The 121,896-nt window shown below is 47.8% G+C and overlaps 2 protein-coding genes, 3 long non-coding RNA genes and 2 pseudogenes across 5 annotated transcripts in view; 2 read left to right on the forward strand and 5 right to left on the reverse strand.

The window, feature by feature from the left end:
- The window catches only part of LOC118497618, a 10,862-nt gene extending 8,117 nt beyond the window's left edge, over nt 1–2,745 (forward strand). The window contains exons 2-3 of the long non-coding RNA XR_004900158.1: nt 1,401–1,406; nt 2,554–2,745. This is a non-coding gene — a long non-coding RNA (uncharacterized LOC118497618). The remainder of the gene's footprint in view (nt 1–1,400; nt 1,407–2,553) is intronic.
- A 13,485-nt stretch (nt 2,746–16,230) lies between these two features.
- On the reverse strand, nt 16,231–79,613 carry LOC114510670 (annotated as a pseudogene).
- LOC114510668 lies at nt 16,741–31,245 on the reverse strand (annotated as a pseudogene).
- On the forward strand, nt 18,066–24,230 carry LOC118497619. Its single transcript, XR_004900159.1, has 3 exons — nt 18,066–18,146; nt 20,441–20,444; nt 24,219–24,230. It is a non-coding gene; the product is annotated as an uncharacterized LOC118497619 (long non-coding RNA).
- LOC118497608 (leukocyte immunoglobulin-like receptor subfamily A member 6) lies at nt 41,318–45,930 on the reverse strand. The gene is made up of 7 exons (XM_036012668.1): nt 45,815–45,930; nt 45,564–45,599; nt 45,107–45,391; nt 44,647–44,952; nt 44,136–44,420; nt 43,527–43,826; nt 41,318–41,642 (listed from the first exon to the last, which is right to left on the reverse strand). Exons 1-7 carry the CDS (start codon nt 45,861–45,863, stop codon nt 41,521–41,523), a joined length of 1,383 nt encoding a protein of 460 aa, XP_035868561.1. The 5' UTR covers nt 45,864–45,930; the 3' UTR covers nt 41,318–41,520.
- Nucleotides 79,614–84,220: 4,607 nt separating the features above from the next.
- Nucleotides 84,221–121,623, reverse strand: LOC114510671 (leukocyte immunoglobulin-like receptor subfamily A member 6). Its single transcript, XM_036012898.1, has 4 exons — nt 121,407–121,623; nt 90,613–90,897; nt 86,255–86,550; nt 84,221–84,343 (listed from the first exon to the last, which is right to left on the reverse strand). Exons 1-4 carry the CDS (start codon nt 121,621–121,623, stop codon nt 84,221–84,223), a joined length of 921 nt encoding a protein of 306 aa, XP_035868791.1.
- Nucleotides 109,667–120,440, reverse strand: LOC114510674. Its single transcript, XR_004900148.1, has 3 exons — nt 120,317–120,440; nt 119,870–119,875; nt 109,667–109,677 (listed from the first exon to the last, which is right to left on the reverse strand). It is a non-coding gene; the product is annotated as an uncharacterized LOC114510674 (long non-coding RNA).
- Nucleotides 121,624–121,896: the final 273 nt, after the last annotated feature.

The raw sequence follows: 121,896 nt of genomic DNA on the forward strand, positions 1-121,896 counted from the left end.
ATATTTTGCATATAGAAATGCCACTGATTCCTGAATGGTCATTTTGTATGCTGTCACTTTCCTGAGTTTGTTTTTAAGTTTTTACCATTTTTGTGGAGTTTTTAGTGTTTTTTTATATAAAATATCATATCACCTGCACACAGTTTTATTTCTTCCTTTCCAGTTCGGATCCCATTGTTTGTTTTCCTTGTCTGAGAAGTTTGCCTAGGATGGTTAGTGTGAGTTGCACAGGACTAAGGAGGGTGGGCTTTCTTGTCCTGTCGCTGATCTCATAGACTCTTAGCTTTTCAGTGTGGTGTCTGATGTTCACTGTGGGCTTCCTCACATGACCTTTATTTGCTGAGGTGTGTTCATTTCACCCCCAATTTTTTGACAGTATTTATGATGAAACGTTTGTTTTGGATGAGTGGTATATTTTGTCCAATGCCTTCTCTGCATCTATTGAAACGAGCATACGTTATATATCATTTACTTTATTGTTGTGGTAACAACTCTTATTTTCACATGTTAAGAGATTTTTCATAATTATCAGGACCCTGTGTTAAACCCCATTTGACCACAGTGTACAAAAGTTCTAATGTGCTCTTGAATTTCTCATGATAAAATTCATTGAGATATTTGCATCTATGTTTGACAAGAATATTGGCCTCTTGTATTTTTCTTGTTGTATTCTTTGGTTGATGCCCTCTGTACCTTTGTGCATTTCATTCACGTAATTTTCCACCGCTAAATTTATGAGTTTTATATGACGATTTCTGTCTTTTTGTTGAAAATGCTGTTTGGTCCATGTAATGTTTTCCTGACTTTATTGAATTGTCTATCTGTTTTTGTCTTGTAGTTATGGAGTGTCTGTTGAATTACCTGCTGGGTAAACTGCTGTTCTCCATGACTTTGAGTTCAGTACTGGGATGTTATCATGATCTTTGGTGATGGTAGACTTCGATTCTTCCTGATCTTTGGAGTGCTGTGTTCTCTTTTTGTATCTAACATTGCAGTCACCTCCTGCAAGCTTGACCAGCTGCCCTCAGGGGAGAGATGATTTCTGTTTGTCCTGCTTGTGTTCTGGGGCTTCTGGGACCTTGTGTGGATGGAGCAGCTTCATGCTTCTGGCTCTCTCTGGTGGCAGGATCTTAGGTTGTAGGTCTGGTCCTCACCACTTAGTGTATCTGGCCAGTTGGAAAAAACTCTTTTCCTTTAATGTTATTTTTTAAAAATAGGCCACGACTTTTACAGACAGGGGCACCTACCCTCCATGCCATCTCCAAGGTCCAGCTGACCCTCGTGCAGTCTCAGGCCTCCTCCTTGTGCTCTTGAGGGGATCAGAGGAATGTTAGTGTCCGCAGGGGTCACGGGAAGGGAGGTTTGATAACCAAGGGTGTTGCTGCTCTGGGCGGGGTGAGGACTGGGTGGACTGCACCTACCCCAGCAAGCCGGCATGTGCTGGGTTGAGGGCTGGCCAGTGTGTGGCTCTCTGGCCAGGCTTCCAGGCATTGTGTTGCGTGTTTCAGGCTCCTGAGCAGTTAAGGCCGAACCAGGGTGGAGGTGTGTGAGCTTGGACAGGTGCTCGCTGCTGGTGAAGCTCTTGGAGCAGAGAGTGCAGGGGAAGGACTTCTGTTCCGTGTGCATCCTGTGGTGACCAGCTCCTGCTGCACGCGAACTTCTTGTGGCACCCAGGCTTGTCGCAAACACCCTTGATGTGAAGTGCGCGGACCTGAAGGAGCTGTCGTGCAGCCTGGGAAAGCAGTGCAGTGGCTCTTGGCGGGGGTGGTGCAGGCCTAGGACCCAGTCCAGGATTGGGAGGACAGGGACCTGAGGGATGGGGTTGGGAAGGGTGGCGAAGTGCCTCCGTGGGACTTCGGGGTCTGCCATCTAGGTCAGTCAGGATGCTGGGGGCCAGAAGGGGCTGCGCAGCACCCTGCATGGCACACTGTGCACACCCAGGCCCGCAGTGGGACCTGCGCTCTGGACCCGGCAGGCCCCAGGGAACTGTACGCCCAGGGGTCCGTCCTTGAGCACCTGGGGGCGGGTAATCCACACAGGTCCTCAAGCATGTCTTCCCGAAAATGTGTGCGGGTAGGACTCAGTGAGGTGATGAATCCAGAGAAAGACGAGGGGATGAGGGACATGGTGGTGGGCGGCTCTCCTGCCCTCAAGAAGAAAGAGGGGGAAGGCACTAGAAAAGAAAGTGTAGGAATGACCCACGGACACTGACAACAGCGGGGGAATTGACTGTTGGAGCGGAGGCGAGGCGGGTGAAATGGGCTGAGGAGGGCAATGGGAAGAAGTTGGGAGAACTGTAATGCAATAATAATTTTAAAACATTTTAAAAATAAAAATTGAATAACTGTAAAAAATAAAAAGGAAAAAAGAAAGGAGCATTTACACCCAGGAATTAGAGAAATGCCACAAATCAGGGCTCATGAAGAAAATGGTGTTTTCTGGGAGCTGGTTTACAAACACAGCCTGAGTCTCACTTCACATAATTGTGGAGTTTCTGGAGGGAACACACCAGGTCCATCATCTGACACACAGAGCAGTCCTTGGTGGGACCAGGAAGTGTTTTTTCATGATGGTTTTTTGTTTACTTCTCCCAAACTAGTCTTTTACAATGAAATTTATTGCAGTGATATGAGTTCATACAGTTACATAGGTGTCAGCCTTGGCTGGTGTGGCTCAGTGGGTTAAGCACCAGCCAACGAACCAAAGGGTCACCTGCTCCATTCTTGGTCAGAGCACGCGACTGGGTCTCAGGCCAGGTCTCCAGGCAGGGGGTGTACCAGGTGTAAAAAATCTGTGTTTCTGTTGCACATCAGTGTTTCCACCCCTCTCTCCCTCCCTTCCCCTCTCTAAGAAATATTAAATAAAATGTTAAAAATATTGCAGCGGTTTCAAGTACACAATTCTGTTTCATCACCTGTATATGGCATTGAATTTAGCTTCCCAAGTCAAATATCTCCTCACTATAGATTTCACTGTCCTTACCCTCTTCTGTCTCACTCTGACCCCTTCCCTCTAGTCACAGAGGGACACAGTCTGTGACCACACCATTGTCTGTGTCCATCGGTTCAAACAATTCCTGGTATATCCATTGAACCAGCTGTTTAAAACATTTGTTGTCTGATCCAAACACATATACAGTTAGCAAATGCAAAAAATGAAAGTGAGAAAAAAGTCCTACATGAAAGTGGACCAGAGATGGAGGGTGAACCCAGGTATGGGTCTGAACCTGTGATGTGGGCTGAGCCCCAGGTCACGGGGTTGAGAACAGCCGGACCAATCAAGGAAGGTCAGCAGTGCAGTCAGGTGAGACGCCCACTGTCTATCTGGAAAAGCCTCTGCAGCACCAGCGCCGCCTCTCCCTTCTCAGGAACCATGCCCTCCACATTCTCAGCAGACTCTTTCCCACAGGTGCCCACAGTTTTCTCCAGAGCTTCTTGGGATCATCAGACTCTTCTCCAGGCTCGACCTCACTGACTGGTGGGTTTGCTGTCCCCTGTGTTCAGCTGCTGACTGCATTGTGGGGTCTCTCCAACTGTGCCAAGCTTCCCACAGCAGCACTCCAAGGACCACAAGGATCAAGCCAGACACACCCAAGTGGATGAGGTTCCCCACTGTGTAGTCCTGGGGTTGGGGTTGGTAACCTAGGAACTGTGGGTAAAGAGGGCACAGAAGTCAGGACAGCTCAGATCACCCCAGTCCTCCTGCATGTCCACCAGGGCACCTGCAATTCATTTACTGGTTTTGATGCTCTGAGCACAGCCCCATAATTGAGACTTTCTCCTACTCTCTACCTTTGGAATCTAAATTGTTTTCCCATCATCCCAGAGGATTAGCTGCTCCAGAGGCAAAGTAATTCAATAGGATATGAGAGAAGAGGCCTATGATGTCTTAGACCATCTCTTTGTAATCTTTAACAGGTCTCTCAAACTAAGAGTACCCAACTCAAATCCCCAAGATGAGCATCTCTGGGGTCTGGTCTTGCATTGCTTTGGAAAGTCCAGATGCACATGGGGGACTTCAATTTGTTCTCAGTGTCAGGCCATGAAGGAGTGAGTGCTGGATCTACCTTTTCATTGTTCCACTTCAGCCAGCTTTTTCAGTATCTGACTCTAGAACATAATTTTCATCTGTCATTCCTTCTTTCTATTAGTCTTTTTTTTTAAAAAAAAAAATAGATAGCTGACTGTGTACAACACAGGAGTTTTTACTATTCTGAATTATGAAAATTAACATAGTTTCTAAGTGTTCATTCAGTTTGTAATGTAATTGGAAGATTGGTAAGAAGTTAGCAAAAAAAGATAAATGAAAAAATAAAACCTTTACATGCACACATGCATGAAAATACTGATCTCTATAGATGACAGACAGGCTCCATTGATGTAAATCACAGGCAGCACAGGGAACTCTGGGAGGGGGAAGGGGGCACTGCCAGGAGTTCTGATGGGAGGTGTTTTGGAAGATGACCTGGCCCAGCTGACCATATGGTGTCATGGAAACAGACCAGAAATCCTCCCATCCTCCCACACCCACGTAATGACAGTGGTCCCCCATGGAGACAGGACAAGCTGAGACTGGTCTCATGTTCTTTCTCCCACAGGAATTCACTGGAATCAAAGTTCTAAAATAACTGAGCTTTTCAGATCCTGGATTGGATTCTGCTCTGGTAGATGGGAGAAGTCAGACCCAGATACAGGTAGGAGTTTGTCACTGGGACTCACCTCAAGGGGGCTGAGCCAACTTCACTTTGGTTTAGACTGTCAGCAGATCCCCACTCACCCTGACCCATAAACGAGAGGCCCCCTTCATTCTATCTCCCATGTGGGCCTGATTCCACAGGTACCAGAAAATCAGGGGCCTATAACCAGCATCAAGACAGAGGCAGGTGAGGGTCCTTCTTTTTTCTCTCCATCTGAGCTAAGCATGATCCCCTTCATGTATTTCCTCTCTGAAGACCACATGGGGCCCAGAGACCACCCTGTTACTTGAGATGTGAGGCCCCTTTTTTAAATCTCCACCTTTATCCCCAGGACTTTAGAAAATGAGGACTTCTGGTACTATTTGATTGAAGTGTTGAAGTATAAAGTGAGAAACTAGCAGAAACCTTGTAAAGCCTGTGTCTCCTCGAGTCTAAAGGGACTCTGCTACCCAGCAGACATTAAGTTTGTCCATGTGGAGGAGGGTCTGCAGACCTCAGCTGCTGCATGACACAGGAACTAGGGGAGGCTGTGGGTGTCCCTGCCTTCTTGTGTTTCCTGCAGTACAATAGATGTCACCCAAATGTCGTCCCTTCACACACTTTAGTCTCCTCCCTGCACACACCAGCACTGGATGGAGCGTCAGGTGGGGTGAGGCATGGAGAGGGTGGGGGACTCCCCATTTTCTCCATGTCTTTATGGGGTGGGATTCCCCCTATTGATGACCTCTCTATTTCACCCTCATTCCCATCCCAGCCCAGAGATGTCCTAGGACAGAGTCTGCTCCCTCAATGGACATGGGATGGGAGTCCCACACCTGAGATCAGGAGCTCCAGGGAGTCGCTGGGCTGTGACAGTTGGAAAGAGGAGGAGCTGTGTGAGCTGTAGCACCTGTAGGTCCCATTGTGGTGCGAGGTCACAGGGCTGATGGTGAAATTGGCCTGAGAGGGGACAGCTGTGTCCTTCAGATGAAGCTGCTGGGGAGAATCCAGGGACCCCACCCTGTGCAGGTGGAAGGTGTCAGCCCTGACCTCAGATCCACACTGCAGGGTCACGTTGGCTCCCCAGTGCACTGAGGGCCCTGGCTGGGCTGAGAGGGAGGGTTTGCTGTACATTCATGGGGAGAGGAGGGCTGTAATGTGCACAGGGACACCGCTCCCCGCATAACCTTGGCCCTGAGCTGAGGGAGGGTGTCCTTCCCCTTCCCCAGGGACTCTGACCCCTCTCAGCTCCTCTCAGTCCCTCTGAGTAGGCATTTTTTTTCTCCACACCCCTCTCTCCCCTTTCAAGACTCCCTCCGTTAAAACTCAGTCCTCTCTTCCTCTGCTCCAGGACCTTCTTTGGACCTCATCACCACCAAGGTGACCCCGGGTCAGAGCCTTGAGCAGGGAGTCAGGACAGGGGACAGGGCAGTGCTGCTAACCTGCAATCAGGATGTCCAGGGGGGTGCTGGGTGCCGACCACACATAGGAGAGGTTGTGTCCAGTGTAGCACCTGTACTGACCCCCATGGGTGAGTTTCGACGGGGCCCAGGGAGAAGTTGGGGCTGTGCTGTCCATGGAGACTCTTGGGGGATATGGGCCCCTCATCTTTGGTCAGAGCGAATCTGTCAAAGCCAGGCTCCGAGTGACACTGGAGGATCAGGTTGTCTCCAGGCAACAACAAGGGCCCTGGCTGGGCTGAGAGGGAGGGTTCCCTGTACACACCTGGGGAGAAGGGTCCTTGTCACCCAGGGGACAGACACAACCACTGCCTACCGGGGCTGCAGTGAGAGCTTTTACTTGTCCCTCCTTAAGTCTTCTGACTGTGGTTCTGTCCCCAGGTAACCCGAGTCACCCACTCTTGCCTTGCCCAGGGCTTTCCTAGGCACAAGGTTAGATCAAATATTTGGGAAGAATTGAAGCTAAGTGTGGGTCACCTCACCTATGACTTGGAGGTGCAGAGGGACACTGGGCTGTGACCACACATTGGGGTTAGAGCTGGCGGAACCATAGCATCTGGTCCCCCCATGGGAGGAGCTCATGGGATCCACAGGGAAGACAGCCCGCCACCTTCCAATGTGGTATTTCATTTCCAATGCCCTACATTGGATCGAATCAGCCCCTCCCTCCTTCAGCAGGTAGAAAGGGCCTGATGTGGATTGTGAGGTGCAGAGGAGAGACACGTTCTCTCCTGAGGCCACCACCGGGCCTGGCTGGGCTGAGAGGGAGGGTGTGCCTTGCACTCCTGAGGGAGAAAAAGGATCTGAGTTGAAGAGGACCATCACCCCACCTTCCTCAGGTGTGTGTTGTGAGTGGTGAGGCTCCCATAAAGCCACACTGTGTCCCCTTCATGCTCTGAGGAGGGGCCCACAGTGGGGAGGAGACCCAGGTTCTCCCTTACCTGTCACCACCAGGAGCAGAGACTCACTCCTCTCAGACAGTGTATGCCCAGTGTTGTATGCACACTGGTACAGCCCTGCATGCTGTGAGTTTATGGACTGAATGAGGAACCTGGTCTTGTTGCTGGAGGCCTCTGGGATGCTCGTATCCAAGAGCTGAGAGCCCCTCTTTTTATACAGAAGGTAGACATTTGCCTGCAGAGACCCTTGACACCAGATGGTCACAGGACTCCCCTTGCTGACCCTGGGGCCTGGGTCAGCCCAGATGGAGGGTTTGGGGGGAACTCCTGGAAAGGGATTTGACCTCCAGTGTTACGGGGTGTCATTGTCCACTCGGTTTCCCCAGCAATCACTCCAAGTCCCTCCCACACTGGTCACCACCAGCCCAGGCCCACTGTGTGTCCCCCCAGCTCCCCAGGGGCATCATGATGCTGAACCAGGAGCTCTGGGGGAGGACTCACCTGCCTGGGCCTGGTTCCATGGGCCCAGACACAGCCCTGGAAGAGAATCCCTGTGAGATTCTCCTTCAACCCACTCACAGAAGCTCCTGGCCTGTTCTGGACCCCTGAGTCCTGAGGTCAGAGTTGGGGCTGAGCCATTTCTTCTTCCAAAGATGTTGTGTCCTCCCTGAGACTCCTAATTCCTGGGGTCTCTTGGAATCAGCACCTAGCAGATGATGGGATCCCATCCCTCATCTTTCCCCCAAGCTCACCGAGACCCAGAAAGATGGCGAATTTCCAGGTTGTGGCGCTTCTTGCCATGGTCACCAGTGTGCAGACCATGTATAAATTCGCTGCAACACAGAGTAACAAGTGGGGTGTTACACTGTCTCAGCTCTGTGTGGCAGGTCATGGGTTCCTCATCAGTGGCCTGGCAGGAAGGGAAGTAGCTCCTCCCTGAAAGATGGGGCAGAGGAGATAGCAAGCTCTGGAGATTTCAGCCTGATCTTAGTCTCAGCAGACCCCACAGGCTCTGTACCCACCTCATGTGAAACCCAGATCCAGAGGGTGACACCTGTCCTGGAACATGAGGACACCAGGCAGGACACAGGAGAAGCCCAATTTCTGCTCCAGTTCTGACTCTGCCTTTTCTTGAACTTTGTGTCCTTGGGTAAGTCACTTCCCTCTCCTGAGTTTCTGTAAATATTGTTTTTCTTCCTCTTTCACATGGGCCAGACCATCAGGCAGCATGTACTGAGCAGTCACCCTGTGCAGTCACAGTGCCAGGCCCTGGAGAGTCACTGCTGAAGCTGATGGACTCTGTCCCTGGACTCACAGGGCTCAGAGGAATCAGGACAGACAGGCTGACATGTAGACAGCAGACAGATCAGTTACAGTCTGGTGAGACTGTCCATGTTGGGAGAAAGAACAAGGCAGTGAGGGTCAATAACAGGGGGACATCATGCACCCTGGGTCCTGGCTGTGAGGGGGTCCTTCTTGGGGCTGAGCTGACTGAAGTCATGAGCAGGGATCAGTCCAGAGGTTTGTGCTGAGGGGTTTCCTTGACCAGAAAGAGCTTGGGCTGTTCTGAGAAGTGGCCACAGTCAGGTGAAGGCTGTGTCCTGGGCACACAGGTTCAGGAGCACTATGTAGATAGTTTAGATTGTATCTTGGAGTCAGTGGGAAAAATGTTAAGGAACAGTGGGTGTGAACAGATTTATTTTAAAAAGGCTACACATATATGAAAATATCCTGTCAGCAGGCTCTGTTGATCATGAACTCCATCAGTGATAAAACTCCAACAGTCACCTGGACCATGGATGGCGTGTACATCAGTATGTGAAGTCATTCACAGAAACCTGTAATGCAAACAGCACTTACAGTTGACTGGGATGAGACAGGATGGCTCTCTGTCCTGTCTTGATGTTGGTAAGCAGGTGGCTCAGTTGAGAGTGGCTGAGGGAACAGCAGAGGAAAACACAGGATTTTGAAATAGTTCAGTTTCTGAGTGTGGTTTGGGGTGGAGGGGAGTGTGGTTAACAGGGTTGATTTGTTTGTGGAGGATGAATCATATTTGCTGGGGCTGGTGAGTTTAACTCCAGCCTGATCATTCACAGTCTTGAATGTCAAATGGTGCAAGGTGAATCTGTTCTGAGGCTGGGAACTGGTGGAGGAGGGGAACAGGCAAGCTTAGACCAGGTCTTTATAGGAAGAGTCCTCAGGAGGTGGAGAGAGGAGCAAACTTGAACAAGGCGTGGGGCCTGGATTGGAGGTGCAGGAAGGAGGCTGATGTGATGACAAGACAGTTGAGTCTAGTGATGGATTGGGGACATTGCTGAGAGGGGCTAAGTGGGACATCATGGGGTAGAGTGGATGACAGGCAGGGAACTGGGAGAGTGGGAAAGGAGGGCTGTTCCATGCTCTTCTTGGTGCCTGGAGGGGCCACTGGGACTCTCACCAGTAGGATGACCCCAGAGGAGAGGGTAGCATGGGGAGGTTCTGAGGAGACTGGTCACTGTTTCTCAGAAGAAAGTCTGGCCCTGCTGGGACCCTGGATTTTCTTTCCCCAAACAGTTCCCTTCACTGACTTCCTGTTTGGATCAGTCAGCACCAGCCTCACCCTCATGGCCCCCCTTCAAACCTCTGGATCAGTTCTGCCTCCTCAGGGCCCCTCCTCCCTTGAGCAGAGCTCTTCCTCTCACACTGGGAACTCCCTCTCCAGCATCAGGTAAGAGCCCCTGTGGAGGGCAGCCAGGCTTCTAAATGAAAAGAGACAGACTCAGGGTTCTGTGAGGCTGTTTATGTTCCTGAACTAGGAGCAAAATGACAATGATAACAGTGAAAAAACACCATATTGACAGAAATAGATAGCTGATCATGTCATAAATATCTTGAAAATCTTAAGTTTACCTGCCCAAGGAACTCAGCTATGAATCTTTGAAAACAAAGCTCACACACATCATGAGCCTCATCAAACTAGTCAAGGAAAATCGAATCCACCCAGACAGAAATGGCACATCACACATGGAGGAACCAGGATGGAGTGACTGCAGATTTCCCATCAGAAACCATCACGGTCAGAAGAGTTTAAAGTCCTGAGAGGTGAGAAAAGTTCATCTTAATTTCTTCTAGAAATATTCTTCAGGAAAGGAAGTGAAATAAAGGAAACATGAGCACCTGACCTGCTTAAAACAGACAAGTTCTTCAGGAAGACGGGATAATTCAAAAAGGACACTTGGAAATTCAAGACTTAAAGAACAGTCATATCTAAGTAAATATCTAAGTGAACGTAATAGCCTATTTTTCTCCTCTGAACTTTAAAAAAAAACCAGGCATGGCTGTGGAAAGAAATGGGCACATCATCTGGTGAGTTGTGTTATGTGTGTGGATGGACTATAGATTCCAATGGCAGCGCAAGGCAGTGAGTGTAAAGGGAACTGCACAGTTGTTTGGCTTCTGCATTGCCCTCGCAGAGGTTAAATATTTCCTCCTCTATGTGGAATCAGGACATTGTATATTATAATGCATACAACGGTCATGAAAAAGCAATGTAGAAAGATTCATAGTTAGAATTCCCATAGATAAAATTGAATGGATGCTAAAAACTATCCCAGAACACAGAGAGGGCAGTAATAGGAAACCTGAAGAGCAAGTAGCAGATGTGATATACAGGAGTAAACAATGAAATGGGAAACCTAAAATCACCTGGTTTACAATTATATTAAATGTAAGTGGTGAAACAACAAGAAAATGGCAGATTTTAGGACTGGATTAAAATACTGGATTCCTTTACTCTAGCATGTATTAGTTAATGCATGGGTTCATTTTTAAAAATATATTTTATTGATTATGCTACTACTGTTGTCCCATTTCCCCCCCTTTATTCCCCTCTGCCCAGCATACCCCCTTCACCTGTATTCTCCACTTTAGTTAATGTTCATGGTTTGTACATGTAAGTTCTTTGGCTTCTACATTTCCCATACTATTCTTAACCTCCTCTGTCTGTTTTCAACCTACCACTTATGCTACTTATACTCTGTACTTTTTTCCCCCTCTCTCCCCCTCCCATTTCCCTGCTGATAACCCTCCATTTGATATCCATTTCTGTCATTCTGTCCTTTTCTTGGGTAAGTCCCTTTAACATTTCATAGAGTAAGGGCTGGGTGATGAGGAACTCCTTTAACTTGACCTTATCTGGGAAGCACTTTATCTGTCCTTCCATTCTAAATGATAGCTTTGCTGGATAGAGTCATCTTGCATGTGCTTCCTTGCCTTGCATGACTTTGGATACTTCTTTCCACTCCTTCTTGCCTGCAGGGTCTCTTTTGAGAAATCAGCTGATAGTGTAATGGCAACTCCTTTGTAGGTAACTGTCCCCTTTTCTCTTGCTGCTTTGAAGATTGTGTCCTTGTCTTTAACCCTGGCTAAGGTAATTATGATGTGCCTTGGTGTTTCCTCCTTGGGTCCAACTTCTTTGGGACTCCCGGAGCTTCCTGGACTTCCTAGAGGTCTATTTCCTTTGCCAGACTGGGGAAGCTCTCCTTCATTATTTGTTCAAATAAAGTTTTAATTTCTTGCACTTCCTCTTCTCCTTCTGGCATCCATATGATTCAGATGTTGGAACACTTAAAGATGTCTTGGAGGTTCCTAAGCTCCTGCTCATTTTCTAAATTCTTGTTTCTTAATTATGTTCTGGCTGAATGTTCCTTTCTTCCGTCTGCTCCAAATCATTGAATTGAGTTCTAGTTTCCTTCCATCACTGTTGGTTCCCTGTAAATTTTCCTTTATTTCACTTTTTATAGCCTTCATTTATTTCTCTAATTTGCCACCATATTCAACCAATTCTGTGAGCATCCTCATGACCAATGTTTTGAACTGTGCATCTGATGGGTTGCCTATCTCTTCATCACTTAGTTGTATGTTTTCTGGAGCTTTTATGTGTTCTTTCATTTGGGCCATTTTTTTTTGTCTTGTAGTGCCTGTTGTGTAGTAATGGGTTAGAGTGTTAGGTGTTCACCAGGGCAGGGCCACCCATGTGTTTGCATTGTGATGTTGTATGTGGAGAAGAGGTCTGAGAGGAAACAGTGCCACTTGCTCCGCTCTCTGCTAGTTTTCAGTCACTTCCCCTTCTATCCACCATCAGATTGGGCCCTTCTGTTGCTGATTCTTGGGTGGGTGGGTTTTTGTACATTCTAGGACCCTGTGGGTCTGTCCAATCACCTCTCCTGTGAGGCTGGCAGTTTCTCCTACTGCTCCCTCACCCTCCCACAGGTGTTTTCAGTCTGAGGCTTTGAAGCTTTATTTTCTCATACTAGAACCCTGGGTTGCATGGTCTATCTCAATACCCACGTGTCCTCCCCATTTATCTGCATGCGAACATGGGACTGCCCAGCCACAAGCCTCTGTTTCGTGGGGTCCTCCAGCCACTGCCTTGTCGTGAGTCCTTTCTGCCTGGCTGCTCATCTTCTACCAGTCTGGATGAGTGTTTGTCTTTAATTCCTTGGCTGTTGGACTTCCATACAGTTTGATTTTCTGTGAGTTCTGGTTGTTTTTTTTTTTGTTTTTAAATGTGTTGTTGTCCTTCTTTTGGTTGTGTGAGGAGGCACAGTGTATCTGCACCTATGCCTCCAATTTGGCTGGAAGTCTCGGATTTATTTTGGGAGTTTTGATTGTGTTCCATTGGTCTGCATGTCTTTTTTTTCTTTTGTTTTGTTTTGCAATTGCCATGCTGTTTTATTTATTATAGCTGTGTAGCATAATTTGATATCAGGCAGTATGATGCCTTTAGCTCTCTCTCCTTTTTCAATATTGCTTTGGCTATTGGGGGTCTCTAGTGGTTTTGTATGAATTTTATTATTGCCTTTTCTATTTCTGTGAAAAGTGCATTTGAAATTTTGATAGGGCTTGCATTGAATTTGTAGATTGGGCAGTATACACATTTTAATGAATTCTTCCTAACTGTAAATGCAGATATATTTCCACTTATTTTTGCCTTTTCAATTTTTTTTAGCAAAATTCTAGAATCTTCAACATCCAGACCTTTCATCTCCTTGGTCATCGACTCTTTTGTTTGATGTTATTGTAAATGGAATTAAATCTTTATTTTCTTTCCTGAATTTTTAAATTTTGCATATAGAAATGCCACTGATTCCTGAATGGTCATGTTGTATGCTGCCACTTTCTGAGTTTGTTTCTAAGTTTGTACCATTTTTTGTGGAGTTTTTAGGTGTTTTTATATAACAAATTGTATCACCCACACACAGTTTTATTTCTGTCTTTACAGTTTGGATCCCTTTGTTTGTTTTCCTTGTCTGATGGCTATGCCTAGGACGGTTAGTGTGTGTTGCACAGGAGTGAGGAGAGTGGGCTTCCTTGTCCCATCTCTGATCTCAGAGACAAACTCTCAGCTTTTCAGTGTTGAGTCTGATGTTCACTGTGGGCTTCTTCACGTGACCTTTATTGTGCTGAGGTGTGGTCATTCCATCCCCAATTTGTTGACAGTGTTTATTATGAAATGTTTGTTTTGAATGAATAGTGTACTTTGTCTAATGTTTTCTCTGCATCAGTTCAAACAAGCATATGTTATATATCATTTACTTTATTATTGTGATGAAAAATTTTATTGATTTTCACATTTGGAAGTATTTTTGATAATTTTCAGGGCTCTCTGTTAAATCATATTTGATCATGGTGTACAAAAGTTTTAATGTACTCTTGAATTCCTCATGATAATATTCATTGAGATATTTTGCATCTACATTGAGCAAGAATATTGGCCTCTTGCTTTATTTCTTGATCTATACATTGGTTGATGCCCTCTGTACCAATGTTCATTTCATTCATGTAATTTTTTCACTGTAGAAATTGCAGGATTTGTTTTATGATTTCTCTTTTTGTTGTATTTGCTGTTTGGTCCATGCAATGTTTTCTGACTTTATTGAATTGTCTTTCTGTTTTTGTCTTGTAGTCATGGAGTGTGTTTTGAGTTACCTGTTGAGTAAACTACCATTCTCTATGACTATGGGTTCAGTATTGGGATGTTTTTATGATCTTTGGTGATGGCATAGTTTTTGATTCTTCCTGATCTTTGGAGTTTTGCATCCTGTCTTTGTATTTAATGTCGCAGTCACCTCCTGCAAGCTTGACCAGCTGCCCTCAGGGGAGAGATGGTTTCTGTTGGTCCTGCTCGTGTTGTGGGGATTCTGGGACCTTGTGTGGATGCACCAGCTTCTGCTTGTGGCTCCCTCTTGTGGCAGGATTCTCAGGTTGTAGGTCTGGTCCTCACTTTTCATTGTATCTGGCCAGTTGGTAAACTCTGTCTTTTTTTTTTTCTTCAATATTATTATTATTTAAATAGGCTGTGACTTTTACAGACAGGGGCACCTGTCCCCCATGCCATCTCCAAGGCCCAGCTGACTTCAGTCCAGTGTCAGGCCTCCTCCTTTCACTGTTGAGAGGATCAGAGGCATCTCAGCGTCCTCAGGGGTCTCCGTAATGGAGTTTTGATAGCAAGCGGGTTGCTGCTACTCTTGGCTTGACAAGGACTGGGTGGGCTGCTCAGGGACGGCAGGGCTGCAGGGGCTGGGCTGAGGGCTTTGCTGTGCGCGGGGCTCTCGCTAAGCTGCTGGGTAACGTGTTGCGTGCCCTTGGATCCTGGGAAGTTAAGCTGGAAGGAGGGTGGAGGTGCGCGAGGGACAGGTGGTTGCTGCTGGTGAAGTGCTTGGAGCAGAGAGGGCAGGGGGAGCGCTTCTGTTCTGTGTGCATCCGGTGGCGACCAGCTCTTGGCCTCAGCGAACTTCTTGTCCACAACCAGGCCCATCCTAGGCAGGCGTGGGTGATGTGAGGTGCACAGACTTGAAGGGACTTTGGTGCGGCCCGGGAGGGGAGTGCGGTGGTTCTTGGTGGTCGGGCACAGATTCCGGCCCAGGTGCGGGCGGACAGGGACCAGAGGGATGGGGACGGAAAGGGTGGCGCAGACCTTCCCCGGGACTGCGGAACCCACAATGCAGGTCCGACAGGACAGGATCCTGGCGCCCAGAAGGGGTGGCGCGGCAGTGGCTTCGGGTCCGAGGGAGACACCCTGCGCACACCCAGCCTGCAGCCGTGCCCCCGCGCTGGACCTGGGTAGCAGCAGTGGGCAGTGCAAGGTACCACAGGGGGCCGGCTCTGAGCGCGTGGGGGCAAAGTAATCCCTACAGGTCACCAAGCCCATTGGCTCCAAATGGTGGGCGGCTGGGACTCGGTGAGGGTGGTGGACCCGGAGAAAGACCAGGGGTGCAGGAGACGGTGATGGGCGGCTCTCCCGCCATCAAGAAGAAAGAAGGGGAAGGGATTAGGAAAGAAAGTGTGTGAATGACCCAGGGACACGGACAACAGGGTGGGAATGGACTGTGGAAACCGGATGTGGGTAAAATGCGCTGAGGAGGGCAAAGGGTGGAAATTGGAAGAACTGTAATACAATAATAATTTTAAGAGATTTTAAAAATAAAAAATGAATAACTGCAAAAAATAAAAAGGAGGAAGAAAGGAGAATTTACACACAGGAATTAGGCAAATGCCACAATAGGGGTTTATTGAAAAACAAAAACAAAAACAAAAATGGTGTTTTCTGGGAGCTGGTTTACAAACACACCACCTGACAGTCATTTCAAACACCAGTGGAGTTTCTGGAGCAACCACACCAGGTCCATCATCTCATGCACAGAGAAGTTCTTGACGGGACCAGGCAGCATTTTTCATGATGGTTTTGGATTTATTTGTTACAAAATAATCTTTTACAATTAACATTATTGCAGTGATATGTGTTCATACAATTACACAGGTGTTAGCCCTGGCTGGTGTGGCTCAGTGGAGTGAGCACCAGCCTGTGAACCAAAGGGTCCCCTGCTCCATTCTTGGTCAGGGCACACGGCTGGGTCTCAGGCCAGGTCTGCAGCTGAGGCTGTGTTAGCCGCAACAAATCTGTTTCTTTGGCAGATGAATGTTTCTCCCCTTCCCTGCCTCCCTTCCTATCTCTAAGAAATAATAAATGAAATCTTAAAAATATTACAGAGGTTTCAAGCACACAGTTCTGTGTTTCATCATCTGTATATGGCATTGTGTTCACCTTCTGAAACCAAGTCTCTCTTCACCCAATATTTCAATGTCTCCACCTTCCTCTGTCTCATTCTGACCCCTTCCCCCTGGTGACCACCACTCCGTTGTCTGTGTCCATCCCTCCAAACAAATCCTGGTGTTTATCCTTTTAATGAGTCATTTAACACAGATTTGTTGTCTGACCCAAAGACATGCACAATCAGTGAATGTGGAAAATAAAAGTCAGAAAAATGTCCTACATGAAAGTGGACCAGAGATGGAGGGTGAGCTTGGGTGTGGATCCGAACCTGTAATGTGGGCTGAGTCCCAGGTCACAGGGTTGAGAACAGAGGGGCCAATCAGGGAAGGTCAGCAGTGCAGTGAAGTGAGATGCCCACAGTCTAACTGTGGAGAAGCCTCTGCAGCACCAGCCCTGTGTCTCCCTGCACGGGAACCATGCCCACACCCTCCACATTCTCAGCAGACTCTTTCCCAGGGGTGCCCACAGATTCCTTTAGAGCTTCTTGGGGTCATCAGACTCTTCTCCAGGCTCCACCTTGCTGACTGGTGGCTTTGCTGTCCCCTGTGTTCAGCTGCTGTCTGCACTGTGGGGTCTTCTCCGACTGTGCCAAGCTTCCCACAGCAGCACCCTGAGGACCACCAGGATCAAGCCAGACACACCCAAGCAGATGAGGTTCCCCACTGTGTAGTCTTGGGGTTGATCAGTTAGGAATTGTGGGTAAAGAGGTTACAGAAGTCAGGACAGACTCAGATCAACCCAGTCCTCCTGCATGGCAACCAGGGCACCTGCATCTCATGGACCTGTTTTGATGCTCTGAGCATAGCCCCATAACTGAGAATTTCCCCTACTCTCTACTCTTGTAATCTAATTTATTTTCCAATCATCCCAGAGGATCAGCGGCTCCAGAGGAAAAGAACACTGACAGGATATGAGAGAAAAGATATAGGATTGTTTAGCCATCTCTTTTCTCATCTTTAATGTGTCTCTGAAACTAATGGTACCCAACTCAATTCCCTGAGGTGAGCATCTCTGGGGTCTGGACTTGCATTGCTTTGGAAAGCCAAGATGCAGAAAGAAGACTTCAATTTTTTTCTGAATGTCGGGACGTGAAGGAGTGACGACTGGATCTACCTTCTCATTGTTCCACCCCAACTACCTCTTTGTGTCTCTGACTCGGGAACATAATTTCCACATCACCTTCCTTTCTTCTTTCTATCAATCTTTGTTTTTTAAGAAACAAATGATAGAATGTGTACAATATAGATATTTTTGCTATTGAGATTTACCAAAGTTAACATAACCTCTAAGTGTTTATTAAGCTTGTAATCTAATTGGAAGATTGGTAAGAAAGCAGCAAAAAGATAAATGAAAAAATAAATTTCTAGATGCACAGCTGCATTAAAATACAGATCTCTGTACATCACAGAGTCCGTTGATATGACAAATGAAATCACAGGCAATACAGGGAACTCTGGGAGGGGGAATGGGGCACTGACAAGAGTTCTGATGGGAGGCGTTTTGGAGGCTGACCTGACTCAGCTCACCATTGGTGCTCAAGGAAATGAAGCAGAAATCCTGCTGTTCTCCCACATCCATGTAATGACAGTGGTCCCCCGTGGAGACAGGACAAGCTCAGAGTGGGCTCATGTTCTTTTTCCCACAGGAATTCACTGGCATCAAAGTTCTAAACTGATTAAACTTCTTCATATCCTGGATTGGATTCTGCTCTGATAAATGGGAGAAGGGAGTCCCAGATACAGGTGGGATTTTGTCACTGGAACTCACTTCAAGGGAGCTGAGCCAACTCCAATTGGGTTTAGACTGTCAGTGGATCCCCTCTCACCCTGACCCATAATGAGAAGCCCCTTTGACTGTGTCTCACCTGTGGGTGTGATTCCACAGGGACCAGGACAACTCAGGGGCCTAGAATCAGCATGAAGAAAGAGGCAGGAGTGGCTCCTGGTCTTTTCTCCCCACCTGAGCTGGGCATGTTCCCCTTCATGTATTTCCTCCCCACTGATCAATGGAACCCAGTGGTCACCATGCTACTTGAGACAAGAGGCCCCTTCCTTGTGTCTCCACCTTTATCCCCAGGACTTTAGGAAACAAGGCCTTCTGGAACTATTTGATATGTTGAACTATTGAAGTAAGAAAGTAGGAGAAGCCTGGTGGAGTGTGTCTCCTCTAGGCTAAAAGGGCTCTGCTACCCAGCAGATGTCCCTGTGGAGGAAGGTCTGCAGACCCAGCTGCTGCATGACACAGGAACCAGGTGAGTCTGTGGGTGTGCCTGCGCCTTCATGCCTCCTGTAGTTGAATACATGTCCCCCGGATGTTGGCCCTTCACACACTTCAGTCTCCTCCCTGCACCCACCAGCACTGGATAGACTCTCAGGTGTGGTGAGGCTTGGAGAGGTTGCGACACTCCCCATCTTCACTTTCTTATGGAGTGGGATTCTCCCTTTGATGACCTCAGTGTTTCACCCTCCTTCCCATCCCAGCCCAGAGCTGTCCTGGAACAAAGTCTGCTCCCTCAATGGATATGGAGTGGGAGTCCCTCACATGAAACCATGAGCTCCAGGGGTTCACTGGGCTGTGACAGCTGGAAGGTGGAGGAGCTGTCTGAGCTGTAGCACCTGTAGGTCCCATAGTGGCCCGAGGTCACAGGGCTGATGGTGAAATTGGCATGAGAGGGGGTGGCCATGTCCTGCACACACAGCTTCTGGGAAGGATCCAGGGACTCTTCTCTGTGCAGGTGGAAGGTGTCAGCCCTGACCTCAGATCCAACCTGCAAGGTCACATTCCCACCCTAGTGCACTGAGGACTCTAGCTGGGTTGAGAGGGAAGGCTTCGTGTACATTCCTGGGGAGAGGAGGGCTGTGATGTGCAAAGGGTCACTTCTCTCTCCATACCCTTGACCCTTAGCTGAGGGACCCTGTCCTTCCCTAGGGACACTGTCAGTGAGCCCTCTCAGCTCCTCTCTGTCCCTCTGAGTGGGAATCTTTTTTCTCCATGCCCCTCACCCTGCTTCCTCACTCCCTTCCCTAAACCTCTGTTGTCTCTGACTCTGGTCTAGGACCCTCACCTGGACCACACAACCGCCATGGTGATCCCAGGCCAGAACCTTGAGCAGGCAGTCAGGACAGGGAACAGGGCTCCTCACCTGTGATCAGGATATCCAGGGGGGGTCCTGGGGGTGGACCACACATAGGAGAGGTTGTGTCCACTGTAGAACCTGTACTGGCCCCCATGGGTGACGTTCATAGGGCCCAAAGGGAAGTCGGGGTGGTGCTGCCCATGGAGATGCTGGAGGATTGTGGGCCTCTTGTCCTTGGTCAGAGCAAAGCTGTCAAAGCCAGATTCCGAGTGACACTGGAGGGTCAGGCTGCCTCCAGGCAGCACCAGAGGGCCTGGCTGGGACAAGGGGGAGGGGTCCCTGTACACACCTGGGGAGAAGTGTGATTGTCACCTAGGGGATAGACACACCTACCACCCACTGGGGCTGCAGTGAGAGCTTTCACTTGTCCCTCGTTAAGTCTTCTGCCTGTGGTTCTGACCCCAGTGAACTGCTGTCAGTTATCCCCCAAACCTCCAGGGCTTAAAGACAGAAAGTTTAGGTCAGTTATTTGGGGCACAGGTAAGAATTGAGGCCAAGTGTGTGCCACCTCACCTGTGACCTCAAGGTGCAGAGGGCCACTGGGCTGTGACCACACATTGGGGTTGGAGCTGGAGGAAACATAACATCTGTAGGTCCCCCCATGGGAAGAGCTCACGGGGCCCACAGGGAAGACAGCCTGCCAGCTCCCATCATAGGATCTCTGCTCCGATTTCCTTTGTTGGGGCGGCTCAGCCCCTCCCTCCTTCAGCAGGTGGAAAGTGTCCCGTGTGGACTGTGAGCTGCACAAGAGGGACACATTCCCTCCTGAAGCCACTGCCAAGCCTGGGTGGGCTGAGAGGGAGGGTGTGCTGTCCACTCCTGAGGAAGAAGGAGGATCTGAGTTAAAGGGGACCATCACCCCACCTTCCACTGGAGTGGGCTGTGAGGTCTGAGGTCCTCCTAAGCCAAGCTCTGTCCCCTTCATCCCCTGAGGAGGAGCCCGAAGTGGGGAGGAGACCCGGGTTCCCCCTTGCCTGTCACCAGCAGGAGCAGGGGCTCACTCCTTTCAGACAGCATGTCCCCAGTGCTGTATGCACACTGGTACAGCCCTGTGTGCTGTGAGTTCATGGAGTGAATGAGGAACCCGGTCTTGTTGCTAGAGGTCTGTGGGGTCCTCGTATCCAAAGGCTGAGAGACCCCTCTCTTTATACAGGGTATAGTAATCCCCCTGCAGAGACCTGTGACACCAGATGGTCACAGGGCTCCCTTTGCTGACCATGGGTCCTGGGTCAGCACAGATGGAGGGATTGGGGAGAACTCCTGGAAAGGAATCATACCTGCAGGTACAAGGGGTGTCCTTATCCCCTCAGTTTCTTCAACCCTCATTGCAAGGCCCCTCTCATATGTTCACCATCAGCCCAGACCCACCACATGTCTCCCAGCTGCCCAGAGGCATCATTGTGCTGAAGCAGGAGTTGTCGGGGAGGACTCACCTGCCTGGGCCTGGTCCCATGGGCCCTGGCACAGCCCTGGAAGAGAGTCCCTGTGAGATTATCTTTCACTCCACCCACAGAAGCTCCAGGCCTGGTCTGGGCCCCTGAGCCACTTTTCTTTCCCCTTGGAGTCCTGTCCCCATTGAGCCTCCTGGGTCCTAGACCTGGGAGGGGAGGGGACCCTTTCCTCTCTTTCCCCCAAAACTCACCAAAACAGAGAAAAGCAATGAAGGTCAGGGTCATGACATGTCTCCCAGGGTCCCCCGTGGGACAGATGAGGTAAGAAGTCCACAGGGCCCAGGTGGATAGAGAGACATGGCATGTGACATTATCCCAGCTCTGTGAGAAAACTCAGTTTCCTCTGCAGCCACAATCTGTGTTGCCTGAAGGGTGGTCGAGGAGACAGCAGGATCTGGGACCTTTCAGACCAGATCTGAGTCTCAGCAGACTCCACACACACTGCCTCCACCTCATGTGACACATAGATCCAGAGGGTGACACCTCTGGATCATGAGGTTAGGGGGCGCCAGGCAACTCTCAGGAGCAGCCCAGTTTCTGTTCCAGTTCTGCCTCTGCCTCTTCTGAAGCCAGTGTGACCTTGGGCAATTCACTTCCTTTATTTAGAGACAATGTAAATGCGAATTTTACTCCATCCTTTGTCAGTCCCAGTATCTGGCCCATGTTTACTGAGTAGGTAGCCAGTCCAGGATGAGGTTCATTAGGGAAGGTGTCCAATTTCCCATGGGCACACCTGTGTTGTTTAGCCACATCAGACAGTGCCATTATTTAGGCAATGGATGATGTGGGTGTTGTTTTGGTAAGTTTCAGAGAAGGAGAAGAATGGAGCACAGAGACTGCATACAGGTGGATGCCATGGAGTGTGGGGACCTGCAGGTGAGGGAGGGACCAGGACACATTAGGGGTCAGCACAGCGGGGATCAGAAGACCCTCGACCAGGAAGAGGGTGATTATTCTGAGAGCTGTGAGTCACCAGGCTGTGCTGGGCCCTGGTCCCATGGGGTCTCTGCTCCCTGCAGGGACTCCTGGGTGTGATTTTTCAGATAATGGAACACTTTTCAGTAAAGAAATGTGTGAGCAGTTTGCTGCTTTGAGAAGATGGTGTTCTGTGGGAATGGACTGTAGGAGTGAGGAATGGATGATAAACTGTGATAAAACTCCAAAAATGTAACACCGAGGTAATGAGTTGCTCAGTACTCTCTGTGGTTTATTAGAATTTCTCATGAAACCCAACACAAATCCCATAGCACAAGTATGATTGAAGCTGAGTGAGAAGAGGTGGGAACATTTCTACATTATTATCTCAGTCTAGGAGGTGTGCAAAGTGTGCTCTCTTCCGATGGACTGAGGGGACACCCAAGACAAGCCCAGCGTGGCCATGACCCAGATGTGTGAGTCTGGGAAGGGAAGATGGGCACTGGGAAGGGCTTGCTGTGTAGGGACCAGTTGGCTCTGCATGGGATGGAGAGTTTAGCTCAGCCTCATATGCAACAACATGGACCATTAGGTGGAGCTGCTTGGATGTGTTGGAGTGAGGTGGAGATCTGTGGAAAGACTTTGTGCAGGGAGGGTCCATGACAGGTAAGTTCAGGTCCATGGGAGTAAAACTCTCAGCTGGGAGAGAGGGTCCACAGTGAGGCCAGAGAGGAGGCTGATGGGGTCACACCCCCATGATGTCCTGGGTCTTCATGTGAGTGTGACTGTGGAGGGGAACTGTGTTGCAGAAACAGGGACTTGGGGTCAGAGCTCTGAGTGTGTTCATTGTTTCAGGGGAAGAGAAGGAAGAGCTGAGCGTTCACCAACTTCCTGCTTGTGTGCCTGGGGAGCACATGGAGCTATCCCAGGACTGTTCACCCCAGTGAGGGGCAGGATGCATGGGGAGTGGTTTACAAAACAATCTTCTGACTCACAGAGGGATCCACCTGCCCTCCTGGTCCAGTTGTGTGGTTTGGTCTCTCCCTCCCAATTCCTCTCTCTGACTTCCTCATTTCTGTGAGCAGGAGACCTTCTCTCCATCCCTCCCATCCAGGCCCCTGAGCATGTCTGCCTCCTCACTGTCCTGCTCTGTGAGGGGTGACCCTTCACCTGACATTGGTCACTCTGTCTCTATGTGCTGGGCAGAAGCACCAGTTGCAGACAATTCACAGGTTTTAATCTAAGACAAGGGGAAACATTATTGACAGTCTGTTCTGACCCAGTCCCTTCCCCTCTCCCTTTTCCCACATTGCAGACAAGGGTGGAAGCTCAGCTCTCATGGGTGTTGTGAGGATCAGCAAAGCCTGAGACAAGGAGAGGCTCCATCTGTGTCATTTCTGGGTCTGATTAAGACATGGGCTTGAGAGACTTGAGGGAACAAGGGCTACTTGGCAGCCACATATATATCCCCCAAGCCACTCAGGGGGGATCAGAAGCTACAAGGCATCCTGGGCTGAATGGCAGGTGAACCCAGACTGAGAGGAGACAGGAAGGGCACTGGTCATCCTGGATCCTGGACTCACCACACTCAGGAGGGAGGGTGGGACTCCCACCAGGGGCTGAGCCTGAGCCTTGGGAGCCTCTGACCTGGTGGGAGTCCCATCTCTCTTGAAACTGCCTGGGGATGTGGGGACACTTTAAGGCAAAAAGTATCCACAGTGAAACATGGTAATTGACTTGCATTTCTTTTTAATAAGATATGTTCCTGTAACATAGAATGGAGCCTTTTCAAATATGGAGTTCACTAGAATCCAATATACACGGAGTCTGAACCACAGTTTTATCTGGTTTTAATAAGAAGTATGTCTAACAGCGCACCCACATATCACATAGCTGTCAGTCTCCCATCTCTCCTCCTCGTCAGCCCCTGACAAGCCCACCTGACTCCCGTCTCTGTGGGTTTCTTCCTCCTGGATGCTTCATACAAACGCAGTCACAGAAAACATGATCTTTTCTCTCTGGCTTCTGACACTTAGCTGCAGAATGTTGACATTCACCCAGCAGGTGGCAGGGATGAAAATGGTCTCCACCCAGAAATAAGTAAGAGCTGTGTGTTCTGCTTTCAGTGGGAAGTGCAGAACTCATGAACTTGTTCTTTTACAGCTGAGAGACCCCAGGAACTCAACAGCTGGGGACCCAGGGTGCATGGGGGAGGGGCTGGTGTCAGGGGCTCCTGAGTGTCCTGTCCATGGAAACCCCCTGGTCCCCTCATGTATTACTCTCTCAGACTCTGCAGGGACAGGGCCCTGAGCTGAGGAGCCCCAGAACTAGCTGCTGGAGGGGGAGCAAGCACACCCTGACTTTCCCTGTCTCTGGGGTTCTCTTTAAAGATATAGTGTGGCTGTCTGGGGCATTTACCCTGGATAACCAGGCTGCCGTCACTTACCCTGGTTCATAGCCCATTGACACAATCTCAGTGACCATATTCTCAGAGGACTGACGTGTCACAAGCATACTTGTTGTGTCTTCAAAGAGTTTGATGGGGAAGAGTTCTGGAAGTCCTGTCTGTTGATGGGAGTTTCCACTAGTTCTCCTGCTTGGTTGCATCAGCAGGTGCAGGATCAGAAGATGCTGTGGTGGACGCTGGAGGGACAGGTGCAGGGCACGTGTGGGAGTGGGATCCGAAGTAAGGGGGGTTGGGACCTGCCCCACAGGTGGGGCCATGCAGGAGCTGGCTGCTCTGGGTGATGGCTGCTGGGTGGGGCCTGTGGTTGGGCTGGGCCCTGGGATGAGTGGGCTTCTCTGACCCACAGAGGAAGGCGGTGGGGGTGTCACTTCTCCCTAGCAGAGTGGCCCCTCCTCTACCCTCAAAACCTGGGCAAAGGGCTGGGCTGGCAAACCGTGGAGACGAAGCTCGTGGCGAGGCTATGGGCAGGCTCAGCTCCACGATGACAGTGTTTGTCCCAGGCTCAATTACAGGCAAAACGTTTTCAAGTTACTGTCTTTAAGCATTATTTCCTTTATAAAGCTTTTGAATGGTGCTTTGATAAACGATACAAAATATCTTTTAGTTCCAAAGAGTATTTCATTATAAATTGGTGCTGTATTTCAACAGAAGTTTTGCATCTATTGATATTTCTTTTTTTTTTTTTTTTGCTATTACTTTTAATGTTTGAATTCCACAGATTGATTTTTTTTTTAAATATGAAACTAACCCACCTTGTCGGGATGGATGAAATCATATACCTGCCTGGTCGGGATGGATGACACAGTTTGTACTTTGATGCGTCTTGGTGATACTTTGTTTAGGACTCTGCACCTGAGTTCACCTGAGAGAGCTTCCCGTGAGGTCCGCTCTTGGTAGCTCCCTCGTTTGGTTTCATCATCAATTTATTTCTGGCCTGATAAATTGTGTTGGAGTGTGTGCCTTCCTCCTTTACTCTTAGGAGGGGCTTGTGTAAGGCTCTTGTGTGTATGATCCTGTGTGTGTGTGTATTCCTCTGTGTGTGTGTGGTTCATACATGTATATGTGCTCAGAAGCATTTACCAGTGAGCTATTCAGACTCCAAGTTCACTCTGCAGGAAAATTTTTTAGTGCAAGTTCCATATAGTTAATACATATGACAGTGCAGAGTTTCACATGTCACCCACATACGAGTGAAGTCATATGGTCCTTGTGCTGTGGGGTCTGACTTACCCCACGTAGCATGACACACTCTCGATGCCTCTGTGTTGCTGCACTGACAGGATTTCATCTCTCTGTGGCCGAGTGACTCCATCACACAGATTGCCACACCTTCATCTCAGCACGTGTGGGAGGACACTTAGGTGGTTTCTATGTCTTCACCTTTTTCTTCTCTAAGATGTTCATTCATGGTTGTTAATGTTCCATTTTGTAGGGTTAATATATATTATTTACACTATCATTCATTGAAAGCATTCTTTCACTTCTGTTTTGGTTCTAAATTCACACATTGATTCTTAAGAAGTTTGTTTCTTTGATTCCAAAGTGTAGGGATAGTAGTTATCTGTGATTGCAGAATCAGGAGACACCTGGAGGGTCCCAGAAGCTGCTGGGGTCCATTGTCAGGTCCCCAGGCTGGCTAGGGCCACTAGAGAGTGTCCTTTCAGGCATCTCCTGTGCCTTCTGGGGTCCCTGCACACCCCTTCCCTGGAGTGTGAGATCAGGTTCCTTCCTGGGCTAGAGGAAGGACAGAGCAGCGTACACACTGGGCTCATCTGGGGGCTCCTCTGATGAGGAGGATAGGGGTGCAGTTGTTTCCTGTCTGAGGGTCAAGATGTTCAGCTGGGCGTAGGTTAAGTCCTGGGAGTCTTCAGATGCAGCAGCCTGGAGCAGGGGACAGAGAGGGATGAAAGGTGGTTGGGGTTGGGGAAGCCTGGGGTCTGGGGAAGACAGGACCCACCTGACTGTCCATCTGTGTACCCTCTTCTGCTTGTCTCCCCTTCCTGTCCAGCAATTTCTCTGACAGGGGGGAAGGAGAAGGGGTCATTCCCTGCATCTGTCTTGATGTTGAGAGGGTCACCAGGATGTAGGTCTCTCTCTGGGAGTCGTCATGCGTCTCTGCAATCATCTGCTGCAGAGAGACAGTGAGACAGAACTAGCGTGTCCTTGTCCCCACAGTTGAAACCTTGCAGTCATGTGTTCACATGGTGTCAGAGTGACGACTTAAACTTCAGATCAGATGAGGTCACCCTCCTGATGGAGTCTTCAGGGACTCCCTCAGCTTTGGGAATCCTGGTGCTCCTATGGATCTGACTCTTAACCTAACACCCTGTCTGTTGTTCATTCAGCTCCAGCCACAGGGCCCATCTGGCTGAAGCAGCAGGCCCTACCTCAGGACCTTTGCACCTGCTGTTTTCTCTGTTCTCTCCCTTCATCACACACTCTGTCCCCTTGTTTTGGTTCACTCTCCTTCATAGCACTTGGCTCTCCAGGATGCCATCTGCCTGTTTGCAGGTGTCTCCCTCACCCACAGGGGAGCTGGAGGATGGTGGAGACGGGCTGCTCAGGGCTGCACTGGGGCACTAACATGGAGCTGGTAACCAGTGAGCTCCTGTCACAGCTGCTGCATGAATGAGTGATGGGACCCTGGGACCTGCAGATGGTTCACTCATTCATGCCTCCTCCTGAGACCTGGGGCTATATAGGGGACAGAGGATGAGGAGCCAGCACAGGGGACCACCCAAGAGGGAGGGGACATGAGGTCACAGGAAAGTGGGAGGAGTGAGTCACAGCAGAATGACCTGGTGCCCTTAAAGGGAGGTTGGTGTGGGCACTGCTGATATACAGGTGAGATGGACAGGGAAGTGACCACTGGAGTAAACTGAGCAAAATGAAGGTCCTTGGTGTCCTGGACAGGAGCAGGGGTCTCACCTGAGGGTTCAGCTCCACACTCTCCCTGGGCTGTGGATCTTTCACAGCAGCATCTGCTGGGGCAGAACAGGGAGTGTCTCCTGTCATGGTCCCTGAGATCACAGGGCTGCAGACCCGCCAACAACCACATGGGTCACTAACGCAGGGGTGAGGTGAGGGGCCAGGTCACCCAGTGTGGTTTTCAGTCTCTCTCACCCCTGACCCCCACAACCTCCTAGGCTGTCCTCTCCCCCATTGCTTCCTGAAATCCTTGTGTCCCCTCCCCAGACAGCTGTCCCTTCCTCTTATAGAGGGGCTCTTCCTGGGCGTCCACAGCTGGGTTGGATCTGGGGGACAAGACAGGGAGTTAGGGGCAGAGCAGGTCCTGTGGGGGTGGGGGTCTGGGGTCTTTGGGGCAGGAATTACCTGGTGAGCAGGCCTCTATCCTTGGTCTCCAGGTATGTGGCTCCTGCAGGAGGTCAGATATCAGCCTTTCTCTGGGCTGGTCAGGAGGGAGAGTCACAGCCCAAGGAGTGTAGGGACCCCTCCCCAAGTGATTGTAGGGGAAAGAAGGAAACTTTAACACACTTGTGCATACATTTCATATTTCAGGAGATTGAAAACTTTGAAAATTTACATTATTTTATATACATGTACTGATATTAAGTGCAATCTTTCCAGAATTTCTGATGTGAGATTCTGGAGAAATCTGTGTCTCAGATAACCTTCCCCATCTATTTGTTTTTCCTGCAGCAGGTGCTTTGAGCCCTTCTCTCCTGTGGCCCAGGTCACCCCATTCCCTACTCACCCAATGTCCTGTCTTTGCTCTGATGCTGGTGTCGGAGGATGAAGAAGAGGAAGAGGGAGAGGAGGAGGAGGAGGGTCACTGAGAACCCAATCAGCATGTTCAAGGTCCATTGGAGACCTTGGGCTGGAGTGACATCATGAATGAGCCAATGGTGCCATCTAATGAGCACCTACAGTGTGCAAGGCACGTGTTAGGGTCTGTCATTTATCTGCTCTAACTTCACAGCCCTTGTGCACCCGGGATGGCTGACCCACCACCCAGTTCACTGTGGCTCAGAGGTGTTAGCCACATTCCCCAGGAACCCAGCCTAGCCAGGGCAGGGTTGGGACTAGACCCCAGGATGTGGGTTACCATTGCTGTCCTCATGCTGCCCCCAGGCGGACACCAGTACCAAGCTCTGGGCTCTTCATCTGCAGGGGTCTGTCCTGTTTCACCTGGAGCTGAGGGTCCTTCTTATTACCTGCCTCACAGCACAGCAGGGATACAGGTGGGCAGGGATTGGGTGAACCCTGATGTGTACTTGGGATGGTGGGGCTGGGCTGGGACTCTGCCTTCCTGAGCTCTGTGAGGCCCCCTATGTCACCTAATGTCATTGCAGCCCTGTGAGCAGGAGGGGAGCAGGGATGGACAGATAGGAACCTGACACTCAGAGAAGAGAAGGGAACACCTGGCCCCACAGCAGAAGCAACAGAGCCGGGGCCTGAATCAGGTCTGACTCCAGTCCTTGTTCCCTGCTCTGAGGAGAGTCTGGGAACTGAGGGAAAGGACCTGGATGTCTCAGCCCTTGTCCTGAGTGTCCCTCCCTGTACCATGTCACCATCACTGCTACAGAGGGGATAGTCTCCATAACATCATGTCCTCGGGTGCTTCCGGGTCAGACCCCCCTCCCTGGAGTTTAGAGCCAGAACTAAAGAAAAAAAAAAGCTCTGAGTCACAGGAGTCACAGTTCTCTCTTTTTACACTTGGAGACACTGAAGCACAGAGAGGGAAAAGGCCTCTTCAAGTCAGAGCCTCCAGAGGAGCCTGAGCTTTCTCAGGACTCAGCTCCTGTCCCCCTGGACACACCCACCACATCCCCACAGAGACCCTCACTTATCTCTCTGTGGTCCTGACTCCATGGTAGGGAGGGGTAGACCCTTGGAGCCTTCTAGAAATTCAGGTTGGGGGTGAGGGGTGGGGACTGCATTCTCCCCACTTGAGCCTGGCTGCCCCTACTCTTGTGGGATCCTAGCATCTCCCTCTGCCATGAACCTCCACCCATCATCTGCCTGCCACACAGCCCTGGAGGGGCCATAATCCCCTATGCATCACTGCCTGGCCCGCAGACCACCATGGAGACAAGGTTCCAGAACAGGTCATCTTGTTCTTTCTGGGAGCAAGGCCTTTGCTAGTCCCCACACTCATCCTGGTCTCTCTAGGTGAGGCCATGGGTGCTGCAGAGGGAGGGGGTTGGGATGGGTGCTCTTGGGCTTTCCTCCCTTTGCTCAGCCCAAGGCCTCTGCAGCTCCCTTGTCCCCAGAACCTGTCTGGGCCCCAGGGATGCAGAGGATGATGAGGCAGGGGTGGGGTGGTGCTGGCTTTTCCATCCCCCTGGCAGGTAAGAGTCTCCTAATCCTGGCACTCCTTCAGTCATTCCCTCACTGTGTATCTGACCTAAGAGTCCTGTGGGGACCGGGTCTGACCTGACCATGAGGATGCAGTGGAGGAGCTGGGGATCCTCACCTGAGACCAGGAGCTCCAGGGGGTCACTGCGCTGTGACAGCTGGAAGAGGGAGGAGCTGTGTGAGTTGTAGCACCTGTAGGTCCTGTTGTGGCCCCAGGTCACAGGGTTGATGGTGAAGTTGGCCTGAGAGGGAGCAGCTGTGTCCTTCAGATGAAGCTGCTGGGGAGGATCCAGGGACCCCTCCCTGTGCAGGTGGAAGGTGTCATCCCTGACCTCAGATCCACACTGCAGGGTCATGTTCACTCCTCAGGGGACTGAGGGCCCTGGCTGTGCCAAGAGGGAGGGTTTCTCATATATTCCTGGGGAGAGGAGGACTGTGATGTGCAGTCACTGCTACCCCCACTCGCTTGACTATGAGCTGATGGGCTGTGTCCTTCTGCAGGGCTGCTCACTCCCTCTGTCAGTTCCTCTCAGTCCCTCCAAGTTGGTACCTTTTATCTTTATGCCCCTTAGTCCCTTCCCCTAGACCTTAGCCCCTCTCAGCCTCTGCTTTGGACCCTCACCTGGACCCCATCACCACAGCAGTGACCCCAGGCTGAGTCCTTAGCAGGCAGTCAGGACAGGGGTCAGGGCAGGGCTCCTCACCTGCAATCAGGATGTCTGGGGGGGCGCTGGGGGCTGACCATGCATAGGAGAGGTTGTGCCCACTGTAGCACCTGTACTGGCCTCCATGGGTGAGGTTCACAGCGCCCAGGGGGAAGTCAGGGCTGTGCTGCCCATGGAGGTGCTGGGGGGCTGTGGGTCCCTCATCCTTGGTCAGAGCAAATCTGTCAAAGCATGACTCCGAGTGACACTGGAGGGTCAGGCTGTCTCCAGTCAGCAGCAGGGGGCCTGGCTGAGCTGAGAGGGAGGGCTCCCTGTACACACCTGGGGAGAATGGTCATTGGCACTCAGGGGATATACCTACCCACCACCCACTGTGGCTGCAGGGAGAGTTCTCATATGTCGCATCCTTTGCCTCCTGCCTGTGGTTCTGTCCCCAGAAATTCCGAGTCACTGACCCACACAACCCCCAGGGCTTTACTGGGTACAAGGTTTAGATCAGTTCTTTGTGCACAGGAAAGAATTAAAGCAAGGGTGGGCCACCTCACCTGTGACCTCGAGGTGCAGAGGGGCACTGGGCTGTGACCACACATTGGGGTAGGAGCTGAAGGAACCATAGCATCTGTAGGTCCCCGCATGGAAGGAGCTCACGACACCCACAGGGAAGACAGCCTGCCACCTCCTAGCATAGTAATTCCATTCTGATTTCCTGTGTTGGGGTGTCTCAGCCACTCCCTCCTTCAGCAGGTGGAAAGGGCCCCATGGGACTCTGAGCTGCACAAGAGGGACACGTTCCCTCCTGAGTTCACCACCGGGCCTGGGTGGGCTGAGAGGGAGCGTTCAGTGTACACTCCTGAGGGAGAAGGAGGATCTGAGTTGTAGGGGACCATCACTCCAACTTCCCCAGATGTGGGCTGTAAGGGGTGTGGCCCCCCCCTAAAGCCACACTCTGTCCCCTTTAGCCTCTGAGGAGGAGCCCACAGTGAGGAGGAGACCCGGGTTCCCCCTTACCTGTCACCACCAGGAGCAGGGGCTCACTTCTCTCAGACAGTGTGCTGCCAGTGCTGTATGCACACTGGTACAGCCCTGTGTGCTGTGAGCTCATGGAGTGAATGAGGAACCCAGTCTTGTTGCTGGAGGTCTGTGAGATCCTTTTGTCCAAGGTCCAATAGCCCTTCTCTTTATAGAGAATGTAGGCATTCCCCTGCAAAACCCCTGACACCAGATGGTCACAGGGCTTCCCTTGCTGACCATGGGGCCTAGGTCTGCCCAGATGGAGGGTTTTGGGGAAACTCCTGGGAAGGAATCAGATCTGCAGGTTTAGGGGGTGTCCTTGTGTCGTCAGGTTCCCCAGCTGTCACTCCAAGGCCCTTGCCAGATCGGCCACCTTTTGCAATAGTAGTGTTCCCCAACTACCCGGGCATGGGTTGGGGGGAGGACGTGGTTCCCGTAGCACTGAAATCGAATCTCAGGAGTAGGAATCACCGGTCTCTTCTTGGTCCCACCAGCCTGAAACAGCCCTGGAAGAGAGTCCCTGTGAGAACCGTCCTCCATCCACACACAGAAGCTCTAGGCCCAGTCTGGGCCCTCAGCACTTGGTCAGACCTGGGGCTGAGCCACCTCTTAGCCACAGGCATTCTGTCACCACTGAGACTCCTCATTCCTGGTGTCTCTTGAGGCTAGGACCTGGGAGATCATGGGATCCCATCCCTCATCTTTCACCCAAAACTCACCGCCCGAGACAGAGAAGGACAGTGAGGGTTGGGGTCATGGTGCTTCCTGTCATGGTCACCAGTGTGCAGACAACAAATAAAATCAGTGGTAACACAGAGTAACAAGTGGGGTGTTACACGGTCTCAGCTCTGTGTGACAGGTCATGGGTTCCTCATCGGTGGCCTGGGAGGAAGGGAAGTAGCCCCTTCCTGAAAGATGAGCCCAAGGAGACAGCAAGCTCTGGAGTTTCAGCCTGATCTGAGTCTCACCAGAACCCACAGGCTGAGCACCCACCTCATGTGACTCCCAGATGCAGAGGGTGACACCTGTCCCAGAACATGAGGGTAGAGGACACCAGGCAGGACTCAAGAGCAGCCCAATTTCTGTTCCAGTTCTGACTCTGCCTTTTCTTGAACTTTTGTGTCTTTGGGTAAGTCACTTCCCTCTCCTGGACCCTATAAATGCTGTTTTATTTCCTCTTTCCCACTGGCCAAACCATCAGGCAGCATGTGGTGAGCAGTCACCTCATGTAGTCATGGTCCCAGGCCCTGAAGAGTCACTGCTGAAGCTGCTGGACTCCGTCCTTGGACTCACAGGGCTCAGAGGAATGAAGACAGACAGGCAGATATGTAGACAGCAGACAGATCAGTTACAGTCTGGTAAGACTGTCCATGTTGGGAGAAAGAACAAGGCAGTGAGGTTAAATAACAGGGGGACATCATACAATCTGTTTCCTGTCTGTGAGGGCATCCTTCCCAGGGTTGAGCTGCCTGAAGGCATTAGCAAGGATCAGTCCAGAGGCCATGGGCAGGGGGATGCCCTTGACCAGAAAGATCTGGGCTGTTCTCAGAAGGGGCCTCAGTCAGGTGAATGCTGTGTCCTGGTCACACAGGATCTGGAGCACCGTGCAGATACTTTGGATTTTATCTTGGAGTCAGTGGGAAAAATTTTAAGCAACAGTGGGTGTGAACAGATTTATTTTAAAAAGGCTACACATATATGAAAATGCCATGGCAGCAGGCTCTGTTGATGATGAACTCCATCAGTCATAAAACTCCAACATTCACCTGGCCCATGGATGGCATGTTGATAAGTAATATTAAGTCATTCACACAAACCTACAAGCCAACTGCACTTATAGTTGACTGGGATGAGACAGGATAGCTCTCTGTCCTGTCTTGATCTTGGTAAGCAGGTGGCTCAGTTGAGAGTGGCTGAGGGAACAGCAGAGGAAAACACAGGATTTTGAAATAGTTCAGTTTCTGTGTGTGGTTTGGGGTGGAAGGGAATGTGGTTAACTGGTAGTTTTGGTTTTGGAGGGTGAGTTGTGTTTCCTGGGACTGCTGAGTTTAGCTTCAGCCAGACAACTGACAGCCTTGAATGTCAGATGGTGGGAGGTGGATCTGTTCTGAGGAGGGGGACTGCTGGAGGAGGGGAGCAGGCAGGCTCAGACCAGGTCTTTACAGGAAGAGTGCTCAGGAGGTGGAGAGAAGAGCAAACTTGAGCAAGGTGTGGGGCCTGAATTGGAGGTGCAGGAAGGAGGCTGATGTGACACAAGACAATTGAGTCCTGTGATGGATTGGGGACATTGTTCAGAGGGGCTCTGTGGGGCATAATGGAGTGGAGTGGATGACCAACTGGGAAGTGTGAGAGTGGGAAAGGAAGGCTGTTCCACCCTGTTCTTGGTGCCTGGAGGGTCCAGTGGGGCTGTCAACATTAGGGCAACCCCAGAGGAGAGGGCAGCATGAGGAGGTTCTGAGGACACTGGTCACCGTTTCTCAGAAGAAAGTCTGGCCCTGCTGGGACCCTGGATTTTCTTTCCCCAAGCAGTTCCCTTCACTGACTTCCTGTTTGGATCAGTGAGCACCAGCCTCACACTCAGGGCCCCCCTTCAAACCTCTGGGTCAGTTCTGCCTCCCCAGGGCCCCTCTTCCCCTGACCAGAGCTCTTCCCCTCACACTGGGAACTCCCTCTCCAGCATCAGGTAAGAGCCCCTGTGGAGGGCAGCCAGGCTTCTAAATGAAAAGAGACAGACTCAGGGTTCTGTGAGGCTGTTTATGTTCCTGAACTAGGAGCAAAATGAGAACGATATCAATGCAGAAACACCATACTGAGAGAAAGAGATAGCGGATCATGTCATGAATTTCATGAAAGCCATAACTTTACCTGCCAAAGAAACTCAGCTGTGAATCATTGAAAAGCAAGCCCACACACATCATGAACCTTATCAAACTAGTCAAGGAAAATCGAATCTACCCAGACAGAAATGGCATATCACACATGGAGGAAACATGATGGATTGACTACAGATTTCCCATCAGAAACCATCACTGTTAGAAGAGTTTAAAGTCCTGAGAGGTGAGAGAAGTTCAGCTGGAATTCTTCTGGAAATATTCTGCAGGAAAGGAAGTGAAATAAAGGAACAGTGACCATAAGACCTGATTAGAAGAGATAAGTTCTTGAGGCAGACAGGAGGTAATTCTAAAGGGATCCTTGGAAATTCAAGAGTTAAAGAAGAACAAACATGTCTAAGAAAATATTTATGTAAATGTAATAGCATGTTTTTTCCTTTTAATTTAAAAGAAATATATGGCTGTTGAAAGCAGAAATGGGCACATAATCTGGTGGGGTGTGTAATGTGTGGATGGACTATAGATTCTAAGGGCAGCACAAGGCAGTGGGTGTAAAGGGAACCACACAGTTGTGAGGCTTCTGCATTGACCTTGCAGAGGTTAAGTATTACCTCCTCTGTGTAGAATCTGTACAATTAGGTTGTATATTACAATGCTTACAACAGTCATGAAAAAGCAATGTAGAAAGACTCATAGTTAGAGTTCCCAGAGATAAAATAGAATGGGTGCTAAAAAACCACCCAAAACACAGAGAGCAGTAATAGGAAACCTGAAGAGAAAACATGTGATATACAGGAATAAACAATGAAATGGGAAACCTAAAACGACCTTGTTTACAATTGTATTAAATGTAAATGGTGAAAGCACAAGGAAATGGCAGATCTTAGGACTGGATTAAAATACTGGGTTCCTTTACTCTAGCATGTATTAGTTAATGCATGGGTTTATTTCTTTTTGGTTAAATATATTTTATTGACTATGCTATTACAGTTGTCCCATTTTCCCCTGTTTATTCCCTTCTGCCCTGCACACCCCTTCACCCACATTCTCCCCCTTCAGTTCATGTCCATGGTTTGTACATGTAAGTTCTTTGGCTTCTACATTTCCCACACTATTCTTAACCTCCCCCTGTTTTCTACCTACCATCTATGCTACTTATTCTCTGTAACTTTTTTCCCTCTTTCCCCCTCCCAGTCCCCTGCTGATAACCCTCCATGTAATCTCCATTTCTGTCATTCTGTCATTTTCTTGGATAAGTCCCTTTAACATTTCATATAGTAAGGTCTGGGTGATGAGGAACTCCTTTAACTTGACCTTATCTGGGAAGCACTTTATCTGTCCTTCCATTCTAAATGATAGCTTTGCTGGATAGAGTCATCTTGCACGTGCTTCCTTGCCTTTCATGACTTGGGATACTTCTTTCCAGCCCCTTCTTAGCTGCAAGGCCTCTTTTGAGAAATCAGCTGATAGTCTAATGGAAACTCCTTTGTAGGTAACAGTCTCGCTTTCTCTTGCTGCTTTGAAGATTGTGTCCTTATCTTTAATCTTGGCTAAGGTAATTATGATGTGCCTTGGTATTTCCTCCTTGGGTCCAACTTCTTTGGGACTCTCTGGGCTTCCTGGACTTCCTGGAAGTCTATTTCCTTTGCCAGACTGGGGAAGCTCTCCTTCATTATTTGTTCAAAGAAGTTTTCAATTTCTTGCACTTCCTCTTTTCCTTCTGGCACTCCTATGGTTTGGATGTTGGAATGTTTAAAGAAGTCCTGGAGGTACCTAAGGCTCTCCTCATTTTTTTTTTTGAATTCTTGTTTCTTTATTCTGTTGTGGTTGAATGTTTCTTTTTTCCTTCTGCTCCAAATCATTGAATTGAGTTCTAGTTTCCTTGTTGTCACTCTTGGTTCCCTATAAATTTTCCTTTATTTCACTTTTTATAGCCCTCATTTATTCCTTTAATTTATGACCACATTCAACCAGTTCTGAGTGTCCTGATGACCAGTGTTTTGAGCTGTGCATCTGATGGGTTTGTTATCTATTCATCACTTAGTTGTATTTCTTCTGGAGCTTTGATGTTTTCTTTCATTTGGGCTTTTTTTTTTTGTCTTGTAGTGCCTGTTCTGTAGTAAGAGGCAGAGCCTTAGGTGTTCAGCAAGGCAGGGCCACCCATGTGTTTGCATTGTGATGTTGTATGTGGGGAAGAGGTCTGAGAGGGAACAGTGCCACTTGTTCTGCTCTCTGCCGGTTTTCAGTCACCTTCCCTGCTTCCCACAATCAAATTGGGCCCTTCTGTTGCTGAATCCTGGGTGGGTGGGTTTGTGTATGTTCTAGGACCTTGTGGGTCTCTCCTATCAAATCTCCTGTGAGGCTGGCAGTTTCTCCTGCTGCTCTCTCGCCCCCCACAGATGTTTTCAGTCTGAAGCTTTGAGACTTTATTTCCTCATACTGGAGCCCTGGGTTGTGTGGCCTGTCTCAATGCCCAGGTGAGCCTCCCCATTTATCTGCATACAAATATGGGACTGCCCAGCCAGAAGCCCCTGCTTCAGGGGTCCACCAGCTACCGCCTTGTGGTGAGTCCTCTCCCCGTGACTGCTCATCTTCTATTGGTCTGGATGAATGTTTGTTCTTAACTCCTTTGTTTTTGGACTTCCATACAGTTTGATTTTCTGTCAGTTCTGGTCGATTTTTTTTTGTTTTCTTTTTAAATTTGTTGTCCTTCTTTTGGTTGTGTAAAGAGGCACATTGTGTCTACCTATGCCTCCAATTTGGCTGGAAGTCTCAGGTTTATTTCAGGAATTTTGATTCTTTTGCATTGGTCTGTATGTCTTTGGTTTATTTTTTTGTTTGCAATTATTATGCTCTTTTAATTATTGCAGCTGTGTAGCACAGTATGGTATCATGCTGTGTGACCCCTTCAGCTCTTCTTTTTCAAGATTGCTTTGGCTATTGGGGGTCTCTAGTGCTTTTGTATGAATTTTATTATTGTCTTTTCTATTTCTGTGAAAAATGCATTTGAAATTTCAAAAAGGCTTGCATTGAATTTGTAGATTGGGCATTATACTCATTTTAGTGAATTGTCCCTAATTGTAAATGTGGATATATTTCCACTTATTTGTGTCTTTTCAATTTCTTTTACCAAAGTTCTAGAGGCTCCAATGTCCAGATCTTTCACCTCCTTACTGATCATCTGTTGTGTTTGATGTTATTGTAAATGGGATTAAATCTTTATTTCCTTTCCTGATTTTTTATATTTTGCATATAAAAATACCACTGATTCCTGAATGGTCATTTTGAATGCTGCCACTTTTCTGAGTTTGTTTTTAAGTTTTTACCATTTTTTTGTGGAGTTTTTAGGGATTTTTATATAAAAGATTGTATTGCCCACACACAGTTTTATTTCTTTCTCTCCAATTTGGATCCCTTTGTTTGTTTTTCTTGTCTGAGGGCTCTGCCTAGGATGGTTAGTGTGAGTTGCGCAGGAGTGGGGAGAGTGGGCTTCCTTGTCCTGTCACTGATCTCAGGGACAAACTCTCAGCTTTTCACTGTTGAGTCTGATGTTAACTGTGGGCTTTCACACATGACCTTTGTTTTGCTGAGCTGTGTTCATTCCATCCCCAATTTGTTTACAGTGTTTATTATGAAATGTTTGTTTTGGATGAGTGGTATACTTTGTCTAATGTCTTCTCTGCATCTATTGAAATGAGCATACGTTATATGTCATTTACTTTATTGTTGTGGTGACAACTCATTGATTTTTCACATGTTAAGGGATTTTTCACAATTATTAGGACCCTGTGTTAAATCCCATTTGATCACAGTGTACAAAAGTTTTAATGTGCTCTTGAATTCCTCATGATAATATTCATTGAAATATTTGCATCTATTTTCAACAAGAATATTGGCCTCTTGTATTTTTCTTGCTCTGTTCTTTGGTTGATGCTCTCTGTACCATTGTGCATTTCATTCATGTAATTTTCCACCGTGAAATTTATGAGTTTTATTTGATGATTTCTGTCTTTTTGTTGAAAATGATGTTTGGTCCATATAATGTTTTCCTGACTTTATTGAATTGTCTATCTGTTTTTGTCTTGTAGTCATGGAGTGTCTGTTGAATTACGTGTTGGGTAAACTGCTGTTCTCCATGACTTTGAGTTCAGTACTGGGATGTTATGATCATTGGTGGTGGTAGAGATTTTGATTCTTCCTGATCTTTGGAGTGTTATGTTCTCTTTTTGCATCTCACATCACAGTCACCTCCTTCAACTTGACCAGCTGCCCTCAGATGAGGGATCTTTTCTGTTGGTCATGCCTGTGTGTTCTGGGGCTTCTGGGACCTTGTGTGGATGGAGCAGCTTCGTGCTTCTGGCTCCCTCTTGTGGCAGGATTCTCAGGTTGTAGGTCTGGTCCTCACCTTTCAGTGTATCTGGCCAGTTGGAAAAAAACTTTTTTTCTTAATGTTATTTTTTTTAAAATAGGCCACGACTTTTACAGACAGGGGCACCTACCCTCCATGCCAACTCCAAGGTCCAGCAGCCCCCTGTGCAGGCTCAGGCCTTCTCCTTGTGCTCTTGAGGGGATCAGAGGAATGTTAGGGTCCTCAGGGGTCACTAGAATGGAGCCTTGATAAACAAGGGTGTTGTTGCTCTGGGCGGGGTGAGGACTGGGTGGACTGCACCTGCCCCAGCAAGCCAGCACATGCTGGGTTGAGGGCTGGCCTTTGCGTGGCTCTCTGGCCAGGCTTCCAGGCAATAAATTGCATGTCCCAGGCTCCTGAGCAGTTAAGGTGGAAGCAGGGTGGAGGCATACGAGCTTGGACAGGTAGTTGCTGCTGGTGAAGCCCTTGGAGCAGAGAGTGCAGGGAAAGGACTTCTGTCCCGTGTGCATCCAGTGGCAACCAGCTCCTCCCGCACGCGAACTTCAAGAGGCTTGTCGCAAGCACAGGTGATTTGAGGTGCCCGGACCTGAAGGAGCTGTGGTGCAGCCCTGGAAAGCAGTGCAGTGGCTCTTGGCGGGGGTGGTGCAGGCTTAGGACCCAGCCCAGGATTGGGAGGACAGGGACCAGAGGGATGGGTTTGGGAAGGGTGGCGAAGCGCCTCTGTAGGACTTCGGGGTCCACCATCCAGGTCAGTCAGGATCCTGGGGGCCAGACAGGGCTGCGCGGCGCCCTGCGCACACCCAAGCCTGCAGTGGGACCTGCGCTTTGGACCTGGCTGGCCCCAGGGAACTGTACGTCCAGGCGGCCGTCCCTGCACAACTGGGGGTGAAATAATCCACACAGGTCCTCAAGCATGTGGTCCTGAAAATGTGCGGGCTTAGGACTCAGTGGGGTGATGAATCTGGAGAAAGACAAGGGGATGAGGGAGACAGTGGTGGGCGACTCTCCCGCCCTCAAGAAGAAAGAGGAGGAAGGCACTAGAAAAGAAAGTGTAGGAATGACCCACGGACACTGACAACAGGGGGGGAATTGACTGTTGGAGTGGAGGCGAGGCGGGTGAAATGGGCTGAAGAGAGCAATGGGAGGAAGTTGGGAGAACTGTAATGCAATCATAATTTTAAAATATTTTAAAAATAAAAATTGAATAACTGCAAAAAAAAAAAAGAAAGGAAAAAAGAAAGGAGCATTTACACCCAGGAATTAGACAAATGCCACAAATCAGGGCTCATGAAAAAAACGGTGTTTTCTGGGAGCTGGTTTACAAACACAGCCTGAGTCTCACTTCACATAATTGTGGAGTTTCTGGATGGACACACCAGGTCCATCATCTGACACACAGAGCAGTCCTTGGTGGGACCAGGAAGTGTTTTTCATGATGGTTTTGGATTTATTTCTTCCAAACTAGTCTTTTACAATGAAATTTATTGCAGTGATATGAGTTCATACAGTTACATAGGTGTCAGCCCTGGCTGGTGTGGCTCAGTGAGGTGAGCACCAGCCTGTGAACCAAAGGGTCCCCTGCTCCATTCTTGGTCAGGGCACACAGCTGGGTCTCAGGCCAGGGCCCAGGCAGATGGCAACAAATCTGTGTTTGTCTGGCACATGGATGCTTCCATCCCTCTCTCCATCCCTTCCCCTCTCTAAGAAATAATAAATAAAACTTCTATAGATTTGCACAAGTTGAAACCTTCTTGACAATTTTCTGGACTCTGTGTTAAATCCTATTTGATCATGGGGAACAGAACTTTTGATGTGCTCCTGAATTAGTCATGCTAACATTCGTTGAGAAATGTTGTCCCTATATTCAACAAGAACATGGGCCTGTGGTTTTTTCTTGATCTGTTGGAGGTGCTGTGGATCCCAGGCTCTGATCAATTAAGGTGGAAGCTGGGGAGGCAGAGAGGGAGCCTGGACCAGGGTGTGGATGCTGGTGAAGCACTTGGAGCACCCAGGGCAGGGGTGGGGGACTGGGGGGGGGGTTCTGCCCCCTGTGCATCTGCTGGTGGCCCACACCTCCTGGCAGCGCTCTAACTTGTAGTCTGAGTCAGAGATAAGGCAGGCAAGGGGCGCTCACCTGTGTGCCTTTGCATGGGGAGGGAGGTAGGGATGTTTGCAGGGTGAGTCATCCTGGGAAGGGACAGCAGTGGCTCTTGGTGGTGGTGGCTTTGGCAATGCAGGCATAGGACTGGGACCAGGTTCAAGAAGACTGGGTCTAGGGGGATGGGGACCAGGAGTACAGCACAGCGCAGCACATCCGAGACTTCAAGGCCACCTAGGCAGGTCGGCCAGGTAGTTGAGGCCAGGAGTGGTGGCGCAGCCCTGGCTTCGGGCCCTGGACAGGCAGCCTGGGCACAAGCAGACCCTTGGCAGGCGCTTGCTCTGGGCCCGGGTAGCCGCAGTGAACCCTGTGACTGCTGAGACAGCCCTGAGCACCTCTGGGGGATGTAATTGAAGCAGGTAACCACTGTGGACCATCCAAAAAGGTGCACAGTTGGGACTCAGGGAGGCTGATTGGGAATGAGGAAGATGGGGACACCAGAGAGAGAGTGGTGGGACGCTCTCACAACTTTCAAGGAGTATTTACACCTGGGAATTAGGCAAAAGTGATAAATCAGGTCTTTGGGGGGAAAAACTGTTTTCTTGCTGCTGCCTTACAAACACACCATCTGAGCATGATTTCAAACACCAGTTGCTCTTTCAGACTCATGGCATTTCTGGAGGAACCAGCACCAAGTACATTCGCTGATACATAGAGGAGTGGTTGAAGGGATCTTTTCTGAGGATCAAAGACAAGCACAGTCAGTGAATGTGGAGAATGAAAGTGAGAAAAATGTTTCACATAAAAGTGGACCAGAGATGGAGGGTGAGCCCAGGTGTGGATCTGAACTTGTGATGTGGGCTGAGCCCCAGGTCACAGGGTTGACAACAGAGGGGCCAGTCAAGTAAGGTAAGCAGTGCAGTGAGGTGAGACACCCACAGCCTAACTGTGGAGAAGCCTCTGCAGCAGCAGCCCCACCTCTCCCTGCACAGGAACCACGCCCACAACCTCCACATTCTCAGCAGACTCTTTCCCAGGGGCGCCCACAGTTTCCTCCAGAGCTTCTTTGGGTCATCCGACTCTTCTCCAGTCTCCACCTTGCTGACTGGTGGGTTTGTTGTCCCCTGTGTTCAGCTGCTGGCTGCATTGTGGAGTCTTCTCCAACTGTGCCAAGCTTCAAACAGCAGCACCCCGAGGACCACAAGGATCAAGCCAGATACACCCAATCGGATGAGGTTCACCACTGTGTAGTCCTGGGGTTGATCAGCTAGGAATTGTGGGTAAAGAGGTCACAGAAATCAGGACAGACTCAGATCACCTCACTCCCCATGCGTGTCCACCAGGACACCTGTATCTCATGGACCTGTTTTGATGTTCTGAGCAAAGCCCCATAATAGAGAATTTCACCTACTCTCTGCTCTTGGAATCTGAATTGTTTTCCCATCATCCCAGAGGATCAGCTGCTCCAGAGGAAAAGAAAACCAATAGGATACGAGAGAACATGCCTAGGATGGCTTAGATTATCTCTTTGAAATGTTTAATGGGTCTCTCACACTAGTAGTACCCAACTGAATTCCCAAGATAAGGATCTTTGGTGTCTAGTCTTGCATTGCTTTGGAAAGCCAAGATGACCACAGGGGACTTCAATTTCTTCTGAATGTCAGGACGTGAAGGAGTGACAGCTGGGTCTACCTTTTCATTGCTCCACCTCAGCCAGCTCTTTCGGTCTCTGACTCGGGAACATAATTTCCATGTCTCATTCCTTCCTTCTATTAGGTTTTCTTTTTTAAACAATAGAATATTGACTATGTACAACACAGGCATTTTTAGTATTGAGAATTATCAAAATTAACATATCTTCTAAGTATTTGTTCACTTTGTAACCTAATTAGAAGATTGGTAAGAAAGTAGTAAAAAGATAAAGGAAAAAATAACCTTTACATGAACACATGCATGAAAATACAGATTTGTATAGAGATGACAGACAGGCTCTGTTGATGTGACAAATGAAATCACAGGCAGTACAGGGAACTCTGGGAGGGGGAAGGGGCACTTCTAGGAGTTCTGATGAGAGGTGTTTTGGAGGATAACTTGACCCAGCTGACCACCTGGTATCATGGAACCAGCAGAAATCCTGCCTTCCTCCCACACCCATGTAATGACAGTGGTCCCCCATGGAGACAGGACAAGCTCAGAGAGGACTCATGTTCTTTTTCCCACAGGGATTCACTGGCATCAAAGTTCTAAACTGACAGCTTTTTCAAATTTTGGATTGGATTCTGCTTTGATAGATGGGTGATCCAAATCCCAGGAACAGGTGGGAGTTTGTTACTGGGACTCACTTCACAGTGGAGTGAACCATCTCCACTTCAGTTTAGAAAGTCAGTGGATCCCCACTCCACCTGACCCATAAATGAGAGTCCCCCTTCATTATATCCCCATGGGGGCCTGATTCCACAGATACCAGAAAATCAGGGTCCTGCAATCAGCATCAAGACAGAGGCAGGCGTGGCTCCTGCTCTTTTCTCCCCATCTGAGCTGGGCATCTTCCCCTTCATGTATTTCCTCCCTGATTACCACATGGGACCCAGTGACTGCCTTGTTACATGAGAGATGAAGCCCCTTCCTTATGTCTCCAACTTTATCCCCAGGACTTTAGGAAACAAAGCCTTCTGGACGTATTTGATGTGTTGAAGTATAAAGTGAGAAATGGCAGAAGCCTGGTGGAGTCTGCCTGTGTGTCTCCTCTAGGCTAAGGGGACTCTGCTACCCAAAAGACATAAAGTTTGTCCATGTGGACGAAGGTCTGCAGACCCCAGCTGTTGCATGACACAGGAACCAGGGAAGGCTGTGGGTGTGCCTGTCTCTTCATGTCTCCTACAGTCCAACAGATGTCCCCCAAATGTTGTCCCTTCACACACTTCAGTCTCCTCCCTGCACACACCATAACTGGATTGACCCTCAGGTGGGAAGAATCATGGAAAGGGTAGGGGACTCCCCATCTTCTCCATCTCTTTATGGGGTGGGATTCCCCTTATTGATGACCTCACTGTTTCACCCTCCTTCCCATCCCAGCCCTGAGTGGTCCTGAAACAGAGTCTGCTCCCTCAATGGACATGCGGTAGGAGTCCCTCACCTGAGACCAGGAGCTCCAGGGGGTCACTGGGCTGTGACAACTGGAAGGGGGAGGAGCTGTGTGAGGTGTAGCACCTGTAGGTCCTGTTGTGGCCCCAGGTCACAGGGTTGATGGTGAAGTTGGCCTGAGAGGGAGCAGCTGTGTCCTTCAGATGAAGCTGCTGGGGAGGATCCAGGGACCCCTCCCTGTGCAGGTGGAAGGTGTCAGCCCTTTCCTCAGATCGGCACTGCAGGGTCATGTTCACTCCCCATGGCCCTGAGGGCCCAGGCTGGGCTGATAGAGAGGGTTTCCTGTACATTCCTGGGGAGAGGGGAAGTGTAATGTGCACAGGGTCACTTCTCCCCCCATAACCTTGGTCATGAGCTTAGGGAGAGTGTTCATCCACTTCCAAAGGGATTCTGTGACCCCTCTCAGCTCCCCTCAGTGCCTCCGAGTGGGCATCTTTCTTCTCCATGCCCCTCACTCCCCTTTTGTCACTCCCTCCCCTAAATCTCAGTCCTCTCTGCCTGTGCTCCAGGATCCTTACATGGAACTGATAACCACCAAGATGACCCTGGGCCAGAGCCTTGAGCAGGCAGTCAAGACAGGGGGTAGGGCAGGGCTCCTCACCTGCAATCAGGATGTCCAGGGGGGTACTGGGGGTTGACCACACATAGGAGAGGTTGTGTCCACTGTAGCACCTGTACTGGCCCCCGTGGTTGAGGTTCACAGGACCCAGGGGGAAGTTGGGACTGTGCTGTCCATGGAGACTCTGGGGGTGGGGGTTGAGTCCCTCATCCTTGGTCAGAGCAAATCTGTCAAAGCCAGGCTCCGAGTGACACTGGAGGGTCAGATTGTCTCCAGGCAGCATCAGGGGCCCCAGCTTGGCTGAGAGGGAGGGTTCCCTGTACACACCTGGGGAGAAGGGTCCTTGTCAGCCAGAGGGCACACACACCCACCCCACACTGAGGCTGTAGTGAAAGCTCTCACTTGTCCCTCCTTAAGTCTCCTGCCTGTGGTTCTGTCCCCAGTAAACCCGAGTCACTGATTCCCACAACCCCCAGGGCTTTACTAGACACAGGGTTAGATCAGATATTTGGAGGCACAGGTAAGAAGTGAAGACAAGTGTGGGCCACCTTACCTGTGACCTCTAGGTGCAGAGGGACACTGGGCTGCGACCACACATTGGGGTTGGAGCTGGAGGAACCATAGCATCTGTAGGTTCCCCCATGGGTGGAGCCCACGGGGCCCACAGAGAAGACAGCCTGCCACCTCCTAGCATAGGAATTCCACTCCAATTTCCTTTGTTGGGCCGGCTCAGGCCCTTCCTCCTTCAGCAGGTGGACAGTGTCCAGTGTGGACTGTGAGCTGCATAAGAGGGACACATTCTCTCCTGAGTTTACCACTGGGCCTGGCTGGGCTGAGAAGAAGGGTGCTCTGTACATTCCTAGGGAGAAGGAAGGTCTGAGTTAAAGGGGGCCATCACTCCACCTTCCCCAGGTGTGAACTGTGAGGGGTAAGGTCCTTCTAAGCCACACTCTGTTCCCTTCATCCTCTGAGGAGGAGCCCACAGTCACAAGAATACCCGGGTTTGTACTTACCTGTCACGACCAGGAGCAGGGGCTCACTCCTCTCAGACACCATATCCCCAGTGCTGTATGCACACTGGTACAGCCCTGCATTCTGTGATCTCATGGACTGAATGGAGAACCCGGTCTTGTTGTTGGAGGTCTCTAGGATGCTTGTCATCCAGGGCTCAAAGCCCCTGTTTTTATACAGAATGTAGCCATCCACCTGCAGAGACCCCTGACACCAGATGGTCACAGGGATCCCCTTGCTGATAATGGGGCCTGGGTCAGCCCAGATAGAGGGTTTGGGGGGAACTCCTGGAAAGCAATCAGAACTAAAATGTCAGGGGGTATTCTTTTCCCTTCAGTGTGCCCACCTTCACTCCAAAAACCCTCTCACACTGGTCATCATCAGCCCAGATGTAATGTGGGTCCCCAGCTGTCCAGGGGCATCATTGTGCTGATGTAGGAAGTCTGGGGGAGGACTCACCTGCCTGGATGTGGTCCCAGAGGCCCCAACACAGACCTGGAGGAGAGTCCCTTTGAGATTATCCTTCATCCCACACAAAGAAGCTCCTGGCCTGGTCTGGGCCCTAAGAGCTGGGGTCAGATGTGGGGCTCAGCCTCCTCATCTCCACCCAGAAGCCCTGTCCCCAGTGAGACTTCTCATCCTACAGTCTGTTGTGACCAGGACCTGGGAAATAATGAGATTCCATCCCTCATCTTTTCCCCAAAGCTCACCGAGACAGAGAAGGACAGTGAGGGTCGGGGTCGTGGTGCTTCCTGCCATGGTCACCAGTGTTCAGACAATGTATAAAATCACTGTAACACAGAGTAATGATTGGTATGTTATATGGTTGCAGCTCTGTGTGGCAGGTTATGGGTACCTCATCAGTGGCCTGGCAGGAAAGGAAGTAGCTCCTCCCTGAAAGATGGGCCAGAGGAGACAGTAATCTCTGGAGATTTCAGCCTAATATGAGTCTCAGCAGACCCCACAGGCTTTGCATCCACCTTATGTTACACCCAAATCCAGAGGGGTGACACCTGTGCCAGAACATGAGGGTAGAGGATGCATGGCAGGACTCAGGAGCAGTCCAGTTTGTGTTCCAATTCTGATTCTGCCTTTTCTTGAACTTTGTGTCCTTGGATAAGTCACTTCCCTCTCCTGAGACTCTGTAAGTGCTGTTTCTCTTCCTCTTTCACACTGGCCAGACCATTAGGCAGCATGTGGTGAGCAGTCACCCTGTGCAGTCCTGGTGCCAGGCTCTGGAGAGTCACTGCTGAAGCTGCTGGACTCTGTCCCTGGACTCACAGGGCTCAGAGGAATGAGGACAGACAGGCATCTTTGTAGACAGACAGTGGACAGATCAGTTACAGGCTTGTGAGACTGTCCATGTTGGGAGAAAGAACAAGGCAGTGAGGGTCAATAACAGGGGGACATCATGCAACCTGTGTCCTGGCTGTGAGGGCATCCTTCCCAGGGATTGGCTGACCCAAGGCATGAGCAGGGATTAGTCCACAGACCTTGGGCTGAGGGGTGTCCTTAACCAGAAAGAGCGTGGGCTGTTCTCAGAAGGGGCCGCAGTCAGATGAAGGCTGTGTCCTGGGCAGACAGGATCTGGAGCACCATGTAGATAGATTGGATTGTATCTTGGAGTCAGTGGGAAAAATGTTAAGCAACGTGGGTGTGAACAGATTTATTTTAAAAAGGCTACACATAGATGAAAATGTCATGCCAGTGGGCTCTAGTGATGATAGAGCCTTTTTATGACTCTATCAGTCATAAAACTCCAATATTCAGGGTTCTGGCCAAAATGGGGGCATAGGTAAATACACTGTGCCTCTTTGCACAACCAAGACAGGGATAACAACAATTTAGCAACAGAATAACAAGCAGAACTGACAGAAAATTGAACTGTGTGGAAGTCAGACAACCAAGGAGTTAAAATAAGCATGTTCGTCCGGACTGGTAGGAGAGGCACAGTTGGGAAGCCCGGTTGAGACCGGTGGAGGCACAAAGAGGGGTAAGACCAGGCATATAAGGCATCCAGAGGTAGCAAGACCACAGTGGGCGGACCCTGGGAGTGCAGGCGGTGGTTGGCAGACCCTGGGCCTAGGGTGGCAACCAGCAGACCCAGCAAAGCAGCGATTGTGAAACAAGGTACTGAGCCTTACCCAGGGTCTCAGCACCGGGAAATAGAGCCTCTGGTCACTGACTGAAAACAGGTGTTGGGATTGAGGCAAAGGGAGAGACTCCAAGGTTCACAGGAGCATTTGTCAGAGAGACTCATGGGGTCCTAGAATGTGCACCAACATCCACCCCGCCCCCCAGGAGAATTAGGACCAGAAAGTCCCAGTTTGCTTGGGGGAAGTGGCGGAAGGGACTGAAGTCCGACAGAGATTGGAGCAAGCGCCCTTGTTCCCTCTTTGACCCCACCCCCACATGTAGCGCCAGAACCCAGCAACTGGGTTGACCCACCCTCATGAACCCTTAAGGCTCTGCCCCTCATACATAATGGGCATGACAAGACAAAAAAATGGCCCAAAAGAAAGAACAGATCAAAGCTCCACAGCAAATAAAACTAAATGATGAAGAGATAACCAATCTATCAGATGAACAGTTCAATGCACTGGTGATCAGGATGCTCACAGAACTGGTTGAATTGGTAGCAAATTACATGAAAAAATGAAGGCTACACTAAGTGATATGATGGAAAATGCACAGGAAACCAATAGTCATGGGAAGAAAACTGGGACTCAAATCAATGAAGTGGACCAGAAGGAAGAAAGAAACAACCAAACAGAAAAGAAGGAAGAAACAAGAATCCAAAATATGAGGAGTGGCTTAGGAACCTCCCAGACATCTTTAAACATTCCAACATCTAAATTATAGGGGTACCGGAAGGTGAAGGGGAAGAGCAGAAAGTGGAAAACTTATTTGAACAAGTAATAAAGGAGAACTCCCCCAGTCTGGCAAAGGAAATAGACTTCCAGGAAGTCCAGGAAGCTTACAGAGTTTCAAAGAAGTTGGACACAAACAGGAACACACCAAGGCACATCATAATTACATTAGCCAAGGTAAAAATGAAGGAGAGAATCCTAGAAGCAGCAGGAGACAAGGAAACAGTAATCTACGAAGGAGTTCCCATCAGACTGTCAGCTGATTTCTCAAAAGAGAACTTTCAGGCAAGAAGGGGCTGGAAAGAACTATTCCAAGTCATGAAAGGCAAGGACCTACATTCAAGATTGCTCTATCTAGCCAAGCTTTCATTTAGAATGGAAGGGCAGATAAAGTGCTTCACAGATAAGGTCAAGTTCATCATCAAGAAGTTCATCATCAAGCCCTGAATTTATGAAATGTTAAAGGGACTTATCTAAGAAAAAGAAGGTAAAAAACATGTATAGTAAAATGACAGCAAACCCACAATTATTAACAACCACACTTAAAACAAAAACAAAAACAAACTAAACAAACAACTAGAACAGGAACAGAACCACAGAAATGTAGATCACATGGAAGATTAGCAATAGGGAAGTGGAAGGGGGAGAGCGGGGGAAGGTATGGAGAATAAGTAGCATAGATGGTAGGTAGAAAATAGATGGGGAGAGGGCAAGAATAGTATGGGAAATGTAGAAGGCAAAGAACTTACGACACATGGACATGAACTAAAGGGGGAAATGTGGGTGGGAGAGGGTGTGCAGGGTGGAGAGGAATGAAAGGGGGGTAATGGGACAACTGTAATAGCATAATCAATAAAATATATTTTTAAAAATCCTCCAACGTTCACCTGGCCCATGGATTGAGTGTCCATCAGTACTTTAAGTTGTTCACAAAAACCTGTAATGCAAACAGCACTTACAGTTGACTGGGATGAGACAGGACGGCTCTCTGTCCTGTCTAGATCTTGCTAAGCAGGTGGTTCTGTTGAAAGTGGCTGAGGGAACAGCAGAGGAAAGCACAGGATTTTGAAATAGTTCAGTTTGTGAGTGTGGTTTGGGGTGGAGGGGAATGTGGTTAATGGTGCTGATTTGTTTGTGGAGGATGAATCATGTTTGCTGGGGCTGGTGAGTTTAGCTCCAGCCTGACCATTCACAGCCTTGAATGTCAGATGGTGTAAGTTGGATCTGTTCTGAGAGTCAGAACTGGTGGAGGGGGTGAAGCAGGCAAGCTCAGAGCTGTTTGGTTATAGGAACAGTCCACAGGAGGTGGAGAGAGGAGTGAAGTGGAGGAAGGCATGGGGCTTGCATTGGAGGTGCAGGAAGGAGGCTGATGTGATGACAAGACAATTGAGTCTAGTGATGGATTGTGGACATTGCTTAGAGGGGCTCAGTGGGACATAATGGGATGGAGTGGATGACTGGCTGGGAGGTCGAAGGGTAAGAAAGGAAGGCTGTTCTACCCTCTTCTTGGTGCCTGGAGGGTCCAGTGGGGCTGTCACTGGAAGGACCACCTCAGGTGAGAGGGTAGCATGAGGAGGTTCTGAGGGGACTGGTCACTGTTTCTCAGGAGAAAGTGTGGCCCTAATGGGACCCTGGATTTTCTTTCCCCAAACAGTTCCCTTCACTGACTTCCTCTTTGTACCAGTCAGCACCAGCCTCACACTCAGGGCCCCCCTTCAAACCTCTGGGTCAGTTCTGCCTCCTCAGGGCCCCTCCTCCCTTGAGCAGAGCTCTTCCTCTCCCACTGGGAACTCCCTCTCCAGCATCAGGTAAGAGCCCCTGTGGAGGGCAGCCTGGCTTTTAAATGAAAAGGGACAGACTCAGGGAACAGTGAGGTGGTTTATGTTCCTGAACTAGGAGCAAAATGAGAACGATATCAATGAATAAACATGATATTGGAAGAAACAGATAGCTGACTATGTCATAAATTTTTTGAAGGCCATACATTTACCTGCCAGGGTTATGAAGGCCATACAAAACCTGCGAGTTACCTATGGTAACTCATAGCTGAGTTACCATAGAACTCAGCTATGAATCTTTGAAAACCAAGCCCACACACATCATGAACCTCATCAAACTAGTCAAGGAAAATCTAATCCACCCAGACAGAAATGGCACGTCGCACATGGAGGAACCATGGTGGACTGACTACAGATTTCCCATCAGAAACCATCACAGCCAGAAGAGTTTAAAGTCCTGAGAGGTGAGAGAAGTTCAGCTGGAATTCTTCTGGAAATATTCTTCAGGAAAGGAAGTGAAATGAAGGAACAGAGACCATAAGACCTGATTAGAAGAGAGAAGTTCTTGAGGTAGAGAGGAGATAATGGTAAAGAGATTATTGGAAATTCAAGAGTTAAGGAAGAACAAACATGTCTAAGTAAATATTTGTGTAAATGTAATAGCATATTTTCTCTTTTAAACCACAGGCATGGCTGTTGAAAGCAGAAATGGGCACATCATCTGTTGGGGTGTGTGATGTGTGGATGGACTACAGATTCCAAGAGCAGCATGAAGCAGTGGGCATAAAGGGAACTGCATAGTTGTGATGCTACTGCATTGACCTTGCAGAGGTTAAATATTACTTCCTTTGTGTAGAATCTGTGAAATTAGGTCGTATATTATACTTACAACTGTCAATGATAAAGCAATGTACAGAGACTTACAGTTAGAATTCCAGTGGATAAATTAGAATGGTGGATTAGAATTTATCCAGTGGATAAATTAAAACTAAAAACAGCATCCCAAAACACAGAGAGCAGTAAAAGGAAACCTGAAGAGGAAAGAGCAAATGTGACATGCAGGTGCAAACAATAAAATGGGAAACCTGAAACAACCTACATTACATTAAGTGTAAATGGTGAAAGCACAAGGAAATGGCACATTTTAGGAGTGCATTAAATACTGGATTTCTTTAGTATATGTTAGTTAGTGCATGGGTTTATTTCTTTTAAAATTATATTGTATTGATTATGCTATTACAGTTGTCTCATTTTATGCCCTTTATTTCCCTCCACCCTGCACACCACCTCCCACCAGTATTCCCATCCTTTAGTTCATGTTCATGGTTCATACCTATCAGTTCTTTGGCTTCTAAATTTCCCATACTGTTTTTAACTTTCCCCTGTCTATGTTCTACCTACTATTTATGCTACTTATTCTCTGTACCTTTTCCCTCTCTCCCCCGTTCTACTCCCCCACTGATAAAGCTCAAAGTAATCTCCATTTCTGTGATTCTGTTCCTGTACTAGTTATTTGCTTATTTTTTTTCTTTTTTTTTTAGGTTTGGTTCTTAATTGTTTTGAGTTTGTTGTCACTTTACTGTTCATAGTTTTGATCTTTTTCCTAGGTAAATCCCTTTAACATTTCATATAAAAGGGCTGGGTGATGATGAACTCTTTTAACTTGATCTTATCTGAGAAGCACTTTATCTGCCTTTCCATTCTAAATGAAAGCTTTGCTGGATAGAGTAATCTTGCATGTAGGTCCTTGCCTTTCATGACTTGGAATACTTCTTTCCAGCCCCTTTTTGCCTGCAAAGTTTCTTTCAAGAATCAGCTGATAGTCTAATGGGATCCTTTGTAGGTGATTGTCTCCTTTTCTCTTGCTGCTTTTAAGATTCTCTTATTATCTTTAATCTTGGCTAAGGTAATTATGATGTGTATAAGTGGGTTTCTCCTTTGGGACTCTGTGAGCTTCCTGGACTTCCTGGAAGTCTATTTTCTTTGCCAGATTGGGGAAGTTCTCCTTCATTATGTGTTCAAATAACTTTTCAATTTCTTGCTCTTCTTCTTCTCCTTCTGGCATCTCTATGATTCAGATGTTGGAACATTTAAAGATGTTCTGGAGGTTCCTAAGTCTGTCCCCCTTTTTTGAATTCTTTTTTCTTCATTCTTTTCTGGTTGAATGTTTTTTTCTTCCTTGTGCTCCAAACCATTGATTTGAGTCCTGGTTTCCTTCCCATCAGTGTTGGTTCCCGGTACATTTTCCTTTATTTCACTCTTCATGCTCTTCATTTATTCCTCTACTTTGTAACCATATTAAACCAATTCTGTGAGCATCCTGATGACCAGTGTTTTGAGCTATACATTTGATAGGTTGGTTATCTCTTCATTGCTTAGTTGTGTTTTTTTTTTTTTTTATCTTTGATTTGTTCTTTTATTTCGGCCATTTCATTTGTCTGGTCAGGCCTGTAAGGTATTAAAGGAGGAGACTAAGGTGTTTCTGGGGTGGTGCAACCCACATCTCTGTGTTGTGACACTGTGTTGCAGGAGGGGTCTGAGAGGGAACAGTGCCACTTGCTTTGCCCTCTGCTGGTTTTCAGTCACTTCCTGTGCTACACACAATCAAATTGGGCTCTTCTGTTGCTGATTCCTGGGTGGGTGGCTTTGTTTATGTTCTAGGACCCTTGGTGTTTCTCCAGTGAATTCACCTGTGAGGCTCAGAGTTTCCCCAGCTTCTGTTTCACTACCCACAGGTGTTTTCAGGCAGAGGCTTTGAGGCTTTATTTCCCTGTACTGGAATCCTGGGTTTCTTTGTCTGTCTCCCTCCCCCATTTTTCCTCTCACTTTATCTGCACACAAATGTGGTACCATCAGTTCATAAGCTGCTGCCTTGCTGTGAGTCTGCTCCACCAGGCTGCCTGTATCCGCCCCATCCTACAGGTCTGGATGAATGTTTCTCTTTAACTCCTTGGTTGTTGGACTTCCATACAGTTTGATTTTCTGTTGGTACTGTTTTTTTTTGTTTTGTTTTTATTTTTAAATTTATTGTTGTCCTTGTTTTGATTGTGTGAGGAGCAACAGTGTGTCTACCTACCCCTCCATCTTGGATGGAAGTTGTGAGTTTATTTCTGAAGTTTTGATTCTGTTCCATTGGCCTGTATGTCTTTTGTTGCGATTACCATGCTGTTTTAATTATTATAGCTCTATGGCATAATTTGATACCAGGCAGTGTGATTCCTTTCACTCTATTCTTCTTTTTCAAGGTCCCTTTGGCTATTGGAGGTCTTGAGTGGTTCTGTATGAATTTTAGTATTGCCTTTTGTATTTCTGTGAAAAGCGCATTTGAAATTTTGATAGGGCTTGCACTAAATTTGTAGTTTGGGTAGTATACACATTTTTAAAAAAATATTTTAATCATTGTTCAAGTACAGTTTTCTCCCTTTTACTCCCATTCCAGTCCACCCACCCATCCCTCCCACTTCCCTCCAATTACCACCCTCCCCCTAGTTTTTGTCCATGTGTCCTTTAAATTTGTTCCTGTAACCCTTCCCATTCTCCTCTGAAATTCCCTCTTCTCTCCCCTCTGGTCACTGTCAGCCTGTCCTCTATTTCAGTGTCTTTGACTATATTTTGCTTGTTTCTTTGTTTTGTTGTTTAGCTTCCTGTTAAAGGTGAGATCATATGATATTTGTCTTTCACGGCATGGCTTTTTTCGCTTAGCATAATGCTTTCCAGCTCCATCCAAGCTGTTGCACAGGGTAGGAGCTCCTTTCTTTCTGCTGCATAGAATTCCACTGTTTAAATGACCCATAGTTTTTTGATCCATTCATTTACTGGTGGGCATCTAGGTTGCTTCCAACACTTAGCTATTGTAAATTGTTTTGCTATGAACATCGGGGTGCATAGGTTCTTTCGTATTGGTGTTTTAGGGTTCTTAGGATAGAGTCCCAGCAGTGGAATTGCTGGGTCAAAAGGCAGATCCATTTTTAGTTTTCTGAGGAAATTCCATACTGTTTTCCATAGAAGTTGTACCAGTCTGCAATCCCACCAACAGTGCACTAGGGTCCCTTTTCTCCACCACCTCTCCAACACTTGTTGTTTGTTGCTTTGTTTATGATGGCCATTCTGACTGGTGTGAAGTGGTATCTCATTGTGGTTTTAATTTGCATCTCCCTGATAACTGGTGATATTGAACATCTTTTCATGTGTTTCTGGATCCTCTGTGTGTCCTCCTTGGAGAAGTGTCTGTTCAAGCCCTTTGCCCATTTTTTAATTGGGTTGCTTGTCTTCTTAGAGTGGAGTCATGTAAGTTCTTTATATATTTTGGAGATTAAACCCTTGTCTGAGGTATCATTGGCAAGTATGTTTTCAGATACAGTTGGTTCTCTTTTTATTTTAATACTGTTTTCTTTAGCTGTGCAGAAGGTTTTTATTTTGATGAGATCCCATTTGTTTTTTCTTTTTTTTAAACTTTTTTTATTATATTTTAATCCTTGTTCAAATGCAGTTTTCTCCTTTTTAATCCCAATCCTTTCCCTCCTCCCACCCTCCCCACTTCCCTCCCATTACCACCCTCCCCCTAGTTCATGACCATGTGCCCTTTAAGTTTGTTCCTGTGAGCCCTTCCCACTGACCCCCTTAAATTCCCTCTTCTCTCCCCTCTCATCACTGTGAACCTGTCCTCTATTTCAGTGTCTTTGGTTATATTTTGCTTGTTTCTTTGTTTTGTTGTTTAGGTTCCTGTTAAAGGTGAGATCATATGGTATTTGTCTTTCACTGCCTGGCTTGTTTTGCTAAGCATAATGTTTTCCAGCTCCATCCACGCTGTTGCAAAGGGTAGGAGCTCCTTCTTTCTTTCTGCTGCATAGAATTCCATTGTGTAAATGTACCATAGTTTTTTGATCCATTCATTTACTGATGGGCATCTTGGTTGCTTCCAGCATCTAGCCATTGAAAATTGTGCTGCTATGAACATTGGGGTGCATAGGTTCTTTTGAATTGGTGTTTTAGTATTCTTAGGATAGAGTCCCAGCAGTGGAATTGCTGGGTCAAAAGGCAGATCCATTTTTATTTTCCTGAGGAAGTTCCAGACTGCTTTCCATAGTGGTTGTACCAGTCTGCAGTCCCACCAGCAGTGCACTAGGGTCCCCTTTTCTCCACAACCTCTCCAACACTTGTTGTTTGTTGCTTTGTTTATGATGGCCATTCTGTCTGGTGTGAAGTGGTATCTCATTGTGGTTTTAATTTGCATCTCTCTGATAGCTAGTGATATTGAACATCGTTTCATGTGTCTTTGGATTTTCTGTATGTCCTCCTTGGAGAAGTGTCTGTTCAAGTCCTTTGCCCACTTTTTAATTGGATCCCTTGTCGTCTTAGAGTGCAGTCGTGTAAGTTCTTTATATATTTTGGAGATTAAACCCTTGTCTGAGGTATCATTGGCAAATATGTTTTCCCATACAGTTGGTTCTCTTTTAATTTTGATACTGTTTTCCTTAGCTGTGCAGAAGCTTTTAATTTTGATGAGGTTCCATTTGTTTTTCCTTTCCTTTATGTCCCTTGCTCTAGGGGACATGTCTGTAAAGAGTTTCTGCATGAAATATCTGAGATTTCCCTACCTATGTTCTCCTCTAGGACTTTAATGGTGTCACAGTGTATATTTAAGTCTTTTATCCACCTTGAATTTATTTTTGTTCACAGTGTAAGTTGGTGCCCTAGTTTCATTTTTTTTTGCATGTAGCTGTCCAGTTCTCCCAACACCATTTGTTGAAGAGGCTATTTTTACTCCATTTCATGTTGCTGCCTCCTTTGTCAAATATTAATTGACCATAGAGACCTGGGTTTATTTCTGGGCTCTCTGTTCTGTTCCTTTGGTCCACGTGCCTGTTTTTATGCCAGTACTAGGCTGTTTTTAATACAGTGGCCTTGTAGTATAGTTTAGAATCAGATATTGTGACCCCTCCTACTTTACTCTTCTTTTTCAAAATTGCAGCAGCTATGCCAGGTCATTTATGGTTCCATATACATTTTTGAAATGTTTGTTCTATGTCTGTGAAATAAACCATTGCTACTTCAATAGGTATTGCATTGAATGTGTAGATTGCTTTTGGTAGTATGGACATTTTGATGACATTAATTCTTCCAATTCATGAACATGGTGTATGTTTCCATTTGTTTATGTCTTCCTTGATTTCTTTCCTCAGTGTTATGTAGTTTTCTGAATATAGGTCTTTTACTTCTTTGGTTAGGTTTATTCTTAGGTATTTTTTTTTCTTTTTCTATTTCAAATGGGATTTTTTTTCTTTTTTTTATGGTGTAAAAAAAGGTATTTTAATCCTTTATATTAGATACGTATACATGTTATAAAAACGTATTATTTTTCATTTTAACACTATTGGACTTCTCCTGTACATTGTATTCCTAATCCCCTAGGGTATGATCCCAAACGTGATTCATGGTCAAGCGTGGCGCCTCTGAGTGTTCCACGGGATGCTGTTGCCGTGTGTGCCCTGGGAGACAAACTCTTTGTGGTTGGAGGATATGACAGACATTCTTATTTGAATACCGTTGAGTCATACGATGCACAGAAAGATGAATGGAAACAGGTACTCTTGATAAAAGTATTCAACTCGTAACATTTCTGGTTTATCTAAAATGCATTTGTCTAGGTTTGGAATGAATTCCATTCTCTTCCTCTTTAGGGTCTAACCAGATTGTTTTCATGAAATGTGTAGTACATGCTTTATCTATACGATAGAATATCACTAGCTGATCTAATTGATCATTAGCAAGATCCATCATTACGTATATGAACGGGGGCAGACCAATCCCTGACTTTGTGTTATCAGTTATGTCACAGAATAGTCAATCAGATTCAGTAACTCAAGAGCCGTTCTGTGTGGCCAGCACCCTATGTATGTATTAATGACTTGGGAACCAAAGAGCAATACCCATCCCCAAAATCTGCCCCTTCTTATCGGCAGGCACCCAAGGAGAGAAATCATTCTATCTTCTCCTCAGAGACATTGCATGAACTTCCATAGTCGTAACTTTTAATCAGTCATTCCAGGAATTCAGTGCATGGTTAAGAGACTGGAATGGAATCCTCTCCAGAGTATTGGGCATGTAACAGAAGAAATTATAAGAGCAGAATGAGATGGAGCACTGTGAAAGGGCTTTTTCAGGATGTCCAATGCAAAATAGAAGCTTTTGACGGGTTTTTCAATGATAGCTGTAGACTGATTGCAAAATATCTACTGGTGTTTCTTTTAATTCAGTTATGGGTTAATAAAGATGAAAATATGAGTAACTCTTCACCATTTCCATAAAGAGGCAAATGTTGTATTTCATAGTTAACTTCCCTTATACTGACTTCTTAATGTCCTGTATTCTACATAGTGAGCTGGTTACTATTCTAAATAAATACACGTTCATGCAATTATAGCTGATAATGGGTTTCTATCTCTTCCTTCCTTCAACAGCATGATTCATTAGAACCCTTGGAATCATTCAAATTCTGCCCTGTTGGTAGTATCACTGCTTAACACCAGATAGAAATGGAAGAAAAGATTTTAGCAAACAAGGAGTTAGGTCAAATACAATAATCAAAATGACTGTTAAACTGGTACGGATTACTTTTCTGAAAATTGTACACCAGGACCTAAGTGTCTTAGATTCTATTTCTGGCTTTTCACTGTTTCATTGTGTGATGTTGGAAAAAGTGAAAACGAACTAACAAAGAATGGAATTATAAACACTATGTGCCAAATTATTTTCACTTATTATCCCTTCACCTTGAACTTAACTCAAACAAAACCTTGAAGGATAACTATTGTCAGCTGTAATTTTTCAAGTGAAAAAAAATTACAGGAGAGGTGAAACTTAACTTAATATCACATCTTGTAAGGACTATGTTTTTTTCTACCACACCGGACTGTTATCTGGGTTATGTTTTCCCTTGTTTTTTTTTTTTTTTTTTTTTTTGCACAGCGAAGGTCACACCAGAGTAGCTGAAGGCTTGATCAACTGCAACGTGCTATATTATGCCAATCACAGAATTCATTCAAACATCATTTCTTTTCTGCATTTGTTCTTTGTGTCAGGAAGATCCTGTTAACATCGGAAGAGCTGGCGCTTGTGTCGTGGTGGTGAAGCTACCATAGAGCTATCTCATCGAAAGGAGGCAAACTGGATCATTGATGAGCAGTAACGTACTTCCAGGTTGACGGAGGGATCCTGTAGCTGTCCATCCCCGTCTGCTGGTGAGCTGATCATGCGCTACGAGGCGGCTCCTTCTAAGTCTCTTAAATAGGACCTTCGGCTGAAGACAACAGACGATATTCGATTTTTTTTTCTTGATTTCTGCTTCTGCTGTTTCATTGTTGGTGTACAGAAATGCCTTTGATTTCTGGATATTGACTTTGTATCCTGCTGTTTTGTCAGATTCATTTACTAGGTCAATCAGCTTTTTGCCCAAATCTGTAGGATTTTCTATGTACACTATCATGTCATCTGCAAACAGTGACAGTTTTGTTTCCTCCTTTCCAATTTGGATGCCTTTTATTTCTTGTCTAATCGCTGTGGCTAAAACTTCCAATACTATATTGAATAGAAGTGGTAAAAATGGACAGCCCTGTCTTGTTCCTGATCTTAGTGGAAAAGATTTTAGTTTTTGCCCATTGAGTATGATTTTGGCTGTAGGTCTCTCACATATGGCCTTTATTATGTTGTGGAATGCTCCCTCTTTTCCCGCTTTGCAGAGTGTTTTTTATCATAAATGGGTACTGTACCTTATCAAATTCCTTTTCTGCATCTATTGATATGATCATGTGGTTTTTGTCTTTGCTTTTGTTTATGTAATGTATTACATTTACTGATTTCCGAATATCGAACCATCCTTGCATCCCTGAAATGAATCCCATTTGGTCATGGTGTATGATCTGTTCAATATATTGTTTGACTCGGTTTGCCAGCATTTTGTTGAGCATTTTAGCGTCGATGTTCATCAGCGATATTGACCTAAAGTTTTCTTTCTTTGTTGTATCTTTCTCTGGTTTTGAAATTAGAATGATGTTCACCTCATAAAAAGAGTTTTGGAGTCTTCCATCTTTTTGGACTTTTTGGAATATCCCTGTGAAGGATAGGGGTTAGCTCTTCCTTAAACGCTTTGTAGAATTCTCCTGTGAAACCATCTGGTCCAGGGCTTTTGTGTGTTGGGAGTTTTTTGATTACTGCTTCAATTTCTTTTGCTGTTCAGGCTTTCTGCTTCTTTTTCATTGAGCTTTTTAAAATTTTATTGAAATTGTTGTTGCAGTACAATTTTCTGTCTTTTACTCCCATCCCAACCCACCCACCCAACCGTCCCCTCCTCCCTCCCATTTCCACCTGCCCCTAGTTTTTATCTATGTGTCCTTATACTCATTCCTGTAAACCCTTCCTTTTCCCTTGAAATTCCCCTGAAATTCCCTCTCCTCTCCCCTCTGATCTCTGTCAGTCTCTTCTTTATTTCAGTGTCTTTGGTTATATTTTGCTTGTTTCTTTGTTTTGTGGTTTAGGTTCCTGTCAAAGGTGAGATCATATGATATTTGCCTTTCACTACCTGGCTTATTTCACTTAGCATAATACTTTCTAATTGCATCCATGCTGTTGCAAAGGGTAGGAGCTCCTTCTTTGTTTCTGCTGCATAGAATTCCATTGTGTAAATGTACCATAGTTTTTTGATCCATTCATTTACTGATGGGCATCTAGGTTGCTTCCAACACTTAGCTATTGTAAATTGTGCTGCTATGAAATTGGGGTGCATAGATTCTTTTGTATTGGTGTTTTAGGGTTTTTAGGATATAGTCCCAGCAGTGGAATTGCTGGGTCAAAAAGCAGGTCCATTTTTAGTTTTCTGAGGAAATTCCATACTGTTTTCCATAGTGGTTGTACCACTTTTCATTGAGTTTTGGAAGATTATATTTTTCTAGAAATTTTTCCATTTCACCTAGGTTTTCAAATTTCTTGGCATACAGTTCTTTGTAGTAATTTCTTACAATCCTTTGTATTTCTGTGGTTTCAGTTGTAACCTCTGCTCTTTCATTTCTGATTGTGCTTATTTGGGTCTTCTCTCTTTTTTTCTTGATGAGTCTGCCTAAAGGCTTGTCAGTTTTTTTTTTTTATCTTTTCAAAGAACCAGCTCCTGGATTCATTGACCCTTAGAATTGTCCTTTTAGTCTCTGTGTCATTTAATTGTGCTCTGATGTTGGTTATTTCCTTCCTTCTACTTGCTCTAGGCTGTCTCTGTTGTTGTTCCTTGAGTTCTTGTAGACGTAGGGTTAGGTTGTTTGTTTGAAATATTTCTAACATATAGGTATGTCTGTATCGCTATGAACTTCCCTCTCAGGACTGACTTCACTGTGTTCCATAAGTTTTGGGTTGTTTTGAGTTCATTTTCATTTATTTTCAGAAACCTTTTGATTTCTTCCATAATTTCATTCTTGACCCATTCATTGTTTAATAGCATGCTTTTGAGTGTTTTGGGTTTTTTTTTTCCCTTGGGGTTGGTTTCTTGTTTCAGTCCCTTATGATCCGAGAAAATCCTTGGCATGATATCAATTTTCTTGAAATTGTTGAGGCTTCCTTTGTGTTCTATCATATGGTCTATCTTTGAAAATGTTCTGTGCACATTTGAAAAGAATGTGTGTTTAGCTTCTTTGGGATGGAGGGCTCTGTATATATCAGTAAAGTCCATTTCATCAAGGGTATTGTTCAATGCCACAATATCTTTGTTGATATTTTGTTTGGAAGATCTGTCCATTTTTGACAGTGGGGTGTTGAAATCCCCCACTATAATTGTGTTGCTTTCAATATCTGTTTTGAAGTCTTCTAAGATTTTTTTTTATTTATTTGGGTGTTCCTATGTGGGTGCATATATATTTACAATATTTATATCTGCTTGGTGGATTCTTCTCTTAAGTATTATGAAGTGACCTTCTGGGTCTCTCTTTATGGCCCTTTTCTGGAAGCATATTTTGTCTGATATGAGTATTGCTCCCCTGGGTTTTATTTCCTGTCCATTTACTTGAAAAATTTGTTTCCAGCCCTTCACTTTCAGCCTGTGCAGGTCTTTTATCCTGAGGTGGGTCTCTTGTAGGCAGCATATGTGTGGGTCATGTTTTCTTATGCATTCAGCTATTCTTTGTCTTTTGATTGGAGCATTTATCCAGTATACACATTTTAAGGAAGGAATTCTTGCTAAGTCTAAATGCAGGACATATTTCCAATTATTTCTGTCTTTTCAATTTCTTTTACCAAAGTCTTAGAGCTTTCAACATCCAGATCTTTCACCTCCTTGGTCATCATCTGTGGTATTTGATGTTATTGTAAATGGGAATAAATTTTTATTTCCTTTCCTGATGTTTTTTATATTTTGCATATAGAAATGCCACTGATTCCTGAATGGCCACTTTGTATGCTGCCACTTTTCTGAGTTTGTTTTTAAGTTTTTACCATCTTTTGTGGGGTTTTTAGGGGTTTTTATTTAAAAGATTGTATCATCCACACACAGTTTTATTTATTTATCTCCAGTTTGAATCCCTTTGTTTCTTGTCCTTGTCTGACGGCTATGCCTAGGGTGGTTAGTATGAGTTGCACAGGAATGGGGAGAGTGAGTTTCCTTGTCCTGTCTCTGATCTCAGCAGAAGAACTCTCAGCTTTTCAGTGTGGAGTCTGATGTCAACTGTGGGCTTCCACACGTGACCTTTGTTTTGCTGGGGTGTGTTCATTCCATCCCCAACTTGTGGACAATGTTTATTATGAAATGTTTGAATGAATGTTATACTTTGTGTAATGTCTTCTCTGCATATGTTCAAACAAGCATATGTTTTATATCATTTACTTTATTGTTGTGGTGAAAACTCCTATTGACTTTCACATGTTAAAGTATTTTTGAGAATTATCAGGACTCTTTTTAAATCCCATTTGTTCATGGTGTCCAAAACTTTAATGTGCTCTTGAATTCCTCATGATAATATTTATTGAGATATTTGCATCTATGTTTTACAAGAATATTGGCCTTTTGTATTTTTCTTGTTCTATTCTTTGGTTGATGCCCTCTGTAGCATTTTGCATTTCATTGACATAATTTTTTCACCTTGGAATTTATGGGTTTTATTTGAGGATTTCTGTCTCTTTGTTGAGTTTGCTGTTTGGTCCATATAATGTTTTCCTGACTTTATTGAGCTGTCTTTTGTTTTTGCCTTGTAGTTCATGGAGTGCCTTTTTAATCACTTGTGGGTAAATTGCTATTCTGCGTGACTTTGGGTTCTGTACTGGGACGTTATTATGATCGTTGGTAATGGCAGAGATTCTGATTCTTCATGTTCTTTGGAGTGTTGTGTTCTCTTTTTGTATCTCAAGTCTCATTCACCTCCTGCAAGCTTGACCAGCTGCCCTCAGGGGAGAGATGGTTTCTGTAGGTCCTGCGTGTGTTCTGGGGCTTCTGGGACCTTGTGTGGATGTTCCAGCTTGGGGCTTCTGGCTCCCTCTTGTGGCAGGATTCTCAGGTTGTAGGTCTGGTCCTCACCTTTCAGTGTATCTGGCCAGTTGGAAGAAACTCTTTTTCTCTTTTTTTTTCTTTAATGTTATTTTTAAAAAATAGTCCATGACTTTTACAGACAGGGGCACCTACCCTCCATGCCATCTCCAAGGTCCAGCTGTCCCCCGTGCAGGCTCAGGCCTCCCCCTTGTGCTCTTGAGGGGATCAGAGGAATGTTAGGGTCCTCAGGGGTCACTGGAACTGAGCCTTGATAAACAAGGGTGTTGCTGCTCTGGGCAGGGTGAGGACTGGGTGGGCTGCACCCACCCCAGGAAGCTGGCACTGGCTGGGCTGAAGGCTGCCCTGTGCGTGTCTCTCTGGCCAGGCTTCCAGGCAATGTGCTGCATGCCCCAGGCTCCTGAGCAGTTAAGGAGGAAGCAGGGTGGAGGAGCGCGATCTTGGACAGGTGGTTGCTGCTGGTGAAGCACTTGGAGAAGAGAGGGCAGGGGGAGCATGTCTGTCCCGTGTGCATCCGGTGGTGACCAGCTCCTTCCAGTGCACGAACTTCTTTTTGCAGCCAGGGGTGTCTCTGGTGCAGGGGATGTGAGGTGCACAGACTTGAAGGAGTTTTGGTGCAGCCAGGGAGGGAAGTGCAGTGGATCTTGGTGGAGGAGGCGCAAGTATAGAATCCTGCCCAGGTGCGGGAGGACAGGGACCAGAGGGATGGGGAGGAGAGGGGTGGCACAGCACCTCAGGGGACTGCGGGGCACCATGCAGGTTGGACAGGATCCTGGTGGCCAGCAGGGGTGGCGAGGCAGTGGCTTTGGGCTCCAGAGAGACACCCTGTGCACTCCCTGACCTGTGATGTGGTCCATGCTCTGGGCCTGGCAGGCCACAGGGCATGTTATGCCCAGGGGCCGGTCCTGAGCACAGTGGGGCAAAGTAATCCACACAAGTCACCAAGCCCATGGGCCCAAAAAGGTGTGCGGCTGGGACTCGAGGAGGATATTGTATCCGGAGAAAGACCAGGGGATGTGGCAGATAGTAATGGGCGGCTCTCTCGCTCTCAAGAAGAAAGAAGGGAAAGGGACTAGAAAAGAAAGTGTATGAGTGACTCACAGACATGGACAACGGGGGGAATTTTCTGTTGCAGCAGGGTGGGGGAGAGGGGCGGTGAGATGGGCCGAGGAGGGCAATGGGAGGAAATTGGGAGAACTGTAATACAATAATAATTTTAAGAGATTTTAAGAATAGGGGGAGGGAGGGATGTTCGAGTGAGTGGGAGTGGTGGGGGGTAAATGCAGAAAACTGTACTTGAGCAACAATAAAACAACTAAAATAAATAAATTATATATAGTTCAAGTTGATCCTTCAAAAGACCTTTCGGTCTGTATTTTATCCCTTTTCTCTATACTGGGATCATAGGGGGGGAAAGATTAAGAAAATAAAAACATAAGTAACAGCAAAAAAACAGAACCAAAACAAAAAGGAAGGAAGAAAGAAAGAAACATTTGTACCCAGGAATTATACAAATGCCACAAATCAGGGCTTATGAAAAAAAAAAAACAGTGTTTTCTGTGAGCTGGTTTACAAACACACCTCCTGAGTATCACTTCACATGCCTGTGGAATTTTGGGAGAAAACACACCAGGTCCATCATCTGACACACAGAGCAGTCCTTGATGGGACAAGGCAGTGTTTTTTTTCATGATGGTTTTGTGTTTATTTCTCCCAAACTACACATTTACAACTACATTTATTGCAATGATATGAGTTCATACAATTCCACAGGTGTCAGCCCTGGCTGGTGTGGCTCAGTGGGATGAGCACCAGCCTGTGAACCAAAGGGTCCCCTGCTCCATTCTTGGTCAGGGCTCGCCGCTGGGTTTCAGGCCAGGGTTCAGGCAAGTGGCAACAAACCTGTGTTTCTCAGGCACCTGGATGCTTCCATCCCTCTCTCCATCCTTCCCCTCTCTAAGAAATAATAAATGAAACTTCTATTCATTTGCACAAGTTGAAACCTTTTTGCCAATTTTCTGGACCCTGTGTTAAATCCTATTTGATCATGGGGAACAGAACTTTTGATGTGCTCCTGAATTAGCCATGCTAATATTCATTGAGAAATGTTGTCCCTATATTCAACAAGAGTATCGGCCTGTCGTTTTTACTTGATCTATTCAAGGTGCTGTGGATCCCAGGCTCTGATCAGTTATGGTGGAAGCCAGGGTGGCGGAGAAGGAGTTTGGACCAGGGGGTCGCTGTTGCCGAAGCGCTTGGATCAGACAGGGCGGGGCGGGGGTGGGGGTGGCGCTTCTGCCCCCTGTGCATCTGCTGGTGGCCCACACCACCTGGCAGCGTGCTAACTTGTAGTCTGAGCCAGAGGTATGGCGGGCACTGGGCGCTCACCTGTGTGACTTCGCAGAGGGAGAGAGGTAGGGATGTTTGCAGAGTGAGGCAGCCCGAGAAGGGACAGCTGTGGCTCTTGGTGGTGGCCGAGGTGCAGGCACAGGGCCAGGGCCAGGTGCAGGAAGACGGGGTCCAGGGGGATGGGAACCGGAAGTAAGCACGGAGTACAGAGCAGCGCGGCCACCCAGGCAGGTCAGCCAGGTAGTTGAGGCCAGGAGAGGTGGCGCAGCCCTGGCTTTGGGCCCTGGGCAGACACCCTGGGCACAACCAGGCCCTTGGCGGGCCCTCACTCTGGGCCCGGGTAGCTGCAGTGAACCCTGTGCCTGTTGAGATGGCCCTGAGTACCTCGGGGCGAAGTAATCCACGCAAGTCACTGCTGTGGACCATCTGAAAAAGTGTGCAGTTGGGACTCAGGGAGGCTGATGGGGAAGGAGAAAGATGGAGGTACCAGTGAGAGAGAGTGGTGGGACGCTCTCATAGCCCTCGAGGAGTATTTACACCCGGGAATTAGGCAAACGTGATAAATCAGGTCTTTAGGGGAAAAAAATGATGTTTCCTTGGAGCTGCCTTACAAACACACCATCTGAGTGTGATTTCAAACATTGGTTGCTCTTTTGGACTCATGGTGTTTCTGGAGGAACCAGCACCAAGTACATTTCCTGATACACAGAGGAGTCGTTGATGAGATCTTTTCTGAGGATCAAAGACATGGACAGTCAGCAATGCAAAAAATAAAAGAGTAAAATGTCTCACATGAAAGTGGACCAGAGATGGAAGGTGAGCCCAGGTGTGGATCTGAACCTGTGATGTGGGCTGAGCCCCAGGTCACAGGGTTGAGAACAGAGGGGCCAGTCAAGGAAGGTCAACAGTGCAGTGAGGTGAGATACCCATAGCCTAGCTGTGGAGAAGCCTCTGCAGTACCAGACCCACCTCTCCCTGCACGGGAACCACACCCAAACCCTCCTCATTCTCAGCAGTCTCTTTCCCACAGGTGCCCATAGTTTCCTCCTGAACTTCTTGGGATCATCAGACTCTTCTCCAGGCTCCACCTCACTAACTGGTGGGTTTGTTGTCCCCTGTAGTCAGCTGCTGGCTGCATTGTGGGGTCTTCTCTTACTGTGTCAAGCTTCCCACAGCAGCACCCTGAGGACCACAAGGATCAAGCCACACACACCCTACCAGATGTGGTTCCCCACTGTGTAGTCTTGGGTTGGTAAGCTAGAAATTGTGGGTAAAGAGGTCACAGAAGTCAGGACAGACTCATATCACCCCAGTCCCCCTGCATGTCTACCAGGGCACCTGCATCTCATTCACTGGTTTTGATGCTTTGAGAACAGCCCATAATTGACAATTTTCCATACTCTCTACTCTTGGAATCTGGATTGTTTTCCCATCATCCCAGAGGATCAGCAGCTCTAGAGAAAATGACAAGTGATAGAATATGCGAAAAAAGATATAGACTGGCTTAGGTAATCTCTTTTCTAATTTTTAATGGAACTCTCAAACTAATGGTACCCAACTCGATTCCCTGAGGTCAGCATCTCTGGGGTCTGGTCTTGTATTTCTTTGGAAAGCCAAGATGCAGAAGGAAGACTTCAATGTGTCCTAAATATCAGGACGTGAAAGAGTGATGGCTGGATCTACCTTTTCATTGCTCCACCTAAGCGAGGTTCTTGTGTCCATGGCTCAGAAACATAATTTTCATGTCTCATTATTTCCTTCTTTCTCTCAATCTTTCTTTTTTTAAAAATAAATAATCGATTATATAGAACACAAACATTTTTACTATTGAGAGTGTTCAAAATTAACATAGCTTCTACGTGTTCATTCAGTTTGTAATCTAATTGGAAGATGGGTAAGAAAGTCACAAAAAGATAAATGAAAAAATAAAATCTTTAGACGCACACCTGCATGAAAATATGGATCTCTATAGGTCACACACAGGCTGTGATGATGTGACAAATGAAATCACAAGCAGTACAGGGACCTCTGGGAGGGGGATGGGGACATTGCCAGGAGATGTAATGGGAGGTGATTTGGAGGATGACCTGACCCAGCTGACCAGCTGGTGTCATGGAAACAGAGCAGAAATCCTGCTGTCCTGCTACACCCACATAATGACAGTGGTCCCCCATGGAGACAGGACAAGCTGAGAGTGGACTCATGTTCTTACTCTCACAGGAATTCACTGGCACCAAACTTCTAAACTGATTGAGCTTTTTCAGATCCTAGATTGGATTCTGCTCTGACAGATGGGAGAACCGAGTCCCAGATACAGGGAACTTGTGTTTCCTGTGCTGTCCTCCTGCTGCCCCACGCGGACACCAGCTCTGAGCTCTGGGCTCCTCATCTGCAGGAGCCAGTTCTCTTTCCCCTGGAGCAGAGGGTCCTTCCTTATTACCTGCCCCCCAAAAAGCAGGGACACAAGAGGGGCAGGGGTGTGTGGTGAACCCTTATGCACCCTTTCAAATGGTGGGGCTGGGCTTGGGCTTTGCTTTCCTGAGCTCTGTGAGTCCCCTTATGTCACCTAATGTCACCGGAGGCCTGTGAGCTGGACCAGCTCACAGGGGACCAGGGATGAACAGACATGAACCCGACTTTCAGAGAGGAGAATGGATTCTGGGCCCCACAGCAGGAGCAGCAGAGCTGGGACCTGAACCAGGTCTCACTCCAGCCCTTGTTCCCTCCCCTGAGCTGAGCCTGAGCTGATGGAAAGGGCCTGGGTGTACCAACCTGATGTCTTCCCTGTCCTTCAATGTACAGTGTCACTGTCACTGCTATAGAGGGGAGAGTTCCCATAACATCATGTCCTGGGGCACTTCCCTGTGAGCCCCACTCCCAGGAGGTCAGAGCCAGAAATGAAAGGAAATCTAAGCTATAGTCATGATTCTCTCCTTTTACACTTGGAGACACTGAGGTACAGAGAGGGGAAGGGCATGTCCAAGTCAGAGCCTCCAGAGGTGCCTGAACTTGCACAGGACTCAGCCTCTGTCCCCTGGGACACATCCACTGCCTCCCCACAGGGACCCTCACTTATCCCACTGAGGGCCTGACTCCATGGGGCTTAGGGGCAGATCCTCAGAGACTTCTGGAAATTCAGGATGGGGGTGCTGCCTTCTCCCCATTTCAGCCTGGCTCCTCCTCCAGAGTGAGCCCAAACCTGTACCTCATTCATGACCACCCAAACTGTCACTGCCCTCTCTCACTCCTGTACAGGCCTGACACTGTGGTGAGGCGGGGTTAATCCTCAGAGCCCCTAAAGCTTCATGAGTCCCCTGAAATCTCTCCCTGACTCCACCCCCGCCCCCACACCATCCTGGGACAGAACCCTATCCTTGAGTATCTGTGTGGACACTGGATCCTCTGAGAGACTCAGAACCACCCTGGGCAGGTCAATGCCACCTCTAAGTGAAGGGACCCAGTGACTCACCAGAGGTGGAGGTGGGCCCTTTGGTTGGGCCCTGGGGTTTTCAGAGGGTCCTGGGAAGGAACACAAAAGGAGGTGAGGGTTTGGGCTGACCCTGGGGTCCCCACCTCACTCAGACTCCTCCTACATCTGCACTGTGGCTTCTAAGACCCTCTCACTGCCCACCTGGCACCTTCTGGACCTGGCAGGTGGCAGGATGGACAGTGGTAGCAGGGCCTCTGAGGGGCAGATCTCTGCTGCACCAACATCCATACAGCCTGCTCCCTCCCCTTTGAGCCCATAATTCATCTGGGAACCAAGACATGAGGTAACAGCTCAGAAAGACTGTCAGGGGCCTTACCTGAGACCAGGAGCTCCAGGGGGGCACTAGGCTGTGACAACAGGTAGGGGCTACTGTGGTTTGCACTGTAGCACCTGTAGGTCCCCCCATGGGCTGAGGTCACAGGACCCATGGAGAACTCTGCCTGGTGCTGCTGAGCTTGGGACTGTGATCTGAGACACAGGGGGGGATTAGCCCACCCCTCCTTGGACAAAAGGAAAGTGTCCCTCGTGCTCTGAGACTGACACAGCAGGGTCACGTTCTCTCCTGTTGTGACCTTGGGCCTCAGCTTCACAGTGAGGAAGGGTCTGTCAGGGAGCCATCCTAGAGAGAGGGGGGTGGTTGAGGGGCTGCCACCTAGTTCTGACCTAAGAGTTACCTCCAGACCCCTTTCTGAGGACCCTCCTTCTGTCTCTGTTTTCTCTGCGTGGCCTCCTCAACCTCCCATTGTCTGGTCTGTCTCCTTCCCTCCCTGGAGACCCCTCACTCCTTGTCCTGGCCATCACCACCTGAGACCCCCAGCAGGGCCTGAGCAGATTCTGGGTTCCTGACTGAACCTGCTGGCTCCTCACCTGCCACCAGGATGTCCAGGGGGTCACTGGGGGCTGACCACTCAGAGGAGAGGCTGTGTCCACCATAGCACCTGTACCAGCCCCCGTGGAATCTCCTTACAGTGCTCAGGTGGAATTCGGCCTGAGAAAGTCCAGCCTGGGGCTGCAGGGCAGAGCTCTGGTGGAGGCCCACTACCCCCTCCTTGGACAGAGCGAATCTGTCATAGCTGAGGTCAGAGCCACACTGGAGGGTCAGGTTCTGTCCAGAGGCCACAATGGGGCTCTTCTGGGTCAGGAGGGCGGTCTTCTCTGAGCCACCTGAAGGAACCAGACAGGAGTGACAGTGCTGTTCCTCCCATGAACCCTCCTTTTGGCCTGGCCCCCAGGTCCCCCTATCTCTCTCTCTGTGTCTCTGACACAGGAGCTCCTATGCTCCCCTCGCCCCACCACTCACATGGGGCTCCCCTCCCTGGAAAGAACCCTATAATCTGTCTGGTACCTCAAAACATGGAAGGGCCAGCTTGGGACTTCCTCACCTGAGACCAGGAGCTTGAGGTCGTTACTGGGGAGTGAGCACACCTGGGGTCTGTGCCTGTAACAGCCATAGCATCTGAATGTCCACCTGTCACTAAGTGTCATGGGACCCACAGAGAATAGGGCCTGAACTCCCCACTTGGGTGTCTCTCTGAGTCCAGGGTTGTTGAGAGTCTGTCTTCTCCTTCCTTAGTCAGAATGAACCTGTCAAATCCCTTCCATGAGCCACACTGGAGGGTCACATTTCCTTCTGAGGTCACAACAGGGCTGGGAAGGACTGAGAGGCTGGGTGTGCTGTAGGCTCCTAGGAGAGAAGGAGGCAACATGTTAAATGGGGTCACATCTCCCTCATGTCCCCAGGGCTGGGCTGTGAGGAGAAACCTCCCTGAGAGCATCCCTCTTCCTGAGGGCAGAGCCTGAGCCTGGGACCCTGGTGTGCCCTCACCTATCACCACCACCTCCAGGGGGGTCAATGCACTCTGACCAGACACCTTGGCTGAGATAGTAACACTGATATCTCTCTGCAGTGTTCTCTGTCATCTGTGTGGTGGAGAAGTTGGCCTTGTTTCCAGGAGCCAGTGGCTTTTCTGTGTTCCAGGGTGTTGGACTTCCCTCTTTATCCAGATAGAACTCCTGGGCCTGCAGGGACATCTGACACCAGATGGTCACATTGCTCCCCCAGGGCACCACAGGTCCTGGCTCAGCCCAGAGGGTGGGTTTGGGGAGGGTCCCTGGAAGGAATCAGAAGCTGGGTCACAAGACATTTCCACCCCCAGAGCCCAGGTCACAGCCCCAGGACCTTCCCTGACATCCCCCATCTATTAACCCAGAACTTACATTCTCCATCCCCAGCTGCCTGGTGGGGAAGCAATTTGTCCTTTATGTGGAGAGGGTCCTAGGACCCCTGAGGACAGACTCACCTGCCTGCACTGGGGTCCTCAGGCCCATGCTAAGCCCTGCAAGAGAGTCCCTGTGAGAGATTTGCCCTGAATCCTGAGCAGAACCCTCCTCCCCAGGAGCCTGCTGAGTCCTGGGGTCCTGACAGAGCAGGGCTTCCCCTCCCCCCTCCTCACTCTCACCAAGGCAGAGCAGGGTTGTGAGGGTGGGGTCATGGTGTCTCCTCTCTGAACCCAGCTGTGTAGAAGGAAGAAATAGACCCATAGCCTCCAGAGATGCCCCTTGCAGGTGAGTTGACCCAGGGCACAGCCTTCCAGGTCCTCTCATGAGGGCCCCTCCCCCCTTTAGTCCAGTGAAGACTAGAAGTGTGGTCCTTGCCCTCACTGTGGGTCCTTCCCATGGACAGTAGTCAACCAGGCCCTGGAGACACTTAGGGTAGATGGACGTCCCTGTGCCTGCAGAGTTCAACTCTGCAGAGACATGGGTCCTCCTCACTGAGTGACAATGAGCACAAAGGGGAAACACAAGGAAGTAGGAGAAAGGAACATGTCCCTTTTCCTGGCCCCAGAGTGTGGTATTTTTCTATTCCAGCCACCCTCACCACTTCTCATTTTTTCTTAGCAACAGTGTCCACCCCACCTTCCTGGGGACAAGCCTCTGAGTGATTCCTGCCCCCTCAGTACCCCTTATTTCCTGGTTCAAACCTCCTCCTTATGCTGTGGTCCTGCCTTCAAAATTCAGACAACATACAAGAACTCGAGGAAAAACAACAAAAACAGCCCAGAGCAAGCAGAAGGAAGAAAATAACCAACATCAAAGTACAATTAAATGACAAAGAGACTAAAAGCATAATTCTAAGGATCAATGAATCCAGGAGCTGGTTCTTTGAAAAGATAAACAAAATCAACAAGCCTTTAAGCAGACTAATCAAGAAAAAAAGAGAAAGGATCCAAATAAACACAATCAGAAATGAAAGAGGAGAGATTACAACCGACACCACAGAAATACAAAGGATTGTAAGAAATTACTATGAAGAACTGTATGCCAAGAAATTTGAACACCTAGGTGAAATGGACAAATTTCTAGAAAAATATAATCTTTCAAAACTCAATGAAAAAGAAGCAGAAAGCCTGAACAGACCAATTACAGCAGATGAAATTGAAGCAGAAATAAAAAACTCCTGACACACAAAAGTCTAGGTCCAAATGGTTTCATAGGAGAATTCTACAAAGCATTTAAGGAAGAGCTAATCCCTATCCTCCACAGACTATTCCAAAAAATCCAGAATGATGGAAGACCCCTAAACTCTTTTTAGGAAGCCAGCATCATCCTAATCCCAAAACCAGATAAAGACACAACAAAGAAAGAAAACCTCAGGCCAATATCACTGATAAACATAGACGCTAAAATTCTCAACAAAATATTGGCAAACTGCATTGAACAATACATTAAAAATATCATACACCATGACCAAGTGGGATTCTTTCCAGGGATGCAAGGATGGTTTGCATCAGATGCAAGCATTTGATAAGGTACAGCACCATTTTTTATAAAAAACACTTAGCAAAGTGGGAATAGAGGGAGCATTCCTCAACATAATAAAGGCCACATATGAGAGACCTACAGACAACATCATACTGAATAGGCAAAAACTAAAATCTTTTCCACTAAGATCAGGAACAAGACAAGGTTGTCCACTTTTACAGCTTCTATTCAACATAGTATTGGAAGTTTTAGCCACAGCAATCAGACAAGAAAAGGAAATAAAAGGCATCTAAATTGGAAAGGAGGAAACAAAACTGTCACTGTTTGCAGATGACATGATAGTGTACCTAGAAAATCCTATAGACTCTGCAAAAATCCTGCTTGACCTAATAAATGAATTTGGCAAAACTGCAGTATACAAAGTCAATATCCAGAAATCAAAGGCATTTTTGTATACCAACAATGAAAAAGCAGAAACAGAAATCAAGAAAAAAATCCCATTTGAAATGGCAAAAAGAAAAATTAAATACCTAGGAATAAATCTAACCAAGGAAGTAAGAGAACTGTATGAAGAAAACTACACAACACTGAAGAAAGAAATCAAGGAAGACACAAACAAATGGAAACATATACCATGTTCATGGCTTGGAAGAATTAACATCATCAAAATGTCCATACTACCAAAAGCAATTTACACATTCAATGCAATACCTATTAAAGTAGCAATGGCATATTTCACAGACATAGAACAAACACTTCAAAAATTTATATGGAACTGTAAATGACCACAAATAGCTGCTGCAATTTTGAGAAAGAAGAGTAAAGTAGGAGGGATCACAATACCTGATACCAAACTGTATTACAAGGCCACTGTAATCAAAACAGCCTGGTACTGGCATAAAAACAGGCACATGGACCAATGGAACAGAACAGAGAGCCCAGAAATAAATCCGAGTCCCTGTGGTCAATTAATATTTGACAAAGGAGGCAGCAACATAAATGGAGTAAAAACAGTCTCTTCAACAAATGGTGTTGGAAAAACTTGACAATTAAATGCAAAAAAATGAAACTCAAGCACCAACTTACACCTTATAGAAAAATAAATTCAAAGTGGATAAGACTTAAATATAAGCCAGGTCACCATTAAAGTCCTAGAGGAAAACATAGGCAGGAAAATCTTAGATATTTCATGCAGCAACATTTTTACTGATACATCCCCTAGAGCAAGGGACATAAAGGAAAGAATAAACAAATGGGATCTCATCAAAATAAAAACCTTCTGCACAGCTAAAGAAAACAGTATTAAAATAAAAAGAGAACCAACTGTATGGGAAAACATATTTGCCAATGATACTGTTACAGGGTGCAGCCAAGAGGGGGGCCCAAATAGGCATTTAAAATGGGGTCCAGAACTTAAGGTGTCCAGGAGATTTTGGGATGTCTCCATCCCCCCGCCCAGGGTGTGGGTTGGGGGGAAGGGACAAATGGAGCAGGGCCATGGAGAGCTGTTTAGCATAGCAACAGCCTTGCAGCTAAACTCTGGCGTGGTTATTTAACATATCTATAGCCTTTGGCTGGTTGCATAGATAGGTTAAGTAGCTGTGATCAGCTCTAAGACAGGGGAACAGAAGTAACTTCCCCACCCAGAAGTAACTTCCCCACCTAGATGTAACTGGGGGGGGGGGGGCGTGTCCCCTGAGTTACAGCGCCTGCGTGGGAGCTCAGAGAGGATTGGCTCCAGGACATGGGGCCACGCCTGCCCAGACTCATGATGGCAGCCCAGTAAAGCTGGAAGGATACGAGTTCCGGCATGTGAAGCCGAGTGTGGGAGGAGTCAGAAATGGGGCTGCAGAGGAAGATTGGCCGCGGGGATTTAAAAACCCAGATTTGGCGGCCATTGAGGAGGAGAACCATGCGCAGCCCTGAGGAGAGCCATGCGCAGCCCTGGAGGAGAGAACCCTGCTGCTTTAGGAAGGAGAGCCATGCACAGCCCTGAGAGAAGGAGAACCATGTGGCTGTGGAGGTGCAGAGAAGATCACGGCCATTGGGAGAGAACCATGCTGCTTTAGAGAGGAGAACCATGCTGCTTTAGGGAGAAGAGCCATGTGCAGCCATTGAGAGAGAACCATGCTGCTTTAAGAAGGAGAGCCATGCACAGCCCTGGAGAAGAGAACCACGCGGCCTGGCAGAGTGGGGCCCCCACAGCTTTAGAAGGGGGAACCACCACCTGGTTTTAGCAGAGATCCCAGCGACTCAGCCGAGGGTGCCGGGAACCCAGGGAGGTCTCCCAGTCGAGAGGGAGTACTAACTGAGAAGAACTAGAAGACTACCTAAGCCATGGACTTCTATTTCCTTTCCTGAGATACGGTACTCTGGACTGGGCAAAGGGGGAAGGAAGGAAGGACTGTGTGTGTGTTTGTGGGTGTTTTAAGGGACTTTGGGATTTTGGTAAAGACATTAGGTCACTACTTTAAGTTAGTATAGCATTAAATAAACATTTCCTTTCCTTTTCACGAATCTCTGGCATTGAGAGACGTCTTTCCTCTGGCGGCGGACATAACGGACCCGGGGCCTTCTTTCAATAATAGTATATCATCCCAGGCCCCCCTTGTTGTGTTCTGTAACAATACCTCAGACAAGGGTTTAATCTCCAAAATAAATAAAGAATTTACATGACTCCACTCTAAGAAGACAAGCAACCCAATTAAAAAATGGACAGAGGATTTGAACAGACACTTCTCCAAGGAGGACATACAGAGGATCCAGAAACACATGAAAAGATGTTGAATATCACTAGCTATCAGAGAGATGCAAATTAAAACCACAATGAGATACCACTTCACACCAGTCAGAATGGCCATCATAAACAAAGCAACAAACAACAAGTGTTGGAGAGGTTGTGGTAAAAAAGGGATCCTAATACACTGTTGGTGGGATTGCAGGCTCATATAACCACTATGGGAAACAGTATGGAACTTCCTCAGAAAACTAAAAATGGATCTGCCTTTTGATCTAGCAATTCCACTTCTAGGATTATATCCTAAAAACCCTAAAACACCAATACAAAAGAACCTATGCACCCCAATTTTCATAGCAGCACAATTTACAATAGCTAAGTGTTGGAAGCAACCTAGATGCCCATCAGTAAATGAATGGATCAAAAAACTATGGTACATTTACACAATGGAATTCTATGCAGCAGAAAGAAAGAAGGAGCTCCTGCCCTTTGCAACAGCATGGTTGCAACTGGAAAGTATTATGCTAAGTGAAATAAGCCATGCAGTGAAAGACAAATACCATATGATCTCATCTTTAACAGGAACCTAAACCACAAAACAAAGAAACAAGCAAAATATAACCAAAGACACTGAAATAAAGAAGAGACTGACAGAGTTCAGAAGGGAGAGGAGAGGGAATTTCAGGGGAAAAAGGAAAGGGTTTACAGGAACTGTTACAGGGTGCAGCCAAGAGGGGGAACCCCAAATAGGCATTTGAAATGTGGTACAGAACTCAAGATGTCCAGGAGATTTTAGGATGTCCTCACCCCCTTCCCCAGGTGTGGGCTGGGGGAAGGGACAAATGGAGCAGGGCCATTGAGAGCTGTTTTGCATAGCAACAACCTTGCAGCTAACCTCTGGTGTGGTCATTTAACATATCTATAGCCTTTGGCTGGTCGCTTAGATATGTTAAATAGCTGTGGCCATGCTGTGAGCCAGGGGAATGGCAGTAACTACCCGACCAAGATGTGACTTGGGGGCAGGCCCCCTCAGTTAACAGGGCCTGTGTGGGAGCTTGAAGAAAATTGGCTCCATGACGTGGGCCACACCTGCCCAGACTCATGATGGCAGCCCATTAAAGCTGGAAGGATATGAGTTCTGGCATGTGAAGCCGAGTGTGGGAGGAGTCGGAAATGGGGCTGCAGAGGAAGATGGGCACGGGGATTTAAACCCAGATGTAGAAGCCTGGGAGGGAGAACCACATGGCCTTGACAGAGTGGAGACTCCTGCAGCCCTGAGAGAGAGAATCACCATGCGGCTTTAGCAGAGAACCGCCACTGGGCTTTGGCAGAGTGGCGACCCACTCCCCCCCTGTAGCCATTGTGCAGGGGGAGAAGCATGCAGTTTTGGCTGAGTGGGGACCCCCGCAGCTTTAGAAGGGGGAACCACCACCTGGTTTTAGTAGAGATCCTGGCGACACAGCTGAGGGTGCCAGGAACCCAGGGAAGTCTCCCAGTCAAGATGGAGTACTAACTGGGGATAACCAGAGGACTGCCTGAGCCAAGGACTTCTATTTCCTTTCCTGAGATACGGTACTCTGGACTGGGCAAAGGGGGAAGGAAGGACTGTCTGTTTGTGGGTGTTTTAAGGGACTTTAGGATTTTTTTGATAAAGACATTAGGTCACTACTTTAAGTTTGTATAGCACTAAATAAACATTTCCTTTCCTTTTCACAAATCTCTGGCATTGAGAGATGTCTTTCCTCTGGCGGTGGACATGACAGACCTGGGGGCTTTTTTTTTTTTCAATAATAGTATATCGTCCCAGCCCCCCCTTGTTTGTTCTGTAACAGAACGAGTATAAGGACACATGGATAAAAACTAGGGGTGGGTGGAAATGGGAGGGAGGAGGGGAGGGGTAGGTGGGTGGGTTGGGATGGAAGTAAAAGATAGAAAATTGTACTGCAATAACAATTTAAATAAAATTTTTAAAAAAGAAAAAGAAAAAAATATTTAGGCAACATTGACTTGGGCCAGAATTCTGATTTGTCCTTAAAGCAGATATTTACTTAAATAATCATCATCCAATGTCTGTGTGTCCTTGAGTGGTAATGTGCAGTCTCTGCCTTAGTCTTCTTACCTGGATGATGTAGTCACAAAGCCCAGTCCCCACAGTGGCTGTGGGTCAGTGGAGCTGGTTCATGGAAGGGAGACTTCCATTTACAGACCAGATGAAGTCGTGAGTGGGCAGGGATCAAGGTATCCAGGGTCAAGGGCAGGATTGTAGCACCTGCTTGAGACCTTGTCTGCTCTGAAACCAAGCCCAGCTACTCACAATAGCTCTAAAGTATATAGACAAAGACATGTGCAGGAAAGAGAAGTGTTCCCAAATGGAGAGGGAACCACAGTGGAGAACAGAGACTGAAACTGAGTGATCCCAGTAACCAGGACCATCCACATTACACAGGAAGGATATTCCCCCCTAAGTGGTCAGAGAGGGACCCCAGGACCTCACAGGAAAAGAATAGGGGAGCAGCTGAAGACTGGAAGTGTGGTCCTTGCCCTGTGTTTCTGTATGGACTCTGGGATGTCTCAGCCCACTCACCCAAGTTCGTGGTCAGCAGTGAGCAGTCTCCCCTGTGTGTCCTGAAACAGACTGAGTCCAGTATGTCAGGCATGGGTGTCTGTCCTGTGTGTGTGTGTGTGTGTGTGTGTGTGTGAGGTTCCCTTTGGACCAGTCATGGTGGGCAGAATGCTAAGCAGGTGCTGAGCCTGAGAGAGTGGACGGCATGGGTCAGGGGCTCTGGCCACAGCCCCTGATCAGCATGACTCCCACAACAGCCCTGGAGAATCTGTGGGAGACCAGGTGTGTGAGGGGAGAGACTCCTACATGAGTGGACAGTGGAGAAATTCTAATGATGACAGACAGAGCTATGGACACAGTCTAATGATACTGGGGGCTGTCACATGCAATGAAAGAGAGTCAGTAGAAAATATGAGAGCAATATAAGATGATCACATATAAATATCTGAAAAATAAAGGGAGGACTCAAACTTGGAACCAGGAATTTGAATTATTTTATGGAAGAGTATAATGAGTTAGAAATCAGAGAGATGAACAGCCCAGTAGAATGGACACACTAAAACAATTCTTCCCATCAAGGGTGAGACACAGCTGAAGGTCCAGTTATGACAGCAGAGTACAATATTGAGGAAATTTCCATAATGCAGCTTAGGGACACCAGAAGTGAGGACTGAAGGTAGCTTGGGACTAGAGTGAGGAGGGCCAATGTCATATCTATGGTGTCAGAAGGAAAGAAGTGTGTGACATATAGTAACAGCTCGAGAGAATAATAATTGAACATTTTGCAGAGATGAGGAAGACCAAGAAAGTGGCAGGGGGCATGTATTTAAAAATGAAATTGGCCCTGTGTGGTGTAGCTCAGTGGACTGAGTGTGGGCCTGAACCAAGGGTCACTTGATCGATTCCCAGTCAGGGCACATGCCTGGGTTGTGGGCCAGGTCCGCAGTGGGGGCCATGTGAGAGGCAACCACACATTGATGTTTCTCTCCCTCTCTTTCTCCTTCCCTTCCCCTGTCTCTAAATTAATAAATAAAATATTAAAAACAATAAAATAGAAATGAAATCTGTATCTTGTCTTCTTGTGGTAAATGAAGGAAATGAAGGGTAAATTAAAATGTAAAAAATCATATTTTACACTGAATCATACACATTAAAATGGTTAATATTAAATTATATGAGTTTCAGTGAATACAAAAATCAAGAAACACTGGCCAGGGGTCCTTTAAAAAAGTCTTAATATTATTTTCTATGGAAAACACAATTTACTAAAATGCCAAGCTTGCTGACACCAGACTTCCTCACAGCAAAGAGTGACACCAGAAAACAGTGGGGGCACACCTCCAGGAGCAGATTGTCAGTGAAGATTGTGCACTGAGCTCCATCAGTTCTGCCATCCCAGTTTCTGAATCCTCCACTCTTGGAATTCCTGGGGCGGTTGCTCTAAAGTTGTGTGGACGTGGTTCTGTGTATTCTTGTTTCTTTGAAAACTTTCTGCTTTGGACCTAAGCCCTGAATCTCCCTTGTGGGCTGAAATAAAAGACCATCTTCAGAGCAACTGCACAGCAAGCCCAAGCCAGGAGTGTTAGCTACTCCTGCCCCTTCCTGCTGCCCACAGCACAGAGCCAGCCATAGGCAGCAGAGAGACTCATGGCCCCTGGCAAGCTTGGTCCTGCTGGGTCCTTGGGCAGCATCCCAGTCTCCTCCAACCCCAGTCTTTCTTACATCCTGGGTCTTAGTTACTCCAGGATTCTCCAGCCCAAAAGTAGATAACACTGCCTCTGAGACATTAGGCCTACCAGAGTCCCTGGTTTACCCTTAGAAAAGATTTATATTTTGTGTATTTCCAAGGAAATTTAGTCTTTTAAGGGCCCACAATGAGGGAGAAAATATACAAGATGCTCCTTGTTCACAGTCATCTTGAGAGGGTACAGTCCCCAAAGTTGCAAGTGGTTAATAATGGCAATTATGTTTGTGTCATCTTATGTGAGCTTCACAACCTCTTTGTGCAAGAATATTTATTTTTGAAATCATTTTTATGGTTATTCTATTATAGTTGTCCCAATTTTTTCCCCTTGGCCCTCCTCCACCCATCCCATACCCCTCTTTTGCAATCAATTCCCACACTCTTGTCCATGTCCAAGGGTGATTCAGATATGTTTCTGTGACTTGTCCACATGCCAACCTGTGACCCTCATGGCTGGAACTGTTGGTTCAAACTCCCAGTCCCCTGCTGTTCCCACCCACGTCTATCACCTGGAGACTAACACACTGACAGGTGGCAGAGCTGTGGTTTATGTGAAGGTGACTTTAACCAGCAAGGACCCTCAGGGGAGGCAAGTGTGAGAACTCCCCTCCTGAAGGGCCTTGAAGACCCTCTGCTGGGCCATTGGGAGTACAATCTCTCCGGGACTCACCTGGCTTTACCTGAGAAGACACTCGCTTGCATGAGCTATTGCCCCTTTTCCACAGGAAGTTCTAGGATGTGTCTCATTGTTAGAATGAGAGGCTCTGCAGTGACTCTCATGTGCTCTCTGATGGCCACAGGGAGGGGCTTCATGCAGGAAGACAAGTGCCTTTGGAGACCTAAAGCCCTTCCCTCACAAGGCTCCTTTCTGGCCCTTGGGGTCTTTATCTCCAGCCACCTCCTCTATGTTTTCCACCTGCATTCAGTATCTCCCCTTGGATGTGATGTTCAGTGTAGGCTTTGTACTTGTCCTTTTATCATACGGAGGAAGTTCCCTTCAAGTTCTGGAGATCCCAGAGTTTTGTTGGCTTTTGACAAATGCTTTTACTCTAGCATTTTTAGTTAACACATGGGAGGGCATGGGTTTATTTCCTTTTTAAAAAATATGTTTTATTGATTATGCTATTGCAGTTGTCCCATTCCCCCTGCTTTAGTTCCCTCTGCCATGCACACCCCCTCCCACCCCCATTCTTCTCCTTTCATGTCCATGGGAGTACATATAAGTTCTTGGCTTCTACATTTCCCATACTATTCTTAACCTCCCCGTCTATTTTCTACCTGCCATTTATGCTACTTATTCTCTGTACTTTTTCACCTTCTTTCTCCCCCCCCAACTCCCCCACAGATAACTCTCCATGTGATCTCCACTTCTCTGCTTCTGTTCCTGTAGTAGTTGTTTGCTCAGGTTTTTTTTTTTTCTTTTGGTTCTGTTGTTAACAGCTGTGTGTTTGTTGTCATTTTACTGTTCATAGTTTTGATATTCTTTTTCTTAGATAAGGCCCTTTAACATTTCATAGGATAAGGGATGGGTGATAATGAACTCCTAGGAAGCACTTTATCTGGCCTTCCATTCTGAATGATAGCTTTGCTGGGTAGAGTCTTGTTGGATTTAGGTCCTTACCTTTCCTGACTTGGGATACTTCTTTTCAGCCCCTTCCTGCCTGCAAGGTTTCTTTTGAGAAATCAACTAACTGATAGTCTAATGGGATCCTTTGTAGGTAACAGTCTCCTTTTCTGTTGCTGCTTTTAATTTTCTCTTCTTATCTTTAACCTTGGCTAATGTAATTATGATGTGCCTTGGTCCAACCCCTTCTTGGGTCCAACTTGTTTGGGACTCTCTGAGTTTCCTGGACTTCCTGAAAGTCTATTTCCTTTGTCAGATTGGGGAAGTTCCTCTTCCTCATTTGTTCAAATAAATTTTCAATTTTTTGGTCTTGTTCTTGTCTTTCTGGCACCCCTATGATTCAGATGTTGGAACATTCAAAGAGGTCCTGGAGGTCCCTAAGCCTCTTCTCATTGTTATGAATTCCTGTTTCTTCATCCTGTTTTGGTTGAATGTTTCTTTCTTCCTTCTGCTCCAAACCATTGATTTGAGTTCCAGTTTCTTTCCCGTCACTGTTGGTTCCCTGTACATTTTCTTTTATTTCACTTTTCATAGTCTTCATTTTTTTCCTCTAATTTTTGACCATATTCAACCAATTCTATGAGCATCCTGATGACCAGTGTTTTGAACTGTGCATCTGATAGGTTGGCTCTCTCTTCCTCACTTAGTTGTAGTTCTTCTGGATCCTTTATCTATTCTTCCACCTGGGCCATTTTTTTTTGTCTCATCCCCCCTGTTAGGTAGTAAGGGGCAGAGCATTATGTGCTCACCAAGGAAGGGCAACCCATGTGGCTGTGCTGTGACACTGTATGTGGGGGAGGGTTCGAGAGGGAACAGTGTGGCTTGGTCTGCTCTCTGCCAGTTTTCAGTCACTTCCCCTGCTAACCACAATCAAATTGGGCCCTTCTGTTGCTGAATCCTGGGTAGGTGGGTTTGTGTACATTCTAGGACCCTGTGGGTCTCTCCAAAGAACTCTCCTGTGAGGCTGGGAGTTTCTCCCGCTGCTGCCTCAACCCCAGCAGGTGTTTTCAGTCAGAGGCTTTGAGGCTTTATTTCCTTGTACTGGAACCCTGGGTTGTGTGGTCTGCCTCACTCCCCAGTTGTTACTTCCAATTAATCTGGGTGCAAATGTGGGGCCGCCAAGTCCATCAACTACCAAGGTGGCAGCTTGGTCAACCAGCTGCCACCTTGTCTGCCCCATTCTCCAGCCTCTGCCTTGCCTGGAGTCCTCTCCATCTAGCTGCCCATCTCCAACCCTCCTACCAGTCTAAATGAACATTTCTTCTTTAATTCATTGGTTGTTGGGCTTCCATACAGTTTCATTTTCTCTCAGTTTTGTATATAGATATTCCACTGATTCCTGAATGGTCATTTTGTACACTAGAACATTACTGAATTTCTTTTCTGGTTTTAAGCATTTTTTTGTGGAGTTTTTAGGGGTATTTAAATATAAGTTGTATCATCCACACACAGTTTTCCATCTTTCTTTCCCATTCAGATCCCTTTGTTTGTTTTCCTTGTCTGAGGGTCTCTGCCTAGGATCGTTAGTGTGAGTTGCACAGGAGTGAGAGTGGGTTTCCTTGTCCTGTCACTGGTCTCAGAAGAGAAACTCTCAGCTTTTCAGTGTTGAGTCTGATGTTAACTGCGTGACCTTTATTTTGCGTGAAGTGTGATCATTCTGCCCCTAACTTGCTGACACTTTTTATTATGGAAGAATGCTCTACTTTCTCCAACGTCTTGTCTGCATCTATTCAAACAACCATATGTTTATACCATTTACTTTATTATTGCATGAAACCTTTTATTGATTTGCACATGTGGAAAACTTTTTGCCAATTTTCAGGATGTTGTGTTAAATCCCATTTTGTTCATGGTATACGAAAGTTTAAATGTGCTCTTGAATTTGTCATGCGTATGTTTGTTGAGAAATTTTGCATCTATATTCAAGGAGAATATTGGCTTTGCTTTTTTTTTCTTGATGTTTTCAAGGTGTAGTGGGTCCCAGGCTTGAAATCAGTTAGGGCGGAAGCCACGGAGTTTGCACCAGAGTGTCGCTGCTGGTGAACTGCTTGGAGCAGAAAGGGCAGGGGAAGCTCTTCTGCTCCCTGTGCACCTGGTGGCAGCAGGCACCTCTTTGTACATAGGAACTTGTAGTGGCTGCAAGCCGTGTTGCAGGCACTGGGTGCTGCTCACCTGTGTGTGTTCCCAATGCGAGGTGAGGAGCTAGGACTAAGCTAGTTTTGGCGCAGCCTGGGAAGGGAGTGTGGTTGCTTTTGCAGCAGTGGCGCAGGCCTAGGATCAGAATGAGGTGTAGGAAGAAGGGGACCAGGGGAGACTGTGTTGGGAAGGATGGCGCTACCCCTCCCAGACGCCTAGCCCCTCCACGCTGGTTGGCCAGGATCCTGGCAGACAGGCAGTGAAATGTGTGGCCATGGAACAGCCCTGAGCAAGTCAGAGTGAAATAATCCACGCAGGTCACCACCACAGACCAGTCTCAAAAGGTAGTTGGCTGGGACTCAGGGAGCCTGATAGGGTAGGAGGAAGTTGGGGGCAGAAGAGAGAGGGTGGTGGGTGGCTTTCCCCACCCTCCACCAGCATTTACACCCAGGAATTAGGCAAATGACACAGGGATCAGTGCTTTTGGAAAAAAATGTGTTTTCTGGGAGCTGCTTTACAAACACACTGCCTGGCAGTCACTTCAAACACCAGTTGCTCCTGTAGACTCATGGCTTTTCTGGAGGAACCAGTACCAAGCTCATCCTCTGACACACAGAGCCAGGCAGTGTTTTCATGACAGATTTGTATTTATTTCTCCCAAACTAGTCTCTTACAATTAAATGTGTTGGGATGATATTAGTTCATGATATTACACAGGTGTGAGCCCTGGCTGGAGTGACTCAGTGGGTTCAGCACCCATCTTCAAACTGAAGGGTCCCCTGCTCCATTCTTGGTCAGGGCGCACAGCAGGGTTTCAGGCCAGGACCCAGGCAGATGGCAACAAATCTGTGTTTCTATGGCACAAATATGTGTCTCTACCTCTTCCCTTCCCCTCTCTAAGAAATAACAAGTGAAATCTTCAAAATGTTACAGAGGTTTGAAGTACACAGTTCTGTGATACATCAACTGTATATGGCATTTTGTTCTTCGGAAATCAAGTCTCTCCTCATCACAGATTTCACTTGCTTCACCCTCCTCTGTCTCACTCTGACCTCTTCCCCCTGGTGACCACCATTCCATTGTCTGTGTCCATCAGTCCAAACTATTCCAAGTATTTATCCTTTTAATCAGTCATTTAACACAGATTTGCACAATCAGTGCAGACCAAAGTTATGCACAATCAATGAATATGGAAAATGAAAGCAAGAAAAGTGTCCTACATGAAAGTGGATCAGAGATGGATCAGATCCCAGGTGTGGATCTGAACCTGTGATGTGGGCTGAGCCTCAGGTCACAGGGTTGAGAACAGAGGGGGCAGTGAAGGAAGGTCAGCAGTGCAGTGAGGCGAGATGCCCACAGTGTAACTGTGGAGAAGCCTCTGCAGCGGCAGCCCCACCTCTCCTTGCACAGGAGCCACGCCCACAACCTCCACATTCTCAGCAGACTCTTTCCCAAGGGGCGCCCACAGTTCCCTCCAGAGCTTCTTGGGGTTGTCAGACTCTTCTCCAGGCTCCACCTCTCTGACTGGTGGGTTTGTTGTCCCCTGTGTTCAGCTACTGGCTGCATCGTGGGGTCTTCTCCGACTGTGCCAAGCTTCAAACAGCAGCACCCCGAGGACCACAAGGATCAAGCCAGATACACCCAATTGGATGAGGTTCGCCACTGTGTAGTCCTGGGGTTGATCAGCTAGGAATTGTGGGTTAAGAGGTCACAGAAGTCAGGACAGACTCATATCACCCCAGTCCCCCTGCATGTCCAGCAGGGCACCTGCATCTCTTTCGCTGGTTTTGATGCTCAGAGCACAGCCCCATAAGTGAGAATTTTCCCTATTCTCTACTCTTGCAGCAGCGAGAGGGAATTGTTTTCCCATCATTCCAGAGGATCAGCTGCTCCAGAGAAAAAGAAATCCAATAGGATATGATAGAAGAGGACTAGGATGGCTTAGATTATCTCTTTGAAATCTTTAAATGGTCTCTCAAACTAATAGTACCCAACTCAATTCCCAAGATAAGGATCTTTGGGGTCTGGTCTTGCATTGCTTTGGAAAGCCAAGATGAACATGGGAAAGTTCAATTCGTTCTGAATGTCAGGCCAGAAAGAGTGATGATTGGATCTACTTTTTCATTGTTCCACCTCAGCCAGCTCTTTCTGTGTTTGACTCAGGAACATAATTTCCATGTCTCATTCCTTCTTTCTATTAGGCTTTCTTTTTTAAAAAATAGATAATTGACTATTCAATTACAACACAGCTATGTACAACACAGCTTTTTTACAGTTGAGAATTATCAAAATTAACATAGCTTCTAAGTGTTCATTCAGTTTGTAATCTAATTGGAAGATTGGTAAGAAAGTAGCAAAAAGATAAATGAAAAAATAAAACCTTCAGATGCACACATGCATGAAAATACAGATCTCTATAGATGACAGACAGGCTCCATTGATATGAGAAATCAAATCACAGGCAGTACAGGGAACTCTGGGAGAGGAAGAGAGCACTGACAGGAGTTCTGATGGGAAGTGTTTTGGAGGCTGACCTGACCCAGCTGACCATTGTTGCTCAAGCAAACAGAGCAGAAATCCTGCTGTCCTCCCACACCCATGTATTGACATTGGTACCCCATGAAGACAAGACAAGCTGAAAGTGGACTCATGTTCTTTCTCACTGGCATCAAAGTTCTAAACTGACTGAGATTTTTCAGATCCTGGATTGGATTCTGCTCTGATAGATGGGAGAAGTGAATCCCAGATACAGGTAGGAGTTTGTCACTGGGACTCACCTTAAGAGGGCTGAGCCAACTTCACTTGGGTTTAGACTGTCAGCAGATCCCCACTCGCCCTGACCCATAAACAAGAGGCCTCCCTGACTCTATCTCCCATGTGGGCCTAATTCCACAGGTACCGGAAAATCAGGGTCCTATAATCAGCATCAAGACAGAGGTAGGTGTGGCTCCTGTTCTTTTCTCCCCATCTGAGCTGAGCATGTTCCCCTTCATGTCTTTCCTCCCCACTGACCACATGGAGCCCAGTGAGCTCCCTGCTGCTTGAGACATGAGGCCCCTTATCTCCTAAAGGTGGAGATAAAGCATCTCCACCTTTATCCCCAGGACTGTGGGAAACAAGGCCTTCTGGAACTATTTGAAGTGTAGAAGTATAAACTGAGGAAGTAGGAGAAACCTGGCGATGTCTGTGACTCCTCTAGGGTAAGGGGACTCTGCTACCCAGCAGATATGCAGTTTGTTCATGTGGAGGAGTGTCTGCAGACCCCAGCTGCTGCATGACACAGGAGCCAGGGGAGGCTGTGAGTGTGCCTGTCTCTTCATGTCTCCTGTAGTCCAATAGTTGTCCCTCAAATGTTGTCCCTTCACACACTTCAGTCTCCTCCCTGCACACAAGAGAACTGGATGGACCCTCAGGTGGGGTGAGGCATGGAGAGGATGAGGGAGTCCCCATCCTCTCCACCTCTTTATGCGGTGGGATTCCCCCTTTGATGACCTCACTGTTTCACCCTGCTTCCAATCCCAGCCCAGAGCTGTCCTAGGACAGAGTCTGCTCCCTGAATGAACATGGGGTGGGAGTCCCTCACCTGAAACCACGAGCTCCAGGGGGTCACTGGCTGTGACAGCTGGAAGGGGGAGGAGCTGTGTGAGGTGTAGCAACTGTAGGTCCCATTGTGGCCCAGGGTCACAGGGCTGATGGTGAAGTTGGCCTGAGAGGGGGCAGCTGTGTCCTGTAGATGAAGCTGCTGGGAAGGATCCAGGGACCTCTCCCTGTGCAGGTGGAAGGTGTCAGCCCTGACAGATCCACACTGCAGGGTCATGTTTGCTCCCCAGGGCACTAAAGGCCCTGGCTGGGCTGAAAGGGAGGGTTTCCAGGACATTCCTGGGAAAAGGAGGATTGTTTTCTGCACAGGGTCACCTCTCCCTTCATAACCTTGGTCCTAAGGTGAGGGATAGTGTCCATCCCCTCCTCAAGGACTCTGTGACTCCTCTCAGCTCCTCTCAGTCCCTCTGAGTGGTCATCCTTTTTCTCCACACAACTCACTCCCCTTTCATCAATCCCTGTCCTAAACCTCAGTCCTCTCTGTCTCTGCTCCACAACCCTGACCTGACCCCATCACCACCAAGGTGACCACAGGCCACAGCCTTGAGTAGGCAGTCAAGACAAGGGGCAGGGAAGGACTCCTCACCTGCGATCAGGATGTCCAGGGGGGCGCTGGGGGCTGACCACACATAGGAGATGTTGTGTCCACTGTAGCACCTGTACCGGCCCCCATGGGTGAGGTTCACAGGGCCCAGGGGGAAATTGGGGCTGTGCTGCCCTTGGAGACTCTGAGGGGGTGTCGGCCCCTCATCCTTGGTGAGAGCGAATATGTCAAAGCTGGGCTCTGAGTGACACTGGAGGGTCAGGTTTTTTCCAGGCAGCACCAGGGGGCCTGGCTGAGCTGAGAGGGAGGGCTCCCTGTACACACCTGGGGAGAAGGTCATTGTCACCCAGGGGACACACACACCCACTGCCTATGGGGGGCTGCAGGGAGAGCTCTCACTTTTTCCACCCTAAGTCTCTTCCCTGTGCTTCTGTTCCCAGTAAACCTGAGTCATGGACCCCTACCTCCCCCAGGGCTTTACTAGGCACAGGGTTAGATCAGATATTTGGGGGCACAGGTAAGAATTGAAGCCAAGTATAAGCCACCTTGCCTGTGACTTCACGGTGCAGAGGGTCACTGGGCTGTGACCACACATTGGGGTAGGAGCTGGAGGAACCATAGCATCTGCATGTTCCCTCACGGGAGGGGATCATGGGGCCCACAGGGAAGACAGCTTGCCACCTCCCAGCATAGGATCTCCATTGGGATTTACTGCGTTGGAGCGGCTTAGCCCCTCCCTCGTTCAGCAGTTGGAAAGTATCCCATGTGGAGTGTCAGCTGCACAAGAGGGACACATTCCCTCCTGAGTTCACCACTGGGCCTGGGTGGGCTGAGAGGGAGGGTGCAGTGTACACTCCTGAGGGAGAAGGAGGATCTGAGTTAAAGGGGACCATCACCCCACCTTCCCCAAGTGTGTGCTGTGAGGGGTGAGGCCATTCTAAAGACACACTCTGTCCCCTTCATCCTCTGAGGAGGAGCCCACAGTGGGGAGACCTGGATTTCCCCTTACCTGTCACCACCAGGAGCAGGGGCTCACTTCTCTCAGACAGCATGCCCGCAGTGCTGTATGCACACTGGTACAGCCCCGCATTCTGTGAGCTCATGGACTGAATGAGGAACATGGTCTTGTTGCTGGAGGCCTGTGGGATTCTTGTATCCAAGGGCCGACAAACCCCCTCCTTATACAGAATGTAGCCATCTGCCTGCAGAGACCCCTGACACCAGATGGTCACAGGGCTCCCCTCTCTAATGATGGGGCATGGGTCAGCCCAGATGGAGGGTTTTGGAAGAACTCCTAGAAAGGAATAAGTCTTGCAGGGTGAGGAAGGTCCTTGTCTTCTCAGTTTCCCCAGCTGTCACTCCAAAGCTCCTCCCACACTGGTCACCACCAGCCCAGATCCACTGTGTGTCCCCCAGCTGCCCAGGGGCATCATTGTGCTGAAGCAGGAGATCTGGGGCAGGACTCACCTGCCTGGAACTGGTTCACCGGGCCCCGACGCAGCCCTGGAAGAGAGTGTCTGTGAGATTTTCCTTCAACTGATAGGATATTTGAGAAGAGATGTAGGATGGCTTAGGTCATCTCATTTCGAATCTTTGATGGGACTCTCAAAGTAATGGTACCCAACTCAATAACCCGGGGTCAGCATCTCTGGGGTCTGGTCTTTCATTGCTTTGGAAAGCCCAGATGCATTTGGAGGACTTCAATTTGTCCTGAATATCAGGACATGAAGGAGTGATGGCTGGATCTACCTTTTCACTGCTCCACATCAGCTAGGTCATTGTGTCCCTGACTTGGGAACACAATTTCCATGTCACGTTCTTTTCTTCTTTCTCAATCTTTGTTTTTTAAGAAATAAATGATGAAATATGTACAACACAGGCATTTTCAGTATTGAGAATTACAAAAATTAACATAATCTCTAAGTGTTTCCTCAGTTTGTAACATAATAGGAAGATTGGTAAGAAAGTAGCAAAAAGATAAATGAAAAAATAAAATCTTTACATGCACACCTGCATGAAAATACAGATCTCTATAGATCACAGACTGGCTGTGATGATGTGACAAATGAAATCACAAGCAGCACAGGGAACATTGGGAGGGGAAGTGGGCACTGCCTGGAGATGTGATGGGAGGTGATTTGGAGGATGACCTGACACAGCTGACCAACTGGTGTCATGGAAACAGCAGAAACACTGCTGTCCTCTCACACCCACATATTGACAGTGGTGTCCTGTGGAGACAGGACAAGCTGAGAGTGGACTCATGCTCTTTCTCCCATAGGGATTCACTGGTATCAAAGTTCTAAACTGAGCTTTTTCAGATCCTGGATTGGATTCTGCTCTGATAGATGGGAGAAGCGAGTCCCAGACACAGGTGGGATTTTGTCACTAGGACTCACCTCAAGAGGGCTGAGCCAACTCCACTTGGGTTTAGAAAGTCAGAGGATCTCCATCACCCTGACCCATAGGGAGAGGCCTCCCTGACTTTGTCTCCTATGTGGGATTTATTCCACAGGGACCACGACAGCTCAGCGTCCTTGTTTAGCATCAGGACAGAGGCAGGTGTGGCTCCTGCTCTTTTCTCCCCATCTGAGCTGGGTGTGAAGGGGAAGCCCTTCATGTATTTCCTCCCTGCTGACCACATGGGACCCAGTGACCTCCCTGCTGCTTGAGACAAGAAGCCACTTCCTTACATCTGCACCTTTATCACCAGGACTTCAGGAAACAAGTCCTTCTATAACTATTTGATGTACTGAAGTACAAAGTGAGAAAGTAGCAGAAGCCTGGTTGGTGGAGTCTGAGTCTGCTCCAGGCTAAGGGGAGTCTGCTACCCAGCAGACATGAAGTTTGTCCATGTGGAGGAGGGTCTGCAGACCCCAGCTGCTGCATGACACAGGAACCAGGGGAGGCTGTGAGTGTGCCTGTCTCGTCTCCTGAAGTTAAATAGAGTTCCCCCAAATGTTGTCCCCTCACACACTTCAGTCTCCTCCCTGCACACACCAGCAATGGATGAACCCTCAGATGGGGTGAGGCATGGAGAGGGTGGGGGACTCCCCATTAACACTGTCCCTTTATGGGGTAGGATTCCCCCTATTGATGACCTCACTGTTTCACCCTCCTTCCCATCCCAGCCCAGAGCTGTCCTGGGACAGAGTCTGCTCCCTCAGTGGACATGGGGTGGGAGTCCTCACCTGATACCAGGAGCTCCAGGGGGTCACTGGGCTGTGACAGCTGGAAGGGGGAGGAGCTGTGTGAGCTGTAGCACCTGTAGGTCCCATGGTGGTGCGAGGTCACAGGGCTGATGACAAAGTTGCCCTGAGAGGGGGCAGGCAAGTCCTGCACACGAAGCCGGCGGGGAGATTCCAGGGACCCCTCCTTGTGCAGGTGGAAGGTGTCAGCCCTGACCTCAGAGCAACACTGCAGGGTCACTTTCACTCCCCAGGGCACTGAGGGCCCAGGCTGGGCTGAGAGGGAAGGTTTCTGAGACATCCCTGGGGATAAGAGGGCTGTAATGTGCAGGAGGTCACATCTCCTCCCATGCCCTTGACCCTGAGCTGAGGCACCATGTCCTCCTTCCCCACCTACACTCTGTGACCCCTCTCAGCTCCTCTCAGTTCCTCTGAGTGGGTGTCTCTTATCTTCATGCCCCTCATTCCCTTTTTATCCCTCCTTCCACTTGACCTCAGCCCCTTTCAGCCTCTCGTCCAGGACCCTAACTAGGACCCCACTCGCCACCATGGTGATCCTGGGCCAGAGCCCTTAGCAGTCAGGACAGGGGGCAGGACAGGGATCCTCACCTGTGATCAGGATGTCCAGGGGGGCGCTGGGGGCCGACCACACATAGGAGTGGTTGCGTCCACTGTAGCACCTGTACCGGCCCCCATGGGAGAGGTTCACAGGGCCCAGGGAAAAGTTGGGGCTGTGCTGCCCATGGAGATGCTGGGGGGGCGGCGTGGGCCCCTGGTCCTTGGTGAGAGTGAATGTGTCAAAGCCAGGCTCTGAGTGACACTGGAGGGTCAGGCTGCCTCCAAGCAGCACCAGGGGGCCTGGCTGGACTGAGAGGGAGGGCTCCCTGTACACACCTGGGGAGAAGGTCATTGTCACCCAGGGGACATACCCACCCACCACCCACTGGGTCTGCAGGGAGAGCTCTCACTTGTCCCTCCTTAAGTCTCCTGCCTGTGGTTCTGTCCCCAGTGAACTGGAATTACTCACCCCCAACCCCCCTGGCTTTATTAGGCACAAGGTTTAGATAGTTATTTGTGGTACTAGTAAGAAGAATTGCAGCCAAGTGCAGGCCACCTCACCTGTGACCTCAATGTGCACAGCAGCACTGGGTTGTGACCACACATTGGGGTTGTAGCTGTCGGAACCATAGCATCTGTAGGTCCCCCCCATGGGAGGAGCTCACAGAACCCACAGGGAAGACAGCCTGCCATCTCCTAGCATAGTAATTCCACTCTGATTTCCTGTGTTGGGTGGCTCAGCCCCTCCCTCCCTCAGCAGGTAGAAAGTGTTCAATGTGGACTGAGAGCTACACAAGAGGCACACATTCCCTCCTGAGTTCACCACTGGGCCTGGGTGGGCTGAGAGGGAGGATGCAGTGTACACTCCTGAGGGAGAAGGAGGATCTGAGTTAAAGGGGACCATCACCCCACCTTCCCCGGGAGAGGGCTGTGAGGGGTGATTCCCCCCTAAAGCCACAGTGTGTCCCCTTCATCCTCTGAGGAGGAGCCCACAGTGAGGAGACCTGGGTTCCCCCTTACCTGTCACCACCAGGAACAGAGGCTCACTCCTCTCATAAAATGTGCCCCCAGTGCTGTATGCACACTGGTATCGCCCTGCTTACTGTGAGCTCATGGACTGAATGAGGAACCTGGTCTTGTTGCTGGAGGCCTATAGGTTCCTCATATCTGAGGGCTCAGAGCCTCTGTCTCTATACAGATGGTAGTCATCCACCTGCAGAGACCCCTTACTCCAGATGGTCACAGGGCTCCCCTTTCAGACCCTGGGGCCTGGGTCAGCCCAGATGGATGGTTTGGGGAGAACTTCTGGAATGGAATCAGATCTGCAGTGTCAGGAGGGTCCTTGTCCCCTCAGTTTCCCCAGCTGTCACTGCCATTCCAGCAGCCCCTCCTATACTGGTCACCACCAGCCCAGACCCACTGTGTGTCCCCCAGCTGCCCAGGGGCATTATTGTGCTGAATCAGGAGTTTTGGGGGAGGACTCACCTGTCTTGACCTGGTCCCACAGGCCCCAACACAGCCCTGGAAGAGAGTCCCTGTGAGTTATCCTTCAAACCACACACAGAAGCTCCAGGCCTGTCCTGTCCCCTGAGTGCTAGGGTCAGATTGGAGGCTGAGCAACCTCTTCTTCCACCAGAAGTTTTGTCCTCCCCGAGACTCCTCATTCCTTGGGACTTTTGCAACTAGGAGTACCTTGGGATTGACAGGATCCCATCCCTTATCTTTCTGCCAAAGCTCACCGAGACAGAGAAGGAGGGTGATGGTCGGGGTTGTGGTGCTTCCTGCCATGGTCACCAGTGTGCAGACAACATATAAAATCACTGTAACACAGAGTAATGAGTGGGGTGTTAGCACAGTCTCAGCTCTGTGTGACAGGTCTAGGGTTCCTCATCAGTGGCCTGGCAGGAAGGGAAGTAGCTCCTCCCTGAAAGATGGGCCAGAGGAGACAGCAAGCTCTGGAGATTTCAGCCTGGTCTGAGTCTCAGCAGACCCCACACATCCTGCGTCCACCTCATGTGACACCCAAATCCAGAGGGTGACTCCTGTCCCAGAACATGAGGGTAGAGGAAGCCTGGCAGGACCCAAGAGCAGCCCAATTTATGTTCCAATTGTGATTCTGCTTTTTCTTGAACTTTGTGTCTTTGGGTAAGTCACTTCCCTCTCCTGAGACCCTTTAAGTATTGTTTTTCTTCCTCTTTCCCACTGGTCAGGCCACCAGGCAGCATGTACTAAGCAGTCACCCTGTGCAGTCACAGTGCCAGGCCCTGGAGAGTCACTGCTGAAGCTGATGGACTCTGTCCCTGGACTCACAGGGCTCAGAGGAATCAGGACAGACAGGCAGATATATAGACAGCAGACAGATCAGTTACAGTCTGGCAAGACTGTCCATGTCGGGAGAAAGAACAAGGCAGTGAGGGTCAATAACAGGGGGACATCATGCACCCTGGGTCCTGGCTGTGAGGGGGTCCTTCTTGGGGCTGAGCTGACTGAAGTCTTGAGCAGGGATCAGTCCAGAGGTTTGGGCTGAGGGGTGTCCTTGACCAGAAAGAGCTTGAGCTGTTCTGAGAAGTGGCCACAGTCAGGTGAAGGCTGTGTCCTGGGCACACAGGTTCAGGAGCACTGTGCAGATAGTTTAGATTGTATGTTGGAGTCAGTGGGAAAAATGTTAAGGAACAGTGGGTGTGAACAGATTTATTTTAAAAAGGCTACACATATATGAAGATGTCATGCCAGCAGGCTCTGTTGATGATGAACTCTATCAGTCATAAAACTCTAATATTCAGGGCTTCTGGCCAAGATAGAGGCATAGGTAGACACACTGTGCCTCCCCACACAACCAAGATAGGGGCAACAGCAATTTAGCAACAGAATAACAACCAGAACTGACAGAAAATTGAACTGTATGGAAGTCAGACAACCAAGGAGTTAAAATAAACACATTCATCCAGACTGATAGGGGGGTGGAGTCAGGCAGCAGGGCTGAGAGGAGTGGCGGCAGAAAGAGCGGTGGGACCAGACACTTAAGGCATCCTGGGCACTCAAGACCTCAGTGGGTGGACCCTGGGCACACAGGTGGCTGCTGGCTGACCCCAGGCATGGGATGGCAACCAGCAGACCCAGAAAAGTGACAATTGTGAAGCAAGGCACTGCGGGCAACCCAGGATCCCAGAGCTGGGAAATAGAGCCTTGGGGCACTGATTGAAACACCTGTGGGTGTTGAGAGGCAGGAAGAATCTCGTAGCCTCACAGGAGAGATAATTGGAGAGACTCATGTGGTCCTAGAATGTGCACAAGCCACCCCCCCCCCGCCACCCCAGGAATTAGCACCAGAAACTCCCAGTTTGCTTGGGGGAAGTGGCACGAGGGAGTGAAGTCCAACAGAGATTGGAGCAAGCGCCCTTGTTCCCTCTTAGACCCCACCCCCACATACAGTGTCACAACCCAGGGACTGGGTTGTCCCACCCTCGTGAACACCTAAGGCTCTGTCTCTCATACAAAACAGGCATGAGAAGAAAAAAAAAAAAAAAAAAAGGCCCAAAAAGAAGAGAGATCAAAGCTCCAGAGCAAATACAACTAAGTGACCAAGAGATAGTGAACCTATCAGATGCACAGTTAAAAGCACTGGTGATCAGGATGCTCACAGAATTGCCTGAATTTGGTCGCAAATTAGATGAAAAAAAATGATGGCTGTGCTAAGTGAAATGAAGGAAAACGCACAGGGAACCAATAGTGATAGAAAGAAAACTGGGACTCAAATCAATGGAGCGGACCAAAAGGAAGATAGAAACTATGAAACAAAAAAGAACGAAGCAACAGGAATTCAAACAAATGTGAAGAGGCTTAGAAACCTCCAGGGCATCTTTAAACATTCCAACACCCGAATTATAGGGGTACCAGAAGGGGAAGAGGAAGAGCAACAAGTGGAAAAGTTATTTGAACAAATAATGAAGGAGAACTTCCCCAATCTGGCAAAGGAAATAGACTTCCAGGAAGCCCAGGAAGCTCAGAGAGTCCCAAAGAAGTTGGACCCAAAGAGGAACACACCAAGGCACATCATAATTGCATTAGCCAAGGTAAAAATGAAGGAGAGAATTCTAGAAGCAGCAAGAGATAAGGAGACAGTCACCTACAAAGCAGTTCCCATCAGACTATCAGCTTATTTCTCAAAAGAGAACTTGCAGGCAAGGAGGGGCTGGAAAGAAGTATTCCAAGTCAGGAAAGACAAGGGCCTACATCCAAGATTGCTCTGTCCAGCAAAACTTTCATTTAGAATGGAAGGGCAGATAAAGTACTTCTCAGATAAGGTCAAGTTAAAGGAGTTCATCATCACCAAACCCTTATTTTATGAAATGTTAAAGGGACTTATCTAAGAAAAGAAGATAAAAAAACATGTAGAGTAAAATGACAGAAAACTCACAATTATTAACAACCACACCTAGAACAAAAACAAAAACAAACTAAGCAAACAACTAGAACAGTAACAGAACCACAGAGATGGAGATCACATGGAGTTTTAGCAACAGGGGAGTGGGAGAAGGAGAGAGGGGGAAACGGTATAGAGGATAAGTAGCATAGATGGTAGGTAGAAAATAGGGAAGGGCAAGACTAGTATGGGAAATGTAGAAGCTAAAGAACTTATGACGCATGGACATGAACTAAAGGAGTGGAATGTGGGTGGGAGAGGGTGTGCAGGGTAGAGAGGAATGAAGCGGGTGAGTAATGAGAGAACTGTAAGAGCATAATCCATAAAATATATTTTAAAAAACAACTCCAACATTCACCTGGCCCATGGATTGCGTGTCCATCAGTATGTTAAGTCATTCACACAAACCTGTAATGCAAAGTGCACTTACAGTTGACTGGGATGAGATAGGATGGCTCTCTGTCCTGTCTAGATCTTGGTAAGCAGGTGGCTCAGTTCAGAGTGGCTGAAGAAGCAGCAGAGGAAAACACAGGATTTTGAAATAGTTCAGTTTGTGAGTGTGGTTTGGGGTGGAGGGGAATGTGGTTAATGGGTTGATTTGGTTGTGGAGGATGATTCATGTTTGGTGGGGCTGGTGAGTTTAGCTCCAGCCTGACCATTCACAGCCTTGAATATCAGATGGTGCAACTTGGATTTATTCTGAGAGTGGGAACTGGTGCAGGGGGAGGAGTATGCAGGCTCAGACCAGGTCCTTTGTAGGAAGGGTCCTCAGGTGGTGGAGAGAGGAGTGAACTGGAGGAAGGTGTGGGGCCTGAATTGGAGGTGCAGGAGGGAAGCTGATGTGATGACAAGACAATTGAGTCTAGTGATGGATTGGGGACATTGTTCAGAGGGGCTCAGTGGGGCATAATGGAGTGGAGTGGATGACGGACGAAAAGTGGCAGAGTGGGAAAGGAAGTCTGTTCCACCCTCTTCCTGGTGCCTGGAGGGGCCTCTGGTGCTGTCGCCAGTAGGATGATCCCAGGGGAAAGGGCAGCATGGGGAGGTTCTGAGGAGACTGGTCACTGTTTCTCAGAAGAAAGTGTGGCCCTGCTGGGACCCTGGATTTTCTTTCCCCAAACAGTTCCTTTCACTGACTTCCTGTTTGGGTAAGTCAGCAGCTGTCTCTCCTTCATCACTCCCCTTCAAATCTCTGGGCCATTTCTTCTTGCTCAGAGCCTCTCCTCCCCTGAACACAGCTCTTTCTCTCACATTGGGAGCTCCCTCTGCAGGATCAGGTAAGAGCCCCTGTGGAGGGCAGCCAGGGTTTTAAATGAAAAGGGACAGACTCAAGGATCTGTGAGGTGGTTTATGTTCCTCAACTAGGAGCAAAATGAGAATGGTATCAATGAAGAAACACAATATTGGAAGAAACAGATAACTATGTCATAAATTTCTTGAAAGCCATACATTTGCCTTCCCAAGGAACTAAGCTATGAATCTTTGAAAACCAAACCCACACACATCATGAGCATCATCAAACTAGTCAAGGAAAGTTGAATCCACCCAGACAGAAATGGCACATCACACATGGAGGGACCAGGATGGACTGATTACAGATTTCCCATCAGAAACCATCATGGTCAGAAGAGTTTAAAGTCCTGAGAGGTGAGAGAAATTCAGCTGGAATTCTTCTGGAAATATTCTTCAGTAGAGGAAGTGAAATAAAGGAACAGTGACCATAAGACCTGATTAGAAGAGGGAAGTTCTTGAAGCAGACAGGAGATAATTCTAAAAGGATCCTTGAAAATCAAGAATTGAAGAAGACCACCCTGGCTGGCGTAGCTCGGTGGATTGAGCTTGGGCTGCCAACCAAAGCATTGCAGGTTCGATTCCCAGTCAGGGCATATGCCTGGGTTGCAGGCCACAGCCCCCAGCAACAGCACATTGATGTTTCTCTCTCTCTCTCTTTCTCCCTCCCTTCCCTCTGTAAAAAAATAATAATAATAAATAAATAAAATCTTGAAAAAAAGAAAAGAAAAAGGAGCCCTCTTATTAAAAAAAAAAGAGTTAAAGAAGACCAAACATGTCTAAATAAATATTTATGTAAATATAATAACAATATTTTCTTCTCTTTTAAATCACAGGCATAGCTGTTGAAAGCAGAAATGGGGACATCATCTGGTGGGGTGTGTTATGTATGGATGGGCTACAGATTCCAATGGTAGTGCAAGGCCTTGGGCGTAAAGGGAACTGAACATTTATGAGGTTTCTGCATTGACCTTGCAGAGGTTAAGTATTACCTCCTCTATGTAGAATCTGTGAAATCAGCTGTATATTAAAATACTTAACAACCGTCACCGAAAAAGCAGTGTACAAAGACTTATAGTTAGAATTTCCATAGATAAATTAGAATGGATACTAAAAAAAAAAATCTGAAAACACAAAGAAGGCAGTAAAAGGAAACCTGAAGAGCAATCAGGAGGTGTAACATTCAGATACAAACAATGAAGTGGGAAACCCAAAACCACCTTGTTTATAATTACATTAAATGTAAATGGTGAAAGCACAAGGAAATGGCAGAATTTAGGAGTGCATTAAAATAGTGGATCGCTTTACCTTAGCATATATTATTTAAAGCATGGGTTAATTTTTAAAATATATTTTATATATCATGCTATTACAGTCGTCCCATTTTCTCCCCTTTATTCCTCTCCTCCCTGAACACCCACTTCCACCCACATTCCCCCTCTTTAGTTGAGGGGGACTTCTACATTTCCCATACTATTCTTAACCTCCCCCTGTCTATTTTCTACCTACCATCTATGATACTTATTATCAGTACCTTTTCCCCTCTCTCCCTTCCACTCCCCTGCTGATAACCCTCCATGTGATCTCCATTTCTGTGATTCTGTTTCTGTACTAGTTGTTTGCTTAGTTTGTTTGTGTGTGTGTGTGTGTGTGTGTGTGTGTATGTTTAGGTTTGCTTGTTAATAGCTGTGAGTTTGTTGTCATCTTATTGTTCATAGTTTTGACATTCTTTTTTCTTAGATAAGTCCCTTTAACATGTCACATAATAAAGGCTGGGTGATGATGAACTTTTTTAACTTGACCTTATCAGGGAAGGACTTTATCAGCCCTTCCATTCTAAATGAAAGCTTTGCTGGATAGAGCAATCTTGGATGTAGGTCCTTGCTTTTCCTGACTTGGAATACTTCTTTCCAGCCCCTTCTTGCCTGCAAGTTTTCTTTTGAGAAATCAGCTGACAGTCTAATGGGATCCTTTGTAGGTAACTATCTTCTTTTTTGTTGCTGCTTTTAAGATTCTCTTCTTATCTTTAATCTTGACTAATGTAATTATAATGTGTCTTAGTGGATTCCTCCTTTGGGACTCTCTGAGCTTCCTGGACTTTCTGGAAGTGTATGTCCTTTGCTAGATTGGGGAAGTTCTTCATTCTTTGTTGAAATACTTCTTCAATTCTGTGCTCTTCCTCTTCCCCTTCTGGATCCCCTATGATTCAGATGTTGGAACATTTAAAGATGTCTTGGAGGTCCCTAAGCCTCTCCTCATTGTTTTGAATTCTTGTTTCTCCATTCTTTTCTGGTTCAATGTTTCTTTCTTCCTTCTGCTCCAAACCATTGATTTGAGTTTCAGTTTCATTCCTGTCACTGTTGGTTCTCTGTACATTTTCCTTTATTTCACTTTTCATAGCCTTCATTTTTCCCTCTAATTTACAACCATATTTAACCAGTTCTGTGGGCATCCTGATTACCAGTGTTTTGAACTGTGCATGTAATAGGTTCACTTTCTCATTATAGCTTAGTTGTGTTTTTTTCTGGAGCTGTGATCTGTTCTTTCATTTCGGCCATTTCATTAGTGTTGGTGGGCCTGTAAGGTAGTAAGAGGAGGAGCTTTAGGTGTTCATGGGGCAGGGCAACGCACATCTCTGTGTTGTGACATTGTGTTGCTGGAGGGGTCTGAGAGGGAACAATTCCACTTTCTCTGCTCTCTGCTGGTTTTCAGTCAGTTCCCCCACTACGCACAATCAAATTAGGCCCTTCTGCTGCTGATTCCTGGGTGGGTGGGTTTGTGTACTTTCTCAGACCCAGTGGGTCTCTCCAATGAACTCTCTTGTTAGGCTTGGAGTTTCTTCAGCTGCTGCTTCACCACCCACAGGTGTTTTCAGTCAGAGTCTTTGAGGCTTTATTTCCCCGTACTGGAAACCTGGGTTGCTAAGTCTGTGTTGCTCCCCAGTTTTTCCTCCCAGTTTATCTGCACGCAAATGTGGGACCATCCAGTCCATAAGCTGCTGCCTTGCTGAGAGTCCTCTCCACCAGGCTGCCTGTCTCTGCCCCTCTTACAGGTCTGGATGAATGGTTCTTCTTTAACTCCTTGGTTGTTGGACTTCCATACAGTTTGATTTTCTGTCAGTTCTCGTTTTTTGCTTTTAAATTTGTTGTTGTCCTTGTTTTGGTTGTGCGAGGAGCAACAGTGTATCTACCTACACCTCATTTTAGGTGGAAGTCCTGGGTTTATTTTGAGAATTTTGATTCTGTTGCATTGGTCTGTATGTCTTTTTTTTTTTTTTTGCAATTACCATGCCGTTTTAATTACTACAGCTCTGTAGCATAATTTGATATGAGGCAGTGTGATGCCTTTTGCTCTATTCTTCTTTCTCAAGATTGCTTTGGATATTGGTGGTCTTGAGTGGTTTTGTATGACTTTTATTATTGCCTTTCCTATTTATGTGAAAAGTGCATTTGAAATTTTGATAGGGCTTGTACTGAATTTGTAGTTCGGTCAGTATACACATCTTAGTGAATTCTTGCTAACTGTAAATGCAGGATAATTTTCACTTATTTGTTTCTTTTCAATTTCTTTTACCAAAGTATTAGAGTTTTCAATGTCTAGATCTTTAACCTCCTTAGTCATCGTCTGTTGTGTTTGGTGTTATTGTAAATGGGATTAAATCTTTATTTCTTTTCCTGATTGTTTTATATTTTGCATACAGAAATGCCACTGATTCCTGAATGGTCATTTTGTATGCTGCCACATTACTGAGTTTGTTTTTTAGTTTTATCATGTTTTGTGGAGTTTTTAGGGGGTTTTATATAAAAGATTCTATCACCCACACACAGTTTTATTTATTTCTTTCCAGTTTGGATCCCTTTGTTTGTTTTCCTTGTCTGAGGGCTCTGCCTAGGACAGTTAGTGTGAGTTGCACAGGAGTGGGAAGAGTGGGATTCCTTGTCCTGTGGCTGATCTCAGCAGATGAACTCTCAACTTTTCAGTGTTGAGTCTGATGTTAACTGTGGGCTTCCTTGAGTGACCTTTATTTTGTTGAGGTGTGATCATTCTGTCCCCAATTTGTTGACAGTGTTTTTATTTTATTTTATTTTATTTTATTTTATTTTATTTTATTTTAATCATTGTTCAAGTAAAGCAAGTAAGGTTTTCTGCCCTTTACTCCCATTCTAGCCCACCCACCCATCCCTCTCTACCACCCTCCCATTTCCACACCTCCCCCCAGTTTTGTCCACGTGTCCTTTATATTTGTTCCTGTAAACCCCTCCCATTCTCCAACGAAAGTCCTTCCCCTTTCTCCTCTGGTCATTGTCAGCCTGTCTTGTATTTCAGTGTCTTTGACTGTATTTTGTTTTTTTTTCTTGTTTAGGTTCCTGTTAAAGGTGAGATCATATGGTATTTGTCTTTCACTGCATGGCTTGTTTTGCTTCGCATAATCCTTTCTAGCTCCATCCATGCTGTTGCAAAGGGTAGGAGCTCCTTCTTTATTTCTGCTGCATAGAATTCCATTGTGTAAATGTGCCATAGTTTTTGGACCCATTCATTTACTGATGGGCAGCTAGGTTGCTTCCAGCACTTGACTATTGTAAATTGTGCTGCTATGAACATTGGGGTGCATAGGTTCTTTTGGATTGATGTTTCAGGGTTCTTAGGATATAGTCCCAGCAGTGGAATTGCTGGGTCAAAAGGAAGATCCATTTTTAGTTTTCTGAGGAAGTTCCATACTGTTTTCCATAGTGGTTGTACCAGTCTGCAGTCCCACCAACAGTGCACTAGGGTCCCCTTTTGTCCACAACCTCTCCAACACTTGTTGTTTGTTGCTTTGTTTATGATGGCCATTGTGACCAGTGTGGTGTGGTATCTCATTGTGGTTTTAATTTGCATCTCTCTGATAGCTAATGAACATCTTTATTGTTGAAGATGTTCATTAGCTATTGAACATCTTTTCATCTGTCTCTGGATCCTCTGCATGTCCTCCCTGGAGGATTGTCTGTTCAAGTCCTTTTCACATTTTTTAATTGGTTTGCTATCTGCTGAGAGTGTAATCATCTGAGTTCTTTATATATTTTGGAGACTAAACCCTAGTCTGAGATATCATTGGCAAGTATGTTTTCCCATACAGTTGGTTCTCTTTTTATTTTAATACTGTTTTCTTTAGCTGTGCAGAAGCTTTTTATTTTGACGAGGTCCCATTTGTTTATTCTTTCCTTTATGTCCCTTGCTTTAGAGGACGTATCAGTGAAAATGTTGCTGTGTGAAATATCTGAGATTTTATACCTATGTTCTCCTCTAGGACTTTAATGGTCTCACGGTTTATATTTATGTTTTTTATCCACCTTGAATTTATTTTTGTGTAAGGTGTAAGTTGGTGCTTGAGTTTCATTTTTTGCACGTAGCTGTCCAGTTCTCCCAACACCATTTGTTGAAGAGGCTATGTTTACTCCATTTGATGTTGTTGCCCCCTTTGTCAAATATTGACCACAGAGACTTGGACTTATTTCTGGGCTCTGTGTTCTGTTCCATTGGTCCATGTGCCTGTTTTTATGCCAGTACCAGGCTGTTTTGATTACAGTGGCCTTGTAATACAGTTTGGTATCAGGTATTGTGATCTCTCCTACTTTACTATTCTTTCTTAAAATTGTAGAAGCTATTTGGGGTCATTTATGGTTCCATGTAAATTTTTGAAGTGTTTGTTCTATGTTTCTGAAATATGCCATTTGTACATTAATAGGCATTGCATTGAATATGTAAATTGCTTTGGGTAGTATGGACATTTTGATTATGTTAATTCTTCCAAGCCATGAACATGGTATATGTTTCCATTGTTTGTGTCTTCCTTGATTTCTTTCTTCAGTGTTGTGTAGTTTTCTGAATATAGGTCTTTTACCTCTTTGGTTAGGTTTATTCCTAGGTATTTTATTTTTCTTTTAGCTATATCAAATGAGATTGCTTTCTTGATTTCTGCTTCTGCTGTTTCATTGTTGGTGTACAGAAATGCCTTTGATTTCTGGATATTGACTTTGTATCCCACTGTTTTGTCAAATTTATTTATTAGGTCAAGCAGTTTTTTAGCAGAGTCTATAGGATTTTCTAGGTACACTATCATGTCATCTGCAAACAGTGACAGTTGTGTTTCCTCCTTTCCAATTTGGATGCCTTTTATTTCTTTTTCTTGTCTGATCACTGTGGCTAAAACTTCCAATACTTTATTAAGTTGAAGTGGTGAAAGTGGACAACCTTGTCTTGTTCCTGATCTTAGTGAAAAAGATTTTAATTTTTGCCCATTGAGTATGATGTTGGCTGTAGGTCTCTCATATATGGTCTTTATTATGTTCAGGAATGTTCCCTCTATTCCCACATTGCTGAGTGTTATTATCATAAATGGGTGCTGCACCTTGTCAAATGCTTTTTATGCATCTATTGATATGAGCAAGTGATTTTTGTCTTTGCTTTTGTTTATGTGATGTATTACATTTACTGATTTGCGAATATTGTACCATCCTTGCATCCCTGGAATGAATCCCACTTGGTCATGGTGTGTGATCTTTTTAATGTATTGTTCAATGTGGTTTGCCAGTATTTTGTTGAAGAGTTTAGCGTCAATGTTCATCAGCGATATTGGCCTGAAGTTTTCTTTCTTTGTTGTGTCTTTATCTGGTTTTGGTATTAGGATGATGCTGGTTTCATAAAAAGAGTTTGAGAGTCTTCCACCATTTTGAATTTTTGGGAATAGTCTGTGAAAGACAGAGGTTAGCTCTTCCTTAAATGCTTTGTAGAATTCTCCTGTGAAAACATCTGGTCCAGGGCTTTTGTATGTCAGGAGTTTTTTGATTACTGCTTCAATTTCATTTGCTGTTATTGATCTGTTCAGGCTTTCTGCTTCTTTTTCATTGAGTTTTGGAAGACTATATTTTTCTAGAAATTTGTCCATTTCACCTAGGTTTTCAAATTTCTTGGCATACAGTTCTTCATAGTAATTTCTTACAATCCTTTGTGTTTCTGTGGTGTCAGTTGTAATCTCTCCTAGTTCATTTCTGATTGTGTTTCTTTGGGTCTTCTCTCCTTTTTTCTTGATGAGTCTGCTTAAAGGCTTGTCAATTTTGTTTGTCTTTTCAAAAAATTAGCTCCTGGATTGATCCTTATAATTGTGCTTTTAGTCTCTATGTCATTTAATTCTGCTCTGATCTTGGTTATTTTCTTCCTTCTATTTGCTCTGGGCTGTCTTTGTTTTTTCTTGAGTTCTTGTAGACGTAGAGTTAGGATGTTTGTTTGAAATGTTTCTATCTTTTATTAAGTAGGCCTGTATCACTATGAACTTCCTTGTCAGGACTGATTTCACTGTGTCCCTTAGGTTTGGGGTTATTGTGATTTCATTTTCATTTGTTTCCAGAAACCTTTTGATTTCTTCCCTAATTTAATTCTTGACCCATTCATTATTTAATAGCATGCTATTTAATCTCCATGATTTTGATTGTTTTGTTTTTTTTTCCTTGGGGTTGGTTTCTAGTTTCAGTCTCTTGTGATTTGATAAAATGCTTGGTATGATTTCAATATTCTTGAATTTGTTAAGGCTTCTTTTGTGTCCTGTCATGTGGTCTATCTTTGAAAATATTCTGTGCACATTTGAAAAAAATGTGTTAGCTTCTTTGGGATGGAGGACTCTGTATATATCAGTTAAGTCCATTTCATCTAGGCTATTGTTCAATGCCACAATATTTTTGTTGATATTTTGTTTGGAAGATCTGTCCATTTTTGACAGTGAGGTGTGAAAATCCTCCACTATAATTATGTTGCTATCAATATGTTTCTTGAAGTCCTCTAAGATTTTCTTTATGTATTCGGGTGCTCCTATGTTGGGTGCATACATATTTACAATGTTTATGTCTGTTGACAGTGTTTATGATGAAATGTTTGAATGAATGGTGTACTTTGTCTAATGTTTTCTCTGCATCTGTTCAAACAAGTGTATGTTTTATATCATTTACTTTATTGTTGTGGTGAAAACTCCTATTGATTTTCACATATTAAAGTGTATTTTTAGAATTATCAGGACCATGTGTTAAATCCCATTTGATTAAGGTGTAAAAAATTTTTAATGTGGCCTTGAATTCCTCATGATAATATTCACTGAGACATTTTGCATCTATGTTTGACGAGAATATTAGCCTCTTGTATTTTTCTTGTTCTATTCTTTGGTTGACACCCTTTCTACCATTGTGCATTTCATTGACGTAATTTTTCCACCCTGGAATTTATGGGTTTCATTTGAGGATTTCTGTCTTTTTGTTTAATTTGCTATTTGGTCCATGTAAGGTTTTCCTGACTTTATGAAATTGTATTTCTATTTTTGTCTTATACTCCATTCAGCTTCTGTTGAATTATATATGGAGTAAACTGCTGTTCTCCATGTCTTTGAGTTCAGTTATTGGGATGTTATTAGAAACTTTGCTGATGGCATGGACTTTGACTCTTCCTGATCTTTGGAGTGCTGTGTTCTCTCTCTATATCTGACATTGCAGTCACCTCCTGCAAGCTTGACCAGCTTCCCTCAGGGGAGAGATGGTTTCTGTTGGTCCTGCTTATGTTCTGGGGCTTCTGGGACCTTGTGTGGATGCACTGGCTTTGTGCTTCTGGCTCCCTTTTGTGGCAGGATTATCAGGTTGTATGTCTAGCCCTCATCTTTCAGTGTTTCTGGCCAGCTGGAAAAAACTTTTTATTCCCCCTTTAATGTTATTTGTTTTAATTAGTCCACGACCTTTACAGACAGGGGCACCTACCCTCCATGCCATCTCCAAGGTCCAGCTGACCTCCATGCAGTCTCATGCCTTCTCCTTGTGCTCTTGAGGGGATCAGAGGAATGTTAGGGTCTGCAGGGGTCACGGGAAGGGAGGTTTGATAAACAAGGGTGTTGCTGCTCTGGGCGGGGCGAGGACTGGGTGGCTGCACCCACCCCAGCAAGCCGGCACAGGCTGGGCTGAGGGCTGCCCTGTGTGTGGCTCTCTGGCCAGGCTTCCAGGCAATGAATTGCGTGCCCCAGGCTCCTGAACAGTTAAGGTGGAAGCAGGGTGGAGACATGTGAGCTTAGACAGGTGGTTGCTGCTGGTGAAGCACTTGGAGGAGGGAGTGCAGGGGAAGGACTTCTGCCCCGTGTGCATCCGGTGGTGACCAGCTCCTTCCACTGCTCGAACTTCTTTTTGCATCCAGGGATGTCTCGGTTGTGGGGGGGATGTGAGGTGCACGGGCTTGAAGGAGCTTTGATGCAGCCCGGGAGGGGAGAGCGGTGGCTCTGGGCATAGGCAGCACAGGCATAGAATCCTGCCCAGGTGCGGGAGGAGAGGGACCAGAGAGATGGGGACAGAAAGGGTGGCGCAGAGCCTCCCGTGACTGAGGGGCCGCCACTCAGGTGGGACAGGATCCTGGTGGCCAGCAGGGGTGGCGAGGCAGTGGCTTCAGGCTCGGGAGAGACACCCTGCACCCTCCCGGACTTGCAATGGGGTCCCTGCTCTGGGCCTGGTGGGCCACAGGGCACGTTATGCCCAGGGGCCGGTCCTGAGCACAGTGGTGCAAAGTAATCCATGCAGCTCACCAAGCCCACGGGCCCAAAAAGGTGTGCAGCTGGGACTTGGTGACGATGATGTATCCAGAGAAAGACCAGGGGATGCGGCAGATGGTGGTGGGCGGCTCTCCTGCCCTCAAGAAGAAAGAAGGGAAAGGGACTAGAAAAGTAAGTGTATGAATGACCCAGGGACACGTACAGCGGGGAGGGAATTTTCTGTTGTAGCAGGGTGGGGGAGAGGGGTGGTGAGATGGGCGCAGGAGGGCAATGGGAGGAAATTGGGAGAACTGTAATGCAATAATAATTTTAAGAGATTTTAAGAATAAGGGGGAGGGAAGGAAGGATGCTGGGGTGGGTGTGAGTGGGGGGTGGGGTAAATGCAGACAACTGTACTTGAACAACAATAAAACAATTAAAATAAATAAATTATATATAGTTTGAGTGAGTTGATCCTTCAAAAGACCTTTCAGTCTGTATTTTACCCCTTTTCTCTACACTGGGATCATAGGGGGAAAGAGATTTAAAAAATAAAAACATAAGCAACAGCAAAAAACCAAAACAAATCAAAAGGAAGGAAAGTAGAAAGGAGCATTAAACCCAGGAATTAGACAAATGCCACAAACCAGGGCTTATGAAAAAAATGGTGTTTTCTGGGAGCCGGTTTACAGACATGGCCTGAGTCTCACTTCACACACCTGCGGAGTTTCTGGAGGGAACACACCAGGTCCATCATCTGACACACAGAGCAGTCCTTGATGGGACCAGGAAGTGTTTTTTCATGATGGTTTTGGATTTATTTCTTCCAAAGTAGTCTTTTACAATGAAATGTATTACAGGAATATTACTTCATACAATTCCACAGGTGTCAGCCTTGGCTGGTGTGGCTCAGTGGGGTGAGCACCAGCCTGCGAACCAAAGGGTCCCCTGCTCCATTCTTGGTCAGGGCGCACAGCTGGGTCTCAGGCCAGGGCCCAGACAGATGGAAACAAACCTGTGTTTCTGTGGCACATCAATGTTTCCATCCCTCTCTCCATCCCTTCCCCTAGCTAAGAAATAATAAATAAAATCTTAAAAGTATTACAGAGATTTCAAGCGCATAGTTCTATGTCTCATCATCTGTATATGGCATTGTGTTCACCTTCTGAAATCAAGTCTCTCCTCACCCAATATTTCACTGTCTCCACCCTCCTCTGTCTCACTCTGACCCCTTTCCCCTGGAGACCACCACTCTGTTGTCTGTGTTCATCCGTCCAAACTATTCCTGGTGTTTATCCCTTAACCAGGTGTTTAGAACAGACTTGTTGTCTGACCCAAAGACAAGCACAGTCAGTGAATGTGGAAAAAGAAAGTGAGAAAAATGTCCTACATGAAAGTGGACCAGAGATGGAGGGTGAGCCCAGGTGTGAATCTGAACCTGTAATGTGGGATGAGCCCCAGGTCACGGGGTTGAGAACAGAGGGGCTAGTCAAGGAAAGTCAGCAGTGCAGTGAGGTGAGACGCCCACAGTCTAACTGTGGAGAAGACTCTGCAGCAGCAGCCCCACCTCTCCCTGCATGGGAACCACACCCACACCCTCCACATTCTGAGCAGACTCTTTCCCATGGGCGCCCACAGTTCCCTCCAGAGCTTCTTGTGGGCATCAGTCTCTTCTCCAGGCTCTACCTCGCTGACTGGTGGGTTTGTTGTCCCCTGTGTCCAGCTGCTGGCTGCATTGTGGGGTCTTCTCCAACTGTGCCAAGCTTCACACAGCAGCACCCCAAGGACCACAAGGATCAAGCTAGACACACTCAAGTAGATGAGGTTTTCCACTGTGTAGTCCTGGGATTGATAAGCTTGTGGGTAAAGAGGTCACAGAAGTCAGGACAGACTCAAGCCACCTGTCTCCCTGCATGTCCACCAGGGCACCTGCATCTCATGGACCTCTTTTGATGCTCTGAGCACAGACCCATAATTGAGAATTTCCCCTACTCTCTACTCTTGGAGTCTGATTTATTTTCCAATCATCCCAGAGGATCAGCTGCTCCAGAGGAAAAGAAAACTGACATGATATGAGAGAGGAGGTGTAGGATTGTTTAGCCCCTCCTTTCTCATCTTTAATGTGTTTCTGAAACTAGTGGTACCCAACTCAATTCCCTGAGGTCAGCATCTGTGAGGTTAGGACTTGCATTGCTTTGGAAAGCCAAGATGCACAAATGGGAGTTGACTTTGTCCTGAATGTCAGGACGTGAAGGAGTGTTGGCTGGATGTATGTTTTCATTGCTCTATCTCAACTATCTCCTCGTATCTTTGACTCAGGAACATAATTTCCACATCACATTCCTTTCTTCTTTCTATCAATCTTTGTTTTTTAAGAAACAAATGATAGAATATGTACAATAGAGATATTTTTGCTATTGAGATTTACCAAACTTAACATAACCTCTCAGTGTTCATTTAGCTTGTAATCTAATTGGAAGATTGGTAACAGTAGCAAAAAGATAAATGAAAAACTAAAACCTTTAGATGCACACCTGCATGAAAATACAGATCTCTATAGATCACAGACACGGTCTGATGATGTGACAAATGAAATAACAGGCAGTACAGGGAACTCTGGGAGGGGAAGTGGGCACTGCCAGGAGATGTGATGGGAGGTGACTTAGAGGATGACCTGACTCAGTTGGCCACCTGATGTCATCAAAACAGCAGAAACCCTGCCATCCTCCCACACCCACATGATGACAGTGGTCCCCATGGAGACAGGACAAGCTCAGAGTTGGCTCATGTTCTTTCTCCCACAGGAATTCACTAGCATCAAAGTTTTAAACTGACTGACCTTTTTCAGATCCTGGATTGGATTCTGCTCTGATAGATGGGAGAAGTGAGTCCCAGACACAGGTGGGATTTTGTCACTGAGACTCACCTCAAGGGGACTCAGCCTGTCAGTGGATCTCCACTCAGCCTGACCCATAATGAGAGGCCTCCCTGACTCTTTCTCCCATGTGGGCCTGATTCCACAGGTACCAGAAAATCAGCGGCTTAGAATCAGCCTCAGGACAGAGACAGGAGTGGCCCAGCTCTTTTCTTCCCACTTGAGCTGGGCATCTTCCCTTTCATGTATTTCCTCCCTACTGATCACATGGGACCCAGTGACCACCATGCTACTTGAGACATGAGGCCCATTCCTTATGTCTCCACCTTTATCCCCAGGACTTTAGGAAACAAAGCTTTCTGGAACTATTTGATGTACTGAAGTACAAAGTGAGAAAGTAGCAGAAGCCTGGTGGAGTCTGTGTCTTCTCTAGGCTAAGGGGACTCTGCTATTCAGCAGACATGAAATTTGTCCCTGTGGAGGAGGGTCTGCAGACCCTAGCTGCTGCATGACACAGGAACCAGGGGAGGCTGTGGGTGTGTCTGTGCCTTCATGCCTCCTGTAGTCCAATAGGTGTCCCCCAAATGTTGTCCCTTCATACACTTCATTCTCCTCCCTGCACACACCAGCACAGGATGGGCCCTCAGGTGGGGGGAGGCATGGAGAGGGTGGGATACTCCCCATCTTCTCCATCTCTTTATGGGGTGGGATTCCCGCTATTGATGACCTCACTGTTTCACCCTCCTTCCCATCCCAGCCCAGAGCTGTCCTGGGACAGAGTCTGCTCCCTCAGTGGACATGGGGTGGGAGTCCCTCACCTGAAACCATGAGCTCCAGGGGTTCACTGGGCTGTGACAGCTGGAATGGGGCGGAGCTGCATGGGTTGTAGCACCTGTAGGTCCCATGGTAGCCTGAGGTCACAGGGCTGATGGTGAAGTTGGCCTGAGAGGGGGCCACCATGTCCTTCAGATGAAGCTGCTGGGAGGATCCGGGGACCCCACCCTGTGTAGGTGGAAGGTATCAGCCCTGACCTCAGATCCACACTGCAGGGTCATGTTTGCACCCCAGGACACCAAGGGCCCAGGCTGGGCTGATAGAGAGGGTTTCCTGTACATTCCTGAGGAGAGTATGGCTGTGATATGCAGAGGGTAACTTCACTTTCTGTACTCTTGACCCTTAGCTGAGGGACTATGTCCTTCCCCAGGGACGCTGCCAGTGACCCCTCTCAGCTCCTCTCTGTCCTCTGAATGGCCATCTTTTTTCCCCACGCCCCTCATGCCCCTTTCTCACTCCCTTCCCTAAACCTCTGTTGTCTCTGACTCTGGTCTAGAAACCTCACCTGGACCCTCCCACCACCATTATGATCCCGGGCCAGACCCTGGAGCCAGCCATCAGGACAGGGGGCAGGGCTCCTCACCTGCAATCAGGATGTCCAGGGGGGTGGACCACACATGGGAGAGGTTGTGTCCACTATAGCACGTGTACCGGCCCCCGTGCGTGAAGTTGACAGGGCCCAGGGGGAAGTTGGGGTTGTGCTGCCCACGGACATGCTGGGGGAGAGTGGGCTTCTTGTCCTTGGTCAGATCGAATCTGTCAAAGCCACGCTCTGAGTTACACTGGAGGGTCAGACTATCTCTAGGCAGCAGCAGGGGACCTGGCTGGGCTGAGAGGGAGGGCTCCCTGTACACACCTGGGGAGAAAAGGTCATTGTCACCCAGGGGACAGACACACCTACCACCCACTGGTGGGCTCCAGGGAGAGCTCTCACTTGTACCTCATTAAGTCTTCTGCCTATGGTTCTGACCCAGTGAACCACTGTCACTTATCCCCAAAACCCCCAGGGCTTAAGAGACAGAAAGTTTAGGTCAATTATTTGGGGCCACGTAAGAATTGAGGCCAAGTGTGGGCCACCTCATTTGTGACCTCGAGGTGCAGAGGGGTACTGGGCTGTTACCACACATTGGGGCTGGAGCTGGAGGAAACATAACATCTGTAGGTCCCCCCCATGAGAGGAGCTCACTCATCCCACAGGGAAGACAGCCTGGCAGCTCCCATCATAGGACCTCTGCTCCTATTTCCTTTGTTGAGGAGGCTCAATGTCTCCCTCCTTCAGCAGGTGGAAAGTGTCCCATGTGGACTGTGAGCTGCACAAGAGGTACACATTCTCTCCTGAGGCCACCACTGGGCCTGGATGAGCTAAGAGGGAGGGTGTGCTGTCCACTTCTGAGGGAGGGGGATCTGAGCTAAAGGGGACCATCACCCCACCTTCCCCAGGAGTGGGTTGTGAGGGGAGAGGTCCTCCTAAGCCAAACTCTGTCTTCTTCATCCTCTGAGGAGGAGCCCGCAGTGAGGAGGAGACCCAGGTTCCCCCTTACCTGTCACCACCAGGAGCAGGGGCTCATTCCTCTCAGACAGCGTGTCCCCAGTGCTGTAAGAACACTGGTACAGCCCCGTGTGCTGTGAGCTCATTGACTGAATGAGGAACCTGGTCTTGTTGCTGGAGGCCTGTGGGATTCATGTATCCAAGGGCTGAAAGCCCCTCTATACAGTTTGTAGCGATCTGCCTGCAGAGACCGACAGCAGATGGTCACAGGGCTCCCCTTGCTGACCCTGGGGCCTGGGTCAGCCCAGATGGTGGGTTTGGGGACAACTCCTGGAAAGGAATCACACCTGCAAGTACAAGGGGTGTTCTTGTCCCCTCAGTTTTCCCAGCTGTCACTCCGAGGCCCCTCCAACATTGGTGTCTACCAGCCCAGACCCACTTTGTTTCCCCCAGCTGCCCAGGGGTATCATTGTGCTGAAGCAGGAAGGCTGGGGGAGGACTCACTTGCCTGAACCTAGTCCCATGGGCCCTGACATGGCCCTGGAAGTGAGTCCCTGTAAGATTATCTTTTATTCCACCCACAGAAGCTCCAGGCCTGGTCTGGGACCCTGAGGCACTTTTCCTTCCTCTTGGAGTCCTGTCCCCATTGAGCCTCCCAAGTCCTAGACCTGGGAGGGGAGGGTACCCTTTCCTCTCTTTTCCCCAAAACTCACCAAGACAGAGAAGAGCAATGAAGGTCAGGGTCATGACGTGTCTCCCAGGGTCCCCAGTGGGGCAGATGAGGTAGGAAGTCCACAGGGCCCAGGTGGATAGACAGACATGGGGTGTGACAAGATCTCAGCTCTGTGAGAAAACTGTTTCCTCTGCAGCCGCAATCTGTGTTGCCTGAAGGGTGGTCGAGGAGACAGCAGGATCTGGGACCTTTCAGACCAGATCTGAGTCTCCGCAGACCCTGCACACACTGCCTCTACCTCATGCGACACAGAGATCCAGAGGGTGATTGATACCTCTGGATGATGAGGTTAGGGGGCGCCAGGCAGCTCTCAAGAGCAGCCTAGTTTCTGTTCCAGTTCTGACTCTGCCTCTTCAGAAACCAGTGTGACCTTGGGCAATTCACTTCCTTTTTTTGAGACAATGTAAATGCAAATTTTCCTCCATCCTTTGTCAATCTCAGTATCTGGCCCATGTTTCCTGAGCAGGTGCCCTGTCCAGGATGAGGTTCATTAGGGAAAGTGTCTGATTTCCCATGGACACACCTGTATTGTTTAGTGACATCAGACAGTGCCATTATTTAGGCAATGGATGATGTGGGGGTCATTTTGGTAAGTTTCAGAGAAGGGGAAGAATGGAGCACAGAGACTGCATACAGGTGGATGCCATGCAGTATGGGGACCTGCAGATGAGGGAGGGACCAGAACACACTAGGGGTCATCACAGGGGATTGAGAGGACCCTCGACCAGGAAGAGGGTGATTATTCTAGGAGCTGTGAGTCACAGGGTGTGCTGTGCCCTGGTCCCACGGGGCCTCTGCTCCCTGCAGGGACTCCTGGGTTTAATCTTTCAGGTAATGGAAGACTTTTCAGTAAAGGAAGGTGTGAGCAGGTTTCTGCTTTGAGAAGATGGTGTTCTGTGGGAATGGGCTGTAGGAGTGAGGAATGGATGATAAACTGTGATAAAACTCCAGCACTAATGTAACACTGAGGTAATGAGCTGCTCAGTACTCTCTGTGGTTTATATAAATTTCTTATAAAATCCAAACAGAAATCCCAAAGCACAAGTATGATTGAAGCTGAGTGAGAAGAGGTGGAATGTTTCTTTGTCATTATCTTGGTGTAGGAGTTGTGTAGAGAGTGTGCTCTGAGCAGATTGGCTCAGGGGACACCCATGACAAGCCCAGTGTGGCTATGACCCAGGTGTGTGAGTCTGGGGAGGGGAGGTGGGCACTGGGAAGGGTCTGGTTTGTAGGGACCAATTGGCTCTGCTTGGGATGGAGAGGTTAGCTCAGCCTGATCTCCAACAACATGGACCATTAGGTGGAGCTCCTTGGGTGTGCTGTAGTGACAGGAAGATCTGTGGAAAGACTTTGTGCAGGGAGGACCTGTGACAGGTAAGTTCAGGCCCCTGGGAGTAAAACCCTCAGTTGGGAGAGAGGGTCTGCAGTGAGGCCAGAGAGGAGGCTGATGGGGTCACACCCCCACAATGTCCTGGGTCTTCATGTGAGTGTGACTGTGGAGGAGAACTGTGCCACAGAAACAGGGACTTGGGGTCAGAGCTCTGAGTGTGTTTATTGTTTCAGGGGAAGAGAAGGAAGAGCTGAGGGTTCACCAACTTCCTGCCTGGGTGCCTGGGGAGCACATGGAGCTGTCCCAGGACTGTCCACCCCAGTGAGGGGCAGGATGCATGGGGAGTGGGTTATGAAACAATCCCCTGTCTCGCAGCAGGATCCACACGCCCTCTTGGCCCAGTTGTGTGGTTTGGTCTCTCCCTCCCACTTCCTCTCTCTGACTTCCTTGTCTCTGTGAGCAGGAGACCTTCTCTCCATCGCCCCCATCCAGGCCCATGACCATGTCTGCCTCCTCACTGCCCTGCTCTGTGAGGGGTGATTCTGCATCTGACACTGGTCACTCTGTCTCCATGTGCTGGGCAGAAGCACCAGTTGCAGACAATTCACAGGTTTTAATCTAAGACAAGGGGAAACATTATTGACCATCTACTCTGAGCCATTCCCTTCTCTTCTCCCTTTACCCTCATTGCAGACAAGGGTGGAAGCTCAGCTCTCACGGGTGTTGTGAGGATCAGCAGAGCCTGAGACAAGGAGAGGCTCCATCTGTGTCATTTCTGGGTCTGATTAAGACATGGGCTTGAGAGGTTTGAGGGAGGAAGGACTACTTGGCAGCCACAAAGATATCCCCCAAGCCCTCAGGGGGCATCAGAAGCTACAGGGGATCCTTGGTTGAATGGCAGGTGAGCCCAGACTGAGGGGAGACAGGAAGGGTGCTGGTCATCCTGGATCCTGGACTCAGCACACTCAGGAGTGAAGGTGGGAATCCCACCAGAGGCTGAGCCTGAGCTCTGGCCACTGAGGGCATCTCGGACCTGGTAGGAGTCCCACCTCCCACAAAACTGCCCTGGGGACATGGGGCCTCTTCTAAGGTGAAAATGAGCCACAGGGAACCATGGCAATTGACTTGCATTTCTTTTGAATGAGATATGTTCCTGTAACATAGAATGGAGCCTTTTCAAATATGGAATTTGCTAGAATCCAACATCCACAGTGTCTAAACCACAATTTTCTGTTTTTAAAAAGAAATTTGTCCAATACCACACTCACATATCACATAGCTGTCAGTCTCCCATCTCTTCTCCTTGTTAGCCCCTGACAAGCCCACCTGACTTCTGTCTCTGTGGGTTTTCTCCTCCTGGACGCGTCATACAAACACAGTTACAGAAAACATGATCTTTTCTCTCTGGCTTCAGTCACTTAGCTGCAGAATGTTGACATTCACCCACCAGGTGGCAGGAATGAACATGGTCTCCATTCAGAAATAAGTAAGAGCTGTGTGTTCTGTCTTTAGTGGGAGGTGCAGAACTCATGAACTTGTTCTTCTAAAGCTGGGAGATTCCAGGAACTCAACAGCTGGGGACCCAGGGTGCATGGGGAGGGGCTGGTGTTAGGGGCTCCTGAGTGTCCTGTCCATGGAAACCCCTTGGTCCCTTCATTTATTACTGTCTCAGACTCTGCAGGGACAGGGCCCTGAGCTGAGGAGCCCCAGAACTAGCTGCTGGAGGGGGAGCAAGAACACCCTGACTTTCTCTGTCTCTGGGGTTCTTTCTAAAGATACACAGTGCAGCTGTCTGGGTCATTGTCCCTGTCTTACCAGGATGCCATCACTTGACCTGGTTCATAGCCCATCGACACAATCTCAGTGACCATATTCTCAGAGAACTGACCTGTCACAAGCGCACTTGTTGCATCTTCAAAAAGTTTGATGGGGAAGAATGTCTGGAAGTCCTGTGTATTGATGGGAGTTCCCACTGGTTCTCCTGCTTGGTGGCACCAGCAAGTGTAGGATCAGAAGATGCTGTGGTGGACGCTGGAGGGACAGGTGTAGGAGTGAAGCAAGGGCGGGGGTGGGACCTGCCCCACAACTGGGGCTGTGCAGGAGCAAACTGCTCTGGACCATGGCCGCTGGGCGAGGTCTGTGGCTGGGCGGGGCCCTGGGATGGGCGGGTTCCTCTGACCCACAGAGGAAGACTGTCAGGGTGGGGGTGTCACTTCTCCCTTGCAGAGGGGCTCCTCCTAGTGGGAAGCCTGTGGGCAGGCTCAGATCCATGGTGACAGTGTTTGTCCCAGGCTCAATTACAGGCAAAAGGTTTTCAAGTTATTACCTTTAAGCATTATTTCCTTTATTTGAAAGGTGCTTTGATAAATGATACAAAATCTCTTTAATTTCCAAAGAGTATTTCACTATAAATTAGTGCTGTATTTCAACAGAAGTTTTGCATCTATTGATATTTCTTTCTTTCTTTTTTTTTTTTTTTTTTTGCTATTACTTTTAATGTTTGAATTCTATGGATTGATTTTTTTTAAAAATATGAAACTAACCGGCATTCCTGAAATCAGATACCTGCCTGGTCGGGATGGATGACACAGTTTATGCTTTGATGCATCTTGGTGATACTTTGTTTAGGACTCTGTACCTGAGTTCACATGAGAGAGCTTCCTGTGAGGTCCCCTCTTTGTAGCTCCCTCATTTGGTTTCATCATCAATTTATTTCTGGCCTGATAAACTCTGGAGTAGGATGTGCCTTTCTTCTCTGTTGTCCCGAGATGGTTGTGTAAGGCTGTGATGCTTGTGTTGTGTGTATGTTTGTGTCTGTGTGTCGTGTGTGTATGTGTTTCATACATGTATACGTGCTCAGAAGCATTTACCAAGCTTTTCAGACTCTGAGTTCAGTTTGCAGGGAAATTTTTAATTACAAGGTCAATAGAATTAATACATATGACAATACAGAGTTTCACATCTCACCCACATAGGAGTGAAGTCGTATGGTCCTTGTGCTGTGGGGTCTGACTTACCCCACGGGGTAAGCATGACATGGGGTACCCATGTCACACTCACGATGCCTACCTGTTGCTGCACTGACAGGATTTCATCTCTGTGGCCGAGTGACACTCCATCGCACAGGTTGCCACACCTTCATCTCAGCATGTGTGAAGAGACACTTAAGTGGTTTCTACCTCTTTGCCTTTATCTTCTCTAAGATATTCATTCATGGTTGTTAATGTTCCATTTTGTAGGGCTGATATGTAATATTTACATGATCATTCATTGAAAGCATCCTTTCACTTCTGTTTTGGTTCTAAATTCACACATTGATTCTTGAGAAGTCTGTTGCTTTGATTCCAGAGAAATCAAAGGGATTTGTAGGGATAGTACTTATCTGTGATTGCAGAATCAGGGGACTCCCAGAGGGTCCCAGAAGCTGCTGGGGGTCCATGTCACGTCCCCAGGCTGACTGGGACCACTAGTTAGTGTCCTTTCAGCAGCTCCTGTGGCTTCTGGGGTCTCTGCATGCCCCCTCCCTGGAGTGTGTGATCAGGGTCCTCTCTGGGCTAGTGGAAGGACAGAGCAGCGTATACACTGGGCTCATCAGGGGGCTCCTCTAATGGGGAAGATGGGGGAGTACTTGTCTCCCACCTGAGGGTCAAGAGGTTTAGCTGGGCATAGGTTAAGTCCTGGGAGTTTTCAGATGCAGCAGCCTGGAGCAGGGGGACAGTGAGAGGGATGAAAGGTGGTTGGGGTTGGGGAAGCCTGGGGTCTGGGGAGGACAGGACCCACCTGACTGTCCATCTGTCTGTCCTCTTCTGTGTGTCTGCCCTTCCTCTCCAGCAATTCCTCTGACAGGGGAAATGAGAAGGGACCATTCCTTGAATCTGCCTTGATGTTGAGAGGGTCACCTGGACGTAGGTCACTCCCTGGGGGTCATCATGGTTGTTGTTCTGCTGCAGAGAGACAGTGGGACAGAACTAGCATGTCCTTGACCCCACAGTTGAAACACTCCAGTCATGTGTCCACATGGTGTCAGAGTGACAACTGAAACTTCAGATCAGATGAGGTCACTCTCCTGATGGCATTGTGCAGGGACTCCCTCAGCCTTGGGGCATCTGGTGCTTCTACAGATCTGACTCTTAACCTAACACTCTGTCTCTTGCTCATGTGGCTCCAGCCACAGGGCCCAGCTGGCTGAAGCAGCAGGTCCTGCCTCAGGACCTTTGCACCTGCTGTTTTCTCTGTTCTCCCCTCACCACACACTCCACCCCCTGCTCTTGCTTCCTTCTCCTTCACAGCACCTGTCTCTCCAGGATGCCATCTGTATGTTTGCAGGTTTCTCCCTCACCCACAGGTGAGCTTGAGGAGTGTGGGGACAGGTTGCTCAGGGCTACACTGTGGCACCAACATGGAACCGGTAACCAGTGAACTCCCGTAACAACTGCTGGGTGAATGAGTAATGGGACCCTGGGACCTGCAGATGGTTCACTCATTCATGCCTCCTCCTGAGACCTGGGGCTGCACAAGGTCAGACAGAGGGCGAGTGGCCAGCAGAGAGGATCACCCAGGAGGGGTGATGAGGACACAGGGAAGGTATGGGAATGAGTCACACCAGAAAGACCTGGTGCCCTTAAGGAGAGGTCAGTGTGGACGCTGCTGAGATACAGGTGAGGTGGACAGGGAGTGACCATTGGAATAAACTGGGTGAAACAAAGGTCCTTGGTGTCTTGGACAGGAGCATGGGTCTCACCTGTGGGTCCAGCACCACTCTCTCCCTGGGCTGTGTATCCTTCACAGCAGCATCTGATGGGGAAGAACAGGGAGTGTCTCCTGTCATGGTCCCTGAGATCTCAGGGCTGCAGACCCGCCAACTCCCAGATGGGTCACTAACCCAGGGGTGAGGTGAGGGGCCTGGTCACCCAGTGTGGTTTTGAGTTTCTCTCACCCTTGACCCCCACAACCTCCCAGGATGTCCCCTCCCCCATTGCTTCCTGAAATCCTTGTGCCCCATCCCCAGGGCAGCTGTCTCTTCCTCTCATAGAGGGACTCTTCCTCGGTGTCCACAGATGGATCTGGGGGAGGAGTCAGGGGAGTTAGGGGCAGAGCAGGCCCTGTGTGGGTGGGGGTCTGGGGTCTTTGGGGCAGGAATTACCTGGTGTGCAGGTCCCTGGCCTTGGGCTCCAGGTCTGTGGCCCCTGCAGGAGGTCAGATATCAGACTTTCTTTGGGTTGGTCAGGAGGGAGAGTCACAGCCCAAGGAGTGTAGGGTCCCCTCCCCATGTGATTGCAGGGAAAAGAAGGAACTTTAATACACTTGTGCATACATTTCATATTTCAGGAGATTGAAAACAAGGAAAAATTACCTTATTTTATATGTATGTACTGACATTAAGTACAATCTTTCCAGAATTTCTGATGTGAGATCCTGGAGAAATCTGTTTCTCAGATGACCTTCCCCATCTCTTAGTTCTTCCTGCAGCAGGTGATCTGAGCCCCTCTCTTCTGTGGCTCAGGTCACCCCATTCCCTACTCACCCAATGCCCTGTCTTTGTTCTGATGCTGGTGTCGGAGGAGGAAGAAGAGGAAGAGGAAGAGGAGGAGGAGGAGGGTCACTGAGACCCCAATCAGCATGTTCAAGGTCCATTGGAGACCTTGGGCTGGAGTGACATCATGAATGAGCCTATGGTGCCATTTAATGAGCACCTACAGTGTACAAGGCATGTGTTGGGGTCTGTCATTCATCTGCTCTAACCTCACAGCCCTTGAGCACCTGGGATGGCTGACCCACCATCCAGTTCACTGTGGCTCAGAGAGGTTAGCCACATTCCCCAGGTCACCCAGCCTAGCCAGGGCAGGGTTGGGACTAGACCCCAGGATGTGGGTTCCCATTGCTGTCCTCATGCTGCCCCAGGTGGACACCAGCACTAAGCTCTGGGCTCCTCATCTGCAGGGGCCTGTCCTGTCTCACCTGTAGCTGAGGGTCCTTCTTATTACTTGCCCCACAGCACAGCAGGGATACAGGTGGGCAGGCATGGGGTGAACCCTGATGTGTACTTGGGATGGTGAGGCTGGGCTGGGTCTCTGCCTTTCCTGAGCTCTGTGAGGCCCCCTATGTCACCTAATGTCACTGCAGCCCTGTGAGCAGGAGGGGAGCAGGGATGGACAGACCTGAACCTGACACTCAGAGAAGACAAGGGAACACCTGGCCCAACAGCAGGAGCAACAGAGCTGGCACCTGAACCAGGTCTGACTCCAGCCCTTGTTCCCTGCCCTGAGGTGAGTCTGAGAGCTGAGGGAAAGGACTTGGATGTCTCAGGCCGTTGTCCTGCATGTCCCTCCCAGTACAATGTCACCATCACTGGTACAGAGAGGACAGTCTCTATAACATCATGTCCTGTGGTGCTTCCCTGTCAGACCCCCCTCCTTGGAGGTCACAGCTACAACTGAAAGATTAAAGAAAAAAAAAAAAGAAGCTCTGGGCCATGATTCTCTTTTTTTACACTTGGAGACACTGAGGCACAGAGAGGGGAAGGGGGTGTCCAAATCAGAGCCTCCAGAGGAGCCTGAACTTCCTCAGTACACAGCCCCTGTCCCCCTGGACACACCCACCACCTCCCCACAGAGACCCTGACTTACCACTCTGTGGTCCTGACTCCATGGTAGGGAGGGGTACACCCTCAGAGACTTCTGGAATTCAGGTTGGGGGTGAGGGGTAGGGGCTGCCTTCTCCCCACTTGAGCCTGGCTGTCCCTGTCCTGGGTGGTAATCACAGCATGTCCCTCTGCCATGACCCTTCCCACCCATCATCTGCCTGCCACACAGCCCTGGAGGACCCGTCATCCCCCCTGCATCACTGCCAGGCCCGCAGACCCCCAGGGAGACAAGGTTCCAGAACACGTTGTTTTGTTCTCTCTGTGAGCAAGGCCTCTGCTAGTCCCCATGCTTGTCCTGGTGTCCCTGGGTGAGGCCATGGGTGCTGCAGAGGGTGGGGGATCAGGATGGGGGCCCCTGGCCTTTCCTCTTGGCTCAGCCCAAGGCCTCTATAGCTTCCCTTGTCCCTAGAACCTGTATGGACTCCAGGGATGCAGAGGACAATGAGGCAGGGGTGGGGTGGTGCTGGTTTTTCCATCCCCCTGGCAGGTAAGAGTCTCCTCATCCTGGTGCTCCTTCAGTGACTCCCTCACTCCATATATGGCCTAAAGGTCCTGTGGGGAAAGGGTCTGACCTGACCATGAGGATGCAGTGGAGGGGCTGGGGATCCTCACCTGAGACCAGGAGCTCCAGGGGGTCACTGGGCTGTGACACCTGGAAGAGGGAGGAGCTGTGTGAGCTGTAGCACCTGTAGGTCCCATTGTGGCCACAGGTCACAGGGCTGATGGTGAAGGTGGCCTGAGAGTGGGCAGCGGTGCCCTATAGATAAACATGCTGGGGAGGATCCAGAGACCCCTCCCTGTGCAGGTGGAAGTTGTCAGCCCTGACCTCAGATCCACACTGCAGGGTCACGTTCGCTCCCCAGGGCACTGAGGTCCCTGGCTGTGCTGAGAGGGAGGGTTTCTTATATATTCCTGGGGAGAGGAGGGCTGTGATGTGCAGAGTCACTGCTACCCTCACACACTTGACTGTGAGCTGATAGGCCATGTCCTTCTGCAGGAACCCTCACTCCCTCTGTCAGCTCCTCTCAGTCCCTCCAAGTCGGTGCCTTCATCTTTATGCCCCTCACTCCCTTGCCCTAGACCTCAGCCCCTCTCAGCCTCTACTCCAGGACCCTCACTTGGATCCCATCAGCACAGTGGTGACCCCGGGCCAGAGCCCCAAGGAAGACAGTCAGGACAGGGGGCAGGGCAGGGCTCCTAACCTGCAATCAGGATGTCCAGGGAGGCACTGGCGGCTGACCACACATAGAAGAGGTTGTGTCCGCTGTAGCACCTCTACTGGCCCCTGTGAGTGAAGTTCACAGGGCCCAGGGGGAAGTTGGGGCTGTGCTGCCCATGGAGACTCTGGGGCCGAGTGGTCCCCTCATCCTTGGTCAGAGCGAATGTGTCAAAGCCAGGCTCTGAGTGACACTGGAGGGTCAGGCTTTATCCAGGAAGCAGCAGAAGGCCTGGCTGGGCTGACAGGGAGGGCTCCCTGTACACACCTGGGGAGAAGGTCATTGTCACCCAGGGGACACACACAGACTATCCATGGGGGCTCCAGGGAGAGCTGTCATTTGTGCTTTTCTAAGTCTCCTCCCTGTGGTTCTGTCCCCAACAAGCCCATGTCACTGACCCCAGTGACCCAAGGCTTTTAATCACAAGGTTTAGATCAGTTATTTGGGCACAAGAAAGAATTGAAGCCAAGTGTGGGCCACCTCACCTGTGACCTCGAGGTACAGAGGGGTGCTGGGCTGTGACCACACATTGGGGTTGGAGCTGGAGGAACCATAGCATCTGTAGGTCCCTCCATGGGAGGAGCTCATGGGGCCCACAGGGAAGACAGCCTGCCAGCTCCCATCACAGGATCTCTGCTCTGATTTCCTGTGTTGGAGCAGCTCAGCCCCTCCCTCCTTCAGCAGGTGGAAAGGGCCCGACATGTCCTTTGAGATACAGAAGAGGGACACTCTCCCTCCTGAGGCCACCACTGGGCCTGGCTGGGCTGAGTGGGAGGGTGTGCTGTACTCTCCTGAGGGAGAAGGAGAGATCTGTGTTAAATGTGGGACAATCACTGCACCTTCCCCAGGTGTGGGCTGTGAGGGGCGAGGTCTCCCTGCAGCCACACTCTGATCTCCCTTGCTTGTGAGTAGGGGACTCAGTTCCACCCTCTCAGCTGTCATCACCAGCAAGAGGGGGTCACTCTGCTCGGACCA

This window comes from Phyllostomus discolor, chromosome 12, assembly GCF_004126475.2.
Source record: "Phyllostomus discolor isolate MPI-MPIP mPhyDis1 chromosome 12, mPhyDis1.pri.v3, whole genome shotgun sequence".
NCBI lineage: Eukaryota > Metazoa > Chordata > Mammalia > Chiroptera > Phyllostomidae > Phyllostomus > Phyllostomus discolor.

Coding starts and splice junctions, on each gene's coding strand:
- LOC118497608 (XM_036012668.1), bottom strand. CDS start 45,863: ATGGCAGGAAGCACCACGACCCCGACCCTCACTGTCCTTCTCTGTCTC. Junction 44,953..45,106: donor CCTGCTCCTGGTCGTGACAG/GTAAGTACAAAC, acceptor CCTTCTCCCTAG/GAATGTACAGAGCACCCTTC. Junction 44,421..44,646: donor TCTGCACCTAGAGGTCACAG/GTAAGGTGGCCC, acceptor CCTTCTCCCCAG/GTGTGTACAGGGAACCCTCC.
- LOC114510671 (XM_036012898.1), bottom strand. CDS start 121,623: ATGTCGGGCCCTTTCCACCTGCTGAAGGAGGGAGGGGCTGAGCTGCTC. Junction 90,898..121,406: donor TCTGTACCTCGAGGTCACAG/GTGAGGTGGCCC, acceptor CCTTCTCCCCAG/GTGTGTACAGGGAGCCCTCC. Junction 86,551..90,612: donor CCTGGACATCCTGATCACAG/GTGAGGATCCCT, acceptor TCCTTTTCCCAG/GAATGTCCTGGAAACCCTCC.